Source organism: Uloborus diversus, chromosome 2, assembly GCF_026930045.1.
Source record: "Uloborus diversus isolate 005 chromosome 2, Udiv.v.3.1, whole genome shotgun sequence".
NCBI lineage: Eukaryota > Metazoa > Arthropoda > Arachnida > Araneae > Uloboridae > Uloborus > Uloborus diversus.
The window spans coordinates 10,368,015-10,484,398 of record NC_072732.1 but is presented as its reverse complement, the minus strand read 5'-3'; the positions used below and the strand labels follow the sequence as shown (position 1 = coordinate 10,484,398).

Below are 116,384 nucleotides of genomic sequence, written 5' to 3'. Positions count from 1 at the left end.
GGAGTCGTTCAGATTTAATGAAGATGAAATTTTGGAAAGTGTCGGAGTCTCAATGGTGAATCGGGACTACGATGCAGCCGATGCACCTCGATGTGTTCTGGTATTTTACCGAATTTCCGGTATTTTCGGAAGTATTTCTGGTATTTTTATGTCCGAAAATACCGGAATTATGTGTTTTTTTTTGTTATGCTTTTATCTCCCTACCTCCGCATTCATTTTAAATAATATAATACTCATCAAATATACCTGCAAGAGCCTTAAGATGGACACTTATCCCTTAAGATGGACAAATGTCAAGATAATTTGTATAACACCAGCTCAAAAGTAACTTTGTAACCCATTAAAAATTTAACCAAATGTACACACAATATTTTGACTCAGAACTATTTAATACTATGGCAAAGGTGCACTTAAGTAGTAAGGGCCACTTGCTTTGAAACTTTCAGGTATTTTTCGATGAACTCGCAATCACCCCTGCCCCCTTTTCGGAACTTGTAAATAAGACTTTTGGAGAGATGTACATAATGTACTTTATCTTTTGTATTCTGCACGAGTGCAGTTTCATTTATGAAACAATGTCCAATTTTTGTATGTGCTTCCGCTCACACATAGCGAATATATTGTGTAATCATTTAAGTTCCTAATAAAAATGTTTTCTTAGTATGTGAATGAAACGTGTCTACTTACTTGTGTAGGCCACTCCCACTTTACGTATATGGGTCATTCCGGTGAACATGGTACATTTCAGTTTTCAAAGCATTTTTTTTTTCAAAGTCATCTAATTCAACTAAAATTAATGTCAAATAATGACAAAAAGGTTTCATTTATCTGAACTATAAAAATTAATTAGCTCAACTTGGTATTAATATCCAATTTTCTTAGTTCTTTTGTCAGAAATGAAAGATTTTGTCCACTCTGTTACACATTTAAAAACAACAAATTCAAAATTTTCAATTATTTAAAAAAAAAATTTTTTTGTTTAATATAAACAAATGGAACATATCTTTCATACAAATGCTAAAAATGTCATTGTAAAAGGCACATTTAAGTTTTATTGCTAATTATCTTACTCAAAGATACAAAATTTTAAAAAATCATTTGCAAAAGTTAGATTATTATATGAAACAAACTTGAAAAAAAGATTAATGTTGGAATGTGTAGTTCTATGCAAATTAACATTTAAATTAAATATTTTTAAAAAAAAAATTACAATCAAATCAGTTAAAATATACCTGTAACAGAGTGGATGTACCTGTAACAGAGTGGACACTATTATTGAAGACAGAAGTAATCTCAATGTTTAAGCAGAGAAAATAGATAGACAGTGTTTCATTTTTTAAAATTTTGTATTTAATTCAATTTTTCTATAAATTTGTTAAGCTAAGCATTTTGAAAAACATCAATAGCATATCTGACTTGTTTACTATTTCCATAAATATAGTGCATTCTGTTACACAGTGTAACAGAGTGAACAAAAAAGTAGTTAACATTTTTTTCTAAACCTAAACATAAAGTAACAGTTAAAATCGTGATACAAAAGCAAAGAGTAACTCTAAAAGTGCTACTTTATTTGTAATTTAGATTTTTACTTTCTTCTATATCTAATATATAGAAGAAAGTATTGGATTCGTGCAAATTTTCGAATTTCGAATTTTGACGGATTCGAACGTTTTGAGGTGTGCTGAGTCTATTTCGACTATTTTTGGAAAATGTCTGTGTGTGTGTATGTGTGTCACGTCTGTGTGTGACCAATTTTTTGTGGCCGCTCTACAGCAAAAACTACCGCATGAAATCGAACGAAACTTGGTACACATATGTGCCCCTATGTGAACTTGTGCCCATTGGTTTTTGGCGCGAATTCCTCCAAGGGGGGTGGCGCAATGGGACGTTTTTTGAGTTACGCGTGATTGCTATTCTTCAGGAAGTAACTGGCGGAATCAAACAAAATTTGGTCCATATGTTGCCAGTAACAGGAACCAGTGCTGATTCAATTATGGTGTCAATAACTCAAACGGGGGTTGAGCTATAGAACGTTTTTTGTCGTCAATTGTGACTGCTGTATCTCAAGAAATAATGAACAGAATGAAAGAAAAATTTATCGGCGAATAGCCCTTAGTGGGTATAAGAGCTGATTTTATTTTGGTGTCAACAGCTAAAAAGGGGGGTAGCGCAATCACCCGTTCTTTTTTTCCATTGTGAGTGCCCTATCTCAAGAAGTAATGCTACGTTCTGGTTGAAATTTGGAATATATGTGAATCCATACGTAAACAGGCTTTGGTTCAATTTTGACGCCAATCGCTCCAAGAGGTGTTGATTTTTTTTTTTTTTTTGCGAATAAAAATAGTTTTATTAATGCAACAATAAGAAAGATAAATCGTAATAGATTGTCGTCTGCGTATTTCTCGTGATTTTAATTGCATGGAAATGATCGGGAATATTATCTCAATGATTTAAAATTTTTAACTGTTGCCATCTTATGTTTGTTAACAAATAAAATATTTGTAATTAATTCAAGCAAGGCTTTTAAAGTAACTTTCAATTTTCGCTCTTTGCTTTGCTTTTGCAATAATTCAGACATTGGGATGGTCGTCAAGTTTTTTCATGTGTAATTTTGTTTTCGTTGGGAATATTGCTTCCTCGTCAAGCATGGGGAGGGATCAGAAAAAAAAAAGAAAAATATAGAAGAAAGTTTCGTGATGGCCACAACATACTAGTTTTTAATTTTAATTAGTAAAATTAATGTAACATAGTGGACATTTTATTACTCAAATTTACTATCAGAGACAAAGAAATGAGTCTTTCCTTGGTTTTTGATTGTTCAATCCACTAGGGTTGGCAAAACATGGAGTTTTTACCATCTGGTCATCTCAAAAGTATTGCTAATTTTTTTGTAAAAATTTTTTTTATTCTTTAATGACTAACAGAGTGGAGATTTCAAAATTTGTAAACTGTAGGGACAATGGTAAATTCCCTGCATTTTCATTAAAAAAATATTTTTCTAAAAAAAAATATTGCTTAAATTGTTACAATAAAGGTGTTGCAATATAATTGGAATATTTTTTTTTATTGCATCTAAGCAATTACTTAAATCTCTCTTTAACTGTCACTGTTTTAAAGCTGGGACATCAAGATTTTGCCTTTTTCACTAACATAATTTTTTTTTTAATCCTAAATCAAAATATTAAAAACAAAAGATACCTCATGATACAAAATTGCATGAAGAATAAAGAAAAAAATATGATTAATTCATATTAATATCAAATTTTCTGTAAAATATCCAAAAGTGCCAGACATGAAACGTGCCATTTTCGTCGGAATGACCCATATTTCTACTTTTTTAATAACTTCCGTGTGTGTGTTTTTTTTTTATTTTAACTATTATTTTATTTGGCCTGGATCTTTATTTTAATCTGGATACTTGAATAAAATATTTGTCACCTAATTTTATTTAACATAATTTTTAAATTATGCGAGTTGCACCCCCTTTTTTAAGCCAAAATACAAAGTTGAATATCCCATAAAAACTTGCTAAAAAATGAGTTAAGAAATAAAACATGATTTTTTAATAAAAGTTTAAAAGCAGACATTTTAAAAATAAGTTTCAAGTTTAGCAGACTGACTTTTTGTCATTCTTTAATGATTTTGGAAAAAAAACATCCAATTCAAAACGGTATTTTTGCCACAAGGACTCAATATTCATTTGTTGTTTTTAATTTTCTCTGCTGTTTTAAATAGTTTAGAGAAAGTTTTCATGGAACTCCGGGAGATATTATTTAAATCTTGTATGAATCTACATCTAGTATTAGATTTGATTTCATAGAAAATAACTTAATGTGTTACAAATCTTTCTTCAATTATTTTCTAGCTAACTTTCAATGGATAAGAGATGTTTAAAATCATCACCTATATTCAATTTAAAATATTTTAATCTAAACCACTGTTAATCAAATGTTTACATCAAAAAATTTTATAATTACAAAGGTTTTGAATACATTTGAGTTTTGTGTTAGGCAATTAATTAGCCCTGCAACGGGGTAAAATTGCAAAGGATGCTTTACCCCTATCAATAGTGTTGCTTGCTTGAAAAGTCCTGAAACACATCAACTTCAGTTTTTTTTTTTTTTTTAATTTTCAATCATTACTTGAATTTTTGTAGTTTAATTTTAAAATAAAAGAATATAATGCACTTCTAATACCCTAATTGTCCAGTATTTTAGGGGTAAATTTCACCCCGTTAAAAGTGCTTATTGCTGATAAAAAATATCAAAAGAAGCATGGGTCCAATATTTTTATACAGTGTAAAGTTTTATTCCAATCGGGGAGTGTGGCTTGAGGAAGGATACTTCAGGGTTCGTACGGGTCATGGAAATCCTGGAAAGTCATGGAAAAAAAATAAACAAATTTCAGACCTGGAAAAGTCATGGAAAATTAATATTTTCATTAAAAGTCATGGAAATTTATTTCTAGTCATGGAAAAATGTCTTGGGCAGTTAAAAAGTAACAATAGCTAAAAGAGCGCTAGAAATATTGAGTGATTTAGTAATATTGCATGTAAATTGAACGATCTCAAAAACAAATCCGAATTTTGGAGTCCAATTTCATCCGCTTCTGTAACAGCCACTCACCTATTTTCATAATGTGATTTTACTACTGCAGGCCCGTGTCCAGATTTTCATATAGGGAGGGGTTTTAAAACTAGTACATCCTTAACTGGGGGGCAGGGAGTTCAATCCCTTACAAACTTTAGTTATACGTTAAATTGCCGATCCCAGTATGACATTTATACACGTGTAAAGACTGCTCCCCCCCCCCCCCCTTCCCGTACTTGAAGGATAATTCTGGCTGAGAAAGTGACAGCAGTACTCCATCATTTTACAGCCTTTTTATATTCAAACTTAAAAAAAAGCCTTGTTTGTTTCTTGCGATTCAAATTTGTTTACTATGCAGTATATGCAATAAAAATGTTTAAAAAGCTTTTCACAAGTTCTTTTATAATGCAGCATGTATATCAGGCTTCATATTCTGAAGTAATGCTTAATATACTAGACAAGAAAAAGCTTATTGCAGATGCAAATTGCATTACCAAACACAATCAACGTATCTTCATTGCTGCAACATGTACCAAGTTCATAATGCTTGGTATTGACAAATCATTCTATGGTTCATCCTCCATAGTTTTTCCAAAGTATTATTCTAATTGATAAAGCTCTCACAGTTGTAAATTGCATATAACTTCAGATTTAAAGTTTATTTATTTATTTTTTCAATATCACTGCACACTAACTTTTACATTTGTGTTAATAAAAACCAAATACACATTTTCTTAATTTGGCTTATTAATTTTTTCTCCAATGGGAGGGGTTTAACCCCTAAAACCCTCCCCTTGGATACGGCCCTATACTGAGGCATCACTAGTTTTGAATTCTCCATCATTTTCAGCACTTCTTATATTTTATATTCTGTAGTAGTAGACATGCACGTTCTTGATTTTGCCACGCCCCCTCAAAAAGTGCAATTAAATTTGAACAAGGTTCGTTTCTTTCAACTACTTGTAAAAATTCATTAATAATTTCATCAGAGTTTATCTCAACATGTTGAAGGCTTTAGAAATTGAAGACTTTAGTCAGGCAATAGAACATGAAAATAGGGGAATTATTGATGCCCAATATACAGCTCACAAAACTGATTATTGTGGCCAGCTGAAATATCTGGTTAAGAAAAATGAATTTACTGAAAAAGGTGGCTTTACTTTAATGAACAGGTATACGGTCAAGTTACATGGGTGATTTGTGCACTATTGACACCAAAGGGCAATATTTTTATGAAGTGAATTCATTATTGGAAACTTAGTAATAATAATTATTACTCATTCAATTTTTGTCCCATTATTACTATTCTGCCTTATTTATTAAATATTTATTAGGCATTTAAACATCAGTGTATTACATTTCACTATATTTTTAATCTACTTGCATTTATATGCTAAATACAAACAAGAATAATTTATTAGTTTCTGCAATGTGCACTCATATTTTTTCATTCACAAGTAAGTGCTCCAATAAGGTAGTGGCATTCACGTAAAAGTTTTTCTAAAGCCTATTTCCGAAAATTGGCAAGTTTGACATTAAATGGTGCTATTCTCTTCGTGTAATAAGGTCATGAAAATTTTTATGAAGTCATGAAAAAGTCTTGGAAAAGTCATGGAATTTTTTTTATCCAAATTGAGTATGAACCCTGATACTTGAATCACACTTATATTTAGATGTAATCTCAAAATGAATGATGTTGAGATCGCTTCCCCCCCCCCCCCCCCCCACTCCTCACCAAGAATAAGTAGTGCACTGTCTAGCCCTTCAGAAGAATGTTAACAGTTAAAATCATACTCCCAAATCAGAACGTTCGAAAACTAAAAAAAAGGGGGGGGGGCTATACCAAAAAAGTGATGAAAGAAAAACGGTGGGGGCTATTCTACCGTCACGTGCGTTACAAAAATACGCTTAAATTTTGTAAACATTTTGTCATATCTCTTAATATTTTAATGAAACAGGGGTAAGCAATTTTTTTATTACTCTTGATGCGAAGATACTCCTGACAAAATGAGTCCTTTCTTAAACGATTTTGTTATTTCAAATAAAATATATTTACATGTGTTTTGTGTGGGACATCCAAAGTCAACCTCTGGTCACTTGCTTATGAATAAGCTAATATTTTTGCTCTGTTAATACAGCAATGACGAAACAAATTGTAGATTTTGAAAGCTATGGTTCCAAGTAAAGAAAATATATCTCATTAGTTTAGAAATAATTATTTAAACCATTGAAAAAAAATACATATATGCCCATTCCATTGGAAATGGTCATTTTGTCCTGCACGTGATGACGGTTCCTATATTTCATAGAAAAGAAATAGTTTTTGAAGAAGGTTTTTGCTTATAAAGTCACACATGCGTTTGTGATTTCTTATGCTACAAAGTTTTGTTCATCATCCTTTTAAATTATTATTTTTTATGAAATGTATGAAGTGTCACGTGCGGGACAAAATTACCATTTTCCGTGGAATGGCCCGTAGTCATATTTCGATTCGGGAGGTCCTTTTGCATTTGAATTAGCAAGAATGGTGTCAAACTTTTTTTTTTTTTTGTCACAACAGTGTAATTAATCAAAAATCACTATTAAATATATTCTTTGATTTTATTACTGAGAGCAATTATAAAGAACGTAAAAGCAACATGATTGTTTCATTAAACATGATAGAATTTTATTAAAAACTAGTTTATTCAACGGAAATTTTGGAATTTTAAATCCCTTTCCCTAAATATGAGTACAATTTAATCTTTTTAATTATATGCCATGTTTTAAATAATTTTAGACACTGAATATGCTCTTTTTTTTATTAATGCAAACTTCGGGGCTGCGTGTCCCGGAAATACGACGTGAAAAAAAATGGTTTGCACAGTGATGATGAATGAAGAGGGGGAAAAAAAAGCTAATAAACTTTCAACAAATGAAACCACCACGCTACTTTAAATTAATAGAGCTGTTTTCTTGTAATTGGCTACCAGTTCTAAGTGATGTCTCAGTACGATCCTCGGATATTCATGCCATTGCAGGGCCCAATACAGGCTGATTTTGCTACCGTTTTTCGGTACCTTCACAAAAATCTTGTTTTGAAATCGGTACTTTCACAAAAATCAAGTAATAAAATCAGTAGCTTCACAAAAACATCGAAAATGTCACAAAAATTAGCATTATAAAATATGAATTTGTTTCTCTGTTTAAAACAAAATTTACTCATAAAATAAAATTCTAAGCAGGTTTAATATGAACAATAGCTTAAATAGAAACCTTTTTGTAGTATTTTAACTAATTTTTAGCTGAATAACGAATAAATACCTTTGTGCTGCAAATTCAAAAAAGCAGTAATCCAACGTTATAAAGCACAAAAATTGCAAAATATTGCAGACACGTGTTTCGGTGTTCCAGGGAACATCTTTTTCAATGCAAAGAAGTGTGAGCTTCTGGATGAAAAGTCATCCGAGCTTTTCTCGGATGACTTTTTAGCTGTTTTTAATTTTTAGCTGTTTCTCGCCTAAATGTATTTATGCAATATTATCGCAATTTTTCAACATCTGTTTTGGGAAACCGTTTTTCTCATCATTTCCTATATTGTACGCAGTACATAGCCTATTAAGCTGAAATTACAATTGTATTTTTCACACTTCTTAGGTTCTTAGCTCCCCCTCCCCTCCCAAAAAAAGAAATCTGTTAAAAATAATACTAGATGACATTTACACTTTTCGAACTAAAATTTCACTTGTTCTACTTCTCGTTTACAAAAATTAGGATACCTCTAAAATTTCACAAAAAAAAAAATGCTGATAAAAAAAAACTTTCCCAAAAATAGAATGATGCAATACTTTCACAAAAATAGGTAGCGAGAAAAATATCCTGGATTGGCCCCTGCATTGTGAAGAGAGAAAAATGGAGGCATGAAGACTCATTCCTGAAACAAAGATACCAGGGGTGATTGTGTTCCGGTATTTTACCGAATTTCCGGTATTTTCGGACGTATTTCCGGTATTTTTATGTCCGAAAATACCGGAATTATGTTTTTTTTTTTTTGTTATGCTTTTTTCTCCCTACCTCCGCAAATTTTTTAAAAATTATATAATACTCATCAAATATACCTGCAAGAGCCTTAAGATGGACAAATGTCAAGATAATTTTGTATAACACGAGCTCAAAAGTAACTTTGTAACCCATTAAAATTTTAATCAAATGTACACACACTATTTCGACTCTGACTATTGAACTATTTAATACTATGGCATAGGTGCACTTAAGTAATAGGGGCCAAAGATTACCCCCCCCCCCCCCCGTTCTCGCTTTGAAACTTTCAGGTATTTTTTGGTGAACTCACAATCACCCCTGAAAGATACCTAAGTCACGTTTGGCGCAGTATAGCCCTCAAGGGCTCTTGCGCCATAACAATTCAATAAACAAACCAAACCAACCTTGTCACGTTATACATATTTTAAAGCAAAGCATTGATTAGAAGAAATCAATTTTCTTTCGCTAGTTTCACTCGAAACCATTCGTCGTGCTTAGTCACGTGACTTGAGATCGTTGCCCAAGCTTTTGCTAAGTCAATGATTGGAGTTGCTCCCCCTCCCCCCATATAGCATTGTGACAACAAAACTGTTGCTTATAATTTTGATAACTGCCAGCTAAAATAGGCAAATATATTTTGAAGAACTTTGAATTTACGTTTCACGTCCTAGATTTTGTTTCTAGTTTGGTAAAATAAATTTTCCTCTCGGGCGTCAAGACAAATTGAAGGTTTTTTTTTTTTTTTTTTTTTTTTGACTCCTTAGGGTTTTTTTTTTTTTTGGTTTGTCCACAAATTAAAAGGAAAGTAATACTGAATTTTTAAAAAGCCTGTAAGAAAGCATAAGAATGCTGTGTAAAAATGTCTCTGAAAACGAAAATTGAATAGAAAGGAAAGAAATAGACATCTATATTTCTTTCTTTATTTTACACTAGTGATACCCGCACGGCTTTTACCGTAATAGAAAAATCAAAAGGCCTTTTGGTTCGCCTGTATATTTACAAATAATGTATGGTGAATTTTCTCGCCAGTTGGCTTCTACCCATCTTACGGTTCCACGTTATGATCATTTCGTATCTCGCCAATCGGCTTGTGCCCATGTTACGGTTCCACGTTATGATAATTTCGTAATTTACTCGTCCATTTTATGATATTTTTGTTCTTAAAATTGGAATAGAAAAAGAACCACATCGAATTTTCGAAACATCGCTTCGAGATGCACACCCCCATGCTACAAACTAACTTTGTGCCAAATTTCATGAAAATCGGCCGAACGGTCTAGGCGCTATGCGCGTCACAGACATCCTCCGGACAGAGAGACTTTCAACTTTATTATTAGTAAAGATTACATTACTTAACATAGGTGACTGGGTGCGCCAAAAAATGGGGGGCAGGTTAGGTGGGCATTGTCCCTACGGCTTATGGCTGACTTTTTGTTATGAATTGAAGTTTAACGTTATTACTGATTAAATGATCGCTTAAAAATTAGGAACGCGACCTCGGAAATCGGGCGATGGATGGCCACAGAAGACTCCTTCCGTCTAACTTAAGCACCATGGTTGCTTTTTATGAAATAATAATTTGAGAGAAATAAACCACACTTATTAATCCTGTTCTCCATTCTTTAAACTCATGAATTGATCAATTTTATCATTTTCTGATCGAAGGTTAATTTTGAACTTAAAAAAGTGGAGGGACAAGGCCCCTTTTCTTTTAGAAGTGAGGGGGTGGTTGCCCCCTCTTACGAAACAGAGCCGGATCTAGAGGGGGCATGCTCCTCCCCCCCTCCCCGAAACTTTGTGAGTGTTGGAGTTTATTTGAGAAGAAAAAAATATTTTCAGAAAAAATAAACTCTTTTTTACTCGTTTTACTTTAAAAGAAATTTAGGTTTTGATTGGGAAAGAAATTATATCCCTATCTTCGAAACAGAACTATTTTATTTCTTAAACATTGCTTCATCGTTTGCATCATTTCTTGATGCCAACTTAAGAAAACATTACGATCTGTAAATGCTGCAGTCCTTTGAATATATTTGAGCTTATGAGAACAAAGAGAGCCTAAATTTTCATTTTTGTACCATTAATTTCGAGACTTCTCTGGAGGAGAGCCCCCTTTTCTCATGCCTTTCCACAAATGCCACGAAAGATAACTAAAAATTGCACTTTAAGACTTCAATTTAAAAAAATTTCCTTCGGTGAGTAACTTACCCAGCGTTTATTCTTTAACTTGCATAAAAGATGCTTATAATGGCCTTTTGGGGAGGGGGGCTTCATTACGGAATGTTTCCGGTAGAGCCCCCCCCCCCCCTTTATGCATTCTCCAATACTAAGTGAAAACCTCAAGTCAAGCATTGAAAATTTATTTTAAATTAAACCAACTGACCCTACTCTCCAAGAAGGTTTTTTCTTTCAAGCCATAGTGTTGTAAAAAGTTTGACTGAATCCCCCAACACTGGTGTAAATGTTCAAATACAACACACCGGTAGTTTATTTACAAATCTACCGTGTAAAAATCAAAGTTTGGAAATATACATACCTCCACAGTTTCAAGAAAGACTTGTCTCCCATGGTCCCGTGTTAAATAACACCCCACAGAAATATCCCAATGTTTTTTAATGTTAAGACTGAATTTTAATTTTGTATCTTCTCTTATTTTATAGCTCCGAAATTTCCGTTTTTCAGCAAACAAATTACAACAAAGCGATCGAGCAACAGTAGAAGTGTATAGAGCAGCAAGTATGCTGTTAATTGATTTTCAACAATGTTTTTCTTTGTTAAAAATGTAACACATTTATTCTCATTGTTAGTTTTATCACTTTGGTGAATTTTGTTGAGCTTATAGCATCATCTGACTTTCACTGCGATTTCATTGATATTTTTGGGAACTTCATTGACTTTTTAAAGTCCACGTTTACGTTAAACAGAACATTTTGCAAGTTCACTTCAAGGTAAGTTTTGACTTAACTCTTAGTTCTTGTTCTAAAACTTGGAAGTTAATTTTAATGTACGGGTATAAGCACTTCGGCGAAATACGTCAACTTCATTCAGTTAGAAAGATACAGTTAGCTTTCGTTTATCCACGGATTCGCACGGTTGCCGCGGATAAGCGAAAACCGTGTGTTATCCGAGTAATAAACACAGATAAACGATACTAGTGTATACAGGGGTTTTAACCTGCAAGACCTTTATTTTCGTAACTGTTTGTTCAAGATGTACACTCCCGGTTGCAAAAATGTTCAAAATTAGATGCAGCGTTAAGATATTGAAAGTTTGAAGTGAAAAGAAAAATGAGCCCAAAAAATACAAAATTTAACTTTTTATACGGGCCCCAGGTCCCCTAACTTATATTAAGGGAAATAATCTCCATTAAAAAATAATTCCAACACAAAAAGTTTTGAAATTAGTACGACCCATATTCACCGAGATATGAAACGCAGCGTTTTGTGACTTACACCACTCTTCTGCCTTCAATAGTGTGTTTTTGCGTATCAAAGCAGTCAAAAAAAGCGGCTTCAGCGTTTTTTTTTTTTTTTTTTGGTAGATCTTGATCTTCAGTGAACATGACACTAATCTCAGATTTGACGGCACTCATACTTATTGGCTTGCTCTCTTTTATCTCGTTCGTCAACGTTTAGCGAGACCAACAGAAAGCGTGCAATCTAACTTCAGATCCATAACAGTAAAACCTGTCTACAACGATACTGTTGGGACATTAAAAAATACTGTTATAGACAGGTTATCTTTATAGACAGTTTGATTATTCATGCTGACATTTTTCTGGGACCAAAGAAAATATCGTTATTGACAGGTATTGTTATAGACAGTATCGTTATACACAGGTTTCACTGTATTAAACATTGAAACCAGATTTTTTCTTCAAACCCACTTGTACTCTACAGATGATTGAGACATGTCACGTCAGCTAGTAATATTCTGAGTGGACAGTCTATAAGCCAAAGTTACTTTTCTGTTCCGACTTTTGCTTTCTTTAACTAATAATTAAGAAGTTAACAAACATTATCTGCTGATATCATGCTCATGCTGTCTTTTTTCTCTCTGGATCACAGTTGTGAAGGATGGATCTCTTGGGCCTATTCTTTTCGATGTCGCCAGGGGGGAAGATCCTCTTGGTGGTTCTTGCAATCATCTGCTTTCTGGCATTTGTCATCTGCCGCTGCATGTCCAGCGAAACCTCCTTGTTTGGACACCTGATGGTTTTCCGCACTGTCATGAATAATCTCTGCAACCGGCGATCCGAAGTGGTCTATGAACTGGTGGACATTGAATCTCAGCCTATTGGACCGGAAGGAGGAGCTGAAGAAGGATTAATGGACGATGGCGAAAATCTTGATGTAGTATTGGTGCAAGGGGAGCCATAATTGCTCACACCATCAGCTACTTTTCTTATCTCACTCACTTTTACTAAGAAGGAAATTCCACATAGTGCAGTTCTGAAAATTCCAATTCTGAAAATGGACCAGAGGCCCCAAACCAGATGAATACAAAGAATCTGTTTCTCAAAATGGCAGCCCTTCCAACTCACAATGCAAAAGATCAAGTTATGAAGATTTCCGAGACGCCAATTCTGCAAAATACCTTGCTCAGTCACTGTGAAGAATTCGACATATATTAAAAACTCCAGCCACTCCGTTTATATATAAATAAGAAAGCTTCTCATTTCTCATCTCATAAAGAAAGCTTCTCATTCCTCAAAAGGAGCCTAGAAACCCTTTTGGAATTCTACGCCTTGCTGACTGACTAAGAAAGGCTAGATAGTAATGCCGAATCTAATTTTGAAAATTTTCTTCTCTCTCCCTCTCTGAGAAGAGGCTAAATATTTTTCAATTCATTTTTGAAATCAACAACCAATAAACCAGTTTTGAAAAACAAAAACCTCGCACAGTCACTAAGAAGCAACTGAGTGTCACAGTCCAATCCAATTCTGAAAATTCCATCCTGTACACATACGAAGCCAGTTCTGAAAATCATTGACAATCAAAAGCTAAAAATGTTTTGATCATTTCCTAAGGAAGGATTATGTTACAGTTCAATCCAATCTAGTTCTGAAAAGTTAAGTCATTCAAACTCTGAATATGCTTTGCTAGGTGTTACCGCCTAGTTGAGAGCTGAAGGCTTAAACCATACCAATTCTGAAATTCCCTTGCTAATTCACTATGGAAGAACTAGATATTATAAATATTCCAGTTCTGACAATTCCAACTGCTCAAGTTCTGAAAATGGCTTGCTCATTCAGAAAGAGGAGACTAGATGTTAAAGTCCAAATAAGTTCTAAATATTCGACATCCTTCCGATTCTGTATATGCTGGATCATTAACTAAGAAAGGGATAGAAGATACAGTCCAATCGAATGATGAAAATTACAACCATTATCATTCTGAGAAAGCCCAAATTTATGCTAGATGTTAGAGTCTATTCCAGATTTTGAAGTTACAATCATTTTAACTGAAAATGCATTTCTCCGTCACTAAAAGGGAAATAGCTGTTGCATTCTAATTCAGAGATGAAAACTACAGCCACTCCAAATCTGAAAATGTCTTTCTCACTTGCTAAAAATAGGCTAAATAATATTGTGTGTTCTAATTTCGAACATTCCAGTCATTCAACTGTGCGTGAACTCCAACATTACCATCATCCAAAGACACTACCATCACCCACTCTATTCACAAAGCACCTTCATTCAAATAAAACCATAATCATGATTGCTATGTAACCAATGTAATAATATGGAGTCAAACATAGAATTAACGGCTTCTGCTTCTATTGCAAAGAGACCAAGTTCGCACTGGCCGGTGACACAATTGATGAAGAATTACATAAATAATTACAAGAATCTTCATAAAATGAAAACTTCCCAATCAGAATCATTTTTTTGTTTTTCCATTTGAATCTATGAACTTTCCATTTTTTAAATATTTTTGGAACTTTTAACCAACATTTATTAACTACGTTCTTGGCACTTTTGATAAACCTTTCTTTTTTAAATATTTTTTGGAAATTTGAATAAACTTTTTTTTTTCAATATCATGCTTTCTTTATATATAAGCTGTGTGTGTGTTTTTTAATTTCACAATTTAATTGCTTTTGAGAAATAGTCATGCTGGTTTCACATCGTTCGCTACAACAAGGAAATAATAGCCCCTGTTTTTGCTCTCATCGTAGGTTATACATAATTTAGTAAACATTATTAATTTAGTAAAGAAGTTCTTCTGCCCTTATATTGAAGTCTGGTAAGACCTCATTTGGAGTATGCTGTTCAGTTTTGGTCTCCTTATCTTAAGAAAGATATTAATGTATTGGAAAGGGTTCAAAGGCGGGCTACAAGGCTAATAAATGGACTTTCTCATTTAGACTACGATTCCAGGCTTAGAAGGCAAAAAATGTACAGTCTTGAGCAAAGAAGCGACCGAGGGGACATGATTCAGTTGTTTAAATTTATTAAAATGAAAGATGTTACGGGGCTGAAGTTTAGCACCGAAAACAGGACAAGGGGTCATTGTTTTAAGCCATTTAAATCTCAGGCTAACATGGATATTAGGAAAAATTATTATTTTAGCAGGGTATAGGAACCTTGGAACAACTTACCGGAATAGGTGGTCATAAGCAAGGGAGTAGATAGTTTTAAGAGGGCCATTTGATCTTCACTGGGGATTGTAAATTGACTAGGACCAGTCTAGCTGGGCCCAGAGCCTGTTGCTGGTCGTCACTTTTGTATTTGTATTCATGATAGCTAATAAGGGTCATAATATTTCTACGGTTGTTGTTGTTGTGGTCTTGTGCCAACCAGGCTGGCAATTTGGGTGCGTTGCTTCACTTTTCCAGTTGCACCACAATTTGGTGTAAAGTCCGGCATCCACAGTACACACTTGCCATAAGGATCCGTTCATAGGGTAGGCAACCATTCACGGCACAACATCACATTCACACAAAGAAAGGAAAAGATTGAGAAAGTACATCTATGCCCGAGCCGGGATTCGAACCCGGGAACTCCCCATCGCTGTCAGACTCATCTGACCTCTAGACAGGGCGGGCGGCATTTCTACGGTTAAAAATTTCTTTAAGATACCTTCTTCACTAATAATAAAGCTGAAAGTCTGTCTGGGGCCGTGGTAGCCCGATCGGTAGAGTGTGGGATTCGGGGCCGGAGGGTCCTGAGTTCGAACCTCGATGGTCGAAGATCCACCGTCGTCATTAAAGGGGACTGGGCGACGTTAAATATGCTCGTGGTCTCAATGTCCTCCAAGTGAAACGATACCTCTGGGGGTGCTAGCACTAGGTAGCTTTTAGCTCCTGGTCTAGTTCTAAATTCTCATTAACTGTTCGATCCGGTGATGGTGCTGCCATCTATCGGTATAAAAAATAATGGAGGCAAAGCACTTAGTATGCAGTCCTCGACATAAATACAGTTGTAGTCAGTTGTGACTCGGAATCGAAATCGAAGTCTGTCTGTTACGCGCATAGCGCTTAGACCGTTCAGCCGATTTTCATGAAATTTGGCACTAAGTTAGTTCGTAGCATAGGGGTGTGCACCTCGAAGCGATTTTTCGAAAATTCCATTTTGTTTTTATTCTATTCCAATTTAAGAACATTTTACCCAACAAATTAACACAACGTGGAAGAGTAGATTACCAAATTATCAAAACGGGGAACCGTAACATGGGGGCGAGACAATAAACATAGCAAATTGGCGAGAAATTGATCATCCATTATTTTTAAATATACAGGCGAACCAAATGACATTTTAATTTTCTACTACGGGCAGAGCCGTGCGGGTACCAGTAGTATATTTATAAATCTGCTGACTATGCGATAAAAGGGATTGCTGATGCTGTTAACGTGCATCCAGAGACTGCAGTTGCGTCCTTACAATGGACTCATCAGTCTGGAATAGTGATTAACCGTGCTCTAGGCAGATGTCATCTCTTTGAAGCAGAGCGAGCCAACAGACTGATGGCTGAAGTAAATTGAGGTCGGTATATTCCAGGTAGAATTCCTAGCCATTGAATTCTTTTCGGAGAATATTTAAATATAGTATTATCTATGAGCATTAAAGTTACCCCTGTAGTTAAGTCAGGGTAAAGGCAGAAATACATGCAAAATACTGACATCCCGGTTACGGCATTCAGAGACTGCGGTTTCGTCCTTGGTAGGGACTCATCAGTCTGGAATTGTCAGTAACCAAGCAGGAGGCAGATGTCATCCCATTGAAACTGAGAGCGCAAACAAACTTGTAGATAAAGTAAATTTATTTAACCAGGGAGAGTCTGCAGCCATGGTACGGTTCAACTCGTAAACTGAAGGTAAAAGTTTAGGTAATAAGCAGAAATGCGTTCAAAATAACAACGGCCCGTTTATGACATCCAGAGACTTCAGGTTCGCCCTTGTTACGGACTCATCAGTCTGGAATAGTCAATAATACAGCTGCAGGCTGATATTCTCTCATTCAAGCTGAGAGTGCCAACAAACTGGTAGCTAAAATTTATGTAGCACACCAGCGAGAATCCGCAAGAAATGGAGCTGTTCAACTTGTAAGTTGAAGGTAAAAGCTTAGGTAACAAGAATTAAGTTATCGCCCCTGAACCAGGGCAGACAGCCCAGTTATGACCATTGAGAAGAGATAAAAAATGGACGGAGCGAAGACTTTCATTCGCGAAGCAAAGATCTCAAGTCACGTGAGAGATTTTATAGTAAAGCATTGGAAGAAACCAGGTTTCTTTCGCTAGTTTCACGCAAAACATGTCCACCATTCGTCGGCGCTGAGTCACGTGACTTGGGGGTCGTTGCCTCAGCTTTTGCTTCCGCAATGATTAGACTTGCTCCCTCCATTTACTAATTCCTGCTCAAAGGTTCTGACATCCTTCTCGCCAAATCCACCGCGGAATCGGAGATTCAGACCTTAGCTTTCAGACTCCGTGGTTCTCCTCAAAAAACCCGAGCGTCAACTCCGAATACAAATGAAAGTCTATTCGCAACTCCAATAAACTGTAGAGGGCGCTGCAGTCACTGTCTAATGGCGGATGAAAAAGGTAAAACAAACAAATGCCGTAACTTATAACTTGCTTTAACGCTTAGTGAATGACAGTCATTTTTCATCATGTTTGTGGGAAGCTTTCTTTTCTACTCTTCTGAAATTACATTACATCACAAACTGTCTGAAGCCTGTAATTTACCCCAAAGAAAACACGTGGAATGGAATGTTTTACATTTTTCTTTAGTATTGTTAATCTCCGCAAGGTAGCGTATTCGAGCTCTGGAGTTGCGAATAAGCTTCCGAACTCTTCTTTTCGCAATGTTTCAAATAAAATCGCTGGGGGGTGCTAGCACCAGGTAGCTATTAGCTCCTGAACTAGTTCTAAATTCTCATTAACTGTTCGATCCGGTGATGGTGCTGCCATCTATCGGTATATAAAATAATGGAGGCAAGGCACTTAGTATGCAGTCCTCGACATAAATACAGTTGTAGTCAGTTGTAACTCTGAATAAGAATAGGAAATAAAATCGTCTGACTTTTAAAATTCTTCTTTGATGTTAGTTTTTTGTAAAAATTTTCGGTTTGGCAGCAGATTAAAAATTTTCTCCGAATGTGGTGATTTTTTGTCTTCGAAGCACTTCCATTTTTTTTCTCTTTGTTTAAAAATCACGCAGAGTTAACGGAAAAATTGTAATGTCTAGCGTGAAAGCATTTATGAGGCTTAAAATTCACCTAACTGCTTGAAACTGTCCAAAAATATTAGTTTTGTTGGTTATACTCCGGTGAAAAAAGCAGTATGAAAGTGTCGAAATCGTTAGGAAAATTTTGTCCACTTACGAAGGTGAAAATAGATTTATGGAGGTATGTTTTAAACTTTTAACCTGTTCATTCCTTTTGGTTGGATATCATGTCACAAGTGATATTTTTTGTGTTGCATTTTTTTGTTAAGATGGTTTGGGGATTTTTTGCTTTGGTATTTGAAACAAATAATAATGAAAACGAATGATGGGAAATATTCAAGTTTAACAAGTTAGCTAGTTCATCTGAGTGGGACGTTTAGATTTGTAATATATTTCTGAAATATATGCATTGTTTTACGCGGATATTGTTATTATATTTGTGCATTATACATTGGATATTTTATGCGGATACTACATATTGCATGTTTTATACTGATGTAATACATTTATGTGGAAATCACACCTTACTTCGGTCGTTTAAAAATCTTAACCCAATATTGCATTTATTTTAGTTTATCCGTAGCAGTTAATCCGTGCATTCATTAATGTGTCTCAAAAATACGAGAAAATGAACTTATTTATCTTACATGACTAAAAGAAATCTCAGTAAGTTCTCTTTGTTGAGATTGAGCACTTATTGATAAAGTTTTGTTGTATTATCAAATTTTTACTGTATACTGCCGTGTGCAGGTAAACGGCAGTAACTGCAGATTTTTCGATTTTCATTTTTTTGCATTTTTGATATCTATATTGATATAGTTTTATGGTAAAAACATATTCATTTGGTTGCCGCAGAAAAAAAAAGCATTTTTTTTACCAGTGGTAATTAGCAGTAACTGCTTTTTTCGCAACATTTTGCGGGAAGTCGGCAGTATGTACTTACTGCTCTTTACCTGCCCACGGAAGAACGGAAACTTTCTTCCGCGTGCAGGCAAAAAGCAGTAACTGCTTTTATCGCTACATTTTGCAGGTAATCCGCAGAATGCACTTACTGCTCTTTACCTGCACACGGAAGAACGGAAACTTTCTCCCGTGGGCAGGCAAATGGCTGTAACTGCAAATTTTTTGATTTTCATTTATTTGCATCTTTGAAATTTTTTGCCCATAACCGTTCTGCCGTGGGAAGGTAAACGGCAGTAACTGCGAAATTTTTCATTTTCATCTTTTTTTTGCATTTTTAAAATCTACAATACTTTAGCTTTATGGTGAAATTGTTTATTTGCTTGCCCCTAAATAAGAGCATTTTTTTAATCAGTGGTGATTAGCAGTAATTGATATTATCGCTGCATTGTGCAGGTAGTCAGTAGCATGTATTTACTGATCTATACCGGTCCATAACCATTGCTCGAAGAATGGAACAAAAATGAATCGCTGCCAATACTGGCACCAAGACGGAAAAACAATTTTCACGGTTTTTTTAAAACTCAACTAAGCGCAAGCAATAGCGCCCCGATTGGAGTTCATTGTGCTGGCCTCTCAAAAAATTTCTTTATTCGGCAAATTTAGAGACATTATTGCATTTTTAAAAATGATTCCTAGTCTCTTCTCATCAGAAGTAGATATGCGTGCCAGGTCGTAAATTTATCAATCGTCAAAATTGGGAATTATCGCCTCTCAAAAATTTATCTTCGGGCGTCCTTCAGCGCAAGAGAGACTTAAAACCATTACTTGAGTTAAATAACCATACTTTATTTCAAATAAAGTCAAAGAAAACGTTTTGTAATTTCACAGGCCTCAGACATTAAAAAAAAATGTTCTTTGATTCGACATATTCGTGTTCTAGAAACAATGAAACAAAATCAGTTCTTGCTAACATACAGTTATAAAAGCTAACATACGAGCAAACACAAGCAATACTTGGCAGACGATAGATAAACGTGTAGCAACAGAACGATTTTGTTCCATTTGTTTTGTTTTGTCGCAGACGATATTTTCCGCAATTTTTAGTGTTAAGCGGCTGCAATTTTAGTTGTTCGATGAGAGTCATTGTTAACATACGAAGCATTTCTTTTGCCTAAATTTTCATAGAGATTTATTGGAACATTAAGCGATTTTTCATTTTTAAAAAAAAGGAGAGAGAGGAAAGAAAATCTACTAAAGTTTTTTAATATTCAACGTTTTATTTAAGTCAAAAAATATAAACTAGAAATCTGAGTTTGTTTATCAAGGATTGTTTAAATAAGCAAGTATATCTGGCATTTGGGTAGGTACGTATATGATGTTGCATTAATTTTCTATCAAACGTATGTAGGTCATTTTGTTTGATACATATTTAAGTTGTATCTTTTTTAATTAATAAACCAACATATATACATAAAGGTATTTATTTTCCTTTTTGTATGTAAGAAAGTAAAATTTTCTTTTTATTTTCAAGTTACATTTAATTCATTTATTTCAAATTTATGTCAAGTGTATACATGGTATTTATTTATGTTTAAAAAAAATATATTATTCACTTTGCAATGAATATATACTTCGTAATAACGTATCTACTCCGTATTACGTCGAATCTGTAATTATTGGTCATTCAATAGCATATTGTGCAGTTACTGCTACTACCAGTCAAAAGTGGATGAAAATTAATAGTGCGAAGAGCAGGTAAACGGCAGTATCTGCATTAATCAAAATTTTGATTAACAAATCAAAATGAAACAGATTACCCAAAAAACATTTCGATATAAACATATAGATTCACCTAAAATCAAACTTTAATATTTTATTAATGTTTGTGGGAAATCAAAAATGCGTTTCTTCAAATATCTCAAAAACTCATTTTTGTAGATACTGCCGTTTACCTACACACGGCAGTATACATGTACATATTGGTAAACGAACAAAACAAGCCAAAGATTGGTAAACGAGTTAAAATGATATTGTAGCTTGGCCCATAGACTCTTGATCAAGTTTCCCCTTCAAAATTCGTTTGCCTTTAAAGTTTGAAAAAAATTTTAACATTAGGAAGCTATACCGATTTTATTACGATAGTTCTACAGTGAGGTACCGTATCTATTGCATGGTTCAATTCTTGTAGGAGTAGGACATAGGGGTTTCAATGCACGCAATTTGAATTGGGTTCCGTCTGGGTTTTGAACTTTTTTCATGGGAATATTGTGTTGCAATGGGATCAAAATATTTTGAAATATATATCAACTGTGGTTTTTAGGTACAGAGAAAAGTTAAAACATTGTAGTTGACTTCATTTGCTGTACACAAGAATTTGGTCTAGTGCAATTTTATTTCTGTTAGGTCCTTGCGATTCCTTCCCTCCCCCCCCTCCCACGAAAATGATAAAGGTTTTGTTTTTCCGGTAGTGGTTTTCAAGGCCGTAACCAGGATTTTGTTACGGGGGGGGGGGGGGGGGGGTGAAAAATTTTCGTCAAAAAGAAGAAAAAGTCACCTTTACTATGATTTCTGAAGCATATTGCGCACTGGTAGACATATGGCATTAGAGTGTGTGTGTGGGGGGGAGGGGCAACACAGCAAAATTAAATTTTTTTATAAGAAGACGTGGGAGAGGGTAAGCGGTATTATTGGTTCTCTTTTTTTTTGGAATTTTTTTCTTTTGAACAGAAATTTTACTGAATTACCAAGAGTTAAAGTTACTTTATCAAAATGCGAACAAATGTTTTCTCAGATAATTTAAATTTATTATTATACTAGTGGTACCCGCACGGTTTTGCCCATAATAGAAAAATTAAAAGATCTTTTGGACCGCCAGTATATTTACAAATAATGTATGGTGAATTTTCTCGCCAATTGGCTTGTACCGGTTCCACGTTATGATAAGTTCGTATCTCGCCAATTGGCTTGTGCCGATGTTACGGTTCCACGTTATGATAATTTCGTATCTTGCCAATTGGCTTGTGCCTATATGTTACGGTTCCACGTTATGATAACTTCGTAATTTACTCGTCCATCTTATGATAATTTTGTTCCTGAAATTGGAATAGAAAAAGAACCACATCGAATTATCGAAAAATCGCTTCAAGGTGCACACCCCCATGCTACAAACTAACTTTGTGCCAAATTTCATGAAAATCGGCAGAACGGTCTAGGCGCTATAAAGATTAAAAAAGCTTGAAAGTAAAGAATACCATTTAATCAAAATTTAATAATGTACAAGTTTTGTTGGTTCAGAAAAAGATGTGTCGTGTTGTAAATGTCGCAATTGCGAAAGATACCAAAGACATAAGGACCTCTAATTGGCACTCAAGTTGGACATGAAATAGCAATATGTACCACCAATCCCTTTTCATGAGCTCTGAGGGTCAGGAGCACCCAAATGATTATTTGTAAGGGAGGAGCAGATCTAGTAGTATTTTTAATATTGTGAACTACATGCCAAACCGACACTAGGCTCGGTATCTCGTTTTAGACGCAATTTCAAAACACTTTTTTTAAACGCAATTCAGGCTACATTTGGTCGTAACACAAGGGAAAGGATTTGTTTAGCGGACACTCCACTGGAAAATTTTGAAGCCTTAAAAAAGCATTTGGGACAGTCCCCGAAAAATTTCGTTATTGAAGTTGTAAAAACGCAATTTTGGGACACATGTTGACTTGTTAGAGGAGGTGGTGGTTGCTTTAACGCGGAATTTTTTTTTAAGTTATAAGACCTATACGCTTGATGACGCTGGGATTTCTCAAATTGGGAGAAGGTTCAGGAGTTCTCAAATTTTTGACTGTAAGACTTTAAAAACGCCACTACAAATTTTTTTGGGTGAGTTTACGGGATGGAGATGGAACTTTAGGAGTTTTCCCTTCTTAAAACACATTCTAAAGTTCTCTTTGGCAGCGTTAGACAAGGAAAAGAGGTTCCCCAGGGAAAACTGTTTACAATCGAATTCCATGATACATGATTTTCTAATTAATTAGGTACGACGACATAAGTGGGGGGGGGAGGGTAAGTGGCTGCCGTCCTCCTGTAAATTTTCGAAATCAAAGTTCTGAAAATGCAATTTTAAGTTATCTTTAGTGATATTAGCGAGGATAGCACGGGTCGGGGACTCTGATCCGAAAAGTGTCCAAAATTAAGGGCCTAAAAATGCAATTTTGAACTCTTTTTGGTTTTGTCAAAGGGGTTAAAAGTCTCCTTTGGATCACCAGTAAGTATTTTTATCGCAACACTTAAACTTGCAGTCAGAAGTTGCTGCAGCGGCATGATCCAACTCTCAGGGTCATTCCAAAGTCGAAGAATGAATGGGGGCATATGAAATTAAAGACCTCTTTTTTATATCACTTGTGTCTTAAACACAGGGGCTTCTCCTCCGGAAAGTTGAAGGATTTGTAGCATTTTTGACGATCATTGGTAACGTTAGAGGGAGAAGAGGTTTGAGGTTGCTCCCCCGTCTATTTTTCGAAACTGCAATTGATATATCCCTAATTATGTTAATAAAATAAATTCGGGAGCTCGCCAAAGAAATTTTTTAAATTGTAGCTGTAAAAATGCAGTTTTGGAAGCTTTTTGGTGATGTTAGTATGGAAGAGAGATTCAGGGGCCCAACCCCGGAAATTTTCTCAATTTGTAGTTTTAAAAATGCTTTTTAGACATGGTAATGTAAAGGGTGGGGGGGGGGGGATTCAAGGGCGCTCCCCTGGTCATTTTTTGAAATTAAATCTTTAAAAATTCAGTTGTTGATTATGACCTATTATGCTGTAAAGGATAGAGGAGTTCGGGGGCTTTCCCTCGAAATGTTTTGAAATTGTTGCAAAAACTCAGTTTTAGACGATTTTTGATAATGCTTGAGAAAAGAGAGATTCGGTGCTAATTCTCAGGAATTTTTTTTAATTGAAATCTTCAAAACACGATTGTAATACCATCTTTGGTAGTGTTAAAAGGATCGGCAATCTTTCCCAATTGAAGCTACAAAAGCGTAATTTTGGTTGACTTTTAATGATGTTAGAGGGAAGAGTTTTGGGAAGCTCCTCTCCAGAAAATTTTCAAAATGCAAGCCCTGAAAACTAAATACCTTAAAACAATCTTTAATGACGTTGGGGAAGAAGGGGGGGGGGGGGGGCAGAGAGACATTTCCCCGAAAGATTTTTGAAATTGGCTTTTAAAAGGGTAGGTTTTAGGGAATCTTTGGTAATGTTAGTGGGAGGAGAGGTTTTGGTGGCCTCTTTTCAATAGTTTTCGGTGGCGATCTCCCGGAAATTTTTTCGGAATTGAAGGCCTAAAAACAAAAGTGTAAACGCTCTTTAGTGATATTAGTGGGGGGGGGGGGGGACAACTTGAACTTTTCCGAAGTAAAGTCCAAGAAACGAACTTTTTGGCATTTTTTTTTCTAGCATGTGATTTTTTTTTTTTTTTTTTTTGAGGAGGTTAAGAACAAAACTTGTTTTATTTGAGCTGTTTTTTCACTTTATTCGCAATTTAGTAAAAAAGATTTTTTTGTACCATTTTACATTTATCTCTTTCCGTATTTATAGTTTTATGATTTAAAAGAAATGGTTTTTGTTTAAAGATGGTCTTGAACTTATACATCGCTTCCCTTTTTTGTGACATTTTTACCTTTTACGCTTAAAAACGGAATTTTTTAACATATAGTAACTCACACAACAGACACAAAGTGTGTATGTCAGGTGCAGTTGCGTATATCAACTTCGGTGCGCCCACCCCCACCCCTCCCATAAGGTTTTTAAAAGCATATTAACATAATTTTACTTTTTCAGACCGTGGCCCTCATACCCCCCGCCCCTCCCCCCCCCCCCCGCGTCGCGGGGTTTGCGGAGGTGCCATGTGCTCCACTGGCCAGGTGTTCATTACTTGCATAGCTAAGTAAAAGCATCCATTTTTACGCGAAATGCTATAAAATAATATTCCTATTAATAATTTAAGTTATAAGTATTATGATGAGTGCTTACAATTTGCTTTTAAAATATACGAAAAAGGTAACTTTAATAAGGCAATAAGCATAATTGTCACTGAAGATATTTAAATTCATTCAGGACTACTTCGATTATTAACTGCCCTACTAATATTTTGAAAGTGATATTGTAGCTATTGGCATGAAAGAGAGGGGAAAAGTCTCAAGTATTGCAGAATTTTCGAAAATTAAACAATAATAAATATGAAAACTTAGGAGTAAGTCAATGGTTTTACTTCCTTTAAAATGAAAGTTCATCAAAGTTCAAAACCACTCTGCCGTTTAGATTCACTTTGTAAACTATGTGAGAATTTGGTTACAAAGTGAATTATTTAATAAATACGGTGCCGCTTTGAATAAATTGTGACTTCAGGACAGCATTTATCAAATTGGAATCTGACGGAAATTGAAGGCAGGCAGAACAATTTCGTTATGAAAAAAGAATGAGAAGGCATCGTCTTTTGGACTAATCGGCGTCGTTCCTCGTCGAGGCGAAAACTTGATTCTTCTGCGCATGCGCGCCCGAGCTAAATCGACGTCGTGAATGGCCACGCCGGAATCTACTTGACTTTGATTTCAGCGTCACAGCGAGGAGCGACGTCGAAGATCGGCCATTCGCTTCTATGAAACCAGGGCTTAACGTTGCTACTTCGACTACTTTAAATCTTGTGGAAGTGTTTTAATTTGTGAGCGCTTTTGAAATCATATGTATTAGCGTTTTGAGTGGAAAATTATGCAAGTATTAATTTAGTTTTTCCTCATGAACTTTATAGTGCTTAACTATTTTTTATATGAACGACAATTGCACTTAAATAAATGGATTTAGAATAACGCAAAATAAGTTGTAAATTTTTAATACGAATATTAATTGACCCTAGTTTTATGACTCAACTAACATTTCAAACATAATTGCATATCACACGATATAAATTTTTAAAACGTAACGATTTTTTGGAAAAAGTTTCAAAAAATTCGGGAGCGTTTGTAACTCATTATAAAATTTTCAACTGTTTTTCATCTTGAGTTCAAAGTTGTTAACTCTTTACAAATGTGGTAAGTAATGGAAGATTCTTCAAACGATAAAAAGAATTTCATTTACAATAATACCTCCCAACCTTAAAATTAAAATTAGCTCAAAATACCATTAAAAACACAGACCATGGGACAAAGTTTTGGACTCGGAGGGTCTTGGGTTCGCATCCCTACGCTGCCAAATGCCCACGGAGCTCATGCTTTGCTCGTTAAGTACATGAGGTCGAAAGTTTTGTGGTCGGTCACTAGCAGTTGCCATGAGTTTACTATTCCTAAAGATCTTCTCTCCCAACAGTGGAAGTGGTCGAAAACCTCAATTTAAAAGCCTCAGCCTCACATTGCATAGTAGCAGCTCTTTTTTGCTTTAAATCTCAACTCACCACGCGGAAAAGGCTTTGTGTCTCCGAAGTGACAACTACAGGGCAAACATTCAAAGCCGCCTTTTTGAACCTGTAATCTGTATTCACATATCAGGGTTGTCCAAAAGAAATTTCCCCTATTATGAAGCACTAGTGATACCCGCACGGCATTGCCCGTAGTTGAAAATTAAAAGGTCATTCGGTTCTCCCGTATATTTACAAATAATGGATGACGAATTTCTCGCCAATTGGCTATGTTCATTCGCTCTCCTATTCCACGTCATGATGATTTCGTAATTTACTCGTCCATCTTATGATAATTTTGCTCCGGAAAATGTTCTTAAAATCGAAAGAGAGAAAGGATAAACTCGAATTTTCGAAAAATCGCTTCGAGGTGCACAGTGCACACCCTCATGCTACAAACTAACTCTGCCCAATTTCATGAAAATTGGCCAAACGGTCTAGGCGCTATGTGCGTCACAGAGATCCTACAGACATCCAGACAGAGAGACTTTCCGCTTTATTATTAGTAAAGATTATTGACTTCAATCAAACTAAAATTTCACTCGTTGTTTGAAGGTATGACCTCGAGATTGTGATGATTTTAACTTGGTTTCGAAATCGGATTGACTTTGGGGTAAAGGAGTCGGAATCAAAGGTTTAAAATTCCAAGAGTCAGAGACTCTTTTTCCCTTAAAGTCATAACTCTACCGTTGCCTGCTGAGTCGGAATGATTTGGGGGGTAAAGGAGTCGGATTCGAAGGCTCTGGAGTGGAGGGCGGTCATTTTCCCTCATGCTCCGCAGCGCTAAATTTCAAACATTATTAACCCCATCAGTCGGAATTATGAAATATTGGACCAAAAAGGTTGATATTTGGTACACAGTGTACTATGGTAAAGGGTATCTTTTAGACGAATTTTTGAGTTTGTAGGAGAAAAATTAAAAGAGTTATGGCACGTCCAATATTCCCGACTTATATTTTTGAAATCAATATTTCATATACAGAAACGATAAAATACCAAACAAACATCATCATAAAATGTTCAATAAACAATTATGAAACATAATATAAGCGTTTGAAGCGATTCATTAAAGATTATATATTTTTAAAGATATCAGAAAAAAAACCTCGCTTTTCCGATGAAAATCCATGGTTGGAAAAATGAGCCACTCTCCCTCTCTCAATCCTTATATGTCAGTGTTGTCAATCCCAAAACGAAAAATGATTTCACAGATTATACTAAGTACAATGTAAAGAGTCAACTACAAAAAAAAAAAAAAAAAAAAAATCAATTATTAAATGATTAGCAGCTGTTTAAAGTGTGTGTCCGGTATACCGGACACCAGGTCTGAAGGGGTTAATAGTGCGTAAGGTTATGCCCACATTGCACAAATCTCGAATTTTTTATATGACAACGCCTATTTTTTCCTTGCGCGAATTGTTTTAGCGTCTGAAAAACCGCAAACGATGTTTGAGCTATTGAAATGAAACGAAAAGAGGTACCGCCCCCCCCTCCACCAAAAAAAAAAAAAAGTTTTATGTGCACCATAGCATACAAGAAGGGAATACTTTATTCATAACTATCTTTCCACTCCTAAAAGAAACTTTTACATTCCTCCTCCTTATCGAAATAAAAAATGTCAGTGGCAATAAATAGTCGCTTTATTTTGGACGTGTAGAGATGGGACACAAATGAAAGTCGTGTTTCAGGGGCACATCATGGGGTCCTCGCTGGTCCACCCTATGGTCTCGCCCTCGTTCTGCTCCTCGAGCCACTCCATGAGCGGCCGGAAGTACTCGAGCATGGGTCCTGCGTCCATCTTGTCCGTCTTGCCCTCCGTGATGACCGACATCGCCGCCTTCCAGTGGACGGAATTGCCCAGGCTCAGCATGGAGCTAGAATTGAAAAAAAAAATTTGAATTTTGACCTCTTGGATTCAAATTATGTTTTTCGCAATCACGAGTGTGTGTGTGTATGTAGGCGTGTGTGTTTATGTGTGTTGGGGGGTATGTGTGTTTGTGTGTAGGGGGTACGTGTATGTGTGTGTAGGCATGTGTGTTTGTGTCTGTGTGCAGGTATGAGTGTGTGGGTAGTTGTGTGTATCAGTGTTTGTATGTGGTGGGGAATGTGTATGTGTGTGTGTAGGCATATGTGTTTGTGTCTGTGTTGTGCAGGCATGAGTGATGACTGTGTGGGTAGTTGTGTGTAGGCATGAGTGTGATGAGTGTGAGGGTAGTTGTGTGTAGGTGTCTGTATGTATGCGTGTATGTATGTGTATGTGTTTGTGTATGTGTTTGCGTATGTGTGTAGGTGTATGTATGTGTTTGAGTGTGTGTGTTTGTGTATGTGTTTGCGTATGTGTGTAGGTGTATGTATGTGTGTGTGTGCGCGTGTGTGCGTGTGTAGTTGTGTATGTATGCGCGTGTGTGTAGAACATGGATGCAACCCGGAGACGGCTTTCGCTAGAGGAGCAGCATCGTGACCCGGTCGATGGTGATGGTGCAGAGGGTGCTAGCGGGAAAATAAAATGATAGAACGCCAAAAACAGTCAAGTGAGAAAGAACAATAAGCAATCGTGATTGCTCAAAAAAAAAGAAGAAAGAAAGAAAAAGAAATGCTCAGAGCTTCTTGGTCTGGTTAGCCGTTTCGTCTTAAAACATTATTAACACCGCCCTAAATCTTACTAAAAACTTCATTTTAAATGAAAAGGGTATCTCTCCTTTCCTGATGAGTGATCCAAACCATCTGCTCCAGAAATCACGATTAGAAACGAAAACGACACAAGATAAATAGCACTATACGTGTCTAATTACTATGCCGTCTGTCGGTTTACTGCTGCAATACTTGAGCAAGGAACATGTTTCCCATTCGTAGGCGGAACGGAAACGTTCTAAACTTGCATTCATCAAAAAAAAACGGGTGTTATCATGTTCGTTTGACAAAATGTGCGGTTGCCTCGAAACAAATGTTGAACAAATTGCGCATTAGATGCAGAGGTGCCCACCCCCTAACTCCTAGAGCATCCCCTAAATATTGCGAAGACCCCCCCCCCCCAATGAGAAAAATACCCCACAAAACACTCTCCCCCTAAAAGTTTCAATGGTGCAGTCTGCACCAAGACCCCGCCTCCTCCCCCCTGTTAGATGAATACAGTTCGTAACGTTATAACATAACGGATATTCGCAGTGAATCTCATTAGATTTCCGCAATCAGAGAAACTGAGTGCGATCAAGCGTGTTCGGCCACGAGTGCTCCGTCGGTGTCTTCAGCTAGTAGAAATATCGAGCATCTGTTGTAGTATGACGAACTGATAATAAAACCACATTTTCAACCTCCCCTGAATAATTTACGCAACATTTTTGAGATACATACACTAAGGCCCCTACTGTCCAACCACGGATTGTATGGAATTTTCAAATGTTCATATAAAACGAATCTATCTGAATGAGGGAAAAAAGTAAAAATTTGATGCCAGTATTCCGCTCATTTGAATGAGACTCTGCGTCTGCAAAAGCTGACATCGCTAAAAAATAATAGATTCGTCAATTTCCGTCTGTAAAACGGATGTTGTCTTTCCATACAATCCGTGGTCAGAGAGTATATATACGAGCCGACGCATCAGCTTAAGATTAGCCATTTTGGATCGGAGCGCGTGTTTGAGTGGTTGTCTTTCTGGCGAGTTATCGCGCTCGGTTATTGTTCAGTGAGCATTTATTAAGCGGCACGTGAATTGTCATTAAACAAAATATTAATTTCGGCAAATTTGGCGAAATCCTAAACTTTGCTGTATTTACCCCACGAGTGCAACCCTGAAAAATCCGATCCAAAATGGCTAAACTTAAGCTGATGCGACGGCCTGTCTATATAGCGACTCTAACATACACAAAAGGACTGTATGACGACCCCTTCAGGGTAAGGCCCCTATATATACGAGCCGGCGCATCAGCTTAAGATCAGCCATTTTGGATCGGAGCGCGTGTTTGAGTGGTTGTCTTTTCTGGCGAGTTATCGCGTTGGTGATTGTTCACTGCAAGCAAATATTAGCTGCACGTGCATTGTTTATTAAATAAAATATTATTTACGGCAAATTTGGCGAAACACAAAACTTTATTGTGGTAACCCTAGCTCCGCAACACTGAAAAATCCGATCCAAAATGGCTAAACTTAAGCTCATGCGTCGGCCTATCTATATAGCGGCTCCAACATACACAAAAGGACTGTATGACGACCCCTTCAGGGGATATTTCTGGCTCCACTAGTGGTATACTCTAAATATGCATCATTAATTAGCGTAAGAAAATTAAGAATCTGCTTAAGCCCTGATGTACAAATTTTAGGTCCTGCTTACAAAATCTGTAGGGCCCCTTCCCAGAGGCAAGTAGTGAATATTTGCAACGTTAATAAGTCCAGGGTTCGTACGCTCCTTCAAAACTCCTCCAATACTCCTTCATTTAGGAAATATTTTTGAAGGGCCCTTCAAACTCCTTCATTTTGGTTTGAACTCCTTCAAAACTCCTTCTTTCTTAGTTCAAGACTACATAGCTTCCTCTGTGACAGTAACTTAAAATATTTCGATCGACAACTTATCTTCGTCACAAGGACGATTCTAATGCAATAATTTCGCATATGTTTTTCCTCACAAAGATGTGATTTACAAATTGATCATCTTATACATATAAAATCTGAGTATCTATCTATCTATCTATGTCCAAGCTTCTTCTCCCGAACGACAGTGAACTGACCATCGAACCAGGTATCGATGGATTCGTCATCTTCCCGTCTTCATGTTTGGCTATTTAACATAAGCCTCCGATAATAATTAGCGGAGATATCAATTAAAAACTATTAATTATGACTCTTAGATTTCAAAATCAAATCCCTATTTTTCGAAGGCTTTCCTCCATTCAAATTATTATTCAGTGCTTCATCTCAACTTTCCGCAACAACGCTTTTATTAAAATGTATAGCGGTGAAGAAAATCATTGAGATGAAAGATCTGTTGCCATTTTTTTTTTCTCGAATATAAAGAAATAAAATTAGGCTTTTGTTTTAAGGCTTTTCCTGTAATCAGGGTGTTTAAGTTGTTTACTTTTCGATTATTTTGCCGTAATCTGCAGCAAAATTTTGCTGTTTTTTTTTTTTTTTTTGTTCAAGCCTGATTGTTAAATACGCGTCACATGACATAACTTTCATTTTCGAGGAGGACCGTGCACGTCGTAAAGTAAATGAGTGATTTACAAGTTATTTGAGTTCTTTGAGGGTTTGTACCTGGAAAACGGATTGATGTAATTCTTGTACGACCATGTGGATAGAATCCATCCAAATATTTATCTGAGTGGTATGTTGCATTAATAAACACCCGGGCAACGCCGGGTAGTAGACTATTTTATGTAAAAAGCGGATTGTTATTGTGCATAAATATTTCCGATATAGTCTATCAGATGTAATTCAGTTTAACGTGAGTAAAGATTATAGTTGATAATGCATATATTTTCCCCTTTTGTGCTGACTGAAAATGTACTCATAACTTGTATCATTGATAACGATTATTAACGTTGATGAGGTGTTTTGGCAAAAATATGTTTTACTGGTGTTTTGCAAACCTTGCTTTACGCGCATTTATTTATTCCTTAACGCGTTAGAAACTAGTGTCAGTGTACTACAAAAGCATCAACTGGACTGCTCTTACATTTTTTAGGTAGCCCGTGCAACGCCGGGCACGCAGCTAGTAGAAATTATAAAAGTTGAAGGTGAAAATATTATTAGATGACTAAGACATTTCATAAATGAAGTAAACCATGCTCAAATGGTGCTTGGCTATTTTTTCAAGTTAAATGATTATTGCTTTTCCCTCCTCCCCACTCTCAGCGGCAAAAGTCAGTTTGTCTAATTATTATTTAAATATTTAAAAATACATGTACTGTATTAAGTGATTGTGTTAAAAGACAATTGTATAGAAAACCACAGTTATGATATTAATGATGTCATGCCTTGAGGGGGAGACAGGTTCATGAAATTGACAAAAGGAAGAGAGAGGGTGACAAAAAGCGACATCACACAGCTATTGTAACAATATGTTTATAAAAAATATGACATGTGACAAGAGGAGGAGTAAGATAGAGTGTGATTTTTTGTGACAAAGGTGAAGGGGGTCAAACATGTTGAAAAAAAGGTGTGACGTCATTTAAGGACAGCCCATTAGTACTCCTTCAACATCTCATTTCACTCCTTCAAAACTCCTCCAAAACTCCTTCATTTTGTTTCTGAAATTGAGTACGAACCCTGTAAGTCTTAGTACTAGTTTCTTGCAATATTTGTTGGCAATTTCTCGGGTCATTGGGCTCTCTTAACACATTGACTGCGTCGTCGACAGCCTATAAATGGACTCCCTGCGCTAAGCTAATTATTTGAAACAATTTGAAGGAAAACAGTTTTATTATTGGACTTTAACATGAATAATACAGCATACCAAACACATTCTATACATTTTTTTCTAGAAATTTTCCACACTGATATTTTTCAAAGCGAGGGACAACACATAAGGTAGGTTTGGACGCACATGCTTTGCATTGATAGCGCAATTCTTTTCGAATGTTCAGAGAAAGGCAGACGACGCATTTTCTTACATGTACTTACGTATGTAAGACATGTACTTACGTTTGCTCATTTTACGTTTTTATTTACTCCACACACAACAGCACAAAAAACTCGCGCGCTATCTCGTTTGATCACGCGCACGCCTGCTTGCATCAGAAAATGTTTTCACAGCAAACGCAGTAAAGACGCGATCTTGTGTTCTGCCTTTGAACCTTGTCTAAATGTTCGTCTATGCACAGCAGAACAGCTAGGAAAGCCAATGGAACCCGATGAAAGCAACGTGTTGGCTGGAGGACGAGTTATCTCGTCCCTAGCGCATACAGCAAAATTCTGGAGGACGAGTTATCTCGTCCCTAGCAGTCAATGTGTTAAGGACGTGGGCCCCTGCACTGCGGGGTCTGCGGGTACGCGGCAGTGTTGGGCATTAATCAATTATTTTTTCAATTGCCTTGTTAATTGATTAAAAACGTAATTGCAATTAAATCAATTGCAATTACATTAATTGCAATTAAACAATTAATTACACTTTGCAATTAATTTAGTTGGATTAATGTACGTTAATCGTTTCTCACAATTAAAATAATTGCAATTAATTTTTTAAATTGTTTCATTAAACAATTAAAACTAACAATTAACTTTATGTATCAATAGGCACAGCGCAGGCTACAGAGTCAAAAGTATTATTCAATTTCGTATTTTCGTTCAGTGCTGAGATTTCTTGCTCGCCGCGTGAACTAGTCTCGTCTAGGCAAGCTTTTTCCACACGTAAATGTTTATGTTTTAATTAAGTGTTTTAAGTTTGTGTAAATCATTGTTTTAGTTTAACCCATAACAGGTGAGGTGAGAAAGAAGGACATAACAGGGGACGTAAGGTCTCAGAGACCGCTCTGTTAAAAAAAAAAAAATTATCATGTACATAATTATAAGGTACATTTCTGAAATTTCTCTCAGATGTTATTTAGATTTTTATTAGTAAAAAAAAATAGGAAAAAAATGTTTTTGAATTTTTAATTGAAATATACCTTTTCTGGGGAAATTTCGCTGGAGCCATAAGATTTTTGGGGAAAAGTCATATGCTGCAATAAATAATTTATTGCTCTTAATAAACTTACCGTTGAGCATTTATCTTTTATTACTTGCTAACATGTGTATTAAAATAGATAATAATATGGTATCAGTCCACGTCCCAAATAGACCTGTCGCCTGCACAGTATATTATACAAAACCAGTATTTTTTTAAAGAGTTAGTTTTAATTAAAATTCACAGAACAATTGACAATTGTTAATTGTAGCAAACTACAATTAACAATTGATTAATTGTTAACTGTAGTAAACTACAATTAACAATTAACAGGGGTGATTGTGTTCCGGTATTTAACCGGATTTCCGGTATTTTCATCTTGAATTCCGGTATCTTCAACTTCGAAAATACCGGAACTTTTATACTTTCAGAAAAACCCACGACTTGTAAAGTTCAGGGCGATGTTTGATGAAACGAAAAAATCCAAATTGAAGACATTTGGTATAAATATAAAACGTAAGCTACGGTCATGTTTTGTAAACTGGGGGAAGGTAGGAAGAGAAAAGGGATAAGAGCTTCGACTCCTGTCTTTGTTCTTTATGGCAGTTGGAGGAATTGATCGTATGCAAATATTTTCTTTATTTTATATTCTGGTTTATGATCGTGTTCTGTTGTCATTGAACTAATTCTAATTATACTTTATCGTTATTAATATGCTTCTCGTAAATATAAATTGGTTTGTTTAGTTAAATTTTACTCCAGTTATCTCTTCATTTCGCCACTTTTTTTGTTTGATAAATTTATTCATTTGAGCTTTGCATGTTCTCATTTAAAAAATCAGGTATCTGGATAAATTTGAAGATATTGGCTCCATCGATGCAGGAAAGAAGAACAAGTTTAATTGGGAATGGTTAAACAGAGTGGATTCCTACAATGAAAAGATGGAAATATAGTGTAAAAAAATTGATAGGGCTGGATTTTGGTTTTGTGTTTCTTGCAGCAAGCCCTTTACATATGCTAATGATGGTGTGAAGGCATTATTGCAATGCAACATTCTTCTACAAATACTCATAAAAGAAACCGGGAATCATTAAAAAATGCTGGTGTATTAGGCTTTAGTGTAAGTGAATGTAATTAATGGTTAAGGATTCAGATACATAGGAGGAAAATAAAACATTCTTTGAAAAATTTTAAGAAATGAGAAATATTAAAAGAATTTAACTCCCATCATGCACATGGACGTATTAAGTCCAATTAAAACTTCGAGTTTTAGCCCCAACAAATAATTATGTATCTAAATTATTTATATACATAATATGATGAGTACATACACGTAATGTGTATATATATGCCCATCAAAACACATTTTCTTCTTGGGAAAAAAAAGTTCAGGTATTTTTTCATGGAGTCACAATCACCCCTGAATTAATTAATTGTTAATTGTAATTTTCCACAATTACAATTGATCAATTGTTAGTTGTTGTGGTAACGTTTATCAATTAATCAACTGTTAATCTTTAATTGTTCATGCAATTGAAATTTGCCCAACTCTGGTACGCGGATATCTGCTTCTGGAAGAGGGAAATCCACAAGATTCTTACCTCAGCAGGGTCCCCGCTTCCTTGTTCTGGTAGATGTCACATTTGTGCAGTGGTCCCTCGTGACCCGCGGCATCGCACAGGGCCTTGTGGAACTGGAACTGGATCACGTAACTCACGAAGTACCTGCGAATCATTACAGAACATTAGACGCGGATCAAGTGTTGTAAAATATGAACACATTTTCTTGCCCTACAAAACTGGCCTGTTGCAACGTTTTTTGTTTTGAAGAGTCTCCTTCAATGTCGGTTATTTGTCATGTTCACTTGCTCTGAATATGGACTAATATTGCCTCTATATTTATCTTCTTTACTAATAATAAAGCTGAAAGTCTCTCTGTCCGGAGGATGTCTGGATGGCTGTGACGCGCATAGCGCCTACACCGTTCTGCTGATTTTCATGAAATTTGGCACAAAGTTAGTATGTAGCATGGGGGTGTGCACCTCGAAGCGATTTTTCGAAAATTCGATGTGGTTCTTTTTCTATTTCAATTTTAAGAACAAAAATATAAGACGGACGAATAAATTACGAAATTATCATAACGTGGAACCGTAACATGGGCACAAGCCAATGGGCGAGATACGAAATTATCATAACGTGGAACCGTAAGATGGGTGGTATACGTGGAACCGTAGGATGGGGCAAGCCGACTGGCAAGAAAATTCACCATACATTATTTGTAAATATACAGGCGAACCAAAAGACCTTTTGATTTTTCTATTACGGGCAAAGCCGTGCGGGTATCACTAGTTACTCTCTCTCTCTCTAATAGTAAAACTGAATATCTGGATCTCTGTCTGGATGTTTGGATGTCTGTGACGCGCATAGCTCCCAGACCGTTCGGCCGATTTTCATGAATTTTGGCATGAAATTAGTTTGTAACATGGAAATGAGCGATTTTTCAAAAATTCTATTTTGTTTTGTTTTTTATTCCAACTATAAGAACATTTTACAGAGCAAATTATCATCGCATAGACGAGAAAATTACCATAATGTGCACGGATAAACTACCATATTATGGGCGAGAAAATGAACATAGCAAATTGGCAAGAAATTCGTCATCCATTATGTGTAAATATACAAGCGAACTAAATGACCTTTTAATTTCCTACTACGGGCAAAGACGTGCGGGTACCACTAGTGATTTAATATTAATTCAACTAAAAATTATTTCAAAGCCAAAAAACATCTCAAGACTGAATCGATAATTTACAAAATTAACTAAAAACCCAGAATGGGACAGCAACAAATAATTCTGTACAATCTCTTGACTCGAAAACTTTTGTTCCTGTATCGGGACTACTTCTATAAAATTTGCAATAAACTATACAAGGATCAAAGGGTACATTCTGATTCCCACAGTGTACTATCCGAATCCGACACAACCGTAGGCTTTCAGCAATTAATCCCATGCTTTTACCTTCGTTGAGATTTTGTCTTGTGTACAAAAGCATGTGCAAATTCAATTGTTACGTATAATACAGTAAAATCCCTGTAATACAGACACTAAGGTTACAATTTTTTTTGTCCGCAATAGAGAGGTGTCCGCAGGATAGAGGTTTAATAATGTTATTTGCATTGGAACTGGGGAATTAAAAATTGTCCGCATAAGAGCGGTGTCCGTCTTTGAGAGGTGTCCGTTAGGAGGGGTTTTTCTGTAAATATTAATATCTTTCCTCGTAAAAACTGAAATATAGTTTGAAAGAGCAACATAACAATCAATATCTTTACATAATGTAACCTGTCTTACTTATGCATTAGAAACTCGGTGTCCTGCGTTCAACGTCAGATGATTTCTCCGATATAAATTTCAAAAGCTTCACTTCAGCATTGCGTTAAATAAACGTAATCCACATAAATACCCAACCAGTAAGACAGGCGAGGGAAAATGGGTTGTTCCGCCAACTCCAATGACAGTCCAGTTAATTAGATATCTATATACATAAATGGCTACTTCTGCATATAAGTATGTTTGGTGTAAACTTCAAAACTACTGAAACGATTTTAACCATTTTTTCACCATAGATAGCTACATCTTCGGGAAGAAACATAGGCTGTTATTTATTTCTAAAAAACAGTTTTAAAAAGTTACGACGGAAAACAGTAAATTTCATGTTATTTCCCCATTTAATGATTAAATATAAAACCTATAGTTGCAAAAATTCGTTGCCTTACAACAGCAATATTAATAGTAATAATCTTGAAAGTTTTTTAATTAAGGCTTTCCCGGAAGCAAACATGAATTGAAATTCATTTAAATGTTTGGAAACTGCGTTTTGCACACTTAGGGAAACATAGTAGAGAGCTTTGTGTGTGTGTGTGTGTGTATTATTTAATTAAATAAATAAAGCGCACGGTTTTTTTAGTGATCTTTGTTTTTGTTAGCTCATATTTTGGAAACTCTTCAAATGCTCGTTCGTTCTTTGTACTTTTGCTTTGTGCTTTGTTGCTATTTTACTTTTATGGGTAAGGAAGAAGCTCGATTTTTAATCACGTCAAAGCAGTGTGCTTCGAGTTCTTTCAGTCATAACGAAAAACGAATGAAAGTAGCTATTGTTTCTCACAATTATTACTGACCCAGGCAACGCCGGGTATTTTTGCTAGTATTAAATATATTATATATTCAACTTACAGTGGTTTTTTTTGCAAATGCAGCGGTGTTTCATAAGCGAAAGTTAAAAAATGCAGTATTTCTCTAAGCGTGAAGGTCACCTACCTTATGTAGGGGACATCTGCAGCCACGTGGTACTTGGAAGCGGCGTCCAGGTCCTCGTCTGTCCTTCTGACCGGAGGGCACAGTCCCTGGTACTTCAGCCTGAAACAAATACGAGTGAATTGATGCACATCGCTGTTTCCCCAAAATAATTAAAAGGAAATGAAGATTGTAAATAAAGGCAAAATAATCGAATTTGAGTAAAGTTTTCACAATTTGTGCACGAACTAATTAAACAGCATATTATATTCTAGAATTGTAAGCTGTGGTCTAATAGTGTTTCAACTGACTTGCTCCAAGATTCTTTAGAAAACCAATGTATTCAAACCAAATGTCAGCATATTTACTTCCTTTTACGAAAAAGGAAGTATTGTATTCGCGAAACAATTTTCACTCAAAAATCGACCTTAATTTCTATTTTTCTCATCCCCCCAATGACTGTTCAGTTTTTTTTTTTTTTTTTTGACACGACCACACGTGGATATATGCCTAGGAATCTACAGACCCCCGAAATATCCATTTTGACGACCCCCGAGTTAATTACCACGAATTTTCTCGTGACGTCCGTATGCACGTATGTATGTGTGTATGTATCTCGCATAAATCAAAAACGGTATGTCCTAAAAAATTGAAATTTGGTACGTAGACTCCTAGTGGGGCCTAGTTGAGCACCTTCTCTTTTGGTTGCATTCGGATGTTCTTAAGGGGGTGTTTTGCCGCTTTTTGTATGGAAATCATTGTTAATTTCGATGTAAACTCAAGTGGTGTTATAATTTGTCGGACACTTGCGATGTATCGCCAATCTTTTGGTATCCAAATTTTTCGCCCACTTGGCGACAAATTTGGCGATTTTTTAAAAAATTTGGTTTTAATTTGGCGATATTTAGAGAGTAAACAATTGAATCACAATAAAACCGCCAATAACGGGGAAATGACATTAAATTGGAGTAAAAGGAAGTCATATGATGCACACATCAGCTCTTTTTTTTAATGGTGCATGATCTTAATCCTCATTGGATAGGGTACCGATCTGAGATTGGATGGTACCTCTTCTGGTTGGCTACTCTCTTTTGCTCTTGAGAGTGCATCCCTATCGACTTGCCCTCTTTAATCTCAATGATTATGAACCGCCCTATCAGATGTCTTCGCAACACTTAGGAGGATAAGCAAATCAGATGCACTCTCAGGAGCGAAGAAAATGACCCAATCAGAAGTAATACCGTTGAATCTGTGATTTGTACCTTATTGTAACGAGGATAGAGCTCATGAATCATTTATATGGGGCAAACTTAACCTGGCAGCGTTGTAATGCACTTGTGATTATGATCTACGTAGCCTTCACAGTGCTGCCAGGTTAGGTTTGCCCCAACTATAGATTCTATGCACAGTGTTTTCTTTAAGCCTTAGACAGGCTTCAGGCAAAAATTCTGCCAGAAGCGTCATGGATGATCCACGGCCTACAACGCTGGCAGTGTTTAGAGCTTCGGTCGCTAAACTTTAACTTCTTGCCCTGTGTAATTCATTGTACAGTAGTCGCCGCTTAATGTGATCACGGTTAATGTTATCATTCGCTTAATGTTATCAGAATCAAGAAGTCCCGGAACACTTGTACGTTAGCACACGTTAAAAAATCGGATATTGTAATTAGCGTTTTCGTTTATTGTTATCACTTTTTTCACAAACTTTCAATTTTTTCTCCGTTTTTGTTCATCAATTAACAGAAATACATAGGTAAACCCTGACGAGACTAACTTTCTGTGTAGCATTTTGTGGTTTTCAATAGCAGTTCAAAATTTTTCTAGGAATGAAGCTACAGAAAGTTCGCCCCCAGTGACCACAGACTACCCCTAAGAAAACTTTCTTTTACACCTAAAAAAATTCAGTCGCTGGACATGTTGCAGGCATTGATGTAGGAACTCCATTGTTGCCATTACTTTGTAAGCCGTTAAAGAATTGTGTCGAGATTGAAACAAAGTTAAATTAAAATTTAAACAACAAGCAAAACCATGCTGGAAAAGATAGAAAAGCTAAATGTGCTTTGAATCTGGTTTACGAATGTCGGGGAAAACGTTCATATTTTACTTCACCTATTACTATGTGATTAAAAATTGCATAATTTAGCTTTTACTTTTTATAATTCAGATATTTCCATTCTGTTAATTAAATAATTTATAATTTAAAACTGCATTCAGTTGAGTCATTGTGATTTTAATTTGAGATTGCCAAAATAAATGCACCTTAATTGGAAAAAAAATCATTATTTTGTGTGTCCTGGATTCTTTTCGGTTATTGTTATCAGTCGGTTATTGTTATCAAATTGTATTTGTCCCAAAGTGATCATATTAAGCGGCGCCTACGGTATTATAAAGCAAAACTATCTAGGGCCTAAACATTTTCTTTTTCAATAAACTTCGTGATAAGAATATTTGTAACTATTGTTCTGAAGTATTTTCAAAACCTTCAATAAGAACTGTTGCCAGCGGCAACAATGATTCAAAAAGGAACCACTTTTGAAACAAAAAATCTTGCCATGGTTTATCTTCTACAGAAAATATGTTCTTAATTCAATTCAAGGTAATCTGATCCGGTTAGAATGTTCTGAGGAGAAAATTGTTTTGCTCAATAAAACAGTTATAGTAGTAATGATCGGTAATTACCTCTTAATTCAGCGATTACGATACTCGGAATACATTGACCAGGTAACGCTAATGCTGCATTCATTATACAGAGTGTTTCAAAATGAATAGCGGGGTTTTAACATGTTATAATATTAATTACACCAAACTTGCAGCCACAAGTGATATAGCAAATGAAAGAGAAACTCAGTTTTGTTTGTTGGCATCAGTGCGCATGCGCGTGGAATGTTTCAGCTGCAATCTGCTAGAAAGCGCTTGTAGCAAAGATGGCGACTAAAGAACAGAAAGCGTTTTGTGTTTTACAGTTTGCAAAGACGGAATCTGTTGTTACTGTGCAACGTGCGTTCCGGATTAAGTTCGGTTGTGATCCACCAGGTGGCCGTAAGGGGCCTAATGACAGGGCTTGTTTCCCATGGCCTCCACGGTCACCCGACCTAACGCCGTGTGATTTCTATCTTTGGGAGTTTATCAAGGACCGTGTGTATGTGCCAGCCGACCTTCCCGAATTAAGGAACAGGATTGAAACAGCTGTTGCAGCAATGACTAATGAGACACTCATCAAAGTTTGGGAAGAACTCGCATATCGTCTTGACGTGTGCCGAGTGGTGCTCACATTGAACACTTGTAGGCTATTATGTAAAAAACTGTTTGGGTTTCTCTTTCATTTGATATATCACTTGTGGCTGTAAGTCAATATTATAACATGTCAAAACCGCGCTATTCATTTTGAAACACCCTGTACTTAACGCTGACAGGTCTCGAGTAGAAATCGAGTATTATGTTCTGGATATGCAAATTACCTGAGGTCCCACCACTTTGAGTTGAGTTCCTCCTCCGAGATTTCGCCACTGAAGACTTTCCACCTCCAAACGTCGATTAGATATCCGAATGGAACGAATGCAATTTTGTCCAGAGCCATGCTCAGCAAGTTGTTGATTTCCGCCTCTGGAAAAACATGGTCACTGTCAGCAGACAAATATTCGCTCATTTGAGCAGAGCTTAGAACACAATACATAAGTGAAGTTCATTCGATTTCGATTCCGAGTCACAACTGACTACAACTGTATTTATGTCGAGGACTGCATACTAAGTGCCTTGCCTCCAGTATTTTTTATACCGATAGATGGCAGCACCATCACCGGATCGAACAGTTAATGAGAATTTAGAACTAGACCAGGAGCTAATAGTTACCTGGTGCTAGCACCCCCAGAGGTATCGTTTCACTTGGAGGACATTGAGACCGCGAGCATATTTAACGTCGCCCAGTCCCCTTTAATGACGACAGTGGATCTTCGACCATCGAGGTTCAAGCTCAGGACCCTCCGGCCCCGAATTCGACACTCTACCGATCGGGCTACCGCGGCCCTTGAAGTTACTTCAAAATGTTACCGGAATAAAACGTTGTGGATGTTTTTCAGTGCAATCAAACATCCAGATTCAGAAAGTTACCGCTCTGCCAGGGCTAAGGCAGAATTACATGAAATACACCGCCATCTCGGTCATTCCAGCAGAGGACTGCAGTTTCGTGCTTATTAGCACTCATCAGCCCGGCATAGGAAAGTGACTGAGCTGGAGAAGGAAAACCTCTTAAGGAAGCCAAGAGTGCCAAACAAACTGGTAGCTACACGAAATACACCGCCAGCTCAATCATTTCCAGTCGAGGACTGCAGTTTCGTGCTTATTAGCACTCATCAGCCCGGTATAGGAAGTGACGGAGCTGGAGGTGTAAAACCTCTTAAGGAAGCCAAGAGTGCCAAACAAACTGGTAGCTAGTACAAAATTAGCACTGATCAGACGAGTGACCGAAGCAATGGTTCGGTTCAACTCGAAGATTGAAGGCAAGGCATGGTATATTCAGTAAATTACCTCCCATTAGCCAGGGCTAAAGCAGAAATATATGAAATACACCGCCGGTTCCTATGCCGGGCTGATGAGTGCTAATTAGCACGAAACTGCTGTCCTCGGCTGGAAATGACTGAGCTGTCGGTGTATTTCATGTAAACATCCAGATTGTTGAAAATTTTGAGTTTTCAAACTGACTGTCATGCATGATTGCATGAAATATTGCATCAAAATTTAGCCAATGTGAGTTTTGAATGGAGAAAACAAAATAAGAAGGTGTGTGAACGTACAACTTTTCGTCTCATATACACAATATAAAGCAGTATTATAAAGCATGAGATGACCATGAGCTAAATTCATTGGCAGGAGTTCAGTTTATAGGAAAACTTTGGAAATAATTACATACTTTGCAAAGAAAAAAAATTCAATCCATACTTATTCCATCACACTTACTGATTTGAAGTGTGAAAATTTCATTTCACTATTTAAAAAAGAAATATATATATATATATATATATATATATATATATATATATATATATATATATATATATATATATATATATATATATATAAATTTGAATTCTGAAATTATTTTGAATTCAAATTATGTTTTTAGCAATCACGAGTGTGTGTGTGTGTATGTAGGCATGTGTGTAGGAGGTATGTGTATGTGTGTGTAGGCGTGTGTGTTTGTGTCTGTGTGTAGGTATGAGTGCGTGGGTAGTTGTGTGCATGAGTGTTTGTGTGTGGTGGGGAATGTGTATGTGTGTGTAGGCATATGTGTCTGTGTGCATGCATGAATATGTGGGTAGTTGTGTGTGTGTGTAGGTGTGTATGTATGCGCGTGTGTATGTGTTTGTGTGTGTAGGATGTTGACGCAACCTGGAGACGGCTTTCGCTATAGGAGCAGCATCGTGAGGAGCCGGTCGACGGTGATGCTGCAGAGGGTGCTGGCGGGAAAATAAAATGATAGCACATGAAAACAGTCAAATGAAAGCAATAAGCAATCGTGATTGCTCAAAAAAAAAAATCGCTTCTACACGTGTATTTTAATATAGTATTGTAAAAGCTGTGTTAACTCATTGAATGAAGAATTTTCAAAGAACTATTCAACGCCTTTTGGCAGAATGCCTTCGTGGGAAGCTTGAATTAGCGATGGCAATTGATTTCAAGTAAAATTATTTGCAGTTGACTGAGTTCTGTAACATATCAAAAGATTCCATTATTTTAACATTAAACTCAAAACTATTCCTAAATAATTGATAATGTTCAGAATTTTAGACTTCGATTTGTGTAATGCGTATTCTTTAATTCGTTTGTATTTTTACGTTAGTTCCAAGGATAAACTATCTTCATCGCTACAAATGAGTTGGTGGCATTGAGTTCAACATTTGTAAGAACAGAAACCAATAAATAGCCTGCAGGTGTGCACCTGAGGACGATACATAGTCTGCAAGTGTTCCATGTAAAATCAAAAGCAAATAGTCAAGTCGAAGGTTTTAAGGGGTTACAGTACCTCAAAAATGATGAAACGATCAAAAAAAAAAAATTTATTGCTCATTTCAAAACTAAAAACTATTCTGAACACAGGGGAAAAGTTTCAATGCTTTAGTTCAAATATTTAAAAAGTTATGAGTGGTTTTAGGCCATGCTCGCTATGTGTTCTTATGCAAAAGAAAAACTTCAAATTGCTTTTTCTCGATGATGCTTTTTTTGTGTTTTCATGTCGTTAGAATCCCTAAGGATTTTTTTTCTATTAAAGATACCGCTTTAAAGTAATACTTTTTGCAATTGGGATAACATATTTGACAAAACTGTGCATTGGATAAGCATTTTATAAATTACTCTAATGGTTAATGCATGTTAATTCTTTAAAAACCTTTAATTTAAACCTTGCTTATGAGTTTATTAGAAAATTTTCTGTGATCAATTATGTAAAAAATCAAAGTTTTTTAAATTAAAAAATTTAAAAAAATTAACCCTTTAAATTTTTTAAAACTTTTTAATTTAAAAAACTTAGATTTTTTACATAATTAATCACAGAAAATTTTCTAATAAACTCATAAGCAAATGAATGCACAGATTTTTAGAGATGATTATAGTGATCGTTTAGCAAAAAAAAAAAAAAAAATTTAATTAGTGCAAAAATAAAAAAAAACCTTAGGAATTTCAAAAAATTGAAATTTTCCTCAATTTTTTGAATTTTTAAAAAAAGTAGGCAATATTTTTAAATTTTGAGAATAAATTATTGATTAAGAAATAAGTATGCTTGTTATGGTTTCAAAGAAATAGAAAATTTACTTAAATTAAAAAAAAAAAAGTTTGAAAGGTACTACGACCCCTTAATCACTTACCGTGGTCTTCGAACACTTCTTTCAGAAGGCCGATTTTCTTCAAGTGATTTGGAGTTGCGACTGATAAAGCCAGAACATCCCCAACTGCCTCATGAAATCCTGAAAGAAGTAATAAGCAACAAATTTGAGACTGAAATTCTTCTACCACACTTCCATTTCTTAAAAAATCGCCAAAAAGGAGGACAATATGTAGTTTTAGTTCTACTCAGTGGCGCACACAGGAATTTTGCAAGGGGAGGGTCCAAGATCGAAAGCCTCATTCTCATATCATAACCCCAATACGCCGTCAGACATATTGACTCGATTTTTTTTATTCTCGAGAACGAAATACAGTAAAAAAATAAAATTTTGAACAAATAATTAGCATTATTGAATGAAATATACTTAAATAAATTACCAGAAGGCAAAATAATATACGCATTAACTTTTCTCATAATTAAAAAATGGATTCAAGAAATCGAATTCATCGTTGCAGAAGCACCATATGATTATAGAAGTTCATAGAATCTCATTTGATGTAATCTGTAATTACAAAACTAAAAACATGTTTTTTTAGTGTATTCAATTTATAATCACCATTCTGCTTGTTATAGGCAATTCGTTACAGGAAAAGTGCACAATATTTTTAAAAATCTTTTATCATGAGGATTTTTTTTTTCACTTATTAGAACTGAGACTTTGACTATGACCTTTGGGAGGGGTCCGGACCCCCTGGATCCCTCCCTTGTATGCGCCACTGGTTCTTCTGGTATGATATTTTCATGGCATTTGCCGTTAGGGAGCAGCAGCCCTGAATTCCGAAGTAACATCCAATAAAATCGAAATATTATACCACTAGCTGCTTTGCCCGGTCTACTTTGAAAATAAAAATTGCGTCAAGTGACGTATATTCAACAATCAGGCTTAAATAAGAGAAAAAAAACCAATCATGCAAAATTTCCCCTCCAAACAATAATGACAGATATTAAAATACTTTTAAGAAATTTAAATGAGAAAGAGGAGTTTAAAAAGCGTAACCAAGGAAACACAAAGTAAAATAAGTTTCAGAATTGAAAATGAGAAAGATGGAAATAAACAGTGGATTCAAAAAGCGTTACCGTGGAAACGGAAATAAAATGGTTAAAATCTTGTATAGAGAACAGATTTTTGAACTTCATTTAATTCGCTTGAAACTTTTTTTCTAATGGAGATAGAGGGTTGAACTTTCGACCTTAGGTCGAGTAAAATCTGGAGTAAAAAAAAGCAGCTCTTTCCAGTAGTGTTAAAAAGAAAACTGGGACAATCCCTTCACTTTTTGATAGATTTAATGAAGAAAGAAGTGCCTAAATTTCCGCTAAGCCTAAACAAATTCGAGCTAAAAACGAAAATAACTCCCGTCGTAATTAAGTTAGATCATTGAAACAAATTGCGTAAACCGCGGAAAATTCTACTCTTTCCAACGATATATAATATTAATATACGCAAGTAATTTTTCACCCCCATAATCAGGAATCTATGAGAAAATTGGGCCTGAATTGGAATAAAAAAAGAACTATTCATTAAAATTTTTTTCGAACTGGTCTGCAAACCTTTTCAGGACTTAAAGGAACAAATTGTGAAAATTTCATCGAAATCGGCCAGGTAGTTCTCGAGTTTTGCGACTTCAAACACACAGACGCTTTTTGGAGATTCATTTTATACTATGTAGAGATTTAATCAAGGGTCGATCCAGGTTTTTATTTTCTGTGACCATTTTGCGAAAAAAGACACTCTTGTGAACACTTTTTTTTTCCTTGTGAAAAAATTCTCGTCGTACAGTATAGAACAGGGGTTCCCAAGTTGAGTGTCGCGGCATCTGAGGGTGCTACAGGAAGAAGCGAAAGGTGTCGTGTAAAGTGTCCATGGAACATTAGAACCTCATCAATCCGGACTAATAGAGGATCCAGGATGTTCGAATTTTTTCGTCCGATCATCTGGAACTTATGAGAAAATTGGGCCTGAATTGGAATAAAAAAAGAACTATTCATTAAATTTTTTTCGAACTGGTCTGCGACGCTTTTTGGAGATTCATTTTATACTTTGTAGAGATTTAATCAAGGGTCGATCCAGGTTTTTATTTTCTGTGACCATTTTGCGAAAAAAGACACTCTTGTGAACACTTTTTTTTTCCTTGTGAAAAAATTCTCGTCGTACAGTATAGAACAGGGGTTCCCAAGTTGAGTGTCGCGGCATCTGAGGGTGCTACAGGAAGAAGCGAAAGGTGTCGTGTAAAGTGTCCATGGAACATTAGAACCTCATCAATCCGGACTAATAGAGGATCCAGGATGTTCGAATTTTTTCGTCCGATCATCTGGAACTTATGAGAAAATTGGGCCTGAATTGGAATAAAAAAAGAACTATTCATTAAATTTTTTTCGAACTGGTCTGCGACGCTTTTTGGAGATTCATTTTATACTTTGTAGAGATTTAATCAAGGGTCGATCCAGGTTTTTATTTTCTGTGACCATTTTGCGAAAAAAGACACTCTTGTGAACACTTTTTTTTTCCTTGTGAAAAAATTCTCGTCGTACAGTATAGAACAGGGGTTCCCAAGTTGAGTGTCGCGGCATCTGAGGGTGCTACAGGAAGAAGCGAAAGGTGTCGTGTAAAGTGTCCATGGAACATTAGAACCTCATCAATCCGGACTAATAGAGGATCCAGGATGTTCGAATTTTTTCGTCCGATCATCTGGAACTTATGAGAAAATTGGGTCTAAATTGGAATAAAAAAAGAACTATTCGTCGAATTTTTTTCGAACTGATCTGCATACCTTTACAGGACTTAAAGGAACAAACTGTGAAAATTTCACCGAAACCGGGCCAGGAAGTTCTCGAGTTTTGCGAGTTCAAACACACAGACGCTGTTTGGGGACTTCATTTTATACTATGTAGAGATACGCCATTTGTGGATAGGGTCTCTTACCTGGGTTCGCTCCGTCTCGGAATACCACGGGCTGCTTGGCGTACTGTTGGAAGTATTCGATGTGTCCCATTTCGTGGTGGATGGTGATCAGATCTTCCATGTTCACTCTCGTGCACATCTTAATCCTGCAGAAAACATGATGTGGTTAAACTAAGCTACTCTAATTCAGTAAGTTACCACCCTATAGATAGGGCTAAGGCAGAAATACATGAAATACACCGCCAGCTCAGTCAATTCCAGCCGAGGACTGCAGTTTCGTGCTTATTAAGCACTCGTCAGCCCGGCATGGGAGTGACTGCGCTCGAGGTGGAAAACCTCTTGAGGTAGCCAAGAGTGCCAAACAAACTTTAGCTAATACAGAATTAGCACTGATCAGACGATTGACCGAAGCATTGGTTCGGTTCAACTCGAATATTGAAGGCAAAACTGATTACTGAATATACCTGCCTTGCCTTCAATATTCGAATTGAACCGAACCAATGCTTCGGTCAATCGTCTGATCAGCGCTAATTCCGTATTAGCTACAAGTTTGTTTGGCACTCTTGGCTTCCATAAGAGGTTTTTCCATCTCCAGCTCATTCACTTCCTATGCCGGGCTGATGAGTGCTTAATAAGCACGAAACTGCAGTCCTCGGCTGGAATTGACTGAGCTGGAGGTGTATTTCATGTAAGCTACTCTAGGTTGAAAAAGTTATACCTCAGTTAAAATAGTAACGTAAAGTTTTAAAAAGTCAATATTCTACTCCCAAGAGTAAAGTATACCTTCTTACTTCTAGCATTTACCACATAATATAATCCATAACTGTGTTATTATTTTATTTAAAATTACTTTTCTTTCTTCCCTTTGAGGCAGCAATTGTGTATATATATATTTTTTACACGATTCGTATTTATAAAAGTTTGAACTGTTTGGTGAACAGTTGCTTTATTAAAGGTTTTATTAAAGGTAAAAAGGAGTTAGGTTGTTAATACTAACGCTAAAAGCGCAATTGTTTCTGAAAGAAATTTATTTAGACTTTTCTTTTAAGCATTTAATAAAGTTAGTAAAAATCATCGTTCTTAATGCATTTTAGTCGGATAAAGTTTCACAACTTTTTTTTTCTTAGTGCGTATATATATATTCCTCTAGTAACTTTAATTGATACATCTTGCCAATGACAGACCCCACCGGTGGTCTATAATTAGCTGATTTGAGCCGGTATAGCCAACTGGAGGTCTCACCTGAAGTCTTTCTGGTCGTAGAAGTCCCAGGCGGAGGCGTGGCACACCATTTCCCGGTCCGTTGGCTTCTCGATGATGGACCGCCTCCAGAACTCGGGAGTCATCTCGATCAGCCCCAGAGAGGTGAAAAAGTCTTCGGACATCTTGAACATGTCCAGGGGAGTCATTTTCTGCGCAAGTAAAAAGGAAGAAGTAAAATAAAATTTTTGAATTTTGACATCTTGAATTCAAATTATGTTTTTCGCAATCACGAGTGTGTGTGTGGGGGTATGTGTGTTGTGTGTGGGGGCATGTGTATGTGTGTGTAGGCAAATGTGTTTGTGTCTGTGTGCAGGCATAAGTGTGTGGGTAGTTGTGTGTATGAATGTGTGTGGGGGGGGGGTATGTGTATGTTTGTGTAGGCATGTGTGTTTGTGTCTGTGTGCAGGCATGAAGGTGTGGGTAGTTGTGTGTATGTTTGTGTGTGTGTGTGTAGGTGTCTGTATGTATGTGTGTAGGTGTATGTGTGTGTGCGTGCGTGTGTGTGTGTAGCTGCGTATGTATGCGCGTGTGTGTAGGACATGGATGCAACCTGAGACGGCTTTCGCTATAGGAGCAGCATCGTGAGGACCCGGTCGACGGTGATGGTGCGGAGGGTGGCGGTGGGAAAATAAAATGATAGGACATCAAAACAATCAAATGAGAACAATAAGCAATCGTGATTGCTCAAAAATTTTTTGAATTTTTGACGTAATGAATTAAAATTATGCTTTTCGCAATCACGCGTTGTGATTAGGACCCTAAACTTGTTGAGTTTCTTGTCTCGACGAATGGCTCCTGTCCCCAGGATCGACTTTTTTCATACTTGACCCTCTCGGCTTTACACAATTCTCTTTAACAGCATCCATCACAACAAACCTCCGCGAGCATGTCCTTCCTCCTGGGTGGTGGCGTGGGTGCGTGCGAGCGCGCACGTGTAAAAGTGTGTTTGTGTGTAGGCATATATGTGTGCGCGTAGGAGAGTGTATGTGGGTATGCAGGAGGTTGCATGTGTGTGTAGGAATATATGTGTGTCTGTAAGAGTATGTGTGTGTGTGTGTGTGTGTATGTGTTGGAGCAGTGTGTGTGTGTGTAGGGTAGTGATGTGCCGGATCGTTAAAATGTAGATCCGCGGATACGGATGCGGATCCGGATCATTAGTGTCAAGATCCACGGATACGGATCGCAATTTTTTTTTTACTTAATTCAACTATCCAAATGTAAAATTTGTTACAGAAGATATTCCCGTCAGAATAATGGCAGTTTCTTCAAAAAATGTCAACTGCGGCAAAAATATAATCAAGACTATGATTTACTCTTTAAAGAAATCTCCGTTAAAATTAAAGGAGAGTTGGAAGGAATGGGCCAGCGCTGCATTAATGCTTAGATGGAATGTGAAAAATTATTTCTAGCTTACTCGGTAGATGTAGGATACAGGAGCAAGAGTGTAAAGCTGCTACTAGACAGGCTAGGAATAATTTTTCGCATTTTATTTCAGCATAAATGCAGCGCTGACCCATTCCACCGAACTTACTCCGCCCGACGAAATGCAGAGCCGAGAACACCTTTACAAACAGTAACTAGAGAATTTAATCTCACTTTTTTGAAGGATGCCGAGAAAAACAAAAATGAAGAATAACAGAAACCCCAAATCTCTCAATAACAAAAACTATATTAAAAATTAAAAAAAAAAAAAAATTGTCCCAGAGAGCCGCCCTCATATTAAAATGAATTTCGCGGGTCAAATTACACATTTGTTAACAAATATGAACTGACAGCAGGTAAAAATTTTAAATCATTAAGCTTTTTCTCCTTGTTTTCTGACTATGAAGTCGCTAGTAACCACGCGTATAAAGGCTTAGAATTGCATTTAAAATTTACTTAACAAGATTATAGCTCCTACTGTATATAAGTTGGAAGTTTCAAATTAATATCAAACGCAGAAAACTTCGTTCTTTCAATTACGGCCAACATTTTTAACGTACAGGTAAATTTTTACTACCATAATTGTACAAAACGTTAAGTCGGATTTCAATTAATATCTCCGGTAATTTAAGTTCTACAAAAACGAGGCCAAGATAAGAACACTTTCGATCAAGTCGCCTTTTGAACGAAAAATGAACAATCAAAATCGGTTCATCTGTTTAGAAGCTACGATGCCACAAAAAGACACACTGATACGCACTTTTAAAACTTATTTCCCCTTCCTTTTTGCAACGGGGGGGGGGGGATACAAATTAGCTTCTGAAATGATAACTTATAATAACAAAAGGGGATAAAACCTAATTTAAACGGAATTTAAGAGTCTTTTATTCAAATATTTTAAAATTTTTAGAACAGAAATGATCCGTTTAAGATCCGTCAAAAAAGTAACGCATACGGATACAGATCTTTATTATCCATCGGATATCCGCAGATACGGATATCCGGAACATCACTAGTGTAGGGTATGGACGGCACCATCCAGGAGCAGATCTCGCTACTCGAGGTCCAAAAATCAAAGGAAAACATCAACTGCAGTCAAGTGAGAGCAATAATACGCACTTTCGTGATTGCTTAAAGAGAAGAAATCTAAAAGTCTTCTATCGAATGGAAGAACAAAATAAGAGTTTAAGCCTGTTGATAACTCAACGTTTTGCTCGTTAGACTTATATTGACAGGATACGATTAAATCTTATATTGTCCTGAGAAACTTCCGCTCCCAGAGTTTGAAACTGTTGTTTCGCATACATGACATCGTTGGCAACATATTAGTGAAATGGTACAGATTTCACATGAGTGGTATTTGAAAAATTTGAATGAAATACAATTACCACTACAACTACATTATTTTGTCAGAAATCTGATGAATGCTGATACTATTTGGATAAGAACCTGGATATATTTTCATCTATTTTTGTGTAACGATTCCGAAAATTATATGTAAAACAAGTGTAGATAGTGTTCAAAAAATGAATTTATATTTACTTTTTAGAGCAATTTCTAGTTACATGAATGATAGTTCGATCATTTTTTAAATTTTTTTTCGAAGTCTTTTCTATTTTTCGAAAACGCTTTTTAAAATTTGATTTGTTGATTAAAAGAGGAAGTAAATTGGACTCAAAAAGATACATTTCTGTTGTAAACGAGCTGATGTGTGCATCACATGACTTCCTTTTACACCAATTTAATGTTATTTCCCTATTATTGCAATTTCAATGTGATTCTCTCTCTAACTCTCTAAATATCACCAACAATGGCTACATTGAAACCAGATTTTAAAAAAAATAATTAAAAAAAAATCAAATTTGTTGCCAAGTTGGCGACAAAACTCGGCAACCAAAAGACTGGCATATATCGCCAAGTGTCCGTCAAATTATAACACCACTTGAGTTTGCATCGAAATTAACAATGATTTCCCCCCCAAAAAAGTGCAAAAGACCTCTTTAGAAACACCCGAATGCAACCAAAAGGAGAGGTGCACAACTAGACCCCACTGGGAGTCTACGTACCAAATTTCAGTTTTCTAGGACATACCGTTCTTGAGTTATGCGACATACATATGCACATGCGTACATACAGACGTCACGAGAAAACTCAATGTATTTAACTCGGGAATCGTCAAAATGGATATTTCGCGTGGCTATACGTTCTTAGGCACTTATCGACGTGTGGTCGAGTCGAAAAAAGAAAACTCAATATTCATTCGGGTGCGAACAAAATGGAAATTAAGGTCGATTTTTGAGTGAAAATTTTTTCGCGAATACAATACTTCCTTTTTTGTAAAAGGAAGTAAAAAAGGACGGATTCTCCCTTAGTAACACAATTCGAATATGGTTCTCGTTGAAATTGCTAAAAGTTTATCTGTTTCCTTAAAAAACTGTATCAAGAATATACAAAAAAAGGGGAGAATTAAGGTGGTATACCAAATCAAATATTGTGCAATAAAACGTAAACTTGAGTACAATTAGCGTCTTTCAATGAGTCCTATCATTTGACCCACACTGAACGAATTAAATTTCCGAAAATTTTTGCCACAAATTAGCATCTTTTTCGGCGTTTCCGCCAGTGAAACGCAACAGAGATGATCATTTTCATCAATATGCATTTATTGTCTGACCACGGATTGTATGGAAAGACAAACATCCGTTTTACACCCGGAAAAATGGACAAATCTATATTATTTTTAGCGATGTCAGCTTTTGCAGAAGCAGAGTCTCATTCAAATAAGTGGAATACACGCATCAAATTTTTACTTTTCCGCCTCATTCAGATTCATCTCATCTGGACGTTTGAAAATTCCATACAATCCGTGGTTGGACAGTATATATATATATATATATATATATATATATATATATATATATATATATATATATACTGTCTGTATATATATATATATATATATATATATATATATATACACTAGAAAGTCGCCTGTCATGATATGACGGGTGAAAATTTGCTCCTACAGTTGAACGCAGCAATTGCCTGTTTGGTGATATTTTGGTAGTTTAAATTTTAACACTAATTCCAGACTCCAGTGGATTAATTCTTAACTTTAGTAGATAGCGGCCATTGTAGACCATTTTTATGTTTCTTCTTTCTCCTAAAATGGCTGTCTTGCCAGTAAAACAGTTAAGTGTCCAAATCGAGTTCAGCCTTGTCACAACAAAGATTTTCCCTGCATGTTAAACATTACCAAAACTCATTATACCAAATTATCATGCCGTGGCGCGAGTTTGATGTTGAAACACCCGGGTTACGCTATCATCGGCTATTACTTACAGGGGGATATCTTTTGCATACGAATGTAAAAAAATTATCTTCCACTTTATAAATGAGAAGACGAATAAGAGTACAAAGAAAACTTGCCACTTTACCTTTTCCAGCATGACGTCGGTGACGTCGACAAACTTCTTTTCTGGATAGGGATTCACCACGTCGAAAATGTTGCCCCAGGTCTGAGCCCACATATTCCCTGAGGAAAAGAACACCAATTATTTTGTATTGTGGAAGATGGACGATAACACGTATGAAACACAAAACGCGTGGCAAATTACTTTAATAGAAAAAATCGAAAAAGAGGATTAGCTACTAATGTAAGCAGATCTGTCTATGTCCTTGACTCTTGGTTTGCATCCAAACTTTCATGTTCCAGAAATACACTCCAGTTTGTGAAAATTGAAACCCCGTGAAGGAAGCATCATAGTTGAATGAAATTTGATGCACAGTTGAGTGGGAACGGTACAAATAAATGATTACATTTTCCAACCAAACAAACAATAAAAAGAGATAGAAATTAGTATTTTGTGTGCCCACCACGCGCCGCAATAAGAGCTGCTTCACGGCTCGGCATGGAGTGAAACAAAGTTTGAATATCTGCCTGCGGAAGAGTTTTCCATATCGTTCGTATGCGCAACCAAAGTTCATCTGTCGAAGCAACAGGACGAGGATCACGAGCGAGACGCCGCCCAACGAAATCCCACACATGTTCAGTCGGTGACATATGCGGGGAATATGCAGGCCAAGGAAGAAGCTGTACATGCTGCCAACGAGCACGCCAGCTCCTATGCACATTTCCCATTGTAGCCGCAGGCGGCGATGGTTTTGCGTGAGAGTAATCCTGTCTAAAGGAATCCTTGCGCGCAGCCCACGCTGCAGCAGACGTCTCCGAATTGATGAAGCACGCAATGAAACACCTGTAGCTGTTGATTGCTGTGCTGCCAATTGTCTAGAAGAAGTTGTGCGGTCCATCAGCGCCACACGCACCAGGTATCTGTCATCGCGAGCTAACGTCACATTTCGGGGTCCACTCCCGGATTTCCGAGCTGTCCGACCATAGTCCGTCCACTGCTTCCAAACACGCATGATTGTACTGCTGTTACGCTGCACACGAGTGGATATTGCACGATAAGACAATCCAGCTTCACGAAGGTCGACGATTCTGCCCCGTTCAAACTCCGAAATTTGCTCAAATTTCGCTTCCTTTCGTCGAAGAGGCATAGTAATAGATTCAGTTAACGTTTACTCTAGCATATAACCATTGATAATGATACCCGCCTCGCTACAGCCGTCTATTTATATTCGGTTCAATCCACCGTTCAGAGGGCGCTGCTCAGCATACGCATGCGCTACCCGTCTGCAATTCTAATCATTTGCATATCATGCCCTACTTTACATTTCCTTCAATTTTCAGCTCACTCGCGTAAGTCCTTCGTGGGGTTGCAATTTTCACAAACAGGAGTGTAGATTTTTACAAATGCTTCAATTATCTTAATTTGAAATCAAGTTTCTTTTCTGCTTGATTGCATGCATTAATATGTTTATTGGGTAATTAACATTTGTCCCCAGTATTTTACGGCACCAACAGTTTCGACATTTCCTTCAATTTTCAGTTCACTCGCGTAAGTCCTTCGTGGGGTTGCAATTTTAACAAACAGGAGTGTATAAATAAACTGGAAGATTTTAGTAAAATCTAAAAGTACTATCAAGCTCAAAAATTAGCCAAAGCTTTGCCAGGCTTGTTGAACTGTTAGCGGTTTCTGGCCAAACTTACATCCGAAAAACTCGATTTGCCATAAATGATTCCAGTTTGGCGATATCTCACCAATTTTTCACTAAGTCCATAGAACCCTGCGCTAACTGCTAGCTAAGCAGGGAAAACAGCTTTGGTAATAACTACAGTAAGCTCCCGATTCTCCGTGGACTTTCACATTATCGAAAGTATTTTCTTTCGATGATGATTTTCTGAATGTTTTTTCTTATGGGGCTGTATCAGAGACTCACCTGAAGAGGCGTCTGGGCCATAACCAGACCTAGTGCGCTCCCCAACAATGCATCAGTCTTTCGTGTGTCACCATTAAGGCGCTGATACATGACACAGTAGGTTTTTTTTTTTTGACGCCCAGTTCTCACCAGATGGAGGCACCTGGGCCTCTCTTTAGATGCGAAATTGCACTAGGAATTCAATTTAGGGGCCTCAGTGGCCGAACGGTCTAAGCGACTGCTTGGCATTGGCACACTTGAGGCGGTGGGTTCGACTCCCACCCTCGCTCCGGTTGTACACTGTCAAAACTACGGGTGCCTTTGACTAACTATTTGGCTCCCTGGGGTGAAAACAGCGGGCCTCAGGGTGCAGTAGAGGCTAGGAAGTGTGATCAAGGTGAATAACGCTAATAAATGGGAAAACGGACCTCCTAAATGCATGGGTGAAACGCTGGCGCATGCGCTCTCCGCTCTGACATCATTCAACCACAATCAATGGCGGACGCAAGAATAACTACGCACATGCACTTTCCCATTGAATGAAGTACGAAATTGGATTAAAACTTATAAGTTTCTGCGATTTACTCTTCAAAGTTTCGCGTAAGTACATGCATTTGATCATCGTGTAGCTTTTAAGGCTTTCGAACATATTTAAAATTGTTTCAAAGGTACGTTGGTTCTTCAGTTAGCCGTTATATACATTTGCTATTCCTATCATGCATAAATTTTACCTAAAAATAGCTATCAGCACCGGATAAGTAACATTTAATAATCAAAACGCTTAAATTAGATGATATTTGAAAAGTTATTTCAACTATTAATTTTGACTATGTGGTTTTACTTGCTTGTATTATCAACAATCTTGTGGATTTTTAACTAAGAGATTCATTGTTAGCAATGTGATGCACTCAGCAAGTGAACGGAAACTCTAATTACGATGATGCAAATAGCAAAAACATAAAAGCACGAAAAAAAAAGGAAAGCGGATTGAGAAAAAGAAATTTCTTCTCCGTCTCGATTTTTTTTTTTTTTTTTTATATTTATTATCTCGTGTCTAAGTTAACTAGCTTTCCTCGGCGTTATTGCTTAAAGCGAATGACTGAACTTTTTTCGTCACTCTAGTAATAGTAAGAATGAATAACTCGTTAGAATTTGTTTTGGCTTTTAATTTATCGAAAGACTTTTGTTCTTTTATATTCTTTACGGATATTCAAATGTCGAATCATATATACGTACGTACTAATATGGTGCTCTTTGATTAAAATTTCGAACGTGATGAAAGGTTTTATTTTTCCATGATTGCAACATAATTGAAGATTTATTGTTCGTGTAAATGATTTACAAACAGTACCTACGTTCTTCATTTTCGGTACGATCGTGCTGCAGTAAATGTCAATAACATATTAAAATTACTGAGCAATCCAAGTGGATGTACGAAAATTAGTGCACGGCAGACAAATTTAAGTCATGAACACCTCTAAACTATGTTCGAAAGTTGAAATGTGATCAAATGCCTTAAAGTACAAGTTTTAATCATTTTCAGAACTATTCAATGTGGAAAATGTACCAAGACTTAGCTTTTTATAACTTAAAACAATAAATAATAATGTATACAATTGTTTACGGAAATGCACACAAAACCGAGGGGGGGGGGTGCTCAGCAACAGAAAACAGAGGGTGCCAATGTTCTGCCATAGGGTTCCGTTTTTCACCGCGGTGCACGCTGGGTGAAGGGTGCCGGTTTTTCGCCCGTGTTAAGGGTGCAATTTCGGCACCGTAAAGAGTGCCGCTGGTGAACAAGCTTTTCACCCTCGAAAAGTGCCAAATGCAACCTGTAGTTTTAACAGTGTACTTTCCCTTCTTTGTGATGTAAATTCTTTCATATGTTGTTTATATGTCTAATAAAAGATATATCATGCGTAAGGGAGGCAAAACACTCAGATTGTAGTCCTCATCAAAAACAAACCTGTGCAATTAAGCACCAAAAGAAAGAAAGAAAGAAAGAATTCAATTTAGCTGAGGGATATTCTAAGCCAAACGAATACCCAAGGGATCTTTTACATGCCCCATAAACATACGACATGGGCGCTGAAGATTTTCTGCATCTCGAAAATCCACCGACTGGCCACCCAGGCCAGAACCTATGTCCCCAGGCTGTGAAGGCCAGGGCCTAACCATCACGCCACCAGCCCATTTTACATAACAAGTGCAAAAGCATCTATTTTTAGACACTTCTGTTTCTTTCCTCCCCTCCTTTCCAATGACATCAAACCTTCCAAAGCTCCCTGAATATTACATCTACACGACTAGTTGAACCTGATTTTTAAACCAATACTACTTTCTGCTTCAGTTGCACTGCTTCCCCGCGTTAACGAGTGATCAGACCAGTTTTGTTCGAGAAAACTCCCTCCCCTATAGGTTTTGGAGATAGCTAAACTTGATCTGTTTCTGTCGTTGGTCTGTTTTCACGATTTGCTTGCATCAGGGTTGGCAAGTTTCTGCCAAGGCGGTTAAAACCCCTGGTAGAAACCGGTTAAAACCGGCATGGCAAAAACCAGTTTCTGCAGCATTTGGGGCAGAAACTGGCAAAAACTCACAAGATGACAAAAAATTATTGACACACAGTAAAAAATACATGGAAAAAAGAATTAATTTGTTAACTAAAGCACAATCAATTGTTACTTTGCAACAAATGTTATATTGTTCGGACCCTGGAGTTGCCTCTTAGAAAAGGTGGTTTCAAAAATCCAAACAGTTTTCTCAATTTAATATGCACAAATAAGGAACTTAGGACTATTCTCGCAACAGAAGCTAGCAGGCAATGCATCAAAGAACAAGCAATATTCGTGAAACTTTCATCTGTTGTATATCTTTTCAAATTGGTCCACTATCTAGTAAGTGGGAAAGTGGTAAAAATTTGACTGGAGAAATAAGTTTCGAGAAATGGGGCCAATTTGTTTTGTAAAACTGTGACATTAAGTACATACAAAATCTAGGTTAATATTGCCAAGTAAAATTCTGACACTTTCTTCTTGAAGCATGTGATAATTTTAATCACAAGCAATTTAGATGAAGCATATAAAGCGAGCAAATTACAATCAGTAATTTCCTGTTTTTAGTTCTGTATGTCACTCCTCTTGCCTAAGAACCCATCTGATTTTTGTCCTTTGTTAGATTAATGCAAATATTACAAGCATCTGCAATTGAAAAGTTCCCTTTTTGAACTAAATCAAGGGCACTAGCATAGTATTTTTTTTTTTTTTTTTTTACAATGATGAAATGAAGTTTGATATCTCAGTTTATTTAAACGAATATCATTTAGTAATTACTTTAAAAGTTAAGTAAAGTTAAAGTTATTAAAGACACTTTTAAGTTTTTGCCAGTTTTTACCGGTTATAACCAGTTTCTGCCACTGGAACGGCAAAAACTAGTTTCTGCCGGCAGAAAGCCAACTCTGGCTTGCATATGTGTGCAATTCATTGTGCAATAATGATCGATCCTTTTTTATCTTCTACATACGTTTTTACGTATACTGTCATCGATTTCAGCTATAGTTTACATAGATGCAGTGTTATTGGTTTTTAAGGTATTGCATACACTATAGTAACGTTTTTCAGCTATTTTGCGGATTATCTGCGAAATTCGCTTATCCACGGTTGCCGTGCCACCCTATTCCACGGGAGTTTACTACAGTACAAGCGCCAAATCTAACAGGAATCGAACAGAAAGAATACATAACACAGTCATCTTATATAATTAAAAACTGAGCGTATCTATGTATGTACCTATGTATCTATGTAGTCAGCTATGTATCTATGTCCAAGCTTCTTCTCCCGAACGACAATGAACTGACCATCGAACCAGGTATCTATGGATTCGTCATCTTCCCGTCTTTAGGTTTGGCCATTTAACATAAGCCTCCGATAATAATTAGCGGAGATATCAATTCAAAATTATTAATTATGACACTCAGATTTCGACATAAAAACCCCTATTTTTTGAAGGCTTTCCTCCATTCAAATTATTATTCAGTGCTTCATCTCAACTTTCCGCAACAATGCTTTTATTAAAATTTATAGGGAGGGGGGGGGTGAAGAAAATCATTGAGACGAAAGATCCGTTGTCTTTTTTTTTCTCCCGAATACGAGCAAATAAAACTCTGGGTTTTGTTTTAAAGGCTTCTCCTGTAATCGGAGGATTTAAAATGTTTACTTTTTGGTTATTTTTCCGAAATCTGCCGCAAAATTTTACTGATTTTTTTTTTTTTTTTTGTTCAAGTCGGATAGTTGAACGCGCATCACTTGACATAACTTTCATTTTCGAGGTGGACCGTGCAAAGCCGGGCAACGCAGCTAGTATATCTTAAGGCTCCTATATATACGAGCCATCAGCTTAAGATCAGCCTTTTTGGATCGGAGCGCGAGTTTGATTGGTTGTCTTTTCTGGCGATTAATCGCGTTTGGTGATTGTTCAATGCCGGCGAATATTAGCGGCACGTGAACTGTTTATTAAATAAAGTATTATTTTCGTCAAATTTGGCGAAACCCGAAACTGCTGTGGTAACCCAAGCAGTGCAACAATGAAAAATCCGATCCAAAATGGCTAAACTTAAGCTAATGCTTCGGCCTGTCTATATAGCCGCTTTAGTATATCTAGAAAAATCGTAACAGTATGTGTAGTACCTAGAAGGTGTGCCGGAATGGGACCGTCGGGCTTGATGTCTGCTCCCGGATACTGCCGGATGAGCTTCCTCCTGACGTAAGCGTGAAGCTGCTTGTAGAACGGTTCGATGGTCTTCCAGAGATCCTCCACTTCGTCCTGGAAAGTTTCGCTCTCGTAGGCCTCCCTCCACATTTCGCCTGCGTCCTCGAAACCTGAAAACGAAACTTAACTCGTCAGCACGGTTTCAAAGTTTCGCTTCAGAAATAGAAACTTTATCAGCAAGATACTGAACACAAATGAAATAAAATAAGTAGTAAGGCTAGAGGAGGTAACTAGGGGAAAACAATATTTCAAAAACTATGAAGAAAACTTTTCTTTCAGGAAATCGATTCAATCAATTTCATACAGTCTTTGTTTTATTTTCCTGGCCATAATTCCGGTATTTGGGTAGACCAGAGTTTCTTCATTTTTCCGATGAGTGGAACCCTTTTAAATGACTACCATTTTTTCGTGGAACCTTTGATTTTTTATAAGTAGCACAGTTTGAAACAACATTCTTGAAATATTTTATTGGAAGTCAACGTGAAAATTATTTCAAATAAAGTTCATTAGTTTTAACGTAATTTCAGAATCGTACCAAAAAAAAAAAGTCGAATGACAACCAAGGCAATTAGAAGCAAAGGGATGTAAGTAGCAAAATTAAAAATTTAGAGATAACCATAAATGGTAGGTGAACTTCTCCTCTATATTTGGGGCAAGAGATAGTACTATTAGCCCTGGTAAGTGCTGTTATACAGTATGATTTAGAAAAAAAATTCAATGAAAGCCTACCTAGGATCTGATCTTTAAACGCGTTTTACTCAAAACTTGAAAACGTCCACTCACATCCCTTTGCTTCTCACTGCCTCAAATGTGAAAACAAAACTTTTTGACGCATACTAAGTTTCAAAATTTAAGTTTCAAGTTTGAAAAATCAATATTTTAATAGATTTTTAAAGCGTCCAAAAAGACAATTCAGAAAACAAAGAATGAGAATTTCGGTGGAACCTTTGATTGAACTCCATGGAGCCCTTGGGTTCAACGGAACGCAACTTAAGAAACGCTGGTGTAGACTCATAAAGTAAACTGACGCTTGGCAACTGTTTTGCTTTCAAACTTGGTAAAAATAGAAGAGTATCGTGTACGTCGTCGCCATGTTTGCTCCTCGTGCTTCAATTTTACATTTTGTTTGAACCTGGAACGATTTTAATGGTTTGATATTTATTAGGCGGAACGTTTTACATCCTTATGGAGCTTTCCTGTTGTTTACAGTTAGAGCAAACCTAGCATGCCGGGGCATTGACCATATCCGTGGGGCTGTGATTAGGATCTGCGTTGCCATCACAATACTGCCAGGTTAGATTTGCCCCAACTATAGTTTTTTTTCTTATGCTGCATGTTACTAAAAACATTCAGTTATAAACTTAATCCAACCATCTCTGCTAGTTCTGTTATACAAGTTAGGCGCTTCCAATGACCTCATACATATTGTAGCCTGATGTATTTGGAAATAATTAAACTTCTCATATTTTTTATATTCTTGGAAGACAATGTTCATTAGATTTTTAGTTTCTGTAAGATTTTATTGCTTTACACGAAATTTTAGTGGGTCGCATGCGGCACATGAACTGTTGGTTGACTATCACTGTTCTAGGACTTTAAAACTCGAAACCTAAGATATATGTCACGATTTTCTACACGTATATATATCCTGGGGAAATAAATCCCTTTTTCTATTTCCCAACTAGTTTTTGGAGTAAATGAAAACAAAATGGATACGGGATTTCATTCGATAACAAACTCGTTTTATCAAAACTTTCATACTCGTTAACTACCAGGAACATAGTCTTGAACGCAATAAAAAAAATTTCATACCTCAACTCATTTAAGAGGTAGAGAAGTTAAAATAAATCTGAAGTTTAAACACTTATTTTTTTAAAGAAATCAATTGCCCTAACTAGACCTACAGATGAAACTTATAAACCTTTTGAGGCGCTGAATATAAAATTACAGTGCTTAGACAGGCTGAGAACAGGTCGATTCTGTTGAAGCTACTGTGTTAGTCGACTGAAAAAGAAAAAAAAAAAAAGGACCCAACTATGTGGTTTCAAACAAAGTCAATGTGACTCAAAGGGTTATAGTAAGGCCCCACTTAATTCTTATAGACCGTGACAGTCGCTGAAACTCATGGCAACAAAGAGGGCGCTACCCGGAACTCCTGTTTCCATTACGTTGCCGTTGATTGGTGGATGCAGGGGTTCCGTTCAGCCCCTCTTGCGGTCAAAATGGGCGACGTCCAATCAAAAATAAACAAACTTTGAATCGTTGACATTGATTGGTGGATGCAGGAGCTGCATCGGTTTAACACAGAGAAGTCATAAATTGTCATGGCCCGTTAAACGTCAGCCCCATCTAGTGGGGCCATGGTTACAGCTATCAAAAGTACTGGATGTGTGTCGTACCGTTGAGCACGGCGGCCTCGTTGGAGAGCTCGACGTATCTCAGGAACTTGTCCTTCATTTCTTTGCCGGTGGCGTCTCTCCAGCCTGCCCAAATGTGCTTCAGCAAGTCGTAATCCCTTGAGTTCATCAACATCTCGGTCAGCTCTGAAATGAGAAGGAAGAGGTACAGCGAGAAATACTGCGGCACATAAGTGTATTTTACTCTAGACAGAAAAAATGAAGCCCAAAAAAAAAAAAAAATAATAATAATAATAATAATAAAAGAAAAATTAATTTGAATTTTGACATCTTTGAATTCAAATTATGTTTTTCGCAATCACGAGTGTGTATATGTAGGCGTGTTTGTTTGTGTGTGGGGGGGTTTGTGTGTAGGGAGTTGTGTGTATGAATGTGTGTGTGGGGGTATGTGTGTGTAGGCATATGTGTTTGTGTCTGTGTGCAGGCATGAATGAGTGGGTAGTTGTGTGTATGTTTTTGTTTGTGTGTTTGTGTAGGTGTATGTGTGTGTAGTTGTGTATGTATGCGCGTGTGTGTAGTTGTGTATGTATGCGCGTGTGTGTAGGACATGGATGCAACCAGGAGACGGCTTTCGCTGTAGGAGCAGCATCGTGAGGAGCCGGTCGACGGTGATGGTGCGGAGGGTGGCGGTGGGAAAATAAAATGATAGGACGCCAAAAACAGTCAAATGAAAGCAATAAGCAATCGTGATTGCTCAAAAATAAATAAATAAATAAATAATAAATAAATAAAGATTCAATTGTTTGGATGGCTCAGAGGCCATTCACTTCAGAATAACATTAGATTATTGCCCTCCAAGTTTTCCTCATAAGTATAACAAAAGCTGTGGCCACTTTCGATTATTTAGATTCAATAGGGGGTTCCGCCCCCTGCTCGTTGCTGCTCTACGATCCCGAAAGATTGCTTAGCAATCTTATTCGATTCGCAATGATTTAGATCAACCCCCTTGACATTTAAATTGAAACCCCTTTCCGGTATCAAAAACTAACTTGTACCAACTTGTACATAGCTATAGTTGCTAAGGAGCTCCTGAGCATTGCAAAACGGCCCTTTGTGCGCTTGAAAAGCAACTTTTAAATTCGTGGTCTCTTGTAATATATTTTGCTCTGATCATTATTTTATCATATATATTTGCTGCTGTTCAGAACTGTCCACAGACTTATAAAATTACTAGTGCTTGCAAACGCGGCTAATAGATTCATTTGAAACTTGTGTGCAGTCAGGCAAGTCATTTCAAATCTTTCCAGGGTCCGAAGGGTATATGCAATACGCAATGTATATTGTACCAAAGAAACGGCAAAATACGTTAATTTTCGAAAGCCAGGGGGAAGGGCCATTGTCCCCCTTAAGGCGGGCGTGGGTGCAGCACTATTTGGAAGTGCTTGTTTTGATGGGTACCATATCAGCTCAAATTTCGCAAAAAGACACCAGGTATTGAAAAAAACATAAGTGATATCTGGCTTGCTTGCACAATCGTCATGTAAGTTTTTTGTTTCAATAATGAAATTTTCTGTGAATTTTCTTGCTTGCTGTTTTTAGAAGTTTGTCTTAAGTTTAAAAGCATGTGTATTCAATCTTTCTTTTATATAATGCTCATTTTTAATGCAGCATGCCTTTAAACGAGCTCGAAACACGCATATTGAAGTTTTTTCAATTCTGTTTTATACCTTTATTTTTTGTTATTTAACCTTTTCATCGTGAAACCCTTCCCCCTTATTTTTCTTATCTGCTTTTATTCCTACTCTTCCTTAACGCAGTTACCCGTGAAAATGTCTTTCTCTCCATCATTTAGTGCGGAATTTAAATCAATACTTTATCCACTTTCTTACAACGTTTAAAGAAAATCATTAACAATTTACTTGACATTGTAGATATAGGCTGTGCGCATTAAGAAGAAAGAGACAGAGTATATCTGCTCTAAGGTTGTACGCAGTAGAGATAATTAAACTCTTCAGCACCATATTGTTTTCAGAAATTCTAAAAAAACCATTGGTATACATGCCAGAAAAAAAAAATCATAATGATGAGTACAATTACTTTTAAAAAACTAGGAGAATGTTTATTGCTGTGTCTCAGGTTTTGTTAAGGGTTTATAAATTACTTTTAAATAAAAAAAATAAAAAATAAAAAACCGCCTTCAAAAAAATACCCAGGAACTAAAAAGCAAAAAATAACTGATTACACTTACATTCTATTTCCTACCCAAACGGAAATGAAATTTATTCTAAAATTCCAGTACAAAAATCAACTAAACTAAACACCGAATTATAAAATAAACACTGATTTAAACTACTATACGATGAATTATTTTAAATACCTAACTAATTATATACGATCTCTTAATTTTTAATAACCTTTTGAAGTCGGGGCTTCCTATAAACAACTACATAACGTAACTGACAACCCACCGCATCCTGAATTAAACACTAATTTAAATATACGCGAAATTAGTCTTTAAAACTAAACCTACTCAGTTATAAATATATTAATATAAATTAAATCGTGGGGGAGGGGTGTTCTGTATTCAATTCCCCCTCAATTGAACACTAAATATATTTAATAATTGGAATATTAAATAAAGAACTTTATATTTTAGTGCCTAAATAAAGTTATTTATTAGTAAATAAAATATTAAGGTAATTGATTCAACTATTAAAGTGGCAAAATATATTTAATTTACTGCTTTGCTACGCAGTAATAAATACATTAGTAACACCTATTATAAAAAATACCATGCGGCGCAGCGTTGCGAAAATTAATCATCCATGTGCCGCGAGAATTAAATGTCGTTCAAGAGAAAGTCAAAAGCTTAGGTGTGAAAATACACCGATCACAGCAACACCACGTGACCATGACGTGTGAAATTTAAAGTTTCTTGGATTTCTCCGAGACCCCTTATCAGATCCAGACCAAATTACAATGGGACCATTTGGAAAGTATTACACCCTTCCAAAAAAAAAAAAAATAAAATTCAAATCGGTCCAGTAGTGTTGGAATAATTCGAAAACACACATAAAAAGCCGCAATACGAAATCATAACCTCCTTTTCTGAAGTCGGTTAAAAATGAAAGATTGGCTCAGAAACCCAGTCAATGAACGCGTTTAACCGGAGGACAAACGCAACATTTTCTAGTCGTTTCTTTCTTAGAAAAAAAAGTGACTGTTGTCCATTTATCTAAGAAGAAACTTTTGAAACCTTACATATGTATGGATGCATGCACCGGGTGATCAGAAAATGAGTACAGATTCGAAAAATTCATAATACTCGGAATAACTTATGTAGATAGGTAAAAATTGGCACACATGCGAGAAATGACAAGGGGTTTTATTGTAACTACGGAAAAAAGAAAAAAAATATGCGCAGGTTTTTTTTTATGCAAGTTAGCATTCCACTCCATACTCTGCTAGAGTTGTGAAAGATCGCTTGTGTGAGTCGTCTGGTGATGATCGCGAGCTGAACCGCCTCTTTCTTTATGATTGGTCTCTCAGGTCCCCAGATCTCACTCTTGTGATTGCTGACTCTGGAGATACCTGAAGTCAGTAGTCCCCCGTTGGTGTATTCCCAACTGCCACTAATGTGGTAATCCTCCCCCAAATGTAAGAAACCTAGAGCTATTGTGTTGATCCCCGGAAAGACCACCTGTCGAGTAATCCTTTGCCTTCAAAATTCGAAAAGCAAGACCACGTGTCCTCCATTAATGACCACCGTCGTAGGAAAATTTTTTGTTTTACGCCAAGTAAGTGATAAAAACCATTTGATGGAACGAACCCACAGACCCCTTGTACTTAGAACTGAACAAACCACCTCCACTTCCAGCTTTATCACCCATCAGTCAGTTTACGCGCATGTTATAATAGACAACAATGTTAGGTTAAATACGATTTTTGAGTTGCATTCTACGTTTAATGCTTGGTTTCTTTTTAGATAATTGCAGAAATTTTAGTAATACATTCCTCTTCAATAGTTATTTTTATTCAAAACTGAAATTTTAGGAAGAGTATGATACAAAACTGTTTGCAAAAGTACTCACACTTTTTATAGCTGCGCGAAATAAGAACATTTAATATTTACTTTCGTCGTAGAGTTTAATATTAATTCAAAAAGTGAAACAAACTTCGTACAATGAAATATTTCAGTCAAACATTAGTTATTGATACATCTTTTGTTTTTCAAAGAAATATATTAAAGCAATAAACAAATTCAAGCGCTAATTGTCCGCTTTTGAGTTCTTCTAAATTGCTGTGCATGGTTTGTTGAAAGATTGAAATTGCAATTTTTAATAAAACCTTTTAAAATCAAATGTTAATATAATTTAGAAGCCAATGTCTCAACATATATATATATAATAAAAGTGAAAAATATTGAAAAGACCACACCAAAAACCCATTGATGCGCAATGCAGCAAAATTAAAAAGCCAAGTAAATATAAAATAAGCAAGCCAAATTCCAAATATTATACAAAGTATATAAAAATAATGATGATAAAAAGGAAAATTGCAAATAGCTATTAAATAGGAAAAGATAAAGTATGAATCCAGAGCTCAGCATAGCCGTGGAGGATTCATTAAATATGGTCAAAAGACCAAAATTTTTTAACTATGAACTAAAAGAGAATGTTTAAGCTCCAGTACATGCAATATAGAGTAACATTGGGTTTTTGCTCTTGTTTATTGTTTATAGTTTTGCATGCGGTGCATTTGCTCAATGTTACTCTATATTGCATGTACTGGAGCATGCTAAACAATAAACAAGAGCTAAAACCTAATGTTACTCTATATTGCACGTACTGGAGCTTAAACATTCTCTTTTAGTTCATAGTTAAAAAATTTTGGTCTTCAGACCATATTTAATAAATCCTCCACGGCTGATGAGCTCTGGATTCATACTTTATCTTTTCCTATTTAATAACTATTTGCAATTTGGCTTGCTTATTTTATATATATATATATATATATATATATATATATATATATATATATATATATATATATATATATATATATATATATATATATATATATACCCTTGTGCGAATTAATGGAATGAAGTTAGGAATTTTTAATTTTCGAATTTTTTAGGTTTATAACAGCTGTTTAGCCTACAGTTGATTAGGCGCTATAACCTCAGGTTTTTTGTTTTTTTTTTTCACAAATATTGTGTTTTGTTTGAATGTCAGAAATTTCTACATATTTTTGTTTAGAAAATTTTGTTATAGAAATTTCTACAATGTTTTTTCTCAATCCGGTCAATTTTTATCTTTTTGTTAGCCATGGATCTCTACGGAAGAGGCATTGTGACATTCAGTGAAAATCCGATTGCACAACAAAAGAAAAAACGATTTCCGACGAAGAAAAAAAAAGACGAAAAAAAAACGATTTTAAAAGAAAAAACGAAAATTGTGCTTTGCTAAAGACATGGTTTAGAGATCAAGAATTCAAAGAAAAGTGACTCTAGTTAACTCTATGCCCAGTTGAGTGAAAATGGTACTGGACAAAAAAAATGGAGGGGGGGGGGGGCATACTAAGTGGTGACTTTGATTTTATAATTAAATGATGTAAATAAAAGTAAAGGTGATTTTGTAAAAAAAAAAAAAAAAGGTTTGATTCCATTAATTCGCACAAAGGTGTATTTTTCCGTAGTTATAGTAAAACCTCATGTCATTGCAAGCACGTGGGTCAATTTTCACCTGTCTACAACTATTTTTTCGTGTAGTAATAATTTTTCAAATGTATAATACTTATTTTCTGATAACCCACTGTATTACGAATTGCGCATCCAGGACTAGGACTACCCTATTGCAGTGTCAATAGGGAAGTTGCAACCTATTAAATGTTCATATTTTGGCTATTGGATATTGTTAATTGACCCTCAAAACTAAAAAATTAACCATCGCCGAATTTTAAAACACCGTGGTTGATTTTTAATGAATTTTTAAAAATCCACGCGCAAAAGGGCGCGCTTCTGAAACGTCACGAGCCTACGTCACAGGGCGCGAATGGGCAGCCTTCCGCCGAAGATCTCTTGTTTTCGCTAGGGACATTTTGAGCGCGCTGATATTTTTATTTTTTAGAAATTCAATAGTCCTTTTGAACACACTATGGAGACCGGATTCGTTAAAGCACAATCTAAATAATCTTCCCCAACATCAATGAAGATATTCGAATATTTCCGAGAGGATGAGACGTTTAATGTTCCAGAAACGCGAGGAGTTAAATGCGAGGAGATAAGCCTTTTACGTTTCGTCTTCGAAGTCGAATGCGTGACCTTCGGCTTCTCCCGTATCGGAAGAGGGCATGACGTCACTTCCTATGCCATTTGACGTCACAAGCGCTTGAACTTTAAAAATTAATTTAAAAAAAACTACTTATCGTATCGCAAATTTTTTTTCACCTATGATGTTCATACATGTTACTCTATCATATAAAAATAAAATCAAAAAATCGAAAACTTCCCTTAGGACGGGACAAAGGGAGAGTTCTAGAAATATCTTAGGTTTCTCTCCTTATCAAACAAACGATAAAGCCTTTCTATTGGGACAAATGAGCTTCAGCAGTGAAGATAAAAAAGTGAATGGTTAGTGACAACCTGATAAGTAGGTAACGCGGGTATAATTTCAATTAATTATGAGGAAAATAATCTAATAATATAATTATCTCTAATTAATCTCTTGCTTGTTTCCCCCCCCCCCCCCCCCAAAAAAAAGGAACTCCTTCAAGGACATGCCTCATCTTATTGGACTATATTTCGTTTATTCATGGTTTTTGTTATGCCCGAAAATGTCATTCAAAAAATATGTTTTATAAACACCACCACCAAAAAGTAATGCATCGCCAAGTTTTCTTTTCTTTACTCTTTACTAATAATAAAGCTGAATGTCCCTCTGTCTGTCCAGATCCCTGTCCGTCAGGATCTCTGTCTGTCAGGATCTCTGTGACGCGCATAGCGCCTAGACCGTACGGCCGATTTTCATGAAATTTGGCACAAAGTTAGTTTGTAGCATGGGGGTGTGCACCTCGAAGCGATGTTTCGAAAATTCGCTGTGGTTCTTTTTCTATTCCAATTTTAAGAACAAAAATATCATAAGATGGACGAGTAAATTACGAAATTATCATAACGTGGAACCGTAACATGGGTACAAGCCAATTGGCGAGAAAATTCACCATCCATTATTTGTAAATATACAAGCGAACCAAAAGACCTTTTAATTTTCTATTACGGGCAAAGCTGTGCGGGTACCACTAGTTCAACCCATAATTCATCTGAAGCTGAATGAAGAGCCGAAACCTCGTACCATTATCTTCATCAACCAAGTTAACCCTTTCCCCCAAAACAATGTTCAAGATAGGTGAGAGGAAATGTGAGCATCTGTACCTGGTTCTATGGCCAAATCGCATTTAGCATTATCTGTGACATTGGGACGACAGACCTTTGCCTTGGCGTAGATGTCTTGCATATCTGCAGAGAGCTTATTCAGCTGCAAAATGAAAGAGAGGAGAAATCACGATACAATGTTGAAAAGTTCGAGAAGAGATTGGGTGACATTTTAACATTCGATTTTTATCGAGCACCGCCGCGGGAGCGTTTCGTCATTACTTTGGACTGACGCAGCTCTTTTGTTGTTGATAATAAACAATGAGAGAAAAATAGGTCTTATATAACTTTCTTCTTTTTAAGTGTCATCCAAGAAAGAAAGGGTTGAATCCATTTCTCAAATAAAGATTTATATAAAGGGGATAATGTGTTATTGCTATTACGCACAAATGCACACCGACAGTACAAAAAAATTAATTTTAATTTTGACATCTTGAATTCAAATTATGTTTTTCGCAATCACGAGTGTGTGTGTGTATGTAGGCGTGTGTGTTTGTGTGTGGAGGGTGTTTGTGTGTAGGGGGTATGTGTATGTGACGTAGGCATGTGTGTTTGTGTCTGTGTGCAGGCATGAAAGTGTGGGTAGTTGTGTGTTTGTGTATGTGTGTAGGTGTATGTGTGTATGTGTTTGTGTGTGTGTAGTTGTGTATGTATGCGTGTAAGTGTAGGGTATTGACGCAACCTAGAGAGGACTTTCGCTATAGGAGCAGCATCGTGAGGAGCAGGTTGACGGTGGTGCTGCAGAGGGTGCTGGCGGGAAAATAAAATGATAGCACGCCAAAAACAGTCAAATGAAAGCAATAAGCAATTGTGATTACTCAAAACAAAAAAAAGCAAACGTTTACCATAGGTCACAATTTTGTATAACTTGTGCTTGCCCACTGCTCTTCATGTGCACGTTCTAAACTTGATAGACGATTTTTATCAGGGGTGCCCACCTAGGGAGGTCATGGCGCAGACTGAAACTTTTAGGGGATGGGACGGGATGTGTTTAGGGGTAATTTTCACTTTTTTTTGAGAGGGGGGGGGTTGCGTCCTACCTCTTAGGGGGCACCACTGTTTTTATTACTTCGGCTTGTAGAAATCAGCAGATTATTTATTGTTCGTGATTCTTGCATTTTTTTTCCTTCTGAAAAAAAATCAACTGCGCTCAAGAATGGCAAGACTTTTTTTTTTGAGCAATCACGATTGCTTATTGTTCTCACTTGACTGTTTTGGCGTCCTATGATTTTATTTTCCCACCGCCACCCTCCGCACCATCACCGTCGACCGGCTCCTCACGATGCTGCTCCTATAGCGAAAGCCGTCTCCAGGTTGCATCCATGTCCTACACACACGCGCATACATACACAACTACACACACACACACACATACAAACAACTACCCACACATTCATACCTGCACAAAGACACAAACACATATGCCTACACACACATACACATACCCCCCCCCCACACACACATTCATACACACAACTACCCACACACTTATGCCAGCACACAGACACAAACACATATGCCTACACACACATACACATACCCCCTACATACAAACACACATACCCCCTACACACAAACACACATACCCCTCACTCACAAACACACACGCCTACATACACACACTCGTGATTGCGAAAAACATAATTTGAATTCAAGAGGTCAAAATTCAATTTTTTTTTTTTTTTTTTTTTTGCGACTTTACGCTCAAATCGCCGGTAAATGCGCACTTTTTAGCTAACAATAAATTCACCTTTCCTTAATCTGACGCGCTTCAATATTTCTGACGGTCGATTTTTTTTTTTTACTTGTCTGATGAATTGTCTTCGACGCATTGCCCTGCACAAAGGGTAGATGTGGTGGAGGTACTCGAACGACAAGGAGTACAAGGTATTCACCCATTTTCATCTGACGCGATCGAGTAAATCGCAACAAAAACTCATTGGGCTCCGCTACCATTACAGATGCAGAGATCTCTACTTGAAACTTAATTAAATGTTCTGATCACTTACCTCATTGAGTTTTTCTTCTGAAAGTGCTGCTGTTCCTAGGACGGCCAGTTTCTTGAACCACCTGTACACAGTTGCATACGATTCCTTAAAGTCCTTCCATGCGAAAGAAGTTGCCTTTTCCCAAGTTTCCTTGGTGAATTGCGCCTGCTCCTGCAACATTTCCAACTAGAAGAGGAAGATGAGTCAAGTGTCAACGGCATTCAAACACTTTTTTCTCTCGTAATTAATTGTACAGCAGTCATGCTTGCTGTGGGAACAAACATAATGCTGCCTACTCTGGTTTGTAAAACCAGTGGCGTAGCCAAGGGGGTGGGTATAGTGGGGTCATAACTCCCTCCCCCCTTAAGCAATGAAATTATGTGCATGAACAGGGTTGCCACTCAATTTTGGAAAAAAAATTCCCTGTGTTTTCCCTGTATGAAAATAAAACATTACAAACGAGTGAGCACTGATTATTTGGAAAAGAACATTAATATCTTGATAATTTCACCACAGGGTAAAAAAAAGGAAACACAAATTTCTAAATAAATAAGGGAAAATAAATACGAATTCATAATAACTGAAATAATAGCATGGTGGTTGAATATATTCAACTTTTTATTCAAAAAAAAAAAAAACTTCTCTTTGCCATGGACCTAGAAGTGTATAAGTGATCCAGAACAATGATTATTGATGACTAATTTCATACACTCTAAATTATCATGAAATTCAAGATTCTATTTTTAAGATAAATATTTTAATATTTACTTTAAAAAAAATACTTTCAAGCAAAATTACCATTTTTTATTTTACTTTATTTCTGAACTTTATTAATATTCTCATTATAATTATTACTATTTATTTATTTTTTGGTAGTTTATATATTTGGGAATTGATTTTTGTAACTTTAATTTAAGAAGGAAAAAAAATCCCTGTATTTTCCAGGTTTGTGAGGAAATTTTCGAAATTCCCTGGATTTTCCCTGTTTTTTTGTTGATTTTTGAATTTCCTGAGTTTTTCCTGTTTCTTCAGGTTTCCCTGTGGCGTGGCAACCCTGATGAACACACTAACGAGAGACTAAAATTGCACGTTTCGGCCCTTCATACGAACTCCCTACCCCCCACCCCCTGAAAAATTTCTCGCAATGCCACTGTGTGAAACAACATAAAGTATGGCTCTATCAAGATGTTCGACTTTTGAAAGTGGTTATTTCTTCTTTGAAATGTAACTGAAAGGGGGTTGCGTTATACCGGGAGAAAAACAAACTCACGAGGTCAGGCATCATCTTATCAGAGCCATATTGGCTTCAATTTTAGGAGTTCAACTCTATTAGTGTTTTACTACTGGACAAGTTAATAAATCTCAAATAATTTTTAACATCAATTTTATGTGCTGTTAAAAAAAAAAAAATCTACTTTTCAACACTTAAGATTCAATCTCACGAAAAACGATTAACTAATTTAATAAAACATGTAACTTAAGAAATTTTTCATGAACTTATGAAGACTTTGTCAAGTGTCTTAGTCATTTGAATTTTATACCAAGTCACTTTCTGATTTAAAATCCTAATATTCGTTTTGGAAAACAGCGCTTTGAACGTCATTTTCAGCTACTGCGATCTCTCGATCGCAATATTAAGCATCGATTATTATTTTGTTTGATATACTCCTGTTAAGCTCTTTCTTCTCTTTGAATAAACAACTTCACCGCTTATGAAGACACAAAAACAGGGTTGGCCGCATTGGACCCCATGGGTTTTTTTTTTTTTTTTTTTGAAAAAAACCCATTTAAAAAACCCGTTATTTAGCCCACTTTTCGGTTTTTTAAATTTTCTGAGAAGTTAAAAAAATTCATTAATTTAAATTTTTTCACAATTTAAACTTTTTTATTTGTTCTTCACCACGGAAAATGGTCATAAAAATTGAATTTTGAACTTTAATAGTATTTCTTAACTCTTAACGGCATTAAAAAAATACTTCAAAGATTTTAAATAAATACATTTAACTTTTTTCTTTAACTGGTCAATAAATAACTCAAATTATCTTGACTAAATCCTGTCACGTCTGATTTTCTCTATTTTTAGATTGTGCAGAGGAAACTACTCTAGCTAAAAGACTTTCATGTGAATTATTTTCTGAACACAAACACGTCATAAATCTAGAATAAACAAGGTATATTTTTTAAAAATTAACAGGTGTTACAAACGGTCGGACGGAAAACAGAATAGAATGTACAGTATTTTCATTATCTTACGAAAAAGTTTAATATTTCTTACTCTGTACACAGAAGTAGAAAAACAGGCAACATAAAATTAAAAGAAATGTCTCGATTAAGCTGGAATTCAGTAAAAAGGGATTTAAACTACTTGAGGTTCTACAGTAGTTTTGCATAACAAAATGAAATACAATAAAGTAAAATTCAAAAAAAAAAAAAAAAATAGCAATTAAAAACGAACAATAGATTTTATCACTCGAGAAGTAACTTTTCGCCTTAACTGTTAGAAATCATGGAAACTAAAAAATCTAAAACTTCACCACTCTTGCGTTTTGTCGTCTTTTATACTTTTCTTGAGAAAACGCTGAATTTTCCAGCTTTTTTTTACCCCAAGACAATTTTTGTGCTTTGTCCATATACTTACGCTACAATATGCTACAAGTGCCTCACATTTTCCCTAAAAAAAGGCAACCCCCCCCCCACATTTCTTTAAAAAAAACCCAGCTTTAGTTGGGTTTTTTTGGGGGGGTTTTATTAAAAAAAACCCAAAAAACCCTGGGTCCATGGGCTTTTTTAAAAAAAACCCGGGTTTTTGCCAACCCTGCACAAAAGACGATATTAAATTTCGGGGTAATCCTATGGCTTACAGTTCTAAAACCATTCTACAGGCTATGAAGTGGTTCTGGTAAAATTAACATGGTTTGACGACAATCTTTTTTAACAGTTACTTTTGCATTTACCACGACATAGGGAACTGAAAGGGGACTCATTAAGGCTTATGAGAAATAAGCTCTAAGGGGTCCCCAAAAATGCATTGCAACATGCTCCCAAACCTGCAAATCCGGCACTGGGCGAACAATGATCTCATTAATTTAGCCTGTTGCCATAAGACAGAAGCGCCAGATAGACTCACCATTTCCTGCTTGTTCGCTTCTGTCAGATTGCTCTGGTACTTCCAGGTCGAGATGGCCATCTTGTTGGCCATCTCGGCCGCCCTCTTGTCGTTCACCTCGAGGAATTTGAGGGCGGCCTCTTTGTCCCTGATGGCCCCGCTCTTGTACCTCTCCACCCTGTTGTCCACGGAGGCGCTGAAGATGAGACACATCATCTGGAGGACCAAGGAAGTCAGGAACAGCATCTTGCCTCGTCTGGTGCGTGAGGAATCAGATGATCATTGGCTGAAAACGAGATGAGACCTGTGGTTAAAGTAAAGTCACTCGTCAAAATCCGATTTCTTAAGAAAGAAGAGGACACAGCGTTATCTCCTTACGATTGTTGACATTTGTTTACGAAAGAATCTGCTTTAAAATCGATTGATAAAAATTTTTTGAAAAAAAAAAAAAAAAAATAGAACCGACTAAAAAAAATTGCTCTAAAAAGTGAAAAATAATTTTATTCTTTAAACACCATCGATAATACTTTTAAACAAATTTTTTGAAGTTGGCGCAAAAAGAAAAAATGAAATCCATTGTAACGATGCTTCGTTCATACTTTTTTCAGAAAATCATCTAAAGTTAGGAACGAAACATTTATATCGTTACTCAAATATGCTGTTATCAATGCATAATGTGTGTGGTAGTGAAGAAACTAGGCCTGGTTAAATTTATAGTTGTATTTGAGTTATGGCTGTGAATGATCTTATCTATCGTTTTTGCGCCAACTTCAAAAATTTTGTTTAAAAGTATTATCGATGGTGTTTAAAGAATAAAATTATTTTTCACGTTTTAGAGCAATTTTGAAGTCAGTTCTATTTTTTTTTTTTTCCAAATTTTTTTATTTCATTATTTTTAGTGTAAATGTGCATATTTCAGTAAAAGTAAGAAGTTACCTAGTAAGAAGTTCGGCTCTATATCACTGTTTTGCTTCAGAGAAGATTTCATTCTAAATTATCATTACAATTACTATTAATGTTACTGTTATATGGCACCAAATTTTTATAACAATGGGTTTTATATTTAATCATTTAATAGGGAAATTATATGAAATTTACTGTTTTTTGCCCATAACGTTTTGTCCTAGGAACAAATATGGTCAAACAAAGTAATGGGATCTAAGTTGAGCCATCCCTTATCCATTAAAAAAAGAATCATCAAAATCGGTTCACTAAGTGAGACGCTGTGAGTGGACAAAAAAAAAAAAAAAAAAAAAAACATACATACGGTATGAACTGATAACCGCCTCCTTTTTGAAGTCGGTTAAAAATAAGGAAGGACCAGAGTTGATAAATCGGAGCATTGAAGAAACAAGTTTAATTTGTGAAGCAATCGCTGTTTGTTATGATTTTCAAGCGACGTGTATTGATTTTTGTCGTTTGCCGAGCGCCAACAATGGAGAGCTGTGCTATATAACTAACTGAAGCAAATGCCAAACAGATCGGTTCTGGCATCCAGAGACTGCATCCTGGTCTTTTAAGGGATCATCAGCTTGCAATAGCCATAACAGTGTAGGAGGCAGTAAATATTTCACACACCTGAGATTACTTTCACTCTTGTGAGTAAATTTAAATTTTGCGCACCAGCGAAAGAATCACAAATAATATGCTACCCCGTCTCGCCCCTCCACATCTGATGTGGCTATTCCATACGGATGATTCTCACAAGAGTGAAATTTATAAGCAGTTTTTAAGGCTATTTCTTTGAACTGTAAAGAAGGTGACACAAACCAGTGGCGCACCCACGGAGGGGGCTAAGGGGCTTAAGCCCCTCCAAGAGATCAGACGAAATTTAGAAATGGCCAATAACCTCCTTGACTAGACCAAAAAGAAGGGCTAAAATCGTGTCTTTTGGCCGTCAATTTTGGGAAGCTTATAAAATATTTGAAAATTACTCTTCTTCAAATAGGCTGCTGTGTGTTTTCTTAATTTGAGCATAATTAAGTTGGCGTGTGTCCTTTATGATTTACAAATTTAAACTGATTTTGTCGTTCGATAGAGAACACGCTGAGAACTGGAGTGCAATTTTATTCTCTTCTGAAATTTTGTAAAGTTGGTATATACAGTTGGATCTCGACAATTCGAAGCTTATGACTCGAATTTTTCTTTTATCTCGAAGTTTTTATTGGGTCTCAAACTCTTGAGACTGTTAGGGATACTTTTCAGAACTCGAACGTTTTAGTCGGTCCCTTGGGACTTCGAGTTATCGAGAGGTGACTGTAATTAAAATAAAAATTCTCTAACGAAACTTCACTGGAATAGAAATTTAAAAGACAAAATCTACATAAATCTGGGAATGGTTGAAAAAACTGATTTTGCCTCTCTATTCACGTATCAGAGTTCCTTAAAAAAATTCTAGCCCCTCCTAGGGAAAAATCCTGAGTGCGCAACTGACACAAACTTTTCTTTTCATTTTTTTTTTCCAGATATTGTTTTTATTCGAATGCCGTAACGAGCTGTTGCGTACTTGCCTGCAGTTTTGCCCAAGCCCCAGCTTAGAGACGTGACTTACGGCTTATTAACTGAAATGGTATTTAGGTAGACCGTATAACGAACCTTAACTTATAGTTTGTGCATCAAGCATAAAGAAATCGTTATCTGAAATGAAACCTTTTGAACAAAAAATTTGTGCCCACTTCATTGACAGTTCAAACGATAGTCTTGAGAAAAGAAATCTTACAAGTCTTTATAATCGGATGGTCGGATCGGAATGGTCTCTAAGCATCTAAATTTGAGGACATCTTGATTATTTTTAATCTCCGATGCAAAAAGGAAAGAGGTTACAAGCTTAACGGGTGCATTTGTGTAACTATTTGTGGCTCCGTAGCTCCTAAACGGATGAACGGATTTTGATCTTTTTCTGAGCAATCACGATTGCTTATTGCTTTCACTTGACTGTCTTTGGCGTTCCTATGATTTTATTTTCCCACCAGCACTCTCCGCACCATCATCGTCGACCGGCTCCTCACGATGCTGCACCTCTAGCGAAAACCGTCTCCAGGTTTCGTCAATATCCTACACTTACACGCATACATACACGCACCTATACATATATACACCTACACACACGTACATACACCTACACAGACACACAAACACCTACACACACAAACACACACAACTACCTACACATTCATGCCTGCACACAGACACAAACACATATGCCTACACACATACACATACCCCCCCCCACACACACCTACACACATACACACAACTACCCACACACTCATGCCTGCAGACAGACACAAACACACATGCCTACACACATACACATCCCTACACACAAACACACATACCCCCACACACAAACACACACGCCTACATATACACTCGTGATTGCGAAAAACATAATTTGAAATCAAGATGACAAAATTCAAATTTTTTTATTTTATTTTATTTATTTTTTTTTGTTCAAAAAAGTGTGTAGGAGAGGTTCGAAAGGATCGACAGTGTTCTTAATTGGGTCACATCTTTGAATGACTTTAATTACCGTGGCTATTCGTTAAAACCATAAACGTTAGCTTTTTTTTTCTCAGTTTTGGTAGGGAAAATATACTTGTACCTTTTATAATTTGGTACCAATCAAAACAACGAAATGTTCTGCTTATGACGAAATTTGTTTAGAATTTTCGAGCTATATAGACCTTGAATTATGGCTTTTTTTAGTAAATTTCAAATACAGTTCTAAGCATTTATTCTCTTGAGTGATAAGGGTTCCATTGCTGGCTGACAAGAACTATATAGACCTTGAATTATGGCTTTTTTTTAGTAAATTTCAAATACAATTCAAAGCATTGATTCTCTTGAGTGATAAGGGTTCCATTGCTGGCTGACAAGAAGAGCTATATAGACCTTGAATTATGGCTTTTTTTTAGTAAATTTCAAATACAATTCAAAGCATTGATTCTCTTGAGTGATAAGGGTTCCATTGCTGGCTGACAAGAAGAGCTATATAGACCTTGAATTATGGCTTTTTTTTAAAGTAAATTTCAAATGCAATTCAAAGCATTTATACTCTTGACTGATAAGGGTTCCATTGCTGGCTGACAAGAAGAGAAACCTCAGTGATGTGATCTGTGCAATTTCAGTCTTATATTTGAAAAACCTTTTCATAAAATTCTACCAATTCTACCCATTTTTAAGATGGATTCGATCGTTCTGAACGCTAGTCGGCTGTCGAAAATTGCCGCAGTCAATATACGACCAGCCCCTCATTTTGTGACTCTCAGCTTGCGTTCGACGAACCTCACCGGTCGACCGGTGAGTAACCGGTTACTAACCGCAGCGTTCTTGAGAGCCACTGGTTAACTGGTTGCTTCCGATGTCGTTTTACGAGCCTCATCGGTGGATCTACCGGTCGACCGCAACCCTAGCTGGTTGATTGGTTGATGGAACCGCGTGACATTTTTGAACAATTATATGTATTTTTCACCTCCGTGTTATTCGTCTGCGTCATGTCTGCGCAAGCAACCGGTGATCAACCGAAAGCGTTCGATGAAGAATGGACCTTATTCACGGTTTGGCAACGGTCCCATCAGCTGTCCGTCTGCGGGTATTTTGACCAATTACGTAGTGTCAGTAGTGCTAAAGAAACTCGTTTTATTTAAGGATTACTGGACTTCATGCGCATAATGAACATGTTTAGGGCTTAAAAAGACTTACGAATGCATGAAAAATGGTGAGAAACGGGGAAAATAAAAATAGAATTCGAGTTTTCACCATGTTTCTGATAAGGAACCAAAGAGGCTTAAACCCATGAAAATACGATAATAAAGAGAGTATTTCGTATCAAATGAATCGTTCATCATTCTTTTACAACGTTTCTTAGTTAAAAACGTAAAAAACCTCCCATTTTTAAATAGAAAGAAGAGTTTATAAGCCACACAAAAGCAAGTGTTATTATACGCTGTAGTGCCGGATTTTCGTCTGCTACAGTTCCCACAATGCACTGCAGTGAGGGGTTTTTACCCGCAGTGACGTCAGGTGAATACTGTCCATTGGTTCGTGAACAACCGAATAGTAACCGCTGACGTCATTGCTGCCACGTGATTATCCAACCGATCGCTACCGGTCGTGCTCGTCGAACGTAAGCTCAGTTTGTTCTTTGCTATTTGAGAAGCGAGAATATTCTTCACGAACTTTTTTTTTTTTGTGCAAATTTACGAGACACGTGATTTTGCTGGAATATGGAAAAGTTCAGAAAAAGAAAGTTCCATGCTGAGGAATTTGTATGGAAGGTTATCGAGCGGAGCTGAAGAGAAAGACACAAGTTGCTGCGTATAATACCACATCAAGCGAGTAAATATACGACCGATGCGAATCAAGCGAGTAAATACATGCGGCAGTGAGAAGCAAAGGGATGTAAGCGGCAAAGTTGAAAATTGGGAGACAACCAGTTCAAATGGCAGGTGAAGTGCTTGTAGCTTTGGTAGGTGCTGCTGTAAAACATGATTTAGAAAAATAATAGTTTAAAAACTAAAAAAAACACGCTTTCGCAGCAAAATGAACTAAAAAGTGAAAAATAATCTTTGGATAATAGTAGTTGATCAATCACTTAATTTTAATGTAATACGAAAAAGCGTGTGGTGCTGTCTATTTACATTTTTGCTCCGACAACAAGGGGAAGAAATTCAAGACAACTGATTAGACGCCCCCCACGCTTTTTTTTTGTATTACATTAAAATTGAGTGATTGGTCAACTACCATCATCCAAAGATTATTTTTCACTTTTTAGTTCATTTTGCTACGAAAGCGGTTTTTTTTTTAGTTTTTTAGACTATTATTTTATTTTTCTGTTTTATAGTCTTATGTTGGAGAATTATCAGGCGACGAAATTATTTATAAAACGAGTGCGAGGTAAGATCTTAAAGTTAAGACAAGGGCACCCCGATGGGAAGCTACTGTGAGTCATCGATGTATGTTTGCGGAAATCATATTTATATTACTTTGAAAATTTGAGATGCATATTTGAATAAAAGCTTTGTTCAACAATGGTCTGATCAGCAATGAATTTCCAATGGAAGGCTCACCTAAATTTTGGCATCAAATTAGTTAAAAACAATTATATTTCGTGTTCTAATTACCTTGGAACATTGGAACAAATTTTGTCTGATGCAGAAAAATTAAAGGTTTTTGTAGATGTTTTAAATAATTTTTGGGAGCATTTTTTAATGTATTTTTAAAAAATTTTCCTTTTTCACATTGTTGGATTTATGCCAAAATATTGATTAAAATTGGAGGAAACTAACAATTAAAAGAGTTAATTTGATTATAGAATTTTGCATTGTCATCGGGTCTGAGGTCGCGTGCCAAATTTCAAAAGAATCCGATCGCAGGAAGTGGGCGAAATTTGAGCTGCAAGATTCCGTTGCAAGATACATACATACATACATACATACAGGTGAAGCTAATAAAAGCGTGTTAAAAAAAGAAATTCAATGAAAGTCTACCTAGGAAGTTATCTTCAAACGCGTTTAATTCAAAACTTGAAAATGTCCACTTACATCCCTTTGCTTAGCAGTGCCTCCTATATGTCTGTGTATTTACACATACATACAAAAATGTAAAAGGAACAAAACAAGTGAACTTGAAATTATGACCACTGATATTATACCGTGCATTTATTTTCGTGAAACATTCAGAAGATGCAAAACGTCTAGTCATTTAGTGAATTTTTTTAATAGTAGTTTTTATGAGTTTAACGCATAGCAAATACTAGTTTATAGAAAATAAAGGCGTAATTTATTCTGTAATATTTTCGTATGCATTTATTATTATCAATTCAGTAAATACATTGGTTCGATTGTAATTTCAAATGTGCATATGAAACAGGGAATGAAGCAAATAACGTTCTAATTCAATATGGTTTTTGATGATTCTAACTTTTCCCCCGTTAAAGCAAAAACAAGATTTGTTTTTAATAAATATATACAAAGAAAATAAGAAATGCCAGGAAAAATGCAATATCAAACAATGCTAAATTGATATCATTTAAATTGAACGTAACGTATAAAATAATTTAAGTTCGCCAAACCCAATTTTAAATATGCTTCACTAAATCCATTTTAATTGCAAAATTTAGTTTAAATCGCCAAAATTTTCAGTTATAAATGTGCATCACGAAAACTAGTTTATATGTATAAATATTTTCTATTCCTCATATAAATAATAGCCGGGGGGATGATCGAGTAACCCGCGTGTTGCAACAATGAAACTCGCGTCACGGCATGATCATTTGATAATATGATTTGGTAGAGTTTAACATGCAGCGAAAGGCTTTAATGTGGCAAGTCTGATTTCGATCCAGTAACTTAACTGTTTTACTGGTTCTCATATAAATAATAGTCGATGATCAAGTAAACCGCTTGTTTCAACAATGAAACTCGCGCCTCGGCATGATCATTTGATAATACGTTTTGAAAATATTAAACATGCGAGGAAAGGATTAATTGTGACAAGGCTGAACTCGATCCGGTCACGTAACTGTTTTGCTGCTAAGACCATCACCATACTAGAGTACAGTACGGTGATGCTAAGACTGTGTCATTTTAAGGAGAATGAAGAAACGAAAAACAATGAACGCTATCTACTGGAGTTAAGGGTTCATTCCCTGGAGTTAGGGTTACAATTTCAACCATTAAAATATCACCAAACAGGCACCCAACAGATTTGCTTCAACTATAGTAGTATTTTTATCGTTATCAAGTATGCCAATAACAGATGATTTGGGCTGAGTAAGGAGATACAGGATTGCACAAAATGCAACTATGCTGTGAAATGTAAATTAGTTAGGGAAAACGTAATACTTAAATGGTTATAATTAAATTAACACACAAATGAATTCCAGCGAGGAACAATGATAAATTTTTAGTGTCAATCGCTTAAAGTGTAAGGCATGTTTTTATTTTTTTTAGTATGGAGCATTTTTATGAAAAAAATAAGGTAAAGTTTCTTTACAGTAACTTCTTACTATTTCTGAAATACATTTACGCTAAAAAGAATAAAATAAAAAAGTTTAAAAAAAAAAAAAAATAGAACCGACTTCAAAATTGCTCTAAAAAGTGAAAAATAATTTTATTCTTTAAACACCGTCGATAATACTTTTAAACATAATTTTTGAAGTTGGCGCAAAAACGATCGATAAAACCATTCACATCCATAACTCAGTTACAACTATAAATTAAATCAGGTCCAGTTTCTTCACTACCACAATGCATTACGCATTGATGACAGCATATTTGAGTAACGATATAAATGTTTCGTTCCTAACTTTGGATGATTTTTTGATAAAAATATGAACGAAGCATGGTTACAATGGATTTTACTTTTTGTTTTTGCGCCAACTTCAGAAATTATGTTTAAAAGTATTATCGATGGTGTTTAAAGAATAAAATTATTTTTCACTTTTTAGAGCAATTTTGAAGTCGGTTCTATATTTTTTTTCAAAATTTTTTTTGGGTTTCCAGTGTCGAGTAGAATATTAAGAGCCAACGAAAAAAAGCAACTACTTACGTCTGAGGATCGCGAGTTTCGTCGTCTGAATCGCCACATTAAAATTAGAAACCTTTTTATCGCCGGAGAGTTTCTTCCCCGCTCGACTTCCTCTAGGCCCCGAGGTTTCAAAATTAATTCATTTTCGTGTTTACCTCTCCACGGATCGTTTACCTTTCACCTAATCGAGCATGCATGCTGACACGTTCGCGCAATATGTCCTTTTCTTCTTATGCAACCGGGCCTGCTGAGGTCCTGCCAGTGCTAAACGAGTTTCGTTTGAACTTGGGAACGGCACCTTTAGGGATGGCATAGGGGAGGGGGGGGGGGTCTGGGGGATATTTAATATAGTAGGCCCTCGTTATATAACGTTTGTCGAGAGACTTTGAAAAAGCGCTATAGTCATTAAGAATAACGATCCCAGTAACCTTCAAGTAACTGATATGTGTCAAAAATGACCAAACTCCCGAAGTTTTTATTTTTTTGGCTTGTTTTAAAACTAAAAATTATTACAAATGTACGCAAAAAGTTTCCGCTCTCTCTAGTTCAATTATGTAAATAAGGTTGCTCTTTTTAAGTACTTTGAAAAAGCAAAAGAGCTTTTAAAGTGTTTTTTCTCGGTGATTCTTTTTTTTTTTCTTTTCTTTTCACTTCCTTTTACAAAAAAGGAAGTATTGTATTCGGGAAAAAATTTCCACTCAAAAATCGGCCTTAATTTTCATTTTGCTCACCCCCAAATGAATGTTGAGTTTCTTTTTCTTTTGACCCGATCATACGTGGATAGCCCAGGGACGTACAGACACCCAAAATATCCATTTTGACGATCCCCGGGTTAATTACAACGAGTTTTCTCGTGACGTCTGCATGTACGTATGTATGTGCGTATGTATGTCGCATAACTCAAGAACGGAATGTCCTAGAAAGTTGAAATTCGGTACTTAGACTCCTAGTGGGGTCTAGTTGTTTTGGTTGCATTCGGATGCTCCAAAGGGGGTCTTTTGCTCCTTTTTGGGGGGAAATCATTGTTAATTTCGATGTAAACTCAAGTGGTGTCATAATTTGGCGGAGACTTGGCGATATATCGCCAGTCTTTTGGTCGCCAAGTTTTGTCGCCAACTTGGTGAGAAATTTGGCGATTTAAAAAAAAAAAAATTTAAATCTAGTTTCAATTTGGCCACTGTTGGTGATATTTAGAGAGTAAACTATTGAATCACATTAAAACTGTCAATAATGAGAAAATGACATTAAATTGGAGTGAAAGGAAGTCATGTGATGCACACATCAGCTCGTTTTTTTTTTTTTTTTTGTGTGTGTGTGTTTGTGTGATTTCGTATAACGTGTTTCGTTTCGCTATTCTTTCTAAACATTATAAAGTTATTTAAAAGCACTATGCTTAAGGAGAAAAGTAACGACTCATGAAAAATGTTGTACGCATGTGTATTTTTATTCAAAATAGAAAAAACAAACAAAAATGGCATTACTTTAACCATCAGTTTGTAAAATTATAATTATAATAATAATAAGAAATTATGTACATATTTTTTTTTCAATCTAAATGACACTTAAGAACAATATTAACCTTCTGTTGAATCGAAAGTTACGCATTTTAAGATGGATGATGTAATCATATGCAGTGTTAGAAGGAGCAAAATAGTTGAAGAAAAATATTTTCTGTCATCAAATAATGGCGTGCGGATAAGGATTTTATTTAACGAAAGATACAGCTTTTAAATAATTCTTTTTTCAATCAGTGTAATACAGATAACAAAACTGTGCAATTGAAAAAGCATCATTGATCACAGAATATTTTCTAGTGAATATAACTGTCTGACCATCGATTACATGGAAAGGCTAATATCCGGTTTATAGGCGGAAATGGACGTATCTATTAATTTATAGGGATGTTAGTTGGTTTGTTTCAGATGTGCACTTTTGCTTATCTATTATTTAGCCTTAGTTTTTGAAAAAATGAAAATTTGCTCTCAGCAACATTTTTTTTAATCTAAAGTGTATTCGATCTATATTCTCAAGGCAAAAATTAATTGATTTATTTATTCACAACAAAGTTTTGAGCTTACCTTTTTGCTTTTAGGTTCCTGAACGAAATGAAAATATTTTCTTTTCTTTTAGTTGTTTCCATGGTAACTATCTTTTGTTTCCCCTTATTTAATTTTTGAGAATGCAATAAATGAATAAGGCGCTAGTGACATCATAAAACGCGTGCATCAAAATCCCATCGTTATTTTCCCTTCTCCCCAGCTAGATTCATTCAGATGGAATCGTCCTTACTTGGCAGATTGCCAAATTACATGCAATCCGTGGTCAAACAGTATGAGCAAATGAATGCACAGATTTTTAGAGGTTTGTTAAAACTAAACATATGTTAAACTCCAGGTCACGGTCACAGGTACGGGACATGTTGAAGTTACACGCGCATGCCAAGTAAAACTTTACTGCCACAACACCTGCAGTTTGTAAGGTTTTGAAGACACGGTCGCCACAAAAAGTTAACAATAGAAAAAAGTTCGTTTGCATAAATAACATGAATAAATTAGCATGAAGTTTGAAGTCGATAGAAGATGTCTAAAAAATGTCTAAGCCATTACCATAATTTGTTGTTTTTTATGCGAGCAAAATTTACAATGCAGTTTTTTTTTTTTTTTAAAGCAATCACGATTGCTTATTGTTTTCATTTGACTGTTTTCGGAGTCCTATCATTTTATTTTCCCACCGCCACCCTCCGCAGCATCACCGTCGACTGGCTCCTCACGATGCTGCTCCTATAGCGAAAGCCGTCTCCAGGTTGCATCCATGTCCTACACACAAGCGCATACATACACAACTACACACACACACACACATACACCTATACACATACACCTACACACACACACATACACACACAGACACATACACACACGCATACATACAGACACATACATACACACACATACATACACACCTACTCATACACACACGCATACATACAGACACCCACACATACACACAACTACCCACACATTCATGCCTGCACACAGACGCAAACACACATGCCTACATACACATACCCCCCCTCTACATACACATTCATACACACTACTACCCACACACACATACACATACCCCCCTCCACATACATATTCATACACACAACTACTCACACACTTATGCCAGCACACACACAAACACACATGCCTTCACACACATACACAAACCCCTACACACAAACACACATACCCCCAACACACAAACATACATACCCCCAACACACATACACCTACACACACACATACACACACAGACACATACACACACGCATACATACAGACACATACATACACACACATACATACACACCTACTCATACACACACGCATACATACAGACACCCACACATACACACAACTACCCACACATTCATGCCTGCACACAGACGCAAACACACATGCCTACATACACATACCCCCCCTCTACATACACATTCATACACACTACTACCCACACACACATACACATACCCCCCTCCACATACATATTCATACACACAACTACTCACACACTTATGCCAGCACACACACAAACACACATGCCTTCACACACATACACAAACCCCTACACACAAACACACATACCCCCAACACACAAACATACATACCCCCAACACACAAACATACATACCCCCCACAGACAAACACACACGCCTACATACACACACTCGTGATTGCGAAAAACATAATTTGAATTCAAGATGTCAAAATTCAAATTAATTTTTTTTTCTTTTTTTTTTCTTTGAGTAAAGAAAGTTTTCAACGACTGGTGATTTCTCAATCAGTGACTTAATTATGTGCTAATCTTCAAAAGCGTTAAGTCTTAAGTTTTCATTCCTGCTGCGAACAAATGCTTTACGAAATTCATATCCCGCTTCTGGCTTGGCCGACAACTTGTTTCCGGAAACCTCTTTCATAAGGTCGTGTAAAACATGACTTCTAATGGTTTTCTAATCGCATTGTGGACCACAAATAGCAACCAAGTTTTAACACGCAAGTGCGCTCAGGCAAAGCCTTTACTTTAGAACGTTGAGCAACCGGTGATTCACGTAACTCAATAGTCGACATGAGCACCCCAAGAGTCGGCGAAAAATTCCAAGGAAATGATTCTAATTGGAGTGATGTTTTACGTGGGGTTCCTCAGGGATCAGTTTTAGGGCCTCTTTTGTTTATTATATTTATGAATGACATCAATGAAAATATTTCTAGAAGCATGAATTGTTTTGCTGATGATGACAAAGTTATGGGGATTGTCGAAAATGAAGAACAAGTAAATCAGCTTCAAGAGGATTTAGATCATATTACTAAGTGGGCAGATAAATGGTGTATGGCAGTTAATGTAGGGAAATGTCAAGTGCTACACTTAAGTCATGGAAATAAGCGTATGAGATATCATTTACAGGGTTCAGTCATAAATCAGGCAGAAAATGTTATAGATCTGGGTATCTTAATAAATCAGGACTTCAAGTTTAGTCAACAGTGCAGTATTGCTAGTAACAAAGCCAACAAAATGCTTGGGTTTATCAATAGATCTATTTCAAACAAATCTAAGAAAGTTCTTCTGCCTTTATATAGGAGTTTAGTAAGACCTCATTTGGAGTATGCTGTTCAGTTTTGGTCGCCTTATCTGAAGAAAGATATTTTTGAATTGGAAAGGGTTCAAAGAAGGGTAACTAAATTAGTAAGGGGACTCTCAGATTTAGATTATGATACCAGACTTAATAGGCTTAACATGTATAGCCTGGAGCAAAGGAGAGTCAGAGGGGACATGATTCAGTTATTTAAATTTATCAAAATGAAAGATGTAAATGAGCAAGGGGGTGGATAGCTTTAAGAGGGCCATTGATCTTCATTGGGGACTAATTAATTGACTAGGACCAGCCTAGCTGGGCCCAGAGCCTGTTGCTGGTCGTCACATTTGTATTTGTATTTGTAAATGTCTACGAAAAAGAATCTCATTCAAATCAGGTTATGATTGAAACTTTACCAAAATACCAGTTAGGGATGCGTCAATAACTGTTGATAATTGGCCGACTAATGATCATAATGATTTTTTTCAATTCTGCCGATTTCTCCACCATATTTTTTCTCTTATCTTTACTAATAATAAAGCTGAAAGTCTGTCTGTCAGGATCTCTGTGCCGCGCATTGCGCCTAGACCGTTCGGCTGATTTTCATGAAATTTGGCACAAAGTTAGTTTGTAGCATGGGGGTGTGCACCTCGAAGCGATTTTTCATAAATTCGATGTGGTTCTTTTTCTATTCCAATTTTAAGAACAAAATTATCATACGATGGACGAGTAAATTAAGAAATTATCTTAACGTGAAACCATAACACGGGCACAAGCCAATTGGCGAGATACGAAATGATCATAACGTGAAACCGTAACATGGGTAGAAGCCAATTGGCGAGAAAATTCATCATACGTTATTTGTAAATATAACAGGCGAACCAAAAGATCTTTTAATTTTTCTATTACGGGCGGAGCCGTGCGGGTACCACTAGTTTTAACTAAAGAAACAGGATAGTTTATTTCTGAAAGACGATTTTTTCTCCCCACTTTCCTAATTTTCTCAAAATAATTTCAAAATTTCTTTGAGCCAACTTCTATACTGTTATTAATAAAATTTCATCATGTTTCCTAGACATGAAAATTTAACGATATTAGGGTTAACCTGTGGTCAGCAAGCTAATGTAGGAGCACTTTTAATTTAAATTTATTTTTAATTTTTTGGAGCCATTTAATCCATTACTTTTATTCTTTACTAGCGGTACCCGCACGGCTTTGCCCGCAGTGGAAAATTAAAAGGTCATTTGGTTCACCTGTATATCTACAAATAATGGATGATGAATTTCTCGCCAATTTGCTCGTCCATGGTGGCATATGGTAGTTTACTCGTCCAGTTTATGATAATTTGCTAGTCCACAGTACGGTAATTGTTCGTCCACGTTATGACAATTTGCTCGGGAAAATGTTCATAAAATTCGAATGGAATAAGAACAAAATCGAATTTTCGAAAAATCGCTTTGAGGTGCTCACCCCTATGTTACGAACTAATTTTGAGCCAAATTTCATGAAAATCGGCCAAACGGTCTGCGTAACAGATATCCAGAGATACAGACTTTCAGCTTTGTTAGTAGAGTAAAGATGAACATTATAAGGTTATATAAAAGAACAGTGCTCAAGGAGAAAAGTATCGACACATGAAAAATGTTGCAAGGTTGTATACATGTGTATTTTTATTCAAAACTAGTGGTACCCGCACGGTTTTGCCCGTAATAGAAAATTAAAAGATCTTTTGGTCCGCCAGTATATTTACAAATAATGTATGGTGAATTTTCTCGCCAATTTGCTTGTGACCATGTTACGGTTCTACGTTATGATAATTTCGTAATTTTCTCGTCCATCTTATGATAGTTTTGTTCTTAAAATTGGAATAGAAAAAGAACCACATCGAATTTTCGAAAAATCGCTTCGAGGTGCACATCCCCATGCTACAAACTAACTTTGTGCCAAATTTCATGAAAATCGGCCGAACGGTCTAGGCGCTATGCGCGTCACAGAGATCCTGACTGAGATCCGGACAGACAGGGAGTCTTTCAGCTTTATTATTAGTAAAGAAGATAAATATAGAAAAACAGAAATAAAAATAATAACATTACTTCAATCATCAGTTTGTAAAATAACAATAATAATAATATTAAATTATGTGCATATAATTTTTAATGAAACAACAGTTGAGAACAATTAATTTTTTGTTGAATCGAAAGTTAACAATTTTAGGAATGATGCTGTAAATCATATGCAGTGTTAGAAGGAGCAAAATAATTGAAGAAAACAATGCGTCATCAAATAATGGGGTGCGGATATCATAATGTAAACTTAGGAAATGATCCTCTAATTTCTCATTCAGTTTGAGCACTTTCTAAAATTCTTGTTCTGTTTTTACTCAGTACATTTTAATATTACATATTACAGAAATGTTTGCAGAAAATTACGTTTATTTATTGTTAACAAATGCATTCATCAAAGTTTCGTGTTGAAGGTATGTTTTGAAATTTTTTGGAAAATATTTTTTTACGCAGATTAATCACTAAAATTTGACGGATTATAAATAATTGACAAAGTGGCCGACTAATCGGCGCATCCCTAGTACCAGAGGATTCATAAAATTATAAGCACATAAGTTTTCTAATGCTAATCCTCTTATATATGGTAGCCGATGATCGAGTAACCCGCGTGTTTCAACAATGAAACTCGCGCCACTGCATGATCATTTGACAATGTGTTTTGGTAATGTAAAACACACAGGGAAAGGCCTTATAGTAACGAATCTGAACTCGATCCGGTCACTTAATTCGCTGGCAAGACTGTGTCATTTCAGGGGAGTGAAGAAACGAAAAAGTGGTCAACAATGAACGCTACCTACTGAAGTTTAGGGTTCATCCACTGGGGTTAGGGTAAAATTTCAACTATCAAAATATCACCAAACAGGCAATAGTTTCGTTCAAGGACGGATACAAGGGAGGGGCGATAGGGGGGATCGCCCCTCCCTTGAGGGACCCTGCACCGGTAATTTTTCCGAATTGAAGTCTTAAAATGCAAATGTATGCCCTTTTTAATATCGTTAAGAAAGGAAATAGGGTTCGAATCAACCTTAAGCAAAGTTTTGGGGGAATTAAAGTTTCAAAAAGACAATTTTAAACGATATTTGGCGATGTTTGAAAAAGAAGTTTGGAAGCCTTCCAAGGGTATTTTGCAAAATTTAACTTTTAAAGCGCATTTTAGACGATTTTTGACGATGTTAGGGGGAGGGAGGTTTGAAACTTTCCCCAGAAATTATTACGAAATTGAAGTTCTAAAACACAGTTTTGGAGTACCTCTTTCAATAGCAAAGGAAAGGAATAATTTCGAGACTTCTTTGGCTAAATCTTTATATTTTAGTTGTTTTAGATAACTGTGCCCCCCCCCCTCCTCGAAAAATGTATAAATCTGACACGTAGTAAAAGGTCAGTTAAAAAAATCAACCGCCCCCTCCTTGAAAACTTTCTGGATCCGCCCTTGGTTTCGTTCAAATGTAGAAGCAATTTTCACTCGTCATACCTTGACGGGCGATTTTCTAGCCTATATTAATGGGAATTGTCTCACAATTTTTGTAAGTAGGTAGGTATTCATTGAGCATACAACTGGCAAACACTTGATTTTACACGAAAGCAGAAGGGGTTCACAAGAATAATTCTTAAAATTTTGATTTTTAATGATGCGTTTGTCAGTTGAAATTTTCGTACATTTAGTTTTCTTCTGTCTGTTTTAGAGTGGCTCTGAGAAAACGTTACCTTCCGTTTCACTGTTTTGGAGTTCAAATCGAAATACTACACTTCCTTATATCTAATTTTTATCAGAATGATCTCAGAGAAGTATGTACTATCCAAGGGAAGGTGATTTGGGACATATCCCTTCCAAAAAACTCAAAATTATTGCACCATATCTCCCTCCATTTTTTTTTTCTGTGTGCTCCATAGCCAAGAACGGATACAAGGGCAATAGGGGCTGTCATCGGCCCTCTTTTAAGGACCCTGCATCGGCAATTTTTTCAAGTTGAAGTTCTAAAACGCAAGTGTAGATATTCTGTGACGACACTGAGGAACGGAGTGGGGTTTGAATCTCCCGTCCGGAAACTTTTTGGAATTGAAGTTTCAAAAACGCAATTCCAGACGATCGTTGGTGATGTTAGGAGGAGGAGTTTTGAGGCCTTTTACCGGGTATTTTGCAAAATCTAAGTCTTAATGACGCATCTCAGGTAGTACTAAGGGAAAAAATAGGTTCAGTGACTTTCTTCCAATAATTTTTCAAAACTGAAATTTAAAAAAAAAAAAGCGTTTTAGACGACCTTCGATCACATTAAGGGGAAGGTGTTTAGATAGGAATGATTACGAAATTGAAGTTCTGAAACGCGATTTTAGAATACCTCTTTCAACGGAAATACAAATGAATAGGTTCGGGGAACTCCTTGGATAGATATCAAAATTTTAGTTGAGTTAGGTAAAAATTATGTGAAAGCCCCCCCCCCCCCCAAGCATGTGTAAACCAGATACGTAGTAGAGATAAGTAAAAAGTCAACCGCCCCCTCCTTGGACAATTTCTGTATCCGCCATTGTCTACCGATGAGAAAGGATTAACAATCAGGAAGAAAAAAAGAATCGACTGATGATCCACGGAACAAAACAAGGTTGGGAACTTCGATTTACCTTTTAGTTATGGCAATTTCAGACTGGGATGCGTCTAAAATCTTTCCGGAAACTACATCCTCTCGATGCTGTCACCGAGTTTTAGCATATGTTTGTAGGGTAGGGAGTGTTATATTTTTCTCATTCAAAATGTCACTCCTCATACTAAAATTTCTGTTTCATCCCCTTTCTGACATGGGGTAGAGTAACCGAAGTAGAAAACCTCTTGAACGAGCCCAATAATTCATTTAAAATTGTTTTTAAAATCAGTTTTTGAAGTCATTATTATTCTAAACAATTAATTCTCTCTCCAGTTTTTATCAATCGATGCAATAACGTTATAAAAATATGAGTAGGAAAAGAGAAAAATAGGGAAATTGTTAATCAAAGTAACACAGAGTGACTGTTTACAAATTATGCAAGGGAAATTATAGCGTTGACCAAGGGGAGATGGCGGATAAGCTGGTAGCAGAAAGAAGAGAAGAGAGAAACTTGATTTTGAAGCAGGTAGGATCAGCGAAAACAGGCATACAGTAAAGTTTTTACTACTCGCTGATCATACCTACTATTTCCGCTTCCAGTTCATCTGCCATCTCCCCGTGGTCAAGCTATACAGAGATTTCGAACAAAGCTTACTCATAAACATTTTAATCACAACGATATCGGATTATTTGTTGCTCAATTCTGCAGTAAAACCGGGTTTTCATTAAATCCGCGATCGCGATATATGGATTGTAGTCCATTCCTTTTCTTAACAAATATGCTTCTTATACCTGTGCTAAAAATCAGTGGCGGCGCTAGGCGTTGGCAGCTGCCGACGGCCTCCCGCAGATAGGGCCTCAGAAGCTTTAAGATATTTCCATGTTTTCGGTTGAAGCTCTTATTAAATACAACAGACGCAAAGTAATCAAAATAGTGCGTGCAGGAGAGACTGCACAGAGCCAGTCTTGGCAAATGTTTGGCCCAATTCTGTCGGGGCCTGAATTAAAAATATTCAATGGCAACAGCTTATTGATCCAGCTAACTCTATTCCCCCACCCACTCTTTTTCCCCCTTCTTTTCTTTTTTCTCTTGTTTCCCAAGTTCATCTAAAAGTAAGAAAATATTCAAAATGCTGCTCCTCCGAACTCCCCCCCTCCCCCTCCACACACACACATCGAAAGCATTATGGAGCAACTGAAATTTTGTTTCCAGATCTTAAACTTCGCGATATTTCCAGCTTAAAGATCCCAAATACTCAACAACATCGAAAATCGCTTAAAATTGTGTTTTTTAGCTTGAATTTCAAAAATTACCGAGCGTAATATTACAAAATATGGCCATACAATTGCATTTTTAAGGCTTGAATTTCGGAAAATATTCGAGCAAGGGTCCCCATACCGCCTTTCTTTTATATCATTAGCAATTAGGCTTTTTAAACTTCATTAACAGAAAGTTTAAGTGGAATGGCTCCTGAATATAGCATATTGCTAAAGTTTTTAGGGCCATAATTTTCAAAAATTTTCGAGGGATCTACCTTCCTTCCCGTAAAATCTTCAAAGTTTGTCTAAAATTCCGTTTTTGAAACTTCAATTTCGAAAATTTGCAGGAGATTGATTTTGACCTATATATATATATTTTAAAGAATCGATCTGGGACAGTCTCTGACCCTAAAGTCACTAAATATGGCATATAATTGCGTTTTTAAGGCTTTAATTTCTAGAAAATTCCACCGAGACCCCCTGTACCTTTTTCCCCTTAACATCAACAAAGAAATCCTAAAATGGCGTTTTTAAACTACAAATTTCAAAATCTTTCCGGGGGAGAACCCCCGTACCCCCCTTTCTATCAGATAATTCTTTCCCCCGTCAATGTGCCGCCTCCTCTCCCCACCACCAAAACAACTTTTTTTTGACTGCGCTACTAATCACGAAATGTTTTTGTCCTAGCAATTAAGTGAATTGGGAACCCTAAGTGCCAATAGTTAGTACAAAAATTAATTCCATGAATTCAATTATTTGTCTGAGAATATTTTATGATTAAAAGGGCCTCGCAAAACTGCATCGCCGACGTCTACTTTTGCTCTCGCGCCGCCACTGCTAAAAATCTTACCTCATAAACACAGCTTGGTCCTCTCCCACACTTTTACCAACCAGTGACACCAAGCGTTTTTTTTTTTTTCTGTTCGGGTAACACGAGATTCGCGCAGTATGAAACTTTCCGACCGACTGCTTACCTTAGGATGGGTGAGAAGATTTTTTATCGCTTTGTCTTATCTCGTCCGCAGTCTAGCGGGGAGGATGCTTTATCGGTGTTTTATGCCGAGTGGATGACTTTTTTTTTCTCTCTCTCTCTGAAAACGATTACCTAATGTTTGTTTTCAAACAATGCTTTGATAAGTGATTGCCATAAACGGAGGTGACAGACGTACAAACGTATTCCTGTTTTACTTTCAATTGGCGCTACCTGCGAGCGGAAGGGTAGAACGGCCTGGGAATAATGAACACTTGACGCAATTTCGTTTTCAAACATCCTCATGTAAATATTAGCCGATCATCGAGCAACCCTCGTGTTTCAACAATGAAACTCGCGCCACGGCATGATCATTTGATAATGTGTTTTGGTAACGTTTGACATGTAGGGGAAGGCTTTATTGTGGTTGTGACAAGGCTGAACTGGATCCAGTAACTTAACTGTTTTACTGGTGAGACTGTGTCATTTCAGGGAAATGAAGAATCAAATAAAAAAATTTTGAAAAAAAAAAAAAAAATAGAACCGACTTCGAAATTGCTCTAAAAAGTGAAAAATAATTTTATTCTTTAAACACCATCGATAATACTTTTAAACATAATTTTTGAAGTTGGCGCAAAAACAAAAAGTAAAATCCATTGTAACCATGCTTCGTTCATATTTTATCAAAACATCATCCAAAGTTAGGAACGAAACATTTATACCGCTACTCAAATATGCTGTCATCAATGCGTAATGCATGTGGTAGTAAAGAAACTGGGCCTGATTAGATTAAATTTATAGTTGTAGTTGAGTTATGGCTGTGAATGATTTTATTGATCGTTTTTGCGGTTTTAAGAATAAAACTATTTTTCACTTTTTAGAGCAATTTTGAAGTCGGTTCTATTTTTTTTTTCAAAATTTTTTTATTTCATTCTTTTTAGTATTAATGTATTTTAGAAATGTTAGGAATTTATCACATAACGAAACTTTACCTTATTTTTTTCATAAAAATGCTCCATACTAAAAAAAAAAACTAAAAACACGCCTTAAACTTTAAGCGATTGACACTAAAAATTTATCTTTGTTCCTCCCTGGAATTCATTTATGTGTTAATTTAATTATAACCATTTAAATATCACGTTTTCTCTAACTAATTTATATTTCACAGCATAGTTGCTTTTTATGCATTCCTGTATCTCCTTACTTAGCCCAGATCATCTGTTATTGGCATACATGATAACGATAAAAATACTACTATAGTTGAAGCAAATCTAACTTAGTAGCATTGTGAAGGCTAAGCAGATCCTAATCACTGCATAAACCTCGCTTCCATGTTAGGTTTACCCCACTATAGAGCAATGACAGTGAAGAAACTTGATGCTTGCTTCAGAAAAGCCTTCATTCAAAATTATCAACACAATTACTATTAATAATGTTGTATGGTATTGCCAAATTTTTGAAACAATGGGCTTTATATTTAATCATTTAATAGGGAAATTGCATGAAATTTACTGTTTTTTGACCATAACTTTTGTTTTAAGGAACAAATATGGTCAAACAAAGTAATGGGACCTAAGTTGAGCCATCCCCTATCCATTAAAAGAAGAATCATCGAAATCGGTTCACTAGGTGAGACGCTGTGAGTGGACAAACAAACAAAAACAAAACATACATACGGTATGAACTGATAACAGCCTCCTTTTTGAAGTCGGTCAACAAGTGGTTGAAAATTACCGCTATGCAATGGAGTTAGTCAAAATTTCAACAGTAGACCCTATTTTTACACGGGTTTATTTTACGCGGCTTCGATTACAAATTCGGCCGGAATACATTCAACCCATCACGGAGCGGCTTCAATATCATTCAATATTCATCTTGTTTACTAGTGCCATTGCTGGATTATTGTCGATCTTCGCATTGTCATCTGTATTTTGCTCGAAAAAAGTATTGCAGCAACGATTGAAAATGGATCATGTACGATAATCGTAACCGTCCATCGCAATAGACAAAGATGAACCACCAAAACACTGTCCGAAACGAGACATCCACCAGAAGAAGCTGATTGTCACTGTTTGGTGGTCTGGCTCTCGGGTGTCATCCACCACAGTTTTCGGATCGATCGACCACGGCGGATGTCAACTGTTATCAACGAGACGAAAGGATGAGAATAGGGAAGTTTTCGATTTTTCAATTTTATTTTTATATGATAGAGTAACATGTATGAACATCACAGGTGAAAAAATTTCTGCGATACGATAAGTAGTTTTTTTAATTAATTTTTAAAGTTCAAGCGTTTCTGACGTCAAATGGCACAGGAAGTGACGTCACGCGCTCTTCCGCCGCGAGAGAAGCCGAAGGACGTGCAGTTGGCTTCGAAGACGAAACGTAAGGCTTACCTCCTCGCATTTAAACTCCTCGCGTTTCTGGATCATTAAACCTCTCATCATCTCGGAAATATTCGAATACCATCATTGATGTTACTTGAGGCAGATTATTAGATTGTGCTTTAACGAATCCGGCCTCCACAGTGTGTTCAAAAGGATTATTGAATTTCTAAAAAATAAAAATATCAGCGCGCTCAAAATGTCCGTAGCGAAAACAAGGGATCTTCGGCGGAAGGCTGCCCATTCGCGCCCTGTGAAGTAGGCTCTTGACGTTTCAGAAGAGCGCACTTTGGCGCGTGGATTTTTAAAAATTCATTAAAAATTAATCACGGTGCTTTAAAATTCGGCGATAGTGAATTTTTTAGTTTTGAGGGTCAATTAATAATATCCAGTAGTCAAAATATGAACATTTAATAGGTTGCAACTTCCCTATTCTAGCTATTCCATTTTCTCTCGAGGCAAATTGTCCCTCGGAACAACTTGCCCCACAAAAAGGAAAAACTAGCCCCACACGCCCCTTGAAAATTCAAATTATAGGTTAGACGACGAAACGTAAATTGTTTCAGTGAAGTACATTAGGATGCGCAATCTATATTTGCATAAAAACACCAAAGAAGTAAACACAATCTATTGAAATTCGTGGAAAAAGACCAAAAGGTTCGAAAACGAAAATATCTACACAAGTAGATCAGCGATGCACGTGCTCAGCATTTAACGTACCGTTCGTCACTGGCCCGACTAAAATAGTCACCATTTGTGCGTTCTAACATTCTTTTTCACCAGTTATTAACTAAATCTTCTTTTACTAATAATAAAGCTGAAAGTCTCTCTGTCCGGAGGATGTCTTTAGGATGTCTCTCTGGATGTCTGTGACGCGCATAGCGCCTAGACCGTTCGGGCGATTTTCATAGAATTTGGCACAAAGTTAGTTTGTAGCATGGGGGTGTGCACCTCGAAGCGATTTTTCTAAAAATCGATGTGGTTCTTTTTCTATTACAATTTTAAGAACAAAAATATCATAAGATGGACGAGTAATTTACAAAATTATCATAACGTGAAACCCGTCGAAATTATCATAACGTGGAACCGTAACATGCGTATAAGCCAATTGGCGAGGAAATTCGCCATACATTATTTGTAAATATACAGGCGAACCCAAAGACCTTTTAATTTTTCTATTACGGGCAAAGCCGTGCGGGTACCACTAGTAATATATAAAAATCTTCTGTGCGGACCTTTGTCACCATAAGGCTTTTAAACGGCTGGACCGACTTTGATCAAATTTTTTCTGTGTAATTAAGTGGTGGCAAGCATGGTTTCGAAGCGCGATGGATCGAATCGGAAACGTTTTTGTTAATTAATTAGTTAATTTAAACTTTGGATGGTTATATCTCCCAAATGATTAATATTTATTTTAACCTATTGTTGAGCGAGAACTGAAATAAATATTTAACCCGTTGCCAAACGACAATAAGAAAGCCAGCTCTGCTTTTTGTAATGAAATTTCCTACTGTGATATGTCAATTGATAATAGATATGACGTAGAAAGAGGGAGAGTGAAGAGGGAGTGGGAGTGTGTCTTTATTTCTTGAAAGCAACGATTTTAGGTCCCGAGAACAAATTAGGCAATATATGACGTTTTAAATGTTTTCGTTCAAAACATCGGACCGCAAATCGGTCGGAGTTGGCTTCGCTCACTGATCGGCTGGATTACAGTAACGTGGTGACTTGGCGACTTTGGCTATAAACAATAGAGTTGCGTGATCATTTGTTTACATTTTAGAGCTATTGTTATTATAATTTATTGTATTTTTGTTTATTTAGCGAAATATTTCAAACTGCAAAGAATTGTTGTTTGTTTTTAAAGAGTTTTTATTCCTTTTAGTTGAAGAATGTGTTTATTTTACATCGGGAGGAATGAGTGATTTTCGCTTATTCAGAGAACTGTTTTTACTTTTATCATTTTTTGAAACGATATCCTTTCGATTGTTTTATTCTTTTTCATATGGGGGATGTTGCAGTGAGATTTTCCGTTTGTTCTAGATGGGTAGTTAGTTTTTTACACTTAATATCTGACGACGCTTTTTATCTTCTGAGAATGGCTGAAGGAACAAACCATTAAGTACGAGAGAAAAGATTGTTAATAAAACAACTACTCAGTGGGCATTAGATAAATCAAGTTGTAATAAATATACGCATTCTGACACCAAGCTGCTTAAAGGAAATTTTTTATACTTATTTGTTTCAACAAAACGGTTCGAACACTTGATAATTTATTAAAAATTTTTAACTTTACAATTTACAAAGTTTGAACAGGACAACGTCTGTCGGGTCCTCTAGTATATTTATATTTTTTCTTCACTGAGCTATTTCAAAGGGAACAACTTACCCGCGGAACTTTAAGCCCCTCTCTCCCCTATTTTGCTTTTTTCGCGAAAAAAGCAGTATGTGCTGGATGTTGTGTTTTGGATACTGTTTTCGCGTAAAGTTGAGAAGGTCGTTTATGAATAATTCGATTTTGAGGCACGCGGTAGGCCTGCATTGTAAGCATAGAAAAATAAAATCAAAGTACGGACGTCATTCAACGGTCAAGTGAAAACAATAAGCAATTCGTGCTTGCACACAAACAGAAATAATGCAGATTCTGAGCTTTGCCTTCCCACGGCGATCTACTTGTTTGGACTCATATTTCATCCGAAATCAATCAAAATATTTTAAATTTGCTTTTCATATTTAAAAAAAAAGAAAAAAAAGCAATCAGCATAACAATTTTCTTTCGCTGTTTTTACATCTTTACTAATAATAAAGCTGAAAGTCTTTCTGTCCAGATCTCTGTCTGTCAGGATCACTGTGACGCGCATAGCGCCTAGACCGTTCGGCCGATTTTCATGAAAGTTGGCGCAAAGTTAGTTTGTAGCATGGGGGTGTGCACCTCGAAGCGATTTTTCGAAAATTAGATGTGGTTCTTTTTCTATTCCAATTTTAAGAACAAAACTATCATAGGACGAGTAAATTACGAAATTATCATAACGTGGAACTGTAACACGGGCACAAGCCAACTGGCGAGATATGAAATGATCAAAACATGGAACCGTAACATGGGTACAAGCCAATTGGCGAGAAAATTTGCCATACATTATTTGTAAATATGGGTCATTCCGGTGAACATGGTACATTTCAGTTTTCAAAACTTTTTTTTTTTTCAAAGTCATCTAATCTAACAAAAATTAATGTCAAATAATGGCAAAAGGGTTTAATTTATCTGAACTATAAAAATTAATTAGCTCAACTTGGTATCAATATACAATTTTCTCAGTTCTTTCATCAGAAATGAAAGATTTTGTCCACTTGTTACACATTTAAAAACAACAAATTCAAAATTTTCAATTATTTCTTTGATTTTTTTTTTTTTTGTTTGTTTAATATAAACAAATGGAACATATCTTTCATACAAATGCTTAAAATTTCATTGTAAAAAGCACATTTAAGTTTTACTGCTAATTATCCTACTCAAAAATACAAAAATTTTAAAAATCATTTGAAAAAGTTTGATTATTACATGAAGAAAACTTGAAAAAAGATTGAAAATGGATTATTCTAGTTAGTAATTGTGTAGTTCTATGCAAATTAACCTTTAAATTAAATATTTAAAAAAAAATTACAATCAAATCGGTTAAAATATTACTGTAGCAGAGTGGACACTATTATTGAAGACAGAAGTAATCTCATGTTTAAGCAAAGAAAAGAGATAAACAATGTTTAATTTTTAAATTTTTTTTATTTAATTCAATTTTTCTATGAATTTGTTAAGTTTTTTGAAAAACATCAATAGCATATGGGACTTGTTTACTATTTCCATAAACATTGTCCGCTCTGTTACACAAGAAGTGTAACAGAGTGGACATGTAACAGAGAGGACAAATAAGTAGTTAAAAAAAATTTTCTAAACCTAAACATAAAGTAACAGCTAAAACAGTAATACAAAAGCAAAGAGTAACTCTAAAATTACTACTTTATATGTAATTTAGATTTTTTTTAAAAATTTTTTTAGTAAAATTAATGTAACATAGTGGACATTTTGTTACTCAAATTTTCTATCAGAGACAAAGAATGAATCTTACCTTGCTTGTTGACTGGTGAATCCATAAGGGTTAGCTAAACATGGAGTTTTTACCATCTGGTCATCTCAAAAATATTCCTAGTTTTTTTGTAAAAATACTTTTTTGTTCTTTAATGACTGTAACAGAGTGGACATTTCAAACTTTGTAAACTGTAGGGACAATTGTAAATTCCCTGCATTTTCATGAAAAAAATATTTTTCTAAAAAAAAATTTATTGTTTAAATTGTTACAATAAAGGTGTTGCAATATAATTGGAAATTTCTTTTTGCTATTGCATCTAAGCAATTACTAAAATCACTTTTTAACTGTCTCTGTTTTGAAGCTGAGACATCAAGATTTTTCCTTTTTGACTAACATAATTTTTTTTTTTAATTCCTAAATCAAAATATTAAAAACAAAAAATATCTCATGATACAAAATTGCATGATGAATAAAGAAAAAATATGATTAATTCATATTAACTATCAAATTTTCTGTAAAAAAACCAAAAGTGCCGGACATGAAATGTACCATTTTCGTCGGAATGACCCATATACAGGTGAACCAAAAGACCTCTTAATTTTTCTATTACGGGCAAAGCCGTGCGGGTACCACTAGTTAAAAATATAACAATAATCTAACTTCATTTTATATGAACACATCGATCATTTGAATGTTAGACGAACTACTCTTTTTAACCGTTTGACCGCCGAACTATTGACGGATGATCAAATTTGAGTAATTTTTTGAAATTATGTCTATTTATGTCTAGTAAATACAGAAATAAAATAAAATTTCCAGAAAAAATTTTTTTACTATGATTTTCAGTGTGTTCCATTTTTGGAACATTGGCGTTTTGCATGAAGTTTTTTTTTTTCAGAGAATTTTTTTAAACTAAGAGGTTTTGAATGCGGTTTTTATCTTAGCATACTTTATTGCGGAAAAAAATAATATTTGAAATTGCATTTGTGTACATATCAGAATTCAGAAAATCCAATACAGAAATATCTAATGCCCATCATATGAAAGGAAGCGTTGCTGGTGAAGTCGTTTGTCGCAATGGAAACATTTCTTAGTCGTATTTTTTTGCACACCGCGCAACGTCCTTGGGATGCAGATACAATATAATGTCCGTCAGACACTCTGGACCGTTTATGTAAATGACAACGAGGCCCTGGAGGACTTTCCACTCATACTTTTCTTCTTAGGAGGTGAGTTGTTATTTCTCTTCGGAACTCTAAATGCTTCATCTTGACTTCGTGTAAATCACAATGAAGTAACCAACTAGCTACAACTGAAATATTCAGCGCATTACTAAAAAGATTCCACCACCATTTTTTACTCCTCAAATGAGGTCTGTAGCTCCCTAAAAGTTTATCCAAGACGTCCACACCCCCCATTTCTTCATTGTATCTCTTGATAAGATGAGGTTGTGGCACATCTATCTTGCATTTCTGCGCATTTGAGTAACATTTTACAGATGCAAGTGGCTCATGTGTATAACAATTAGATGCTACTGTAACCACTGCATTATCTTTCCAGCTGCACATGTACACTGATCCATCAGATCGATAGTCAAAATTTCCGCGATCTTCTTTAGAAAGGGCTTTTTTGGATTTCCGTGGACAATGGCCAGTTCGGTTTTCACGAATTGTTCCTGTTGCTCGTACACTTTTTTTTTGATAGCTGAGAAATTAAGTCATATGATGTAAAAAAGTTATCAAAGTATACTTCATGCTTAGACGTGTCAGTCAAAACTGATAATAGATCATTTACAACTCTGGATCCTAATTGCACATCAGGGGATCCTTCTTTTTTGCCTGAATAAATCTCCATGGAATATGGGTATCCACTTGAAGAGCACAGCATCCAAATTTTGAAGACGAATCTTATGTGTTTTCATCTAATAAACATTTTACATGAATGCCGACCGTAGTAGGGAACCATAGATTCATCTATGCTTAATTTTTCATGAAATACACCAAATTGTTGAGGGTTTTTACACAATTCTTCATAAATAAGGAAAACTTTTCTTAGTTTGTCATTTTGTTTTAATTCATGGTTGTCCATCAAATGAAAGTTGTTTTTTATTTTTCGAAAACGATTTTGAGGCATAACTGTTAGTACAATTGGCACAGATGTATCTTCTGCACTGCTCCAATACAGATCTTCAGAAGGAACAGAATGGTACCCACTCAATAGCAACAAACCAAAAAATTGTAGGATTTCATCTCTGTCAACATCTATTCTTCCTCAGTGATATTGCCTAGTTCATCAGGGAGTAATTGGCATATATCTACATCTGACAAATCCGAATCTGACAATGTCTCTAAATAAGCCACAGCGTGTTCTACAGTAAGAAATCTTGTAGACATTTTTTAACATTTATGAACAGTTGGTATACGTCAAACAGAATTTCCTTTCGCCCGAAAACAAAGCTAGCGAATTATTGAACTGCATTTAAAATATGAAGAATAAAACTCTCACTAATATTATTTTTTATTATTACGTGACAATGCAACTGTCCGAGCAGGTGTGGATTCGGAGCCATATAGTCCGTCAAACAGAAGACTGTTATTATTTTCTTTGCTAACGAAACGTCATATCCTTTCAAAATATAAACTTACTTGGTTTTGCCAACATCTACATCAGAGTACATTCAAAATGAGAAAAAAAAAAGAAACATATATTACGAAAAATGAAATTTCCCCTTGGAAGTCGAACGATTTACTTCTTGGAAATTTGACTCCCTAAAAGCGCCAATGTTCCAAAATTGGAACATGCTATTTTGAAGGGGTACACCTTTCGGAAATATCATTGTACATTTCTACAAGCATTTTAAAATCATATATTGAAGTATTTTTCACAACTATAATAAATATCATCACATTTTCTGAAAAAACCAATTTTTGGTAAATTTTATAAGAAAAAGTTGCAAAAAGCTAAAGAAACACTCATCTTTGAAAAATCGCAATAAATAATTGAAAACATATAAACAATCAAGCATGAAATCAAAAAATACTTTGAAATAAGACTAAACTGTGTTAAAAAAAAACTTGTTTATTTTAACGTTATTTCTTGGGAAAATTTTCACTTAAATATGATGTTCCATTTTTGGAACATTGGCGGGTAAACGGTTAATGACATCGATAAACTCGCGTTTTTTTTTTTTTTTTGTCTTTTGACGACAGTGAGGGACTTTTATCCTTCCCTAACTTTCCGCAAAGAAGCAAATATAAATCGCTCGATGAAACAAAGAAAATAAGATGAAGAAAAATTCGATTGTAAAACAAAATTTACACTATAATAGGTTAAAGAAATACTAGCTTACCTTCCTTAAGAAAATCATGCATTCCATGCCGCGTCCGGTTTGTATCAACAATGAACTGACAAAACTTCATTATGACAGACGTTTCTTTTTGAAGCGATTAGCAACCGTACATTGCTTCAACTCGAGAGGAGACGTTTTGAGAGATAAAATAGACTGGAAAAACTAATTACCACTCTTTTTTATTGAACTCCGTGTTTAGCGGCAGCTGCCGTTCTACATAAAAACTTGGCTTAATAGCTGTGCGAGCAGGTGGTAAATGTGCGAGATGATTTGTGAAAACGAATGAGGGTTTAACACATCAACCTCTAACCAACACATCAAAGATAACTCGTCCTCCAGAATTATGCTGTATATGTGCTAGGGACGAGATAACTCGTCTTCCAGCCAACACGTTGTTATATTTTTTCAGTGGGTTCCATTGGTTTTCCTGGCTGTTCTGCCGCGCATAGACGAACATTTAGACAAGGTTTAAAAAGAGAACACAAAATGGCGCCACTACAGTCGGATCCCGCTACAACGCGATCCGACTTGCGCGAAATGGCTATAACGCGAGTTTTTCCATGAGTAATGAATTTTTTATTGCTGATGCAAATTGCTCGCTTGCAGCATGACATTTTTTGGAAAGGAGTGGCGGAGCATTAGAATGGGCTTCGTTGACACTAAATATTGGTTTCGTGAATGGACTTTCATTAATTTAGCATCACTGAAAGCGGAAGTGCACACACTGTATTAGTCTAAACAACGCTTTGCTTTTGTTTATACAAATAACCGCTTTGATTCTTAACAGTTTTTTTTTTCCTTCTACATATGAACGTTGATAAAACAGAATGGCTCCCAAACGAGCACTTTAATCTTAACAGTGAAGCTCGCAGAGTAGTGTCTGAGCAAAATACAAACATCATGAAAATGGAAGCGAGGCCAGAAATAGGGGTGTTCCCACACTGCATAAACCATCATCTTCATAATTTTAAAAATTATAATTAAAATTACTTAATCTACTATTCAGTACTATTTTCATGCAATAATGTACTTAATGTAAGTACCCTACTGTTTAAGTACATTTATCTTATTGATCATTGATTTTGTGCTTCATAACAGAGTAATCATGTTAAATAGTAACGATTTTTCTAAAATACAGTAAAAAATCAGTTTTTTATAAAAGATACGGTAATATATAGTTAAAAAATGGTTTGAAACAATTTGAGGGGTGTTAACACATGTCTGAAATAATTGGGTATGCTTATAAAAATTTTCTAAACATACGTTGTTCCACAACGCGAAATTCCGACTTACGCGAGGGGTCTTGGAACGCATCCCTCGCGTAAGTCGGGATCCGACTGTACTGCGTTTGCTGTGAAAACATTTTCTGATGCAAGCAGGCGTGCGCGCGATCAAACGAGATACCTTATGTGTTGTCCCTTGCTTTGAAAAATATCACAGTGTGGAAAATTTCTAGAAAAAAAATATATAGATTTTGTTTGGTATGCTGTTATTATTCATGAAAAAGTCCAATAAAACTGTTTTCCTTCAAATTGTTTCAAATAATTAGCTTAGCGCAGGGAATCCATATATGGGCTGCCGACGACGCAGTCAATGAGTTAAGTAGGCGTTGAGTAAATGACAGGGACCTGGAACTATAGCCGGAAGCCTGAGCGCTCCGGAGCTGTGTTTTAAATGGAAATCAGGGTCAATGGTGACCCTAAGCACCAAACGCCTTTTTTACATGAAAGTTGATCGTTTGATCAGTGATTTTATTCCTATCACTTTAAGGAACGTCACAAAAAAATTTACTTGTTTATTGAACGTAATATATACAACAGGGTGTCTCCTGAATATCCAGAAAAAGTAATGACCGATTTTTTTATGTAACTGGAAAACATGGAAAAGTTAAAGAAATTTTTTAATTTCTGAAAAAAATCAAGGGAATTTTTACTTTTTGATAAGTCTACAGCAGGGGTGCCCACCTAAGGAGTGTCATGGCGAAGATTGCACCATGAGGGAAATTTTTAGGGGGTATCTTTCTCATTTTTTGGGTGGCTCTTGCTTTTTTGGGGGGGGAGGGGGAATCTCCACGAAATTTATGGGGGTGTGTGCCCTTACTTTTAAAAGGGGTGGGCACCCCTGTGTATAGTATAGGGAAAGTGGGATATGATGACGATATTAAGCTTCGAAATTTTTCTCCCGCTTTAGAATGTGAATTAAAATTTAAAAACTTATAACCACAAATTTTTAAACTTATAACCACAACTTTTTAAAATTGTCTAGTTTAGTATAAACAAAATAAAACTCTGGTTTTCTTCTTTTGTAGTATAAAAAATACGTCATCAAAAACAAAAAGCGTTTTTTGTAATCTTACCCCACCTGTGGGGTTAGGTGACGGACAGCTGAAGGCAAACGCTGAGAGAGAAAATTCATATATTTAAAACAAATATAACCATGTTAAAGTTGTAGGACCAGTATGTTCTCCTGTCTCACATCCTATAAACAACATGTTCTCAGCATGTTGTCCACTTTTTTCCCTCGCAAATAGTTCCCCATCAATTCTCAATGATTAATGTTCAATTATAGACTCGTATTAGTGTAACAAGCAGACTCCCTAAACATTCTGCCCGTCTAGTTCAAGTCCGTTGTTACCCGTCAAAAAAAAAAAAATAATAATAATAATAATAATAATAATAACTATTAAAACCATAAGAAAACATATCCACTTTTTGATCTGATTTAATATTTGCTAAATTTGACTTTTGGCTGTTTTAGACAAAAAGAGAATTTGTTCACTTTTGAGTTTCTTCGAAAAATGATTTGAGGCATTATTTTTTGTATCAAATAATTTAAAGAAATAAAAAAATAAATAAAATAATTGGCTACTCGTACGTCCAACAATGTGGTATGAAAGGAGTTTTCTCCTTTGTTTCCCGTTGGTTTTCTTCGTGGGTCAAAAAAAAAAAAAAAAGGAGAAAATACTCAGAAAAAATGGGGAAAGGGCCAAAATATTTTGGTACTTGTGGAAGAACGGTAGAGAAATTTAATAGGCTATCGAGGTAATGTTTCTGACGAATTTGGTTAGAATAATATTGGCAAGCTTCTTCCTTTGTTCCCTGGTTGTTTTCTCGCAGGCCAACTGAGGTTGAGAGCGCTGAGCAGGTTGGGAGCTGTGGAGGAAGTGTCAAGGAAGCTCAAGCCCTGGTTTCCTAGAAGCGAAATCACCGAGCTTTGACGTCGCTGCTCGGCGTGACGCTGAAATCAAAGTCAAGTGATTCCGGCGCGCCACTCACAACGTCGGTTTTGGTCGGTCGCGCATGCGCAGAAGAATCAAGTTTTCCTTTCGGCGAGAAGCGACGCCGAAGGTCGGCGATTCCCTCCTACGAAACCAATGCTTAACGGCCGAGAGAGAACATTTGAGGAATTCATGAGATTTGGTTTTAACCTTGCTGACTTGATTGAGTTCGGAGGAAACTCTGAGAAAACTGGAGAGTCACCGACATGGGCATTCTTTTTACTTCCTTTTACAAACGAGCTGATGTGTGCATCACATGACTTCCTTTTACTCTAATTTAATGTCATTTCCCCATTGTTGGCAATTTTAATGTGATTCAATTGTTCACTCTCTAAATATCACCACCAGTGACCAAAAATAAAACCAAAAAGAAAAAAAAAATCGCCAAAATTGTCGCCAAGTCGGCGACCGAAAGACTGGCGATATTTCGCCAAGTGTCCGACAAATTATAACACAACTTGAGTTTACATCGAAATTAACAATAATTTCCCCTCAAAAAGGAGCAAAAGACCCCTTAGGAACATCCGAATGCAACCAAAAGGGAAGGTGCACAACTAGACCCCACTAGGAGTCTATGTACCAAATTTCAACTTTCTAGGGCATACCGTTTTCGAGTTATGCGAGATACATACACACATACATACGGACGTTACGAGAAAATTCCTTGTAATTAATTGGGGATCGTCAAAATGGATATTTCGGGTGTCTGTACGTTCCTAGGCATATATCCACGTGTGGTCGGGTCGAAAAACAAACTCAACATTCATTTGGGGGTGAGAAAAATGAAAATTAACGCCGATTTTTGAGTGAAAATTTTTTTTGCAAATACAATACTTCCTTTTTTTGTAAAAGTTATTTATGGAAAAGTTTGTATTCGCAAAAAAAATTTCTCTCAAAAATCGGCCTTAATTTCCATTTTGCTCACCGCCGAATGAACATTGATTTTTTTTTTTTTTTTCAACCCGACCACACGTGGATACATGCCTAAGAACGTATAGACACCTGAAGAATCCATTTTGACGATCCTCGAGTTAATTACAACGAGTTTTCTCGTGACGTCCGTATGTGCGTATGTATCTCGCATAACTCAAGAACGGCATGTTCTAGAAAGTTTAAATTTGGCACATAGACTCCAAGTGGGATCTAATTGTGCACCTTCTCTTTTGGTTGCATTCAGATGTTCCAAAGGGGGTCTTTTACACCTTTTTGGGGTAATATCATTGTTAATTTCAATGCAAACTCAAGCGGTGCTGTAATGTGGAAACACTCGGCAATATATCGCCAAGCTTTTGGTTGCCAAGTTTTGTCGCCAACTTGGCGACGAATTTGGCGGTTTTTATTTTTAAATCTGGCTTCCGTTTGGCTATATTTAGAGAGTTAACCATTGAATCACGTTAAAACTGCCAATATTGGGAAAATTTATCTGTATAAAACGTTTTCTTTGCTTCGGTTCGCAACAGGCTTGGAATGAAAGTATTTAAAGTGGTTTTTTTTTTTTTTTTTTTTTTTGCGTATTGCGAGGCACTATTATCTTTAAATTGGAGTAAAAGGAAGTTATGTGATGCACACATCAGCTCGTTTGGTTTCAGCAGTATACGAAGCTGCACAATCTTTATCTGCATAAATATGGACAGCTAGAGTTTTACTAAAACGTGATGTCTACTGGTTAGTTTTTGTTGTCTAAATTAATAACTCATACTTAAAGTTCGAAAATTTCTTTCTGCATAATGACATTTTACTGATATGTCACTAATAATTGCATCGTTTCTACGCCAGCACACACCAGCTATGGTAAGCTAACTTTGTGAGAGTTTTGTGCTAAGAAAGAGCATTAAATTTAGATTTTAAATCAATAGCTAGTATGTTTTCTCCAAATTTTGAGCTGTGTCACTTTTCATGCTTGCGATATGCTCCGCACCATAAGTCACCTGGTGTACGAGTAGGCATTACAATCGCTTACTTTTTCCGGTAAATTTACAGTAAAACTCTTCTGCACTGAAACTACTCCACACGGTTAAAACTGCGAGTTGTATGTTGCCCCTTTTAGAGTGAAACGTTTCATCAGCACCAGCGACACTTTCTTAAATATGCTATTTGGCTCCCCATGACAACCCGGTGCTCTATGGCACTAATAGGGGCGGATTTACCATGTAAACTATGGGGTCATTTCTAAAATCTCACATTGAAGAGGTACGCAAAAAGTACCTCACTTCCAAAAAACCACTAAATTGTCTCCTGCACAAAAAAAGCGTTTTATCAACGGATAATAAACTGCTCATTTATAAGTCCTGCCTAAGACCCATTATTACCTATGGAGCGCCCATATGGGCGACTTCTGCAATCTCTAACTTTAACAGAGTTGAGAACTTGCAGAGAGTGATGGTTCGAGCGGCGTGCGACCCTCCCTGGTACGTCCGTACGGACAAGCTGGTGGAAGAGGTTGGCATCCCGACGCTCCACAACTTTTGCAAAAAGCTCGCCAAGAGATTTCACTACAACATCCCCCGTGTTGGCAATCCACTACTTAACAACCTTCCAAATTACGATCGGCAAATTCTCGCAGGCCTCGCGCTCTGCTTGCTTAGTTTCAATTTCGAAATGGGGTGAGTGAATCCCTTATCGGGTTCATACCTCGTTTCGACTCTAGTTATTGTGCTACACTCTGGCTGGGAGCATGCTCCTATCTATTTTCATTTCACTATTTTCTTTTTAAATTTCATATCAACATTTTATCATTGTCTTAATTTTATTTTATTTTTATTCATTCAAATAGCCTAGAAATCCCCACGGGGAAAAAAAAGTATAAAACTTTAAAAAAAATATGTAGGAAGCGAAAAAAAATAATAATTAAACTTATTTAAATAAAGAAGAACTTTAATTGAAATTTACTTTGAAGAGCCTTCGGCTAACCATTATGGTACTCCCGTTAGAGGAAGCCACATCTCTCGTACATCTCTTCTGCGCCAAAATAAAGCCATGTCCCCAACCGGGGAACTTTCAACATACCACACCAGAGGATAAGGGGCAGGGCCTCAGGTGCCTCAAGCAACGAACTTATATTTCCGTGGCATTTCTAAAATTTTAAAAGTATTTTTTTCTGAAAGAGCATGCTTAAAAACATAGGATCTGACCATTTTTTAAATAATTTGTTTAAGTTTAATATTTAAAAAAAAAACTTAAATCGGTGCGCTTTCATCGTTTACACTTCTGTCCTATGACGTCACAAATGATTTAATGTCATTCACTGAGCAAAAGATTTAATTCGCATCTTTACTCACGTGTATTGGCAACGGTAGGGTTCATAGCAAGCGTAGAGCGCAATTTTAATTCACTTCTTGATTATCATAACGTGGAAACGCAGTAGAAAGATGCGCCAAAGAGCATCATTTGTGACGTCGTCAAGACCACGCCCTGTTTTGAAAAATCGGACATTTTAAAAAATTAATTAAAAAATAACTGTTGGGGAAAATGAAAGTATTTTCTGGGTCCATGTTATTTTTTTGCTTATTCTATCAATTTCAGTGACGACAAAAAGTCCTACTTTGGACTGAAGGAAACAACCCCACTGCTAGCAGTCTCCACCACCTTAAGGGCCCCGAAGGGGATACAATAATGCACATGATAAAATTTTTATTTGTGACTGACAAAGGGCCCCCAAAAATGCACGGCGAGCTGCCATCAAACCTGTAAATACGCCACTGACTTAAAGAATGCCATAATAACCCATATGGCACCCTTAAAAGGTGACCGCCTGTTATACGGACAACGCTTCACCCTAAAAGACGCCATATGCAGCCCGCAATTTTAAGTCTATTTTACAGAAATATTTACTTTAAAATTTTGTTTCATTTTTAAGTGTTGCCATGAAGTCATCCTCCTATAAATAATAGCCGCGATGATCGAGTAACCCGCGTGATTCAACAATGAAACTCGCGCCACGGGATGATCATTTGATAATATGTTTTGGTAATGTTTAACATGCAGGGGAAAGGCTTTATCGTGACACGATACCATAAATAAAGTCTTTTTCCGCACGTTGAGTGCTGCCATCTAGTGATACGTTAACAAGTTAACTTTTACATTGTTACAGTTGACTGAGAAATTAACGAAAAATTATTGACGGAAATTTTGCTGTAACTGTTTTTTGAACACGAAAATTGAGGAAGAAAGCTTTTTCTTTTTTTTGCTAGAATAAAAATAAGGACTCTGCTATAAAAAATATCAAACGTTGTAAATGATCAACAAAAATCCATAACACAAAAGAATTTATTTCTTGATGATTCAAACATTTCTTACTACACTACTCAACTAGTATGTTGTGGCCATCACGAAACTTTCTTCTATATATATATATTTTTTTTTTCTGATCCCTCCCCATGCTTGACGAGGAAGCAATATTCCCAACAAAAACAAAATTACACATGCAAAAACTTGACGACTATCCCAATGTCTGAATTATTGCAAAAGCAAAGCAAAGAGCGAAAATTGAAAGTTATTTTAAAAGCCTTGCTTAAATTAATTACAAATATTTTATTTGTTAACAAACATAAGATGGCAACAGTTAAAAATTTTAAATCATTGAGATAATATTTCCGATCATTTCCAAATGGAGGCAAGGCACTAGTATGCAGACCTCGACATAAATACAGTTGAAGTCAGTTGTGACTCTTAAATAGAAATAAATCATTTCCATACAATTAAAATCACGAGAAATACGCAGACGACAATCTATTACGATTTATCTTTCTTATTGTTGCATTAATAAAGCTATTTTTATTCGCTAAAAAAATAATGATAATAAAAATAAATCAGCACCTCTTGGCGCGATTGGCGCCAAAATTGAACCAAAGCCTGTTTACATATGGATTCACATATATTCCAAATTTCAACCAGAACGTAGCATTACTTCTTGAGATAGGGCACTCAAAATGGAAAAAAAGAACGGGTGATTGCGCTACCCCCTTTTTAGCTGTTGACACAAAAATAAAATCAGTTCTTATACCCACTAAGGGCTACTTGCCGATAAATTTTTCTTTCATTCCGTTCATTATTTCTTGAGATACAGCAGTCACAATTGACGACAAAAAACGTTCTATAGCTCAACCCCCGTTTGAGTTATTGACACCAAAATTGAATCAGCACCTGTTCCTGTTAATACCAACATATGGACCAAATTTTGTTTGATTCCGCCAGTTACTTCCTGAGGAATAGCAAGCACGCGTAACTCGAAAAACGTCCCATTTCTCCACCCCCCTTGGAGGAATTCACGCCAAAAACTAATGGGCACAAGTTCACATAGGGGCACATATGTGTACTAAATTTCGTTCGATTTCATGCGGTAGTTTTTGTTGTAGAGCGGCCACAAAAAACTGGTCACACACAGACGTGACACACATACACACACACACACACATACACACACACACACACAGACAGACAGACATTTTCCAAAAATGGTAGAAATGGACTCAGCACACCTCAAAACGTTCGAATCCGTCAAAATTCGAAGTTCGAAAATTTGCACGAATCCAATACTTTCTTCTATATATTAGGTATAGAAGAAAGTAAAAATTGACATTAGTAACACCCCCCCCCCTTTTTTTTTAGGAAAAGACGGTGGAAATATAAATGAATAAATCAGTTTTACTAAAAAACATAACTTTTAGTAATGTTATGCTTTTATCATGAAAATAAAAAGTTTGACACTTTTTCCTGAAAGCGAAAATGAATAAAGTAATAAATATAAAAAGATATAAATTTGCAAAAGCTTGTACGGATGTATTTCGGGGTTACAAGGAACCCTATGTGAGCTTGCGGATTTTAAAACTCTACATCAGTCGATTGTCTCAGCTCACATCTTTTCTGCAATGAAATAATAAAAAAAGTATTCCCCTTGAGTTCAAAACGCGTGTCAGCGAGTTTTTGCAAATTAATTCTTGAAAAAAAAAATAATAATAATTAAAAAAAAAAAAAAGAAACAAACTTTTACATGTACACTTTAGTCCTTATTTTCCACTTAACTATTAGGAAGCTGAAAGTGAATGAAAATGTCTCAGTATCAAAATAAATAATAAAAACAATAACGCATTGAAAAGAAGAAAAATACCTGAAATGTAACTAAACAAATAAATTTTGCTAAAAAACATAACTTTCAGTAATGTGTCATGAAAAATAAAAAGTTTTAAAATCAGCCTTGAAGCAAAAACGAAAACAAATGAATACATAAATAGAAAATGACAAAACATTGCATAAACTCGTTGGAACGTGTTTCGGGGTTACAAGGAACTCCTTTTTCCTTTCAAAACAGATGTGAGCTTGAGGATTTAAAAACTTCGCCCCAGTCGATTGTGTGTACATAAACAAGCGAACATCTTTTCTGCATTGAAAAAAGAGTTACCTATGACTCCAAAACACGTGTCAGCGTGATTTTGTAAATTTATACTTGGGGAAAAAAACTTGGTACTTTTAAGTATTTATTTTCCACTAAACTATTAGTGAGCTCAAAGAGAATGAAGGAGTGCCACAGTATCGAAAATAAGTAAGAGAAATAATAACACACTGAAAAGAAAAAATGCCTGAAATAAAATTAAACAAATAAGTTTTGCTAAAAAGCATTACTTTCCGATATGCAAATATCATAACGAAGCAAAGTTTGAAAATTTTCTGAAAAGAAAAGCAATTAAGCAAAGTAAAAAATAAATAAATAAATTAGAAAAATCTACTAAAACTCTCGGACACGTGTTTCGGAGTTACGAGGAATATTCCCGCTAAAGTAAAGTTCAGCAGAAATGCACTGTGCTGATTGGTCAAAGGGCAATGCGCGCCACGAAACCAAAAGGGGGAAAAATAGCGCAGATAAAACTAATAATACAAAGAAAAAGAAAACATTGTAGGTGATTATTCATTTAAAAACAAAAATATAAGAAAAAACAACGATTTTCAACAATAAACTTCAGGGAAAGGGGGTGGGTTTGGGATACATCGAAGGGAAAAAATATTTGCATTGAATGATCTCTTCAGGAATTTTTCAATGATTATGTAAAAAGGTTGAAGAAAATGATTTAAATGAAAAGGGAACCCTTGAAACATGCGAAAAGAAAATTGTGTTTTTTGGTTTTCGCATGATGCACAGAAAAGGGAACGGGGAGGGGGAATCAGGCAAAAGGAACTTCAGCTAAACTTACAAAAGAATGGGGGGGGGATCGCTTTTTGGCCACGAGTCTAAATTCATGGGCTCATATCTATTTTGCAAGGAAAAAGCGGTTCCTTGTAACCCCGAAACACGTGCCCGAGAGTTTTAGTAGATTTATGCTTTTTTTCTTACTTTGCTTAGTTATTTTT

General features: G+C 36.1%; 1 protein-coding gene across 2 annotated transcripts; it reads right to left on the bottom strand.

The window, feature by feature from the left end:
- Nucleotides 1-28,238: 28,238 nt before the first annotated feature.
- Nucleotides 28,239-105,892, bottom strand: LOC129216861 (angiotensin-converting enzyme-like). Of its 2 annotated transcripts, none has more exons than XM_054851076.1 (14): nucleotides 105,767-105,892; nucleotides 75,954-76,218; nucleotides 72,848-73,012; nucleotides 70,839-70,941; nucleotides 63,449-63,592; nucleotides 60,968-61,159; nucleotides 54,401-54,498; nucleotides 49,521-49,690; nucleotides 48,300-48,424; nucleotides 45,360-45,458; nucleotides 41,961-42,105; nucleotides 38,528-38,626; nucleotides 35,815-35,937; nucleotides 28,239-28,490 (listed from the first exon to the last, which is right to left on the bottom strand). In XM_054851076.1, the coding sequence occupies exons 2-14, from the start codon at nucleotides 76,176-76,178 to the stop codon at nucleotides 28,301-28,303; spliced, it is 1,878 nt and encodes a 625-aa protein (XP_054707051.1). In that variant the 5' UTR covers nucleotides 76,179-76,218; nucleotides 105,767-105,892; the 3' UTR covers nucleotides 28,239-28,300. The 2 variants fall into 2 exon arrangements, with proteins under 2 accessions (XP_054707051.1, XP_054707050.1); XM_054851075.1 differs by lacking the exon at nucleotides 105,767-105,892 and adding an exon at nucleotides 95,832-95,948.
- Between the last annotated feature and the right edge of the window lie 10,492 nt (nucleotides 105,893-116,384).

Excerpts from the sequence above, each read along its gene's own strand:
- LOC129216861 (XM_054851076.1), bottom strand. The coding sequence starts at position 76,178 with ATGCTGTTCCTGACTTCCTTGGTCCTCCAGATGATGTGTCTCATCTTC. Across the intron at positions 61,160-63,448 it reads CGAGGCCGCCGTGCTCAACG|GTTTCGAGGACGCAGGCGAA; the intron begins GTACGACACACA and ends TTTCGTTTTCAG. Across the intron at positions 38,627-41,960 it reads TCAAAGTGGTGGGACCTCAG|GCTGAAGTACCAGGGACTGT; the intron begins GTAATTTGCATA and ends TATTTGTTTCAG.